A 117,942-nucleotide genomic window follows, 5' to 3' on the forward strand; every position below is an offset into this window, starting at 1 on the left:
TATGGATCAAAACAATGAATGCATGCAAGAATGCTATGAATGTCAAGATGAACACCAAGAACACTATGAAGATCATGATGAACATCAAGAACACATCTTTGAAAAATTTTTAATGCAAAGAAAACATGCAAGACACCAAACTTAGAATTCTTTAATGCTTAGACACTAAGAATTCAAGAATGCATATGAAAAATAAGAAAAGACACAAAACATGCAAATGCAAAGATCAAACAAGAAGACTTACCAAGAACAACTTGAAGATCATGAAGAACACCATGAATGCATGAATTTTTTTCGAAAAATGCAAGATGAATATGCAATTGACACCAAACTTATAACATGACACATGACTCAAACAAGAAACACAAAAATATTTTTTTGATTTTTATGATTTTATAAATTTTTTTTTGTATTTTCTTTTAATTTAATTTTTTTTTTGAAAACAAAGGAAAAATTTTTGAAAGATTTTTTTGTAAAAATTTTGAAAACTTTTTGAAAAGAAAACGAAAAGAAAGTTACCCAATCTGAGCAACAAGATCAACCGTCAGTTGTCCAAACTCGAACAATCCCCGGCAACGGCGCCAAAAACTTGGTATGCGAAATTGTTACTCAAGTTGTGAATTGTTGTTCGAAATTGATTCCTGGCAATGGCACCAAAAATGGATGCACAGAACCATGGTCTAAACATATCTCCACAACTTCGCATAACTAACCAGCAAGTGCACTAGGTCGTCCAAGTAATACCTTACGTGAGTAAGGGTCGAATCCCACGGAGATTGTTGGTATGAAGCAAGCTATGGTCACCTTGTAAATCTCAGTCAGGCAGATATAAAATAGTAATGGGGTTTTCGAAATTAAATAATAAAAGAAGGATAGAAATACTTATGTAAATCATTGGTGAGAATTTCAAATAAGCGTATGGAGATGCATTCGTTCCTCTGAACCTCTGCTTTCCTGCTGTCTTCATCCAATCAGTCTTACTCCTTTCTATGGCTGGCTGTATGCAAGAGCATCACCATTGTCAGTGGCTACATCCCCTCCTCTTGTGAAAATGGTCCAAGATGCCCTGTCACGGCACGGCTAATCATCTGAGGTTCCCGATCATGCTGGAATAGGATTCACCCTCCTTTTGCGTCTGTCACTACGGCCAGCACTCGCGAGTTTGAAGCTCGTCACAGTCATTCAATCATTGAATCCTACTCGGAATACCACAGACAAGGTTTAGACTTTCCGGATTCTCTTGAATGCCGCCATCATTCTAGCTTACACCACAAAGATTCTGATTAAGAGATCTAAGAGATAATCATTGAATCGAAGGTAGAACGGAAGTGGTTGTCAGGCACGCGTTCATAGGGAATGATGATGATTGTCACGTTCATCACATTCAGGTTGAAGTGCGAATGGATATCTTAGAAGCGAAATAAGATGAATTGAATAGAAAACAGTAGTACTTTGCATTGATCTTTGAGGAACAGTAGAGCTCCACACCTTAATCTATGGAGTGTAGAAACTCTACCGTTGAAAATACATAAGTGATAATGGAGTTCATTGGTCTCGGCCCCAGAGGGGAACCGGAGTAACCAAGACTAATATGATCCAAACATAAAACTCAGGATGTCTAATACAATAGTAAAAAGTTCTATTTATAATAAACTAGCTACTAGGGTTTACAGAAGTAAGTAATTGATGCATAAATCCACTTCCGGGGCCCACTTGATGTGTGCTTGGGCTGAGCTTGAATGTTACACGTGCAGAGGTCCTTCTTGGAGTTGAACGCCAGGTTGTAACGTATTTCTGGCGTTCAACTCTGGTTTGTGACTTGTTTCTGGCGTTTAACTCCAGACAGCAGCGTAGAACTGGCGTTCAACGCCCTTTTACGTCATCTAAACTCGGCCAAAGTATGGACTATTATATATTGCTGGAAAGCCCTGGATGTTTACTTTCCAATGAAATTGGAAGCGCGCCATTTTGAGTTCTGTAGCTCCAGAAAATCCACTTTGAGTGCAGGGAGGTCAGAATCCAACAGCATCAGCAGTCCTTCTTCAACCTCTGAATCTGATTTTTGCTCAAGTCCCTCAATTTCAGCCAGAAAATACCTGAAATCACAGAAAACACACAAACTCATAGTAAAGTCCAGAAATGCGAATTTAACATAAGAACTAATGAAAACATCCCTAAAAGTAACTAGATTCTACTAAAAACATACTAAAAACAATGCCAAAAAGCGTATAAATTATCCGCTCATCACCAGACCTCTTTCCAGGGTTTACTTATAACTTGGGTTGACTTGGTCCGACTTCTTAACGTCGGCCAGTCTTTAAGTTATTATTTAGCAATCCATAAGACCTCGTCAGGTTCTTTTTCCGGATCACTTTCGATAACTTCTTGCATTATTTTGTGTTCATCTTTGTCGATTTGTAGAAGGTGGTTTCTATCTTTGTTTGGTCGGCCTTTAGATGAATCACGTTTTCATCTTTATCGTGATCGTGCAGTGAATCTGTTTTTCACTTTTTGCCGATCTGTTGCTTTAATATCGGACGATGAATGCTTCAGATTAATGCGTCTTGAGAATTTGTAGAATATCTAAAATATATTTTATTCAAAAGAAAGTGCAAATATATACATGCGGGAGTTTTTCATCCCTTTAAGTTGAATAATTTCTGAATCTCAACTTGGTGCCTCATTAAAAAACCTTTTCAGGAAAAAGAGTGCATCCTATGATGAGATCTTTTATCTTTTCTAACTATAGTACCTTCTTAGGTTGCAGGCGTGCCATGATCTGGGAAGCTCTCGTCCATCGAGTTCGGACAGTCTGTAGTAGCCTTTCCCAAGTACTTCTATGACTTGGTAGGGTCCTTTCCAGTTTGCTGCCACCTTTCCTTCTCCGGGTCAAGTTGTTCCAATATCATTTCGGATTAGGATGAGATCATTCTCAGCGAAGCCTCTTGGCACTACCTTTTGATTATATCTGGAAGCCATTCGACGTTTTAGTGCTTCTTCCCTGATCCGATCTCTTTCTTGAATTTCAGGAAGTAGGTCGAGCTCTTCTCTTTGAAGTTGGGAGTTGGCTTCCTCATTGTAATGAACCACTCTTGGCGACCCTTCCTCGACCTCTACTGGGATCATTGCTTCCGTTCCGTATGCTAATCGGAAGGGTGATTCCTTTGTGGTAGAATGTGGCGTCGTTCGATATGCCCATAGGACTTGTGGAAGCTCTTCAGCCCAGGCTCCCTTTGCGTCTTGTAATCTCCGTTTTAACCCAGCCAATATGACTTTGTTGGCAGCTTTGGCCTGTCCATTGGCTTGAGGATGTTCGACAGAGGTGAACTGGTGCTTTATGTTAAAGTCTGCTACTAATTTTCTGAAGCCTGCATCTGTGAATTGAGTGCCATTGTCTGTGGTGATGGAGTATGGAACCCCAAACCTTGTGACAATGTTCCTATATAGGAATTTTTGGCTTCTTTGAGCAGTGGCATTGGCTAGGGGCTCTGCCTCGATCCACTTTGTGAAATAGTCTACCCCTACTATGAGGAATTTAACTTGTCCCGATCCCTGGGGGAAGGGTCCGAGAAGATCGAGTCCCCATTTTGCAAATGGCCAAGGTGAGGTTACGCTGATGAGCTCTTTTGGTGGAGCGATGTGGAAGTTGGCATGTTTCTGGCACGGCGGGCATGTCCTTACAAACTCTGTAGCTTCCTTTTGTAGAGTTGGCCAATAAAATCCCGCCCGGAGTACTTTTTTGGTGAGTGCTTGTGCTCCGAGATGATTACCACAAATGCCAATGTGTACTTCCTCTAAAACTTTCCTTGTGTTGGAGGTCGGCACACATTTTAACAGTGGTATTGAAATCCCTCTTTTATATAGGGTGTTGTTTATGATAGTGTTGTACTGAGCCTCCCGTTTTAACCTCTTTGCCTCCTTTTCATCTGTGGGGAGTGTTTCTATTTTGAGGTAATTAATTATGGGGGTCATCCATCCTTGATCCTGACTTGTTATGGCTAAGACTTCTTTCTCTTCCGAGATTGACGGGTTCTGTAGCATTTCCTAGATGAGGCTTCTATTGTTGCCCCCTGGTTTGGTGCTGGCTAGTTTTGAGAGTGCGTCAGCTCGGGCATTTTGTTCGCGGGGTATGTGGCAGATCTTATACTCCCCGAGTTGTCCGAGCTGTTTCTTGGTTTTATCCAAATACTTTTTCATGGTGGGATCTTTGGCTTGGTATCTCCCTGTTATTTGTGAGGTGACTACTTGTGAATCGCTGAAGATGTTGAGTTTTTGAGCTCCAACCTCCTTAGCCAGCTTCAAACCAGCTAGTAACGCTTCATATTCCGCCTGGTTGTTTGAGGCCGGGAACCCAAATTTGAGGGAAAGCTCAACTTGGGTTCCTTGGTTGCTTTCTATTATCACACCTACGCCGCTTCCAGTCTTATTCGAGGACCCGTCCACGTAGAGATTCCATTCTGTGGAGGTTTCCAGGGTATCTGTGAATTCTGCAATGAAGTCAGCCAAATACTGTGATTTGATGGCTATTCGAGCTTTATATTGGAGGTCGAACTCGGATAACTCGACTGCCCATTGTAAAATTCTGCTTGCTAGATCTGTTTTCTGCAATATCTTTTTTATGGGCTGGTCGGTCCGAACTTTAATGGTGTGAGCCTGGAAGTACGGGCGAAGTCGTCGAGATGTCAGTATGAGAGCATAGGCAAACTTTTCTATTTTTTGGTAGTTCAGCTCGGATCCATGCAACACTTTACTAACGAAGTATACAGGTTGTTGTCCTTTTTCGTCCTCTCGAACTAGTGCTGAGGCTACTGCTCGACTTCCTACCGCAAGGTACAATACGAGTGGTTCTTCCTCTCGTGGTCGAGTTAGGACAGGTGGTCGTCCCAGGAAACTTTTGAAATCCTGGAAGGCTTGCTCGCATTCCATTGTCCATTCAAAGTTCTTTCCTTTCCTTAAAGTGGCATAGAAAGGAAGAGATCTTATCGCTGATCTCGCTAGGAATCTGGACAAGGCTGCCAATCTCCCGTTAAGTTGTTGTACTTCTTTGACACAAGTCGGGCTCTTCATGTTGAGTATAGCCTGGAATTTATCCGGATTTGCCTCAATTTCTCTTTGTGTGAGCATAAAACCCAAGAACTTGCCCGCTTCTACTGCAAAAGTGCATTTTGCGGGGTTGAGGCGCATGTCATGCTTCCTTATAGTGTCGAACACTTGGGCTAGGTCGGACAATAATGTCTCTTCACTTTGTGTCTTTATTAACATGTCGTCTACGTAGACTTCCATGATTTTTCCGATATGATCTGAAAAGACTTTATTCATTAGCCTTCGATAAGTAGCTCCCGCGTTCTTGAGACCAAAAGGCATCACAATGTAGCAGTAATTTGCTTTTGGTGTTAAAAAAGAGGTATTTTCTTGATCTGGTGGATACATGGGAATTTGGTTGTATCCCAAATATGCATCCATAAATGAGAGGTATCTATATTCGGATGAAGCATCTACCAGAGCGTCGATACTTGGGAGTGGGTAAGGATCTTTTGGGAAGGCTTTGTTGAGATCGGTGTAGTCGGTGCACATTCGCCACTTCCCATTTGATTTTTTCACCAAGACGACGTTAGCTAGCCATAGTGGGTACTTGACTTCTCTTATGAATCCTGCCTCCAATAGTGCTTGTACCTGTTCTTCCACAGCTTGGGATCGTTCTGGCCCAAGTTTTCTTCATCTCTGCTGTACCGGCCGAGATCCTGGATAGACCGCCAACTTGTGACACATTAGCTTGGGGTCTATGCCTGGCATGTCAGCAGCTTTCCATGCGAAGAGATCGACATTATCTCGTAAAAATTGTACTAGTAATTCTTTTACATCTCCCATTAGGATCGTGCCAATATTAGGTTTTTTGTCCGAGGTGTCTCCGATCTGAACTTTCTCTACTTCACCTTCGGGCTGCAGACGGAGTTCTTCACGTCTCTGAATTCCACCAAGCTCAATTGTATGGAACTCTTCTCCTCTGCCTCTGAGGTTTAGACTTTCGTTATAACAGCGGCGTGCCGTCTTTTGATATGCTTTTGTTGTAGCTATCCCTTCTGTAGTTGGGAATTTCATGCACAGATGTGGAGTTGAGACTACTGCGCCGAGTTGATTTAGTGTTGTCCGACCTATTAGGGCGTTGTAAGCTGAACTCACGTCGACCACGATGTAGTCTATCTTGAGTGTTCTGGATTGATTCCCTTTTCCGAAGGTTGTATGTAGTGACACGTATCCCAGTGGTTGTACTGGGGTATCTCCCAGTCCGAACAGGCTGTTCGGGTATGCTCTGAGCTCCTTCTCTTCTAAGCCGAGCTTGTCGAAGGCAGTTTTAAATAAGATGTCGGCGGAGCTCCCTTGGTCTATTAATGTGCGGTGGAGATTGGCGTTTGCCAGTATGATGGTGATGACCATGGGATCGTTGTGTCCTGAGATGACACCAGATGCGTCTTCTTTGGTGAACGTGATTGCAGGGATGTTGGGGGCTTCCTCCTTCCCTTCGACATGATATACTTCTTTGAGATATCTTTTGCGAGATGACTTGGAGATTCATCCTCCTGCAAATTCGCCGTGTATCATGTGGACATGTCTCTCTGGTGTACGAGGTGATCGCTCGGTTCGTCCGACATCTTCATCCCTTCTTCTCTTTCTTTGCTCATCATCTCGGGTGGCCAGAAACCAATCTAGTTTTCCTTCTCTCACTAATTTTTCTATGACGTTTTTTAAGTCGAAATATTCGTTGGTGGAATGCCCTCGAACTCGATGATATTCACAGTATTCGTTCCGATTTCCTCCTCCTCTTTTTCCTTTGAGTGGTCGAGCTGGGGGTATCTTTTCTGTGTTACAGATTTCTTTGTAAATATCCACAAGGGATACCCGAAGAGGGGTGTAATTATGATACTTTTTGATTTTTTCCCCCGTTCGATCTTCCTTCTTCTTGGATTCTTTATCTTTATCTCGGTAGGTGAAACCGGATCTCGAGGCTTCTCCAAGTCGGGAATTTTCTTCCATGTTGATGTACTTCTCTGCCCGTTCTTGTACCTCATCCAGAGATGTGGGATATTTCTTTGATATAGATTGGCTAAAAGGTCCCTCCCGTAAGCCGTTGATGAGGCCCATGATAGCGGCCTCTGTCGGTAAGCTTTGTATGTCTAGGCATGTTTTGTTGAATCTTTCCATGTAGTTGCGAAGACTTTCCCGATCTCCTTGCTTGATTCCTAATAGGCTGGGGGCGTGCTTAGTCTTGTCTTTTTGGATGGAGAATCTGGCCAGAAATTTTTTGGCTAGGTTGTCAAAGCTTGAGATGGACTTAGGAGGTAAATTGTCGAACCATCTGATCGCTGTCTTCGTGAGAGTTGTTGGAAAAGCTTTGCAGTGAACAGCGTCTGAGGCATCAGTGAGGTACATTCTGCTTCTGAAGTTGTTGAGGTGATGGTTGGGATCCGTAGTGCCATCGTACAAAGTCATATCTAGGAGCTTGAAGTCCTTGGGAATTTTAGTTTTCATGATTTCCCTAGTGAATGGATCTTGATCTTTGCGAGGGTTGTCCTCAGGGGTAGCTTTCGCTTTAAGATCGGCTTCGAGTTGGAGGAGTTTATCTTCTAATTCTCGATGTCGCCTTACCTCTCTTTGTAGATCCTTGCCAACTTCTCGTTGATGCTGGCTATATTTTTCAAGTTGCTTTAGGTGATCTTGAAGTGCTTCTATTACTCCCGGATTTGACGAGTTTTTGTCTTTGTTAGATTCCAGAGTATCTTTTGGTGTAGCGTCCACGTTCTTGTGTGGCGTTCTGTTCTCTAGATCTGAATCATGGTCGTTGTCATGGTCGCCCGCCATGGTGATGGGATGACTTTCAGGTCCCTGGCAACGGCGCCAATGTTCCGGGGGTTACCTGAAACTGTAGGTCGATCTCGGACGAGATCTTCTGTACTGGTCGGAGATGACGTGTCCGGCTGGTGGGTAGCGGCCAGAGCTGTTGTGTCTGACTTGTTGGACTGGCTGCACTGCTGATCCTTGGTCACCGGAGGGTGGGGGGGTACCTGCAAGAGACTCCGATGCTTAAGTTAGCATGGGTATTAAACAGGTTTTTAGTAGAATCAGAGTATAAGTTATACCTGGATGCTCCAGTATATTTATAATGGTGTGGAGTGACCTTTTTAGATAAGATAAGTTAGTTATCTTATCTTTTGGCGAGGTCAGCTTATCTTTAATGGAACCACCCTTATCTCTATAGGCTTTGGGCTGCCTTTGGATCTGGGTCGTATTCCTTGAGTTGGACCCTTTTTTGGGCTTTCCTGTCGATTTGACCGAGCTCTTTTAAGAAGAGGTTGGGTAGTCTGACTTGAAGAGGTCGGTCGCTTTGTCGCCAATCATCCCAGGTCGGATAGCTCGACCCAGGGTATGAACAACTTTTATTCAAAGAATTTTAATTTGTTAAATTTATTCAAGATATAAATATTTGATTAAATAAAAAATATTTTAAAATTGTTTTGTTTGGATTTTAATTTTTCGATCTAGACAAGAGGTGTCGATTAAGCTTATATCAATATCTCATTTCGAATAGGATATAGCCATATACAACTCTTTTTAAAGTGTTTAACCTTAAGATTTATCGACTATAGATATCGAAATAAATACTTTGTAAGAAATGGAGAGAAATTGTTAACTTTATTATTATTGATCACAATCTTACAAACAAAAATTTCAAAAATGTTTGCTTGAACAATCAATTAAACATACAATTCGAGAAATAATAGATGTTGAAAATATATGTAAGATAAAAGTGCAAAAACGGGAGAAGAGATAAACTAATTAAAGAAACTAAAAAATGAACTAAAAATAAAATGATTCTCATATGGACCAAAGCCCCCTTTTATTTCGACTTTCTCTCTTTGATCTACCCATTGTTCAAAAAAAGCTACTTCAAGTCGAGTACCGTGTTTTGATCGAAGTTCAATTGAACCAACAGAACTATAATTTCTTTAATTGTTTAAACAAGAACACTTGTTCGTAACGAATGTATTATACAAGAAGCTGGGAGGTTTGGGGTTGGTGATGCAGTTATGCGGAATATAGCTTTTCTATTTAAATTGTGGTGGAGATTTTTTAAGAAATATTTGAAAAAGGGTTGTGTGCTCATGTAATAACCTGGATTTAAGTCGGATGCTATCTGCACAACTTCCTATTAGAGGTGAACCGTGAAAGGACATCTGTCAATTACAGATTAAGGAGCATTAGGTGAAAGAAAAGTTGGTCAATGGCTGTCTATAGAATTAAGAGATGGGAGGAATGAAGATTAAATTTTGGGAAGATAATTGGTTGCATTATAGTGTTTTAAAGACTTCCTTTCCAAGATTATTCTCGGTTTCAAACCAAAAAGGATTCACCATAAGAGAATGTGGGCTTTGGGATATGTTAGAATGTTTATGAAATTTCTAGTGGAAGAGAGATCTGTTCCAATGGGAATTGGAATTATTTGGTCAACTTCACGATACTTTTCTAGCTGCCAAGTTAACAAGAGGAAGAGAAGATGCAGTCGTGTAGAAGTTTGACAAAACATGACTGTTTTCTACAAACCCTTTTGTGCAGGTTTTGCAGGAAGAAAGAGCACCAACAAAAAAATCAAGTTATAGCATCACAAAATTTATTTGGAGGGGATTGGTTCCACCTTGAGTTAAAATTTTTTACTTGATTTGTTTTAGTAAGCAGAGTTGATACTAAAGATAGGTTGTGTAGATTTGGTGTAATTGACTCTAGTGACAATATGTGTGTGTTATGTGGTAAGGATGTTGAGAGTGTATGTATTCCATTTGTTTGTTGCTTGTGAGTTTTCGTGGTAGATGTGGTATTCTTGGACTTCTGATGAGAGGCGTTCTTGGACTATCGCATATACTATTAAATAATACTTTGAAAGTTGGACATGTGTGACTATGAAGAAGGAACTCTGCAAGAAGTGATTGATTGAATTATTTACTATTATTTGAAATATTTGGTTAGAAAAGAATCATAGAATTTTTTAGAATAAGGCATTAGAAGTTGCGGATGTTGTTGCATTTTTGTGTTAAAAAAAACTGAATGCATTATACAAACACTATGAACATTCATTTCAGTAAATAAACTTTTTTATTGTGACTTTTCTTATTTTTGCAAATCATTTAAATTTGTTAAGTACGTTGTAGATCATGTAAATTTTGTATAAAAAGATAATGTGTAACACCCTACTATACAGAGTCTTATGCTTAAGTCATAAAACAGAGGTAACCAAGTGTTACAACCTCTAAAATAAAATATATATACATAATATAGTTGAAAAAGGTGTATATCTAGGAGCCTTAAAGAAAAGTTAAACAAAAGCGTTAAACAGAAAAGCGCATATCTCTCGATGTCGATAAAAGTAAACTGTATAAGATAAGAATAAAGTAGTATAGATACCTAAGAAAAGAGTTCTAAAGATACAGATAACAAAGCTTCTAATTCAGCTCGTGAAGTCAAGACCGGTCAGTGCATATATATATATATATATATATATATATATATATATATATAAAAGAAGCCCCAAGGTACCCAAAATACTGTTTACAAAACATGTTTCTCCAAGTCAACCTCTAAGAGGGACAAACATAAAATATATATACAGTGGAGATACAAATATATACAGCTCTACCAAATTAAAACTCCCAAAAGAATAGTTCCTCGCTTTAGAAAGCTCCCAGTATGCCTCAGCGAGGTGCCTCACGTCCTGCATCTAAAAACCACAATATTTGTATGGAATGAGAATCGAAGGTTCTCAGCATGGTAACGGTTCCCACATAATTAACATATAAGGTCTCGAGAAAGCCAGAGGCGATCTTAGAACTTCCGACAATAGATTCAAACTTAAAACTAAAATTAAAAGCCATAACTTCGTAACTCGTGGAACTTCTTCGCAATGGCTCCGTTCCATGCCTCATTTCAAAGGGGCTCTATTTCATTATATTCCACCCAATACATTTCTTATATACCCATAGGTGCTATATTGGATTTAAATCAGATTTTGGATCTGACCCTTACTGCCCAACCTGAGAGCGGATAGCTAATGCGTTTCGCTTTAATATCAGCCCAGGTGTTAATTACACGACCTTGACTATCAACTACAGATTGGTTGAAATTGAAACCATTTTCTAATCTTCCCTTCCCGAAAGGAAGAACTTTAAATTCTTTTTACTTTCAGCAGGGACCAGGAGATTGGATGCTGAAGGCGTCCTTGGGGTAATCTCGTAGTTCCTACGGGGTGGAGACGATGGGGTATTTATTTTTATACTTATTTTTATTCAAAAAGAATAATATATATTTCTTGATTCTATCTCAATTTCTAATATAACCCCTAAGTTCATCGCCTCTCCTCCAATCCTCCGAAACACCGGTGCACAGACAAACAATGCATATAAAGAAAACACAGGTAGTTTACAGTTAGAGCAAACAGAACATATAACAGTTAAGCATAGATATTCAAATAAGCAAACCCAAGTAGTGTAAAACCAAACAAGACACATAAATGCATATGATGCATGCCTTTCTTACTGACCGTGAGCTCACGTGTCGGTTACTTTGCTAGAACCCGACACATCTGGCACCTAATCCGGATATCGTCCTATTGAAAACATGTGGGCGGTACACCACCACGAACCCCACCATTGCGAGTGGTACACCACAACGAATCCCGCAAGATCTTCGATTGGAAAAAACAACACACATGTGGGCAGTAAACAACCACGATCCCCACCTTCTGTGAGTGGTAAATTACCACGATCCTCACAGACATTTCGACACTGGACAAGCGGTAAACCACCACGATCCTTGCCAGGTCAAAGCTCAAAGATCAATTTCATTTTAAATCATTATAAATCATTCATTCATTGATTCATTAACTCGTATATGCATCTCCGGCATATTCGTAACTTTTTCGCACTTCCTCAATTACTCCCAATCATTTAATCATCAATCATATATCCATCCTCAATAATCTCGATCAATCATCGTCACTACAGCCTTCTTCATATTATATTAAACACTTTCTCAAATCATTCACGTTAACTCGATCATTCATTACATAACCTACACGTTTTCAAGTTCCAATTCAACCAACCACACATTAATTACACATACACACACTAGTCTCATACCACAACATGCCAATATATATTCTTCATATCACACATCAACCACACATTTATTCACTAACCAATTCAATAACCAAAATTCATTCAAGCTTGACCGTAAACACATTTATTCACTAACCAATTCAATAACCAAAATTCATTCAAGCTTATCCTACGGTCAACTAACTTGAGTTTCCACACATTTATTTACTAACCAATTCAATAACCAAAATTCATTCAAGCTTATCCTACGGTCAACTAACCTAAGTTTTTCACGTTACATTATATTTTAATTACGAGAAACCGAAACCATATCTTGGCCAATTTCTTCCTAAGCCACAAGACACCGCAGGCCCTCGATACACAAGCTCCAAACCTTCACCAAGTGAGTTTCCAGCTCTGAAAACCTGAGCTCAAGCCTCCAACATCATCATTATTATTCCAATTCACATTTACACAACCATTACCCACGAGAAATTGGAAAAATCCGATAATTTTCCATTGCAGAGTTCACCTAAATCATCAAAATCATTCAATTCTTCAATACCCCAAATCCCAAATTTTCGAAATTGAGATGAGAAGATCTGGGTGAAAAAAATCAAGTTTCTTACCAAATTGTTTAGTGGACTTTGTAGGGAATTCCGAGACAAATGCGTAACCGCTGACGGCTCATCAATCGGAGCTTTGGATTGAAAGTTATGGCGAATTGAAATTGGAACAAGGGTTTTGATTCCCTGTTTACTCCCTTATTCAATTTCCTAGCGTGTTTCATTATAAAACAAGGGAAGAAGAGCTAAGGCTCTTATTAATGGTGGGCTTGGGTTGGGCCTTGGGTCCATTTTGGGCCCAATTCAATTGGTTTGGCCCGTTTAGCCTAATCTTAGGACAAATTCTTTAAAATTAGTGTCAAAATTCATGTTTTAATTAATTCTACCTCATTAAACTATAAAATTAATTTTTTTTAATTTCTTGGATTAATAATTAATTTATTAGGTAATTATTCACTAATTACTCGGAGTTTACATAATGTCATCTTGAGTCTAGAGTGAACATAAAGATCATGTGTCTCCTTTGTATTGACTCACTTGTAAATTACGATCCTCCATTTGGTGGTTATTGAATTTAACAGTTCGCAGGTTTACAATTTTATCTTACACCTTGGTTGGTATTAAGAATGAATAGATTGTTTTTATTTTCCCTGTTCCTGCATTGTAAGTCTGGAGAGAGATATAGTTCGTCTTTTTCAGGGGTTGAGCTCTCCTTCGTCTAAAGTGGAAGAGATATACATCGGTTTTAAGAGAAATGATGGCGGTGGACACCAGCAAAGGCACTCCAACGTTCAAATTAGTAAGATTTGAAGATGAGTATAAAGTTATTTAGAGTGAATAACGTACCTTTTACCTGCTTAGAGTTTTGTATTTATAGAGTTGTTATGCTATAGGTGGTTATTCTGTGGTCCTAGTATTTTGGTAACCATTTCTGCACATATTCAGATGGTTCCATTATAGCCGAGATTCTCTCTAACTGAAATACGCCTCATGTTATTTATTTTATTCGAATTCCGATTTATAGGTATAATTGGGTCAGGTTATAACTAACGGATCACAGTCCCCAAACTTGACTTGTAATATTTTTTAATTAAACAGGTTGAGTTTTCGACCTATAAATCAAAATTGTGGTAATAGTAGTAGCCCCAAGCTCAACTTGTTGTATTTGAAAAATAACAGTCATATTAGAGAGAAGAGTTTGAGACTTTGAGTTAAATAATAACAAAATAAAAAAAATTGATAGTTATCATAAAGAATTGTATAATAACATGAGATCAATTAGCCATTAATATCAGTTAACATATATAAGAGGAAAAATAAAATAAAAATTTAAAAAACTAAAGATGGAGAGGAAAATATTAATAAAAATAATAAACAGAAGTGAAAAAGATTACAACATAGTAATGTTAAGGTGATATATGAAAGAATGTCTATGATAAATGGTGGCAGTTACTTTCACAAATTCCTATACCATTATAATTGATGGTAAAAGGAGAGTGAATTTTGTAGGTATAATGGACGGTGGAGATGCAATTTATGATTAATTGAAAGGTTTTTATTCATGGATCTTTTATTTGATAATTTGTAATGTTTGTGAATTTGACAGGGGTTTGCTTGGAGTTATATATGTTGTTCTTACTTTTAGTTCTTTTGATGTAACAAGTTACTAGAGAAAGGTTTTTGAAGTATGAGCAACAGAGGTTAGTGTTTTCTGTTATTTCTGTACGAGAAAGTGTTGGCTTTTTTCTTGTTTGTTACTTGTCGGAGTGTTTCAGAATGGGAAAAAAGAAGAATAAGGGAAAGGAGGAGGTTTTGGAAGAGGAAATGGAGGTGGCGATAGACGAGACGGACCCTGTGTCTCGGGTTGGTGAAAGTGTTAAATCGTGGGTGTCGTTAATTGATAATGATTAAAGTATAGATTAGTTGAGGTCGGCGAGTTGGGTTAGGGAGGGGGAGAAACTGAAAGTCGAGATTTTACCTTGTAATGTGTCAAATAGAGTGTGTCATAAAGGAGAGGAGTTTGAGTATTTTTATATGTATACATATGTTAGTTTATTATAGCTATTATGAAATATGAATAATATGAGTATAATTCGGCTTTTGTTTAATGTGAAGGTTATGGGAGCTCGATTTATGTGTATTGGTCGTACCTCGGAACTAAAGCATACCAAAGAGGCTATTGAAAAGGGAAAATATGGAGCGACTGAAGCTAGAGAAATGGGCACAAGTTTTGTTTGTAGTGTTTAAAAATAATGGTTTGTATTTTCTATGATACTTATGTTTAATTATTTTGGATATGACGGTATGTGGTATAGTGAAGTTAGGTAAGGTATTGATCTTTTGTTAAGCAAACCTGAGAAGTCTTAGATGTGAACTTGTGTGGATAAATTGTAGGTACTCGTTGTATTTGGATCAGGTAATTGACAAGGGTTATTCCAGAAATTACAGGGTTAAATGCGTTTTGGTATATTGATATGATGAGCTTGTTGTGATTTGGTGTGTTAGTAGGTTGAGTATAATTCGGTTAATTATAGAGTAGTTGTTTTTGGGAAACTATTTTGAATTTTTGAAGTATATAAATCATGTGTTGACTATATTATTATTGTTGTGTGAGTTTTATTGTATTCGAACAATTGATTATGGGTCAGTAGGAGTATATATATATTGCAGGAAAGAGTATTGCTGCTGTTGGGAATAAGTAGTATGACCACAATCCAATCAATCACGTGTCAAATAATTTGTTATTGTTATTATATTAAAATGTTAATATAATAACGTCCTTGATTAAATTTAGAGATTTATCATTGTGATAGTGATCACAATATTGAGAGATAAATCTTTTATAATTTAATCTAAATTGTTCTTGGTCATAGGATTATTAAAAAGGACATTAATAATCCGGAAAGATCAATATATATATAATGGTCTTCATTGGATAAAGATTAATAAATCTCATTTATTAAATTATATATATAGATGGTGCATATAGAGATATGACCATTGAACTGACTCACTTTGAGAATTCCTAATGGTTATAATTACCGTATATTTGTCAATAGGATATTCTCAAGATGAACACAGTAATAGAGTTTCCTTTGACCTGCGACTGTCATAGTAATTAACAATGTATTTATTATACTTTGATTCCGGACACCTAATACCCTAGGGTGCTAGTTGAATGGATATTGGGTATGATTTAAATATTTATAGAATTAATGATTAGTCAATAAGGAATCCGTCAACTCTCGGTAAAGAGTTTGAGCTCTATGATTATAATGACTGAGATGAATAAAACCTTGGCCAAGGAGATTGAATGAATGAAGAAATGAGTTTCTTAGGTCATTCACAGTTCATTATAATAATAGTAACAAGTTAGAGTTTGACAATTAAACCATACTCTAAGGGTTAACCAAGAGCTGAAAAGATGGAAGGAATTATACTTTGTTCTTCTAAGGTTCTTAGTAAAAATATATTACTTCATACTATCGGGTCGTTGAGGAGTGTTGCTAGACGCCAACCTTGATTAGTAAATTTAGTATGACTAATTTACTACCCGCTTAGTATTGAACCTATGGGGTCACACACTAACGAGTGTTCTAATCTTTGCTGTAGAATTATTTAATTATTAATTTGATTTGATCAAATAAATAATTATATTAATTCAAATGGAATATTATTATATTTTTTGCTAGCACCAAGAATATAATAATAGTATGATAATTGAGAATATTAAATGAGATTTGAGAATAATTAGTTATTCTATTTCTAAATTTGGATGAGATCCTAACTGATTCTGTTTCAAATTGAGTTATGATATGATTCATAAATTTGAAGGATTCAGATTTAGAATTTTAAGATATGATTTAAATTTGAATTGAGATTCAAATTTAAAATCAGAAACAAATCTCATACTATATATATGTATGCCAAGAATAGAGAAAAAAAATGAGACGAGAATAAAACACAAGGGTTTTATTCCTTTACCTCTACACACATAAATGTATGTGAGCCTGATTCTTTGAGAAAAATTTAATGGCATGCAAAGAGTTGCAAGAGGTTTCTCAATTTAGATCAGATGTCCATTGGTCAAGGAGTTGACAGCAAAAGTTGGTCTCGGTGTGGATACGCATAAAATCTTCGTATAATCGAAGAATAAAGTTTTTATTAAAGTGTCTAAAGGTGTTTAGATCTGATCTATATATTATTAGAATAAAATTTAAGTACAAAATAGATCTTTAGGATTACTCTCTTTTCTTTCGCTATGTGTTATGAACACATGGTAATCTTTCAGCTGCTTTGACCTATAGGTCAGTAGGAGTTCTATGCTATAATGAATAGAAATATTAATAAGGAGAATATAAGTGAATGATGATTAGCTTGCGCAAATATCTATGGATAGTTATAGATATTATAAGAGAAGGGCTCATTGATATTTGTTGTTTTGGAAATAGTTGCTACTGTTTGAAGTATTTGAATAGATTTGATTTTCCGATTTTTGAATTGGAGTTTATATATAGTCTTTGTGTTTTGATATTTATATTTTATTTTATTGTGATATGTTGGTAGGAAATTAAAGCATTTCTAATGGGTGATTCCCATTCAACTTTTTCTTGACACTTTGAGGAATTTATCGTTGAAAAAACAGAAAAACAAATTTTTTCACGGAATTCAAAGTAGATGAGTCCCTGTTCAAAGAGACTCAAGCACAACCAATGGTAATAGTAAATTACCTTTTAAATAAATAATTAAATGAAATTATAATTAAATAAATAATTATATTAAATAATTAAATAATATTCAATTTAATAATAATTATAATAATTAATTAAATTAAATAATTATAATTTTATTTAATTAATAATTTATAATAATTATTTAAATAATAATTAATTAAGTAATTAAATTATAATTAATTTATTAATAATTAATTAGATTAAATAATTATTAAGTAATTTTACAAATTAGTGTAATTCGAATTATATATTGTGTATTATTATTATATATGAATTTATTTAATATTAATATCTTTTAATAGTGAATTATTTTTAAATTTATAAATTTAAATTACATTATTGAAAAAAATTAATTACATTAATTTTAAGTATTTTAATTAATTAATTAAGTGGGACTACAATAGGAACTAAAGTTAGTTCCTCCTAATAAAGAAGAGAGAGATGTTTTGAGTTCCTATTTACTGTTTATGACGCAAAAGCTGATGTGGAATTACTTTTTATGACAGATAGGCCATAAACAAGAATTGAGATGAGTTTTCTATTGGAGATGGTGTTATAATCGTGGGATTGATATTTTGGTAAGTGCATTTAGATTGTTATTTGAAAGATTTAGAATATTTTTTGTTGATGGGATCCGAGGTTTGGACTTTTGATATTGTCAATAGTCATTAGTGGTAGTAGCTAAATCGATTTGAACTATTTGCGGTTAGCGTGGTAACCGACTTATATGTCGGTCTGGATTTGAATAATTGACTAGGGTATGACTGTTGTGAGTTTTATTTGGGTTTGATTATTCGACCTTTAAACTCGATTAAAGAGGGAATAGATTGTGGCGAATAGCTTAGTGTCTGCTACCTTTAAAAGATGAAGTATAGTTCGAATTGACATTTGATAAATTGAATCATATGAGTGGTTTGAATAATTGTTTCAGAACAACTGATTGGTCGTGAACTGGGTGACATAGAAATCAAGTTGAGATATTAACAAATGAAATAATTATAATCACAATATAAAATAAAGATTTAAAATATGTCATTAATGAAAAATCTTTATGATTAGAGAAAGAGTTCATCATCGAGTCCTGGCTTATAATTTAGATGCGATGTAGCTTTAGAGATGTTTCATTCCAAGTATCGGGTAGTTTTTTACCGATCACCATGTTTTTGAGTTTACTTCAAATTCTTTTTATGTTGATCTCAACATTTCATGATATAGTAATAAGATAATTTCAGTTTGAAAAAGAAGTTAAATGTGACGTTGTAAATGCATATTTTGAGTTCATTGGCTAAAGCTGAAGCTAAACTTCATCACTCTGAGAAACAAATAATTGGAGTGAATAAAGGAAAAACACAAATAAGACAGTATGAGCATTGAGAAATTGAAATGCAATTGAAAAACAAAATAGTACTTACTAGCAATAACAACGTAAAAATAGCTAGAAAAAATTTGTAATACATAAAAACAATTGAGAAAAATAAGAAATATATTTCATAGTGTCAATAAGAATAAATAATTTTGCCTTTATGTAGGAGATTTAAAATGATTTGTAGTGAGTTGTAGGGTCTTGTTCATTGTGATGCCGACCTTGGTTGGCAAAGAAAATCAAGTTTGAATCCTCAATTTATAATGCAACATTTATGGCTTATACCACGGCCTAGTCGATGGGAGAGGAGGTGAAGTTTGCTTGATGGAGGATAAATGTCGGTTAAGAATTTCACTAAAATAATTCTGTCGCAAGTATAGTCCAAACCAACAATTTATCCCTAATCAAAGTTTAAAAGATTGTCACAATACAAATCTAAAATAACCGGAAGTATTAATCCCGGGTCGTTTTTTCTAAGAATCGCAATGAAATTCTCAATTATTGGCTATGAAGGTTTCTTTTGGGGTTTTTATAATGAGAGACAAGAAATATAAATAGCAAGAGAGTAAATGGCAAATCAACTAATAAAAGAAAGAAAACTCAAATGGTAAAAGGTCTTGACAAGAGTTGATGATTAAGGATCTATATCCTTGTTACCAACCACAATATGATAATTATAAGGATAAATCTCATTTTGTCATCCTCTAACAATTGAAGGAAAGTCAAATGAGCTTCATTAATCCTAACCCATTAGTCCTAACCACTCACTAATTAACTTAGTGAAGACTAGTGTCAATGGAAACCAATTATCAATCACTTGAACATTGGTAACTCAAGATCACCCAAGTAACCAACACAAGCCAAGAAGAGGAAAATCTACTCTATAGCTAAAAGAAACATTCTATCAAACACCTAGAATGCAATAAAAGCAAACATTATAAAATGCAAGAATTAATGAAAGCTATAACTAACAAAAGCAAGAAATCAATAATAGCTACTAAGATAAGCATCAAGGACATGAAAATATAAATTGCATTGAAGGAGAATTGAGATTAACAAAAGAGTTCATGAGCTAAAATTGGCAAAATAAAGGAATTAACGAGAGAAGAAGATAAACTAAAGTACTAGAACACATAATAAAGAAAGACTAAATTGAAGCAAGAATAAAAACTAAATCTAAGAAGAAATTAAACTAGGAACCCTAAAATTTAGAGAGAGGAGAGAGCATCTCTCTCTAGAATTCTACATCTCTGTCAACTCATGTGGGAATGAATGAATGGTATCCCTTCCTCCTTCACTATCCAGCCTCTAATCTGCAGAATAGGCTTGAAACTGGGCTAGAAATGAGCTCAAAAATTGCCCCCAATGTTTTCACTTTAGTGAGGCACATGCCGCTTGTCACACGTACGCGTCAGTCACGCGTACGCGTCAAATGGACACTGTACTTGATTACGCGCACGCTTCAGCCATGCGTACGCATCGACACCAGCTTCTCAAATCTTTAATTCTTTGTGTTCCTTCCACTTTTGCATGCTCCCTTTCCATCCTCTAAGCCATTCCTGCCCTATAAACTCTTAAAACACTTAACAAACATATCACGGCATCGAATGGTAATAAGAGAGGATTAAAAATTAGCAATTTTAAGGCCTAGAAAGCATGTTTTCATTCTTAAGTACAATTAGGAAGGATTCACAAAATCATGCAATTTATATGAATGAGTGTGAGAATAGTTGACAAAATTCACTCAATTCAATCCAAAATAAACCATAAAATAGTGGTTTATCATTGCTCCTCATCCATGACTGAGATCCTAAAAAACAAAAGAGGAATAACTAGTGAAAAAAATGTGGGATTAAATAAATTTGGTCTCATGGTGGACGCCAAATGTTCTTGCGTAGTAAGCTTGGGGAGAGGTATAACTCATCCTGTTCAACCCCTGAAGTGGAAGAGATATATATCGGCCTTAAGAGGAACGCCAGTGGTGGGCACCTGGCTCAAGTTAATAAGAGTAGAAGATGAGTATAAAGTTATTCAGAGTGAATAACGTACCTTTTACGTGTTTAGAATTTAGTATTTATAGAGTTGTTATGCTATAGGTGGGCAAAGGATTCGATTGTCCCAGAACGTTTGGACCATTAAATGGTCCAATAACAAAACATGTTTTTTAACTTTTTTTAATAATTGCTAAATAGTTCTTATTTAATTTTATTTACAAACTAATCCTTCATCTGTTATTTAATTTAAAATTTATTTTTTATTTTATAAAATATTATTTTATTATTCATCTATCTTATCTTCATAATTCTATCTTAATTTTTTCTCAATTTTATTTTGATCTATATACTCATCTTATCTTTTTCAATACTAAAATTAATAATTGGTGCATAATCTATCATTAATTTGTTTTTCAATAACCCAATTCTATAATTGTAATCGTCCATCAAATCTCCTTGATTATCAATTTGTCCATCGTTTTTTATCATCCTTTATCCATCTTGTTGATTTTCAATTCGTTCATTTGTTCATCATTTTTGTTCATCTCGTTGATTTTTAATTTGTTCATCGTCGAACTTTGCAGTTGCAGAAATAGAAATCTACAGAGATCCAATCGATTTTTTCATTATAGTAATCGATTGGTTTGTGAAAATCCTTTTTCATCTTACGTCGGTTAGCAAATAATCAATTGTTTTTATTCAAAAATCGATTGGTTAGCGAATATCCTTTAATCCAATCGATTGTTTTACTAAAACAATCGATTGATCAGATATGTGTTTCCTTTAAAACAATTGATTGTTTTAAGAAAATAATTGATTTCATGAGTTATTCAATTGATTGGTTGAGAAAAATAATTGACTGATTAAATCCAATTGATTGGTCAAAGAAAATAATTATATATACTCAAAAAAATTTTATTATACAAACAACAACTAATTTTTTGAAAATATTTATTTAAAGCTTCGTTCATGTTATGAGTTTTATTTTTTTTTAGTGTTATATGATCTAGTTTACTAGATATTTTTTTATTGGATAGTTTTAAGATGTTAGATATATTTATGGATACTGAGATAGATGAGCAGTACTAGGAGGACGATGACATTAACCAACAAAAAGAGCTAGTATGTGATTAAGATATGATGGATGAATAGTATAAATCTGAATAAAATTTGGGAGATGATTTTACTGAGGGCGAGTAATTTTCTAAAATGCTATGAAGCGACGGATTTGCTGAGTTGCCGAGTTTGCGTGTCGGATACATTTCAGACACGACACTCATCCGACACGCATGTCTGCTGTGTCCAACACTGTTTTAATAAAAAATAAAAAATTCTTCTCCGGACACGCCTGAACACACCTAAATACCATCACATGTCAGCGTGTCCAGTCTTATTCTTAACATATATTCTTAAAATAAATTTAGATATAGTATATATTATTATTTATTAAATCAAAAAATATTTTAAATACTTGATATAATTAAAATAAGACATTAAAAATTTTAATTTATATTTTAATATCAATAAAATATCAAAATATCATTACAATTTATCTAAAAAATACTTTAAATTTTATATGTATGCGTGTCCCCGTGTCATGTAAGATTTTAAAATTCGCGTGTCGGCGTGTCCCGTGTCGTGTCGTGTCCCGTGTCCGTGTCAGTGTCCATGCATCATCCAATATTTTATTTTTAATTTTTAACTATTTAATTGGAAACAGGGCAAAAGTGCTTGAGCAAATTATCATGTCAAGTTTTTATAAGGATGATGGCATTCAAGCATATAATAAATAGTTTCATGACTATAAAATCAAAAGGCTAGAAGACATATTTCATTATGGTTCAAGCTGGAACTCTACAACTTGAGTAATGAAATAGATGGATATGATTTTTGAGTTTAAATCAAAGGATAAAAATGAGGTGAGTAGCCAAAATAAATTTCTAATTTTTTATACTTCATTTTGTGATACTAATATATTATTCATAAATTGCAGTTTGAAAATTATGATATTTATATGATAATCACTGTACATTTACTCAAGAGTCGTTGCAACCAGAAGAAATAATGAATTGTAGCGTCGGCCAATGAGTTTTGGAATATGCAAACAAACCATGATGACATGTAAAGATAATTGATAAACAGAGTGGTTTTTATCAATTCTCTGCTCACTTATTCATACTATTTGCATGGTTTTACATTTTCCTTCCTAATTGTGTGCTATGATTGAAAACATGCTTCTTTGGCATTAAATTTGCTATGTTTAATCCCCTCTTATTACCATTCGATGCCATGATATGTGTGTTAAGTGATTTTAGGATTTATAGGGTAGGAATGACTTAGAGGATGGAAAGGAAGCATGCAAAAGTGGAAGGAATACAAGAAACTGAAGGAATTGCTAAGCTGTCCAGCCTGACCTCTTTGTACTAAATCGACCATAACTTGAGTTACAGAGGTCCAAATTACGCAGTTTCAGTTGTGTTGGAAAGTTAACATCCGGGGCTTCGCAACGATATATAATTTGCCATAGCTTCCTCGAAGATAAGTGATGCGCACGCGTGACCTGGAGAAAATTCAATCCACGCGTATGTGTGGACGACGCGTACGTGTGACAGTGCCGCGTGCTGGACGTATCAGAAATCACTAGGGGCGATTTTTGGGCTGTTTCTGACCCAGTTTTTGGCCTAGAAAACACAGATTAGAGGCTATAAAGTGGGAAAATCCATTCATTCATGAACACAACATTCATTATTCACAATTTTAGGTTTTAGATGTAGTTTTAGAGAGAGAGAGAGGCTCTCTCCTCTCTCTTAGGTTTTAGGATTAGGATTTCTTCTTCTTCTCAATTCCAGGTTCAATGTTCCTTTAAATTATTAATGCAAAGAGTACTTTTTCATTTAATTTTATTATTTATTTAATTGCTTTCAATTTTATTTCCATTATCATGTCTCTTTTCTACTCCCTTCTCCCAACAACGAAGATGGTATGCATGTTCATAGAGTAGACTCCCAAATTGACTTGGAGGTTGATTAAAAAGAGACCCTTGAGTTGGAATGCTCAAGTGATTAGTTAAATTGGAAGTTGTTGGCTAATTCTCTATTTACTAACGCTAGTCCTTCCCAAGGGAGAGGATTAGGATTTGCGAATAAGAGTTAGCTCAATCACTTGACTTTCCTTTATTTAGTAAGGGTTAACTAAGTGAAAATAATAACTTCTTGATACTACACTTGAGAAAATTCCAACAAGGATAGAACTTCCAATTAATCATTCCCCCAGTCAAGGCTTTTTATTTAATTATATAAATCTCTTTTAATTTATATTGCCTTAATTCACAATCCTTTACTTTTCTGTTATTCAACTCTTAAAATTTCTCAGAAAACAAAAACCCATAACCAATAATAAATACACCTCCCTGCAATTCCTTAAGAGATGACCCGATGTTTAAATACTTCGGTTATCAATTTTATTAGGGGTTTGTTACTTGTGATAACCAATTTTTTTGTACGAAAGGATTCTTTGTTGGTTTAGAAACTATATTTACAACGGAAATTTATTTGTGAATTCTTTACCGACAGAAAATCAGTTCGTCAAAAATGGCGCCGTTGCCGGAGAATTGCAAACGTGTGCCTTATTACTGGTTATTGTAAATATTTGCTTTTTTGTTTCTTTGTTAGTGTTTCTAGTTTTAGGAGTTTATTTTCATTAATTTCTATCAGTTTTTATTTCTTTTGCTACTATGAATTCTCACCTCTCTAGCTTTAAGTTTGGTTCCAATGTTGTTGTAAGGAATGGAAGCTATAATGAGAACAGGCATCAAGGTTGGAATAATCAAAGATGGGAGGAGCCACAAGGATTTGATCAACCCTCTTGGCAACAACCCCCTCCAATGCGCTATAACCAACAACCATTATGTGATGCATACCAAGACAATAGTTATGGTGGACCCTTTCGTGACAAACCACCTCCACCAAATTACTATGGTCAAGAGCCATTCCACGGAGCGTACAAATATAATGAATATGGTGGACCATCTTGTAGTTACCAACAAGCCCACCATATGCTTATGAACCCCCTCCTCAACATAACTCTGAACCACCATACTCACAAGCCCCTTTCCACCATTCACCTCCATATGACCCTAATCCTTATCCACCACACCAACCACCATATGAACTACACCCAAAACCACCACCTCAATATTCACCATCTCCATATCCTTATCAAGAAGAACCACCTCCATATTATGAGCCCTTTCTCCCAATAATTGAACCCTCCTATCCACCCCAACCTCCATTGGATAACAACACACTCGTCTCTAACATCATTGGTCTCACCTCTACACTCCAAAATCTTATATCCCACATGAACCAAACCTCTACCTCCAACATTCAACCCTCAAGCTTTACTGCATCACCACCCTCCATGGAAGAGCACCCACATCCATCAATCCAAGAGCAACATGATCCCAATTATGCTACTGACCCAGAACAAGAAAGAAGGGATTGGTTTCACGAATTCATACTTTACAAGAAGCTAGAGGAGGCCCTAAAGGTAGAGGTAGGAGAGACCCTTGAAGGAAGTTGTCAAGAGGTGGAAGTCAACAAGGAGGAGCTAGATTTTGTACTTGAAGATGAATGAATAGTTGAAAGGAAATCATTAAGGATGAGTACAATTTTATACTAAAACAACTGGACAAAGCAGTAATTATTGAAGAGGAAGAAGTGGTTGCAGACTTAGGAGATGCAGAACCTCCATGGGAAAGTCCAGTCATAGAGCCTCCTTCTAAGACGTTTGAATTTGATGTTGAAGAGGGTGTACAACCTCCAAGGCATATCATGGTTGAAGATTTGGAAGCTGTTGATCATGAGATGAGTTCAATAGTCAATGAGTTTATACCTACAATTGAACTCTCCCCCATTGAACTAGAGGAAGAGGTTACTGTTGCAAAAGCTTGTCAAGGAAGAGCTCAAGGGAATGGAGCTGGAAATCAACTTGCCCAAATTGTTGGAGACCTCTCCCCCAAAGCCATCACCATCCATTCATTCATTCAAGTGGGTAAATCTTTCATCTCTAAGCTTAATTAACCCACTTGAATATGCTTTGCTTGAGACGGATGATCAGCTTAGAGCTCTTTGTGGCTTTAAGAGTAAGAGGGGGATGGTTAGTGGTTGGCAACACAATCCTAGGTTCGTTGTGGTTGGGAGCTCAAAGTCTAAATGCAAGGGTTGGTGTAGAGCTCGAATGAATGGATCTAGGAAGCTGTTTGGATGCCTTAGTGAGAATCCGGGTTGCTTACCACCCGGATGGAATCATCATGATCCACTTGAAGACGGGTGTAGAATCAAGATTTGGGATCCGGGAATATATGAGGATCAATTTTGGGAGCTCAAAGCTTGTGAGGAACTCCATCAAAGCTTGAGGAATTTACTTGGTATTGATAGAGCTTATTGGAAGTCCAAGCATTGGTGGAAGTTTCAAGACGAGTTCAAGCACAAGCCGCCATGACAAGAAGCTCCCCAAATGTCCAACTTAAGGACTTTAACTAAAAGTGCTAGGTGGGAGACAACCCACCATGGTATGATCGTCTCTTTTAATTTTTAGTTTTATTTTATTTTAATTTTATCAGTGTTAATTCGTAAATTCTGCATCATCATCTACATTCTGCATTCTACATATATAAAAAAAAGAAAGAAAGAAAAGCGCGTCCCACGCGTGCGCGTGAACCATGCGCACGTGTCACATGCGACGCTGAACCTTACAGAAATTTACGCGTGGGCGACGTGTGCGCGTCACCCGTATTTTAGTCACCCCGCGCGTAAGCATCAGCGACGCGTACGCGTGGATCGCCAGATCGGCGTCAATGGGTGATTTGGCCGAGAGTTGTGCTACTTTGGTGCTGGTATTGTGCGTTACGCGTGACTGACGCTTACGCGTCACTAGGATTCTTGCTCACCAACGTGTAAGCGTGGACAACGCTTATGCGTCGCCTCTTCTTTTGCACACCCACGCGTACGCGTAGGCGATGCTTTCGCGTCGCTTCGTAAATTCCATTCTTCTCCTTTTCTCTCTCCTTTCTCAGTCTTTCCTCCTCATTTCCTACTTTCATCTCCTCCCTCTTCCTTCTTATTTTTTTCTCATTACATTTACATTCTTTCATTCATTGCATTTTAAATGTATGCATATTTTTATTTTCTTTTCTAAATTTATTATTTTTCCATTGGTGTTAAATTTTCTTATTCAATTTTTGCATCTTTTCTTGAATTATTCTGGTGCTTCATGACTTGTTTTATTCTGACTGGGTATTATTATTCATAAGTCAATGCTATTTTTTTATGATACTTGTATTCCATTTGCATTGACATGTACTTACACTATCTTGCATTACCCACACTCTCTCCCCCATTGTTGCGATCTTTGCACTATGGATATGCCATTTGCTTCTACTATTTTCTCACTTGTACGTTGTAACTACCATGTAATTGAGACCCTCATTATTTGGCATTAACCCAACCATATTTTATTTGTTTTCTATCTTTGTTTTTGGTTTACCTTTCTTCCTTTTTCTCTTCTTTCAGGATGGCCACCGAAGAAGGAAAAGGGAAAGCTTCTCAAAGGGGCAACAAACAAGTCCATCTGCACAATCTATGGAGAAAAGCGTCAGTTGGAGCAACCCATCCACTTGCACATCTTAGCATGCACCGAGGACGGTGCAATCTTGAAGTGTGGGGAGGTCGATACCGACTTTCGTGGGTTAGTTATTTCCTTCTCAACACCAATGTTTTATTTTCTTTGTTTGTCCATTGTTGCATTTGCATGTTTGATTACATATTTGTTTGATTTTGTGCATATTTTACCACCACTTGGTTAAAGTAATATTTTCTTTTTCAAGAAACTTTTTATAACATTTCACTAATTTGATTTAAAATTTTTGATAAACTTTTTTGAAGAAATATTATACTGGAACATGGTTTAGAGCTCGAACGCACAAAACCTGTGAGATTTTGAGCCTATTTGATTGGTTGCATTTTATCAACCAATATTTTATTTTTGGTGTGTGTTGTTCTCTCTAAAATTGTGATCTTTGTCTTGCTTAATTCTATATTTCTATTATTTGATGTATGCATGCACTTATATGATTGAGGCATTTGTTTCACTGAGCTTACATACCCATATGGCCTTACCCTTTTATTATCCTTTGCAAACCAATGTTGAGCCTATTATACCCCCTTTGTTCTTTACTTTAGCTCATCACTAACTCTAAGCGGAAAATAATAATGTCCTTAATTTGAATCCTTGGTTAGCTTAGACTAGTGAAAGTGCTCATGAATTAAGTGTGGAAAAAGTGGGTTTGGAAACATTTGGTTTAAGAATTGGGTGTTATATATCTTTATGAAAATGTGAAAGAAATATTTAGGACATGTTCATGCATTCAATAATTTAATCATATGCATTGAGAAAAATAAAAGAAAAAAAAGCATATATATATAAAAAAAAAGAGAAGAAAAAAAAGAAAAAAATAAAGGAGAAAAAGAAAAGAAAAAGAGAAAATAATAAAAAGGGGACAAAATGCCCCAAAGTAAATGGTGAAAGTAATGCATATATACTGTACTCAAATTAGGATGCATGAATATGTGGAAAACATGGTTAATGGATAGTTAGATTTTATATTGTGATTACATGGATTGTCTTAAGTTAGGTGGAAAGTTTAAGTTAATTAAGGATTCAGATTTTAGTCCACTTGGCCAAATACATTCCTACCTTGACCCTAACCCCATTACAACCCTTAAAAGACCTCTTGATATGTGTATTTGTGCATCAAATTAGTGTTGATTGGTAGAAGAAGAGCAAGTCCTGGAAAGTAAGGTTAGTAGAGAATTGAGAGAATCGAACCTTAAACACTTGAGTAATTAGAGTGTATACACTTCTGGTGAGGGTTCGATGCTCGATTCCTTGTTCCCGACTTTCATGAGCTATTTTCTTCTGCAAGTTCACTTGTACTTTATTTTGTGATTTGAATTAGTGAAATCCAGTTCATATTTATTCTTGAAAGATTTGTTTACTTTTAACCAAGTAGGTAGAAGCATTTTGCATGTAGTTGCATTCATATAGCTAGGTTGCATTTCATAAGTTTCACCATTCCTCTTCACTCTCTTATAGCTTCTCTTGAGCTTAGCATGAAGACATGCTAATGTTTAAGTGTGGGGAGATTGATAAACCACTATTTTATGGTTTATCTTGTGCTAAATTGAGTGGTTTTTATCAACTCTCTGCTCACTTATTCATACTATTTGCATGGTTTTACATTTCCCTTCCTAATTGTGTGCTATGATTGAAAACATGCTTCTTTGGCCTTAAATTTGCTATGTTTAATCCCCACTTATTACCATTCGATGCCGTGATATGTGTGTTAAGTGATTTCAGGATTTATAGGGCAGGAATGGCTTAGAGGATGGAAATGAAGCATGCAAAAGTGGAAGCAATACAAAAAACTGAAGGAATTGCTAAGCTGTCCAACCTGACCTCTTCGTACTAAATCGACCATAACTTGAGCTACAAAGGTCCAAATGATGCGGTTTTAGTTGTGTTGGAAAGCTAATATCCGGGGCTTTGCAACGATATATAATTTGCCATAGCTTCCCCGAAGATAAGCGATGCTCACGCGTGGATCACGCGCACACGTGACTTGGAGAAAATTCAATCCACGCGTACGCGTGGACGACGCGTACGCGTGACAGTGCCGCGTGCTGGACGTATCAGAAATCGCTGGGGGTGTTGGACTATTTTTAACCCAATTTTTGGCCCAGAAAATACAAATTAGAGGCTATAAAGTGGGAAAATCCATTCATTCATGAACACAACATTCATTATTCACAATTTTAGGTTTTAGATGTAGTTTTAGAGAGAGAGAGGCTCTCTCCTCTCTCTTAGGTTTTAGGATTAGGATTTCTTCTTCTTCTCAATTTCAGGTTCAATGTTCCTTTAAATTATTAATGCAAAGAGTACTTTTTCATTTAATTTTATTATTTATTTAATTGCTTTCAATTTTATTTCCATTATCATGTCTCTTTTCTACTCCTTTCTCCCAACAACGAAGATGGTATGCATGTTGATAGAGTAGACTCCCAACTTGACTTGGGGGTTGATTAAAAGGAGACCCTTGAGTTGAAATGCTCAAGTGATTAGTTAAATTGGAAGTTGTTGGCTAATCTCTATTTACTAACGCTAGTCCTTCCCAAGGGAGAGGATTAGGATTTGCGAATAAGAATTAGCTCAATCACTTGACTTTCCTTTATTTAGTAAGGGTTAACTAAGTGAAAATAATAACCTCTTGATACTACACTTGAGAAAATTCTAACAAGGATAGAACTTCCAATTAATCATTTCCCCAGTCAAGGCGTTTTATTTAATTATATAAATCTCTTTTAATTTATATTGCCTTAATTCACAATCCTTTACTTTTCTATTATTCAACTCTTAAAATTTCTCAGAAAACAAAAATCCATAACCAATAATAAATACACCTCCCTGCAATTCCTTGAGAGATGACCCGATGTTTAAATACTTCGGTTATCAATTTTATTAGGGGTTTGTTACTTGTGACAACCAAATTTTTTATACGAAAGGATTCTTTGTTGGTTTAGAAACTATACTTACAACGAGAATTTATTTGTGAATTCTTTACCGACAGAAAATCAGTTCGTCAATAATATTAGTAATCTAAAATAATAAAATACTTTAGTTATTGAGTATTTATTTGTTTGATGGGTGTACTTCTTCGATTATTTTTGGATGACTCATTAAATAGATATTTTCTGCTTTTTTGCTCTAGAATTTTTCTCTAGTTTATTTATGCAATGTATATATATATATAGAGTGTTCTTGTGTGAATAACCTGGACGTAACCTCGGCTACGGGAGTCGATGCCGAGCTTTAGCCTTTAACGCCGAGCTGCAAGCTGGGATGGTCCGAGCTCTTCGTCCAGAGGGATGTGATGCGGGCAGAAATTGGCGAATTAAAAATTATTAGAATATATACGTTGTAAGTATAGTTCTTAACTCACCGAAAATCTGCCGCTCAATTTAGAAAGGTGTCACAGAAAATTGAAATTTAAAATACTGGGAGTATGAATCCCAGGTCGTCTCCCAACGAGTTGCAGGAAAGGGTGCTATTTTATTAATCAGATGTTTTCGAAAAGGTTTGAGTTGAGTAAACAGGAAATTAAATTGATGAAATTGAATAATATAAATAAAAGTCTTGACTGGGAGTTGATTACATGGAAGCCCTATTCTTGATGGAATACTCTTAAGATTAATTGACAATTGGGAGTTATTTCGTTTGGTTATCCTGTACTAAGTAAGGGAAGGTAAAACAATTTGGAATGATGTTCTATCCACAAGTCCCAATCCACTCTTGGGAGGATTGGTGTCAGAAACTAGAGAGCAAACCAACAATAACCCAATTAAAATCTTTCTCTTGAATCTTCCAATTCAAGGGTTCTTTTCAATCAACTCCCCATCAAGTTAGGGAACTACTCACTCATTGTAAAGGTAAAATTCATAGCATATGAAAAGGAATTAAAGAAAGACATTGTAAATAAAAAGTAAAATAGTCAATTAAAAATAAAAGTGATCCTTGTATTAAATAATCCTAAAAATATTCCAATGGTAAAATTAAACAAAGTAAAGAACATGGAAGAGTAAGCCAAGTAAAGAAAATGAACTAGAATGACGAAGTCTTGATGAGGTAATAACTCTTCTCAATATCCCAATGCAAAAAGCTAGAGAAATTAATATCCTAAGAACTATGAATGTGTAGAGAGAAAACCTAGGGGAGGAGTAAAACTAGATCTACAAACTAAAACTGTGTAGAATGAATGTTGTCTTTGGTTTCTGCATGTTCTCTGGCTCTAGTCTGCTGTTCTGGGTCGAAAACTGGGTCGAAATAGGGTCCAAAATCGCCCCCAGCGAATTTTGCAGATTATGCAGATCGCGCATGTCACGCGATCGCGTCATCCATGCGGACGCGTCATTCGCGCTTTTCCTCGCCACGCGTTCGCGTCGTCCATGCCTCCGCGTTGCTCGTGCTTTTCCAGTCCGCGCGGTCGCGTGAGCCATGCGACCGCGTCACTGCGATTTCTCCTCTTCCGCGTGGTCGCGTGAGCCATGCGACCGCGTCACTTCTCGCTGGTTGTCTCCTCAATTTCTTGTGTTCCTTCCATTTTTGCTAGCTTCCTTTCCAATCTCCAACTCATTCATGCCCAATAAATCCTGAAACACTTAACACACAGATCACGTCATCGAATGGAATAAAGGAGAATTAAAAATACACAATTAAAAGTCTCTAGGAAGCAGTTTTCAAACATGTAATAATTTCAGGAAGGAAATATAAATGCATGCTAATTTAATGGATAAGTGGGTAAGGATCATGATAAAACCACACAATTAAACACAATATAAACCATAAAATAGTGGTTTATCAGGATGTCATGTCACGGAGAGTATGAACAAAGGGGGAGTGTACCTGCAAAAGGCACTCCGATACTTAAGTTAATACTGTGAATTCAGTGTGTTCCTGTTGAGGATAAAACATCATACCTTTATAGGTGAAGTAAGATAGATCAGTTATGTTCTTTATCTGAATTGATGAGCAGTTGTTAGGTTTAATAAGTAATAAATACCTGGTCAGAAAGTTTTATTCCAGGATGTAGTCTGTTGAGTCCAATTATAATGTGTAACCGCCGAGTTTTGACGCAAATTGCCGAGTTATGGTGTATAATGCCGAGTTAAGGCATTGGATTTGTAACGGCCGGATCATAGCCCCCAAGCTTAGCCTGGAAATATGTTTAATGAAGCAGGTTGAGCTTGTAATGAATCATAAGTTGACCTCTGAGTGAGTTCATAACTCGGTGACTAATATGGCCTTGGAGCCCCCAGTTCAAGTTGCTTTATTAAACGATTATTTATGCTAAATAGTGGTATGATGGTGATGCTGAAGAAGAAGATGAAAATGTTGGGTAGATTTTTAGTTATGTGGTGGAATTTGTACGTTTGTTTTGAACTCTTTTACTTTGTTCATTCGACAGATGCTTAGCCCTTGTTGTGGCTGTTTGAAACGTATTATTTTTGGTATCTAAACATAATGTGATGGTTTAGATGCAACATTTAAAAATGTGTTTGGTATCTGTTTGTTTGATTGATGCGTTTGCATTAGGTGTCTGATGGTAGTGTGTTTGACTGTATATCTGGTATGACCATAGTCATTAGGTGTCTGATACGTATATCTAATAAAATATAATTGAAGAGATAGAAATATCTGATAAAGTTCGGCTATTTGTTCTATGGTCGGTACAGACCGATTTTACTGATAGATCGGTAATTTGGTGAAGACCGATTTGATTGATAGATCGGTAGTTTGTCATCCAGTTTGTTTGATTCTGGATAAAGATCGGCAATCGGTTTATCCGATTTGTATGGTTATAGATCGGTTATCTGTTTACGCAGTTTGTTTGATTCTGGATAAAGATCGGCAATCGATTTATCCGATTTGTTTAGTTATAGATTAGTTTTCTATTTACATAGTTTGTTTGATTCTAGATAAAGATCGGCAATCGGTTTATCCGATTTGTTTGGTTATAGATCGGCTATCTGTTTATCCAGTTTGTTTGTTTCTGGATAAAGATCGGCAATATGTAATTTAATCGGCGGAGTCTGATGAGCTTGACTCTGAATAGAAGTCAGCAGAATGATATCTTTAATTCAAAAAGAGATTAAAATGCTCAATGAATTATAGAGTAAAGTAGAAAATATAGGATGTTAGGTGTATGGATAGACCTTTGATTACAAAGGTGCAGGTAGGCCAGCCTCGACCAAGCCATTGGTCTGTGGGTGTTCTACTGTTGAAAAATGTTATCTAATCTTTAAATCTTGCAGAAAGGATGTGAATTTATGATCAGCAAACTGGCAACCATTATCAGTGATAATGTGCTGACGTATGCCGAATCTACAGATAATATATTTCCATACAAAGGAAACCATTTGTTGTGAGGTGATTTTTGCTAGGGTTTGTGCCTTTATCCATTTGAAAAAGTAATCAATTGCTACTATTAAAAAATTTTACCTGCCCTACCGCTAAAGGGAAAGGACCGAGGATGTCAAGCTCCCATTGATTGAGGGCCAACTTTCCTCAGAACTGTGAAAGAGTTCGGCTGGAAGGTGTGTAATCGAACTGTGCTTCTGGCAATTGTCACAGCTTTTCACTTTTGTTTTACAGTCTTATTGCAATGTCAGCCAATAGAAACCAGCTCGGAGTATCTTTGGGGATAAACTACGGGCTCCGAGGTGTGTGCCACAAATTCCTTCATGTGCCTCGGCAAGTGAAAGCTCGGCCTCCGACCTGGAAAGGCATTTAAGCAGGGGACGAGAGACTCGTCCATATAGGCAACTGTTATATATTGTAAAAAATGAAACTTGTCGACAAAAATGCCGAGCATTTTAGATATTTTCTGGTAATATCCCTGTCCTGAGATAGTTTATATAAGGTATTCTCCAATCTATATCCTGTTCCACACTTAAAATTTCTGTTAGATCTATACTTGGGTTAAGTAGTGTGGATTGGTAAAGAGATGATGTGGTTGTTTGGGTACAGGCGAGCTTAGATAGGATATCAGCTTGGCTGTTGTTTTCCTGAAGTATATGTTGAATTTCACATTTAGAGAACTTTGAAATTAAGTGTTGAACAACAACAAGGTATTTGGATAATGAAAGGTCTTTTTCCTGGTACAAGTCGTTTACCTATTGTACGACGAGCAAGGAATCACAGTATACCTTGAGTTCGGTAATATTTAGGTCGGCAGCGAGTTCGAGGCCAGCGATGAGAGCTTCGTACTCAGTTTGATTGTTACTTGTCTTGAAGGAAAAGTGTAGAGATTGCTCTATGACGTTACCATTCTCATCTTCAAGTAAAACTCCAGCTCCACACCCTTGTGGGTTAGAAGAGCCATCTACGTACAAAGACCATTGGGTTGAGTCTTTGGTGGAGATTGGGACTGTGAATTCGGCGATGAAATATGCCAAATACTAAGATTTGATGGGGCCTCGCCCCTGATATTTGATGTCGAACAAGGAGAGCACGACCAACCATTTGACTAGTCGGCCAATTAATTCGGGTTTTTGAAGAACTTGTCGTAAAGGTTGATTTGTGTGAACATGGATGACATGGCTTTGGAAATTTGGCCGAAGTCTTCTGCCGAGAACACCAAAGCTAAAGCAAGCTTCTCAATCGTCGGATAACGAAGTTCGGCATGTTATAGAGTCTTGCTAGTAAAATAGGTAGGCAGTTGCTGCTTTTGTATTTCTGCAATAAGAACCGAACTTATAGCCCAGTCAGTGATAGATAGATACAAATAGAGTGGCTCCCTTTGAAGGGGTGTTTGTAATATAGGTGGTTTTGAAAGAGTTTCTTTTATAGTCGTGAAAAATTGTGCGCATTCATCAGTGTAATAAAAAGCTTTTTTCTTTTTCAATGTTTGGAAAAAACAGAAAGATTTGGAAGCTAGGCAAGGTAAGAATCTAGAAAGTGCAGCAAGTCTCCCTGTTAATTGTTAGACTTCTTTGATAGTTTTCGAGTGTGTCATATCCAACACAGCTTGGCATTTTTCTGAATTGGCCTTGATTCCGCGGTTGGTGAGCATGAAGTCGAGGAATTTGCCCCCTTGCACACCTGAGGCACACTTCTCGGGGTTTAGCCACATGTTATATTTTCAGATTTGATTGAATACTTCTACGAGATTGTCAAGATGGTTGTTACTGAGCTTTGTTTTGGCTACCATATCGTCGATATAAACTTCGAGGTTTCTGTCGATCTATGCGGCGAATACCTTGTCCATAAGGCGTTGGTATGTTGCACGGTTGTGTTTCTTTACCATGACGACATTTGCCAACCATGTTGTGAATCTGATTTTTTGTATGAAGCCAGCATTGATTAACTTCTTGGTTGCCTCCAGAGATGCTTGCTTTCATTCAAGGCCGAGGTTTCTCTTCTTCTGTGCTATAGGCCAGACAGATAGGTCTAATGCCAGCTTATGAGAAATTACAGAAGGGTCAATGTCTGGCATATCTGCAGGGGTCCAAGCAAATAAATTGGCATTTTGTTGTGGAAATATTTATAGTGAGCTTTTCTCTTCCGAGCTTAGTGTAGATCCGACGTCAGTGAATTTTTCCGAGCTATCTGCAAAAAAGATTTTTTTTAAGTCTTCCGTAGGGGTTGGTCGTTCAAGAACGTCTGCCATTGGGTCAAGGTCGGCCAACACTGGAAATTCATTTTGATTGCTAATGGTGTGGACATGTGAATATATACTTCGGTTGGGCCTTTTGAGGCTATTATTGTAACATTGTCTGGCTTCACGAAGGTTACTGTGAGTTGTTGCAATAGTGTCATCCTGCAAGGGGAACTTAACACAGAGATGAATTGTAGAAACAATAGCACCGAACTTATTCAAAAAAGGTCGGCCAAGTGTCATATTAGAAGGGATAAAATAGTCAACTAAATATTGAATATCTGAAGTTTTTGATAAGGGAACCTCACCGAGTGTTTGTAACTACACAGATCTTAATACTGGGACTCTTTCACCTGAAAAATTGATCAGGTCTCCCGGTTGTAGCATGTTGTTGCTTAATTTCATCTTCTGAAAAGTGGAATAGAAAAGAACATCGGCGCTGCTCTCGGGGTCAAGTAGTACCTTTTTGACCAGGAGATCTCCAAGTTGGATGGAGATTACCACAAGATCATCGAGATTTGTTGTAGCTGTATTGATGTCCGAATCTTGAAAGGTCATCTGGGGGAACTCTAGAGATGTTTGAGAATTGTTCGGACTGGCTTCGATTGATAACATAGCTCGGTAAGAGCGTTTTCTTGCCGAGCTTGTGCTGCCTCCTCCTGCAAAACCTCCAGAAATATAGTTAATAACTCATCTTGCTTGTTCAAGATGACTTGTGTTCGTCTTTTCTTTGTCTCGGCTATGTTGTCCTGCCGAGTTGTGGTCGGCACTGGGAGGAGCACGTCATTGCATATGGCCTCCGACGTATTTATTGAGGTGGCCTTACTGAGCTAGTCGTTCCATCAGATCTTTGGCGATGACACACTCATCAGTGGTGTGTCCATGTTTCTGGTAGAAGGTGCAGTACTTTGATTTGTCTACGGCTTTTGAATATGGATAGTTGCCGACTTTACTTGGCGGATTGATTAATTTAGAATTTAAGATCTCCCTGATGATGTTATCCTGCTTGGTGTTGAGTTGGGTATACGATTTATAACGGAGAGTAGGCTTAAAACTTCTTTTTTACTTGTATTGGGATTTTTTCTATTTTTCGAGATCGTCGGAGTTCTTCAATGTCAATCTGGCCTTTCGCCTTTTCACAGAACTCAGCCATTGTTTTTGGTTTGGCGACGACAATAGCCTCCTGGAATTTCCCTGGTCGGAGTCCACTTTTGATGGCGTGCAGTTGCACCTCAGGGTGGAGATATGGTATACTCATAGCTACCTTTATGAAATGCGTCATATAATCTTTGAGGCTTTTATTCTAACCTTGTTTGATTGTGTTCAGATAGTTAGAATCATGTAGGTAGATAGCTGATCCGGCAAAATGCTCCTCGAACAGCTTTGATAGGTCTTGAAAACGAGAAATAGAATCTGCAGATAAAGAACAAAACCAATCAAGTGTAGGACCGTCTAAATAAGTTAGAAAACAACGACATAAAACTTTATCGGATGCACCGTTTACTATCATTATAGATGTGAACTTTTTGATATATTTCTTTGGATCGCGTAACCCGTTGTATGGGGTTAAGGCAGTTGGTAGGGTAAACCTTTTGGGCAGCACGAAGTTCATCACCTTGGCCGTGAATGGCCCAGGCGAGTTATCTGGCTCACCATCTTCATTTTTTGACCGAGCTTCTTCATTGTGCTCAGGTTGGGCTTCTTTATGCCGAGCAGTTTTGGAGACGTGTGTCGGTCCAGATTGATGCTCGGTTTCTCCAGTTCGCTCTTGCCGATCATTGTTGTTTTCAATCCGAGCATTAGTTAGCTTGGCAATCTAATTCGTCATTCTTTGATTTTCCTCTGCCATGCGCTAGTTGGCTTGTTGTAACTCAGTTACCATCCTAAGGAGCTCGGATGGTGTAGGTGGAAGTTGTTCAGCCATGTGTGGAGGTGAAAACGTTGAGGCCGATGGAAAAGAAAGGAATTATATTTTCGGCCCCATAGTGGGCACCAATTGTTCTTGTGTGAATAACCTGGACGTAACCTCGGCTACGGGAGTCGATGCCGAGCTTTAGCCTTTAACGCCGAGCTGTAAGCTGAGATGGTCTGAGCTCTTCGTCCAGAGGGATGTCACGTCACGGAGAGTATGAACAAAGGGGGAGTGTACCTGCAAAAGGCACTCCAATACTTAAGTTAGTACTGTGAATTCAGTGTGTCCCTGTTGAGGATAAAACATCATACCTTTATAGGTGAAGTAAGATAGGTCAGTTATGTTCTTTATCTGAATTGATGAGCAGTTATTAGGTTTAATAAGTAACAAATACCTGGTCAGATAGTTTTATTCCAGGATGTAGTCTGTTGAATCCGATTATAACGTGTAACCGCCGAGTTATGACACAAATTGCCGAGTTATGGTGTATAATGCCGAATTAAGGCATTGAATTTGTAACGGCCAGATCATATATATTATGTCGTATAAATATTATGTGTTGTTAATTATATTTTATTTACAACAATTAATTTATTTAAAAAAATTATTGTAAATTTTTTTTATTTATTTGCATTCTAGTTATTATACGTTTGGAAATATGGAATCTTGATTGATGCTTTGAATATGTATAAAATGTTCAGGACCACAAGAAAAAAAGAACATATATAAAGTGTTGGTGCCAAAATTACTCCGACGTCAGGTTATATTACACCTTTATAGAAAAAAAAATTTATTACATTGGTTACTATGATTATAATCACTATATTGGTTATAAAATTTAAACAATACTTAAAAAATAGGGATAAGTATTGTTTTGCTCCCTAACGTTGAGGGTCAAAATCGAAACTGTTTCTAACATAATTTTTTATTTAAAATCATCCTTAACATTTTTTTCGTATTAAAATCATCCTTTTTAATAAAATTTTTAATGTTATTCCTAAACTACCCCTATTTTAATAAAAAAATTATAAAATTTAAAAAAAAAGAAAAGAAAATAACGCGTTTTGGGGGGAGGGGAGGGGGAAAAGGAAACACGTTTTTGGGGGTGGGGGTGGGGGGAGGGGGGAAGGAAACGCGAAGGGGGGAGGGGAGGAGGCCATCGCCTTCACCGCGGGTCTCCACCGTCACAGGAGGCCATCGCCGCCACCGTTGGGTCCTTCGCCACCGAGCACAAGCAGCGAGAGAGGAGATCTGAAAAGAGAGAGGGAGCACCGGTGGAGGGGAGGAGTGATAAACCCCAATTTTGTGGTTTATCTTGTGCTTAATTTAGGGGATTTTATCACCTTTTCTCATATTTATTCAATGAAATAGCATGGTTTTGTAATTCTCCCTTAATTTGTGCTTAAGTGTAAAAACATACTTTTTAGGCCCTTAAATTGGTGATTTTAATTCACTTCAATTCCATTCGATGCCTTGATGTGTTTGTTGAGTGATTTCAGGTTCATAAGGCAAGTATTGGATGGAAGAAATGAAGAGAAAATCATGCAAAGTGGAGAATCCATGAAGAAATGAGCATTTGGAGAATTAAGGGCCACGCGCACGCATCACCCACGCGTACGCGTGAGTAGAGGTTTTGGCCAGCGACGCGCACGCGTCACTCACGCGTACGCGTGTTGCTCGGCACGTGACCCACTTAAAGTGAAATCGCTTGGGCGATTTCTGAGCTGCCCAGGCCCAAATCCAACTCGTTTCTGAGGGTATTTCATGCAAAATTCAAGTTTGAGCAAAGGGGGGAGCACTTAGTTAGTCATGATGAGCCTTTAGTTAGTTTTCTAGAGAGAAAAGCTCCCTCTTCTCTCTAGAATTAGGTTAGGATTAGGTTAATTTCAATTAAATCTAGATTTGATTACTTGATTTCATCTTGTTTCCTCTACAATTTCTTATTTCTACACTCTAATTCTCTTAGTTCTCTTGTTAATTTTACCTTTATGTCTCTTTTATGTTCATGAATGCTCATGTTGGATTTGGTTTACATTTAATGAAATTTGATGTTTGATGTTCTTTTATTGTTAATTTGAGTTGTGAATTTTACCTTCCTTGCAATTGGTAGTTGGTAGATTTATATTTCTTGTACTTTTATTATGCTTTCCTTTTATGCCTTCCAAGTGTTTGACAAAATACTTGGTTGGATGTTAGAGCAGACTTTGAGCATTCTTGGCTTGGAAAGAGTAATTAGGTAATCTTGAGTCATGAATTCCCAACTCATATTGGTGATTTAGAGTTGTTAGTTAATATGATTTCCATTGACTCTAATCTCTTGCTAATTCAATTAGTGGGTTGATTAGGACTTATGGATTGAGATTAGCTAGTCTTATTAGACTTTCTTCGAGTGTGAAGATAATATGATACCTTCTTCCATCGTCGGAGATGACGTAATAAGATAAATTCTTATGTATTATTGTGACATGATTAACTAGTCTTGTTTGACATTCTCCCTATGTGAAGATAACATGATACCTTCTTCATTTGTTGGAGTTGACTAGATAAGATGAATTAATCATTGTATGACTAGAATAGAAAGCCTAAATCCTCAATATTACTTGCTTTCTTTAGTCACTTGCTTGATTTACTCTTCTTGTCATTTAAATTCTTGCCCATTTAATTCCGTGCCCTTTTATCAATCAAACCCCTTGTCCTTCATAGCCAATAATTGACCACTTCATTGCAATTCCTTGTGAGACGACCCGAGGTTTAAATACTTCGGTTATATTTTATTGGGGTTTGTATTTGTGACAAAACTAAATTTTCGATTTGAGTATTTTTAGTTGGTTGGGATCTATACTATCAACGAGAATTATTTTGTGAGAAATTCCTAACCACACGACAATATCTCATTATCAAGGAGGCTGCTGCCATAGCCGCCGCCACCATCGTGACACCTACATCGTCACCGGTCTACCCACGAGCCGCCGCCAGAAACGTCGCCGCCGTTCATGCATGCTTCTGCCGCTGCCGTGGAGTGCGTTGCCGGGAAGGGGAGCCCGACACGAGGAGGGCGGCGCGCGAAGGAAAGAGAGGAATCTGAGGTTGAGCTGGGTTCCTGCCACTACCGATCTACCTAGCCGCTGTCACTCCGTCGCACACGAGCTGTCGGTGGTTCTGCTTCGGCTTCTGCATCTGCTTCTTCTTCTTGCTTCAGCTTTTGCTCCTTGCTTTGGCCTCTGCTTGCTGCTTTTGCTTGAGCTTCTGCTTCTGGTTCTTGTTGAATTTGTGCTTCTGCATGTTGATTTGGCTTTGTGCTTGAACTTCTGCATCTGTTTCTGCTTCAATTTCTGCTTTTTACTTCTGCCTTCTACTTGTGTTGATTTTTTTTGCTTTCTGTTTCTGCTTGTTTTGATTTCTATGTCATTTGAATTTTTTTTGAATGTTGAATATTGTGTTATTATTGATTTGAATGTTCTGTTATTGTTGATAATGGATTCTTAAATTTGAATGTATGTTCTGTTGTTATTGTTGTTGTGGAAAGAAATGGCTGATAGTGGAAATAGGGGCGATGACGGTGGTGGAGAATGCAGAATGAACAGTTCTGATAGTGGAAATAAGGGAGCGGCGATGGTGGATAATGCAGAATGAACGGTGGTGACAGGGAATGCAAAATGAACAGTAGTGCAATTAAGGGTTGGGGGTATTGTTGTCTTTTAAAAATTATTTTATTCAAAAGGACTATTTTAATACGAAATAAAACGTTATGGACGATTCTAAATCAAAAATTACATTGGGGACGGTTTTGATTCTAACCCTCAACGTTAGGGACCAAAACAATACTTATCCCTAAAAAATATAATTAAAATTTATTTAATTTTTTCACTACAAAATTTGTATTTGTTTGTGGTAGTTTTTCTAATAGGAGTTACTAAAAACCTCCACAATATATTTTATTTGTGACAAATTATAAAACTTCCTAAATAATTAACAAAAACTCCCACTATTATAATACTCATAATTCAATTAATTATAAAACAATCCAACCCAAACAAATATTCACTCAGCCCATACAAAAAAAAAATCAAAACAGGGCTTCCAGAGAGAGAAAACGAAGGAGAGTGAGATCGAAACCCTAGAATCCACCGCCACCGCCACCGCCATCGCCACCGCCACTGCCATTCATCTCTGCCATTGTTGCCGTTATTGTCTCCTTCGTCGACACGTCACCGCTGGAGTTATGAATGAAGGACAAGGTAATCATGGAGCCTCTCCTCTGCTTCTGCGTCGTCTTCCACGGCGGGTTCTTCTGCTGGTTCTGCTTTTGCTCCGGTGGCTTGAAGCACTCAGAGCGCAGTTTCGGTGCCGACGCGGTGGCACTGGCGGAGCAGATTTGGAAGGCGAGAGACGGGAGTCTCTGAAAGCTTCGATTGAAGCTGCGATAGTGCGATCGAAGCTATCAAATCTTATGGAACTAATTCTCATGTCGTTCCGAGTCATTGAGGTGAGGATTTGTTCCTACTTTGTAAAGGTTTCCATGAACTGAACTAGGATCTTTATTTGTATGAACTTTTTGAGAATTGAGCTTTCAGTCTTATTGAGAAATCAAAATTTGAGGTTTCAGCTCCAAAGAATGTAACAAGAAAAAGGGGAGTATGAATTCCAGCTTAAACTTTGCTAGATTTGCTTGATATTGAAAAGTTAAAATGATTTATGCTCCATTTAGCATGACTTGCAAATTTGTGGCTGCTTTCTTGGATTTCTCTAGTTTGATTTGGTGATTGTAGAATAGCATGCTTTGTCATCTTTAAAGCAAATTTGGTGCCTGCTCCACCAAGTTTGTGTCGGAAGATGACTAAATCATTATGTCCTCCATATCATCTATATTCATGAAAGTCTATTATATTCATGTTGTATTACTGGGGGGATAAATCTTTTAATATTAACTCATTAGCTACTGCTTCTTTTGCTATGTCATTATATTGCTCTGATTGGTTTGTTACATTGTAAATTTTATTTTATTTTTTGAATGAATTATGTTTTGTATTTATTTGGATCTTCATTTTTTTAGATGTTAGGGGCTGGTGTTAGTCAGGTTGCTGTATGCGCATTCTTCTAATGAATAGGATACTTCCCTTGCTGTTTATCTGTACCACTAAACAATATGAAATTTACTTCTAAAACTGCTTTTGCAGGGCCTGCTATGGTGTTTTGAGGTTTGTTATGGAAAATGGCGCCAAGGGATGCGAGGTTTGTTCTTGACAGCATCTGATTTCAGGTTTCCTTGTTGCTATGCTTAGGTTGCGATAACATTTTGATTCTGCGTAGGTCATCGTTAGTGGCAAGTTGAGGGCTCAACGCGCTAAATCCATGAAGTTCAAGGACTACATTGATTCTGCTGTAAGACATGTACTCCTTAGGCAGGTCAGTATATACTCTTTTAGACAAGTCTTCCTTTGATTGCATTGATAGTGTATACATTTTGTTTTTGTTATGAAGGGATTTGGATAAGAAATGTTGCAGATGAGTAACTTCACAAAGCTTTCATGAGGTACAACTTTTTCTTTTGTTCTTTTCTTTTGTTTTTTGCTTCAAGTCTTCATTTTTTTTGGTTTTGCTGTGTATTATTTCAGGCATATACGAGCGAGTTGCAGCTTAAAGTGGATCACTTACTGGAAGAGAATGCAAGACTCAAGAGACAGCAACAAAAGGCATGCATCTTCATTTATATACATAAATACACACATTTTAGTTACTAGTGATTTTGTTTGTTTATGTTTATGTTTCAATATTTCATCAAGTGAACCTTATATTTATTTAGTTCTTGCAAAATGGGATTTGGTTTAACTTTGAGCGTTGAAGTTGGTGTTTTACACTTGAAATTTATTGCATGTATAATTTGTCAGGTAAATTTATTGCTGAGATTTCATGCTCCAAAGAATGTAACAAGAAAAAGGGGACTTATGCTCAAGCTAACAAGCCTGCATCTGCTGATGATGAAGATATGGACCCCACTGTAAGTTTCATTGCAGCATTGCAATGTTTTTCAATAGTGATTTGAATTTCTAAAATATTCCATATCTTTTTGGGTGCAGCAATACTTTGAGAACAGGCTCAAGTACCTTGCGGATCAGAAGGCTGAAGGGATTAACCCATACCCGCACAACAGAAATGATAGTAGGGTCATTACAACACGTTTAAATTGAAGATAATTGATCCAAGTTTCATAAGTGCTAATTCAATATAGGGACTCTCTTCCCAGAAATTAAAGAGTCATTACAACACGCTTAAATTGAAGATAATCGAAATCCCCTGCTTGCTTTATTTGAATTGTTTTTTAACTGCTATGCAAGCTGTTGGTCCAACTCTTCTCACGATTTGGTAATTTTTTTTGTTGATTCAGGTTGGAAGAGTTTGCTTGCTGTAACACATTAGCTTACAAGGGAATTGTAATTATTTAGTTTTTAGGTATGAATTAGGTGTTAAAGGATCCCCGGTAACTAGCAACATCCTCTTCCATCTCCTCAATAGTCTTCCCCTTTTATCTTTTTTCCACTGTTTGAGCCAATTTTATTATGGATTTGTATTGTTGCCTGCCTAGTTCAGTTGTAATTTAAGCATGCTTTATTGATTGGATTTACTTGTTATTTATTTCTGATTAATCAATTAATTAATATGCAAAACTAGTGTAAAGATCTCAAGTTCTAAATCTGGTGTAAAGCTACCAAGAAGTTGCTTAGGATTTTGATGTAATGATAATAAATCTAGTGTAATACTTGTTTTTATTATCTGCCTTATTTTTATGGATTTGTTTTGCTTTGTCTTTGGAGGTGAATTTGTTTTTAATGATGGTGTTTTCTACTTTTATGTCAAATTCTTGTACTCATAACTGTAATGATAGATTCAGCTATAGACCTTTATCTACTGAACATAAAGTTTATAGAGTATACTTCATATAGAACATACAAGCTTCTATGCTCCTAAAATTTTTTATGGACCTGCCATATAATTTGGCATAAATTTCTGCACTCCTTTGTTACTCTACGGAACTAAGTTATTATTTATTAGGTGATTCCTTTATACTTTCTTTCATTACTTATGTAAATGTATGTTCTCTCTTCAGATTATGCTTCTAGAAGCCGTTGCAATAGTTATGGCACCAAGAGACAGTTCAAGATAAGGCACATCACAGATGTATCTTGAATTTTTGATGTATAGAGGCATCTTCCCTAATAAATTTTGGAATCACAATTAGAGACCATAAGTTGAAACTTGAAAAGAATGTAAAATCCTTCCTAAAAAAATTAATAAAGGGTAAATTACATTGACATTTTTTCCGCTGTGGTACTCTGATTTTTAATGACAATTTTAATGTATTTATTTCTAATATTATTAGTTAAATTAGATTAAGATTGTTATATTTTTCTAGATTATATCATTGGAACTGAAGCCATCCACAGTTTGTGAGATAAGCCTGAGAAGTGTTACGTTATCATAATGAAATCATGAATAATAGTAGTAATAATTTAATAATAATAATAATAAAACTAGTGTATGGAACTTTGTTCACTGTAGCAGCCGTTTCTCAAAAATACAAGTACAACATACACATATACACTCTTCTGAGTTCTGACAATAAAGCAGAGTTTAGTTCAATTACTCCATGATCATCATCATCATCATCATGTGCTCCTGTCTGAGCTTTCTTAGGCTCTAATCTCATCCTCCTTCTCGTGTCCATTTCTTCTCTTTCCTTTCCTAGTTTTTCTTTTACTCAAACTTTGTGATAGGACAAAATGATTAATTGTTTTAATTATTTGTTGTTTTAGTCATCTGTCCAGAGAATTGCTCTTCATAGAGGCTGGTTCTTAAACAATTTTTGCATGCTTGTTCAGATACTCGGTTCCATATGCTTTTAAATTATTATTCATTCATAAGAATAACAATTGGTGACAAGCAAATTGGTCCAATCCAGAGACATGCCCATTTATCATGCATCTACTTGTATGTTGCAATGGTATAGATATAATTTCTTTTATATGAAGTAATTTTTTTATAGACATTAGACATGCCCGTTTATCATGCATCTATTTGCATTGTTTGCAAATATATTTATCTAGTTATGTAATCACAGGTTCCCATTTATTTTCTCTCATTGGAAAAGCGAATCTCCGCAGATATCTATAGATATTAAATTTAAATAAAATTTAAAAAGTAACACTATCATAATAAAATCTAATACAATTCAACTAAATATATCAAATTAAAACATAATCTAAATACAAATTTAACATAATCAATATACACACAAAATTTCAATGTACAATTTAAAATAAAATGAAATAGAAAAAACTTTCAACAAAATAATATAACAATTCTTGGTGGTTGATCATAGTTGGATAATAATATCTCCTTGTAAAACACAAATTTGAATAATTAGTTAATTTAAATATTATACATATCATTAATTTATTTTTTGATAAAACTTAAAAAAGTCATTAAACATACACTTACATAAAACCAAGTTGGATTGGCCTAGTGGTTAGCTCACTAATCTGCTTAAACAAGTGTTGGGAGTTTGAATTCCGCCTTGTGCATGCAGCAACTCATTGACTAGCAACAAACTCTTAAATAGAACTCAATACCACGACGGATCAATCATTGGCCTGTCAGGTTGGAGGATACCGTGGGAAACCTAAAAAAATACACTTAAGGATATTTAAGTAATTTTTTCGCAGAAATTTCACGGATAGGTCCCCATGGGACGGGTTAGCGGGTACCTCAATTACCGCTCCCGTCCCCATGAAGATTTTGCGGGTCCTTGTTAGCTCCCCCATCGTGGGTAATCCCTACGGGTATCCATGGATGCCAGACGTGTGGATACAGATTTTTTTATTATTTTTAGGCCCAAACTTACTAATTAACTTTTTTGACTTGTTAGACCTATCTGGACCTGTTAAAATATAAATAAATATATAAATAATATTTTTTATTAACAAAGTTATTATATATTTTATATTTATTATATTTTAAAAGTTCAAAATAAAAGTTCAAAAATTCTTGTAAGCATTAATTTGGCAGATTACATATAAGCAACTTTTTATTAAAAAAAACAATTTTTAAATAATATTTTAAAAATTTTTATTTTTATAAAAAAATTGTCAAATTTTTTAATAAATCTTAAGTTAGACCAGACTCAATAATAAGTTAGACTTAATATTTTAAAAAAATTATAATAGATTATAAATCAAAATTTAGACTAATTAATTATATGACAAGCTTAATCTGTTAGGAGTAAAATATGATCTGACTTGGACTATTTTTATGACATATACGAGTGAGAGAGGAGAGTGAATTGAAAAAAAAAGACTCTCAAAAGTAACAAAATAGAGAGAAAATAACACAGTGATATTAGTATAATTTTTTAGGTTTTTTTTAATAAAGTAAAATAATAAGTTTAGATTTTTTTGTTATTGTTATTATTAAATTTAATAAAGCTTATTTTATTATTACATAAAATAAATTAATAAAATAATTTTACTAATAAAATAAAATTTAAAATATACTTTTAATTATATTGTGGGGGTAAATATTCATATACTATAAAACTTATTTTTTATTTTTAAAAGAGTAAAGTACCATTTGTACCCATGGAAGTTGAAAATGCTGACAAATGTACCCACGAGAGAAGAAAACTACCAAATGTAACCATCAATGGTGACATCCGTAGGACGAAACTAACCAAGCCTTATTCTGGCGTTGACTCCGTTAGTAACGCATCCTCCGTGGCACTTTCCGGCGTGACATGGCTTGGGGGGCTTCACACGTGGAAATTATAAGTACAATTACCTAAAAATATAATTGGATTTCAAAATTATATTTAAAAAAAAAAAAGAAAATTAGAATTGAACAGTTATCAAAGGTACACCTCTTCGCGCGGAACAGAGGGTAGAGCCCTAAGACTAGACTGTTCATCTTCTCCACTCACAGAAAATCTCCGGTGCCGATGATAATCTCCGTGTTCAAGAGAGGGTGCTTGTTGGTGTGGATCGTGTCAGCTGTTGGAATTGCGTAGTCTCATCCATAGGTAAGCACTAACCTTCGATTTCTCTGTGATAGTTATCTTGATTTTTGGTGCATGGTTGTGGGTATGATATTTTTATTAGGGTGTCTTTTTAGTGGCTATGATGTGGTTGTGAATTCGTTTTCTCTTCTGTATACATGTGTGTTTGCAGATGGCAACTATCCACATTACGCTAGTCATTAGTCACAGAGAAAAATTTGAAAAGGGTGATGATGGGAAACTGGCTTATGTTGGGGGTGAGAAAACAGAGATTGAACGAGTGAATGTGGACACGCTTAATAAGTTCTTCATGAATGACTTAGTAAAGGACATAGGGTACAATGATGTGAGCGAGCTTTACTGGCTTGAACCTGGGAAGGAGTTGGATGGTGGGTTGAGGTTGCTTAGACTAGACATGGATGTGGTGAGTATGTATGAAGCAGCCATTGCTAATGGGAGGATAGTTGAGGTGTTCACCGAGCGTCCAGTTGACCTTCCTGAGTTCGTAGAAGAGAACAATAAACCCGAACCAGAGCTTGAGATATTAACTGTTAGTAGGACCCCAATGAAGCACAGAACCAAATTGTGTGTTAGGAGACCCCCAACCCCAAAGAAGAAGAGAAAGAGAGTGGTGAAATTAAGTGAGACTGTAGGAGGTCTGCCTGGGCCGAATGCTCAAATAGAGGATGCTGTGGTACAGAAAGAAGTCCATCATACCCGAAGAAACACAGAACAACCAGATTTAAGCAATGATCAACCAAATATACCTACCCATTCACCAAAGGTAACCTTCGATGAGGCACCAAGGATCATTCAGCTACCGAATCCACCCACTAAACCCAACTTACCGCCATATCAAGAACTGGAGAAGACTCATCCACACCCTAAACAACCAAATATGTCAGCTGCAAGTGAAGAAACTGGAAACCAAATTCCAGTTTCTGTCGAGTCAGTGGCTCCCACTGTGGATAAAGGGCTTGCCGAATCTGTTGAGGTTTTCACACAGTACATCCCACAGCCTTGTCAAGAACCCGGTAGTGGTAGTCAACCCAGCAGTTCACAGCCCGAACCAGATATAAATCCAGACGTGGGTGGTGGTAGTCAATAGAAGTCCAAGAGACGATCAACAGTCAGGCCTCCACCTTCAGGGCAAACATTCATACCTAACCAGGATCCAAACAAGCATCCTTCATTTTTTATACCTGTGGATGGTGAAGATATGTCAGAGGCAAGTGCAGGGATGCATTGTTACGAGTCGGAGGAGCTTGATTCTGTTGCAAGTGATGATGAAGACAGTGAGCAGGCAGCATTTCCTCAAGCGAATCCAGATGCTCCAGTAAGGGAAGTAAGGTTGGAGCTTGGCATGGAGTTTGAAAATCTAGACCATTTCAAGAAGGCAGTTAGGAAGTTCAACATCAATTTGGGGAGAAGTGTATTCTTTCCAAGGGTGGATTCAACTAGGTGCAAGGCCATATGTTATGATGAGAGTTGTCCGTGGCAGATATACTATGCAAAACGGTCGTTTCCATTAAGCTTTCAGGTGAAGACCTTTGTGAATGAACATACCTGCAGCAGAGTTAACAAGAATAAATCTGCAGATGGTAAATGGGTTGTAGAGGAGCTTGAGGACAAGATCCGTGAAGGAGACCACCCCAGTTCCTCAACCCATTCCTAATCCACTGAGGTCTCCTTCAACTAGGCCACCAACTGCAAAAAAGCCACCAAGGAAGAAGAAGAATCTGCGAAGACCACCACTAACTACTCACCAACCACATTCTGCTCCAGCAACACCAACTACTACTACTCCATCACCCACGGCCTCTGATGTGCCACCCACTGTGACACCTCAAACCATGCAAGCTGCCTCCGAGGGCACTACTTCCAGATTCATGGAATTCATGCCTAGTCCCACAGGGATAGGATCAAGCTCAGGTAGGTGGCCTCAGCCTGCCTTCCGTCCACCACCAAAAAAGAGGTCAACAACTGCACACTTGAAGGAAGGGTCAAGCGGCAGCAGCAACTCCACTCCAATTCCATAAAGCAAGAGTCTTTATATTATGTTTTTTTTTGGTACTGTGCCATGGCAGTTTATGTTACAATTGTTGGATATGTCACATACTATACCTACAATTGCTTATGTTTTGGTTTTCGGTGTTTGTGCATGGTCGTAGTTGAAAACTCATACCTATAACTTGAACACTTCAGTTTCTCAATTTCTACGTACTTATGAGCTTATTTTACCTGTATTTCATGTTATTTTGGAGCAGAAAGTAAAAATTACTTGAAATTAGTAATAGATAACTTCTGCAAATTTACAAGTCTTATAAGACTCTATTTGACATTTTCTGGATTCCAGATGTCTACAAATAACAGATACATAATCGAACATGGGTATTTTTGTCAAAGCCTAACACTCAAACTACTTGTGCTCAAAACCCCCTGAGAATCAGATACAAAGTGCAGACAACATTACATACCACCACCATTGACATAATCACAAGCCAAAACCTAACTTTACTAAATTCAGCTTCACACCTCCCTAACATCATGAGCATCTTCACTTCAGCCTTAGCCTCATTAACGTCTTCCTGCATCTTTCTTTCTGACAGTGCTCTCCTCAAACCCTCACATTGCCCTTCAATTTCGTCTACCCATGCAAAGAAGTCGCAGTCCGAGTTCTATCCATGGCAGAAAAATTAAAATCAGATACCGATTCAACTCTCACATAACAGGGTGTAAAACGGGTTACCTTCCAATTGGGACAACGTACGAACCACCTCCCAGGATTCATCGCCGTCCCTGACTGTAAAGCGTCACCCCCAACCCACAGAAACATCTCCCATTGAACTTCCTATCATGCACCCTTCCTGAATTTGAGCTTCCAGACACACTACCACTGCCATTCGAAGTTGGAGTAAACAGTATTCGCCTTGACATTGGTATAATTTCGAAGATTTTTGTGAATCTAGGGTTAGGGTTCTTATTTGGGATGGAACAAGGTTTGAATTTGGGAAATTTTGGGGTTGAAGATACATTATAACGGTCACACAGCTCAGCAATCCACATGTGAAGTCCCCCAAGCCATGTCACACCGGGAAGTACCACGGAGGATGCGTTACTAACGGAGTCAACGCCGGAATAAGGCTTGGTTAGTTTCGTCCCACGGATGTCACCATTGATGGTTACATTTGGTAGTTTTCTTCTCTCGTGAGTATATTTGTCAGCGTTTTCAACTTCTATGGGTACAAATGGTAGTTTACTCTTTTTAAAATCTCAATTGTCCCCACATAGTATTGTGTGCAGTGGCCAGTGGGTCTGTGTCTGTATATGCATATCTATTGTGTAGAAAACAATATGTACAAAGGTGCACAATAAAAGGGTGCATGCATGGTGCCGAGTAATTCAATCTTCTACCTACATCGTGAAAAAAAAATCAATTTTTGAATCTACCTTTTAAATAGAATAATAATACAATATAATAATACCACAATCACAACATAATTTTCATGAATAAAGACCTCCAAAACATCACACCAACCAAATATAGGTGTAGAGCGAGTATCATTCATTAGTCAAATATTTGTTTCGTTTATATAAGAATATTGGGATCTTCTCTTTTATTATTCATTGCAGAGAGATATAAGAATGATATACAAAGCAAATCATGCTAAAAACACTAATCCCCATTAATTATTATAGTAGATATATATAACTTACAATATAATTAAAAAACAATTAACCACTAAAATAATTAAAATTTTATCGTAGAATATTCAAACATATTTTGATATAATAATTAAACTTTTTAATCGTAGCATAATCATACTTTTCTATAAACATCAAATATATAACTTTGTAAGGTACCTTTCTATTAAGTTTTGTATTTAATATTTATTGTTTTAAATTATCGACGAGCAAGCTAAGCTAAGAAGCAAAAAAGAAAATCAATTACAAAGAAACAGCACGAGGAAAGACAACTCAAAATCCGTAAAGAATTAGAACGAAATTATAGTAGAAAGAGAATTATAAACAATTAAAAAAAAGATATATGCAACAAGAGGGTGCATGAGAACTTTTAAACTGCTTTGGCGGAACTCCAAAGCAAACATGAAATCTACTTCAACCTAAACATTGTGATATCTTTTTTGGGAGGCAATTGATAGCCCAAGGAAGATACTAGAAAGTTAAACTAGATAGAGTGATAGAGTAAGCTTCTAAATTTGCACTAAAAATTTTAATAAAATTCTCATGGTGGTCTTGAATGATACTACTGCAAGCTGTCAAACCAAATTCACTAACTGAGCCATCTGTCTTGATCTTAATGTAGAATTAAGATATGGGCACTGAGATACGTGGATAATAGATAATTCTACCACAAGAGATTTACTTTTTTCAACACATTCTACTGTAAATTGATATTCCTTAGCCAGACTCAAGTTTTCTACAAAGGAAAGAATCATGACTATAACCTAAGCTTTAAGCAAGTAGTTGCAAAGAAAAAGGGTCACAGAACCTAATTGAAAGTGAGATCAAGATCGTCTAAAACGAAGGAGTTGGTAAAATAATAAAGTGAAGGATTAATCACACTTAAATTGATAATAGGGTTCATATATAATAAAAATTATTGTTGACATACTTGACAGTTAGACAATTAGTGAGTTAGTTGTGTGTGTTGTATGTGCAGGGTGTTAATATGAGAAGTCTGTAGTATAATTTTATTGTTCAAGGAGTTAGTTAAGAGATTGTCTAGTCAGCAAGTAGTTAAGATAGTGTGAAAGGTGTGACTTTAGATATTTATTAGATAGCTAGTGATAGAAAGTAGTATAAATAGTTAGCTAAAGTTTATTTGTTCTTTGTAGTTCATCATTCTTATGAATCATTCTTGAATTCCCTCTCACAAACTCTCTTCCTCCTCTGTTCTCTCTTAACATGAATCACCGATTTTTCTTCAGTTACAAAATCAATGATAATTAATTTATATATAACTATATTTTAACTTTAGAATTTCACTTTTTTTCCTTCCAAATTAATAAAAACCAGGAGTTACATGAGAATTATTTAAAACATAAAGAAGTGTTGGACTAATTATGATTATTGTTTGGGTCTAGCTAATGTCTTAAGTGCACTTATTAAAGTGTTAAACATGAAATTTTTTTTATTAAGAATAAAAGTTTGAAAGATTTCCATTCTTTTATAATATATTTATCAAAAGAAATTAAAAATTGTCTTAATAGCGTTGTTAGCAAATTCTTATATTTAATTAAAAGAAGTCATCCTTTAAGAAGAACCGATGCCTTTTTTGTGAGAAATTATTTGTCTCAATTGAAAAATTCGGTGAAGGGGCTAATATGATTGAATGACTAGAATTCTGCGGTTATGAGATTGCGACAAAGTTAATAGAGGGACTGGTTGTTTAAAAAAAAATGATGATTAAAGTCGAATTATTATTTTCTAATTATAAAGGGATAGATAGTCCTTCCGTGAAATAGACAGAGATGTGGAGTTTCACTCTTAATATATATGAATTGCCAATTTATTAAAAGACATAGATCCTAAAGCAAAAATAATTTCAGAATCATATCAACCAAGTCCTTCCATGAGTAACAATACTTTATATCAAGGGGCTGCAACTAGGCACCACAAATGGAACTAGCCATAGCCAGCAAGGGAAGAAGCCCTTGGAATCAGGAATCTCATTCGGCGAAGTTGACAGATGTACTGCTGGCCTTACTTTCTTAAGGTTTGGGATTATAAGAAGCTAGGTGAAGGATCTAGCCGCCTTTGGAGACAGGTCGGGTGTTGGTCCACTACTATTTATACTGTCCTCAACCGGAGTTATCATAAGGACTACATATTCACAATTCTGCTTCATATTCACGTCCCAGAGGTAAAGCATGGTGAATTATGAGTAGATGAAAATCATGTGCAGATCATAGTCTTTAATCGTAGTGAATTTGTATTAGCCTCCTTCAAACTGAAGAGATTGGTAAATGAGAAAGTAAAAGTCTAATCAACCTTGAATTAAGATAGTAAAATTCATCTATGATAGAAATTACAAATTCAATGGTAATTAACCCTTCACTTTTATCACTTTTCAACCTTTTCAATTTATATTATCCAAATTTAGAGAATTCACTCTGCTATTGATAGTTTTTTAATTTCACATGTTAACTCAAGGGTTCTAGGTTAAACTAAAATGATTTAAAATTTTAGATGACTTCTAATAGAGAGTACAATAGTCCTAAGCAGTAAGCACAATATTTTAAATAACTCTAAAAAAGAACTAATCATTGGTGCATATTTTTTAGAGTTTTGGAAAAAATATGAAGGATCCAAAACTGCATGGAACTCTCTACCAGAATAAGATTTTCCTAAAATCCAATCTATCTATAGAGAATTTAGATTGAAGGAAAATGGGGATATCAAAGGGTTCTCTAACAAGTTTAAAATAGTACATAAATAATATCTCAAGCAACTTTAGGTATGGCTGAAAGCACTCCTTAATAATTACAGATCAATTATTATCCTAAACTTTCTCTGTACTAATTCGTTCTTATATCAATCTATATCAAACATGCCATTGCTGATTTAGACATTTGGGGAATGTGTATTTCAAAGTATGTTTTTATAATCCTCAAAATTTTACACAAGAAATCTTGTATAAGAATATGAAGGATCCAAAACTGCATGGACCTCTCTACCAGAATAAGATTTTCCTAAAAACCAATCTATCTATAGAGAATTTAGATTGAAGGAAAATGGGGATATCAAAGGGTTCTCTAACAAGTTTAAAATAGTACATAAATAATATCTCAAGCAACTTTAGGTATGGCTGAAAGCACTCCTTAATAATTACAGATCAATTATTATCCTAGACTTTCTCTGTACTAATTCGTTCTTATATTAATCTATATCAAACATGCCATTGCTGATTTAGACATTTGGAGAATGTGTATTTCAGAGTATGTTTTTATAATCCTCAAAATTTTACACAAGAAATCTTGTATAAGAATTTTTTTTTTCAATGTAAAATTTCAAAGAATGTAAAAACATTGCACGATAAACAGGTCCCTTTGTGTTATTATATTGTTCTGTACCGCTGAACATTTAAAAGTTTTACCAAACCAAGTCTAAGTTCATTGCAAAACCCAATTGGAAACTTAAATGATACCATAGGAATTTAGAAGAGAGACAGAGATTGAGAGAGATAGAGACAAAGAGATTGAGATTAAATTAAATCTCTCTATATTATATTTGGTGTAAAGTATATAAAAGTATGTCTTAAAATCCTATTTGATTTAAGATAAATGTGGAGACTGAAACAAAGAAAATTACTTAAATATTCTTGAAGGTTGTGGTAGCTTAGAGAAGGGGGGTTGAATCTATGCCTTCCTTTTAAGTTGTTGTTATGACCATTTTTAAACAAAATTACAATTCTGATTCTATTTGAACTCAGCAGCGAAAATTTATGAGACAATTTATTTTTGTCTCATGAATATCAGAAAACAGAACACAGCAGAGAAGAGAAAAGCTAACACCAGCATGTATCCTGGTTTGGTTGCCTTGTGCTATACAACCTACGTCCAGTCTCCTCCACTACAATGGAAGAATTTCACTATAGTTAACAGTATTACATACACCAATTTTACAGGATTGACCCAATCCTTTCACACTCAAGTTCTAACCTAACTTGACATTGGCTATGCTAATACCTAACTATTCACTCTTAGTGCTAACCCAACTAAGAAAGGGATACCTCACAGGTACAAGATACAAGACATAGACATACCTAAAGAAATCAAAAAATAACTCTAGGCTTTTCTCTCAAGTGTATTACTTAGCCTTTTTCCACTCATGGCTTTTACTTGAGCTTTCTCACAATGCATTTTCTCACAAGAAATTACAGAAAGATAAACATAGAAAAGTACATCACAATCTGTAAAACATGAAGGAGATTGACTTCATCAACAGCATCTGTGCTATGCGAAAAACCAGATTAGCAAGCCTCTGATTCAGTTCTTCATACTGGCGGAATGCACCTTTGATTCGGTTACACTGTCCAGTTAGTTAAACTTCTTCAAAGAGCTCTCTCAAAACAAAACCTCTATTCACTAGTTTTCTCTCCTTGGTTTCTGAATGAACAGCAAACCTCTTTTATCTCCTTGCATGTTGCTAGGTTCTTCTTCCAAGGTCAACACCTTGAGCCTTGAGCTTCACCAACCCACAAACTCACTTTTTCTCATTAAACCTTAGAGTAGAAACTTTGCTTCTGACTTCTTCATCTTGACCGAAATCCATAAAGCAGCAACCATAGAAATCTTCCCATGGTCAACTTGATCTTAGCCCTTGAAAAACAACTTGGTCCCTAAGTCATGTTTAAGACCGTGGATACACAGCAGAGAAGAACATAAACCATCTTTCCTTTGTATCCCATTTCGGATAGAGCAGAGAGTTGGGAAGAAGAGTAAAAGATTTGATGCATGCAAGAGGAAATGGTTTACCATTAACCTAAGCTTGATTTGGTTTGGATTTTCTGATTTAGACTTCTGTGTTTCAAGCTTAATCCTGCTCTCTCTTACTTCTTTCGTGACTAGCTTAGGGAAGAAGCTCTTTCTCTCTTTCTCACTTTTCTGATTTTCTGATTTGACTGAGACAGAGAAGAAATGGACATTGATTTGGTGAAAGCTAGTGAGAGGGAATTGAGATTTAATTCGGGCTTAGATCGGGTTCTACTCAAGTTCAGCCCGTTGGTGCCTTGCCTTTGCTTCTTTGAAGAAATTAGCTTGAGATGAATGACTTGGACTTATTTTTATTTTTACTTACCATTCAGCCCATTTGCAGATATCTTTTGTTTGATGTTGGGCTGTTGCAACACTTGTTTTTGGCCTACATCACTTATCAAAAATAATAAAAACTAATAGGGTGATTTGCCCACTAATCAAATGTTTGTCATCATCAATTTTATTAATTAATTTCTTAACTCAACAATTCTTTTAATTAAAAAATAAAAATTATGAACAATATTATATAAGTAATTTGTATATTGATTTTAAGGAATGACTTCAATGGACCAACTAGAATTTTAGATCTTAATGATCTATGTAAAAAAATATAAAATAATCTTATAAAATATCTATACTATCCTTTTCTCTATCTTTTCTTCAATTAAACATCTTCCATCATAATGCTTACTGCTATTACTACAAAAATATCAACACCACCATTAATGGTAGCCCCAACACTATCATTGCTCTCTCTTTTTTTTGTGTTCTTCTTGTTATGCATTCAAACTTCGAACCAAATCATTGTCTCTCTTTTGTATTTTTGATCCAACACGCTCTTGTGAACTTGGACTCTTCTCTGTCCCGAAACTCTTTCTTAGAGACCCTAAAGCTGGGCGGCAGAAACTGATGTCATGGTTTCCTTCGGCAGCGCTGCGATGCCAGCACCAGAGAGAGCAAGAAGCATGTGAGGTACCGCTGACAGGGGGTGATAGTGAGCGGAGGAGATCGGTAGTGGAGATGCCAAGTTAGTGCTCCGGTGAGGCAGTGGAGCAGGGTAGTGGCGTGGTTCTTTGAATGAAATTCAAGGCAAGGAGATGAACCTAGCTTCTAAATGATGACCTGTGGAAGAAGTTTTTTTGGCGGTAGCGTGTTGATGTTTGGAGTGTTGTAGTAAAAAAAGAAGAAAGGATAAAAATGGAATTTTAAAATAAAATTAATTTTTAAATTATTTGAATATAAATATGATTATTTTATAATTAATAAAAATTTTTAAAACATAGCCATTGGTTCAAAATTTAAATGGTCATGATTCATAAGAAATCTTAGACCATCAAGAACCATAATATACTTTTCCTATACAAGAAGCTTCCTTGATTTTAATCCTATTATTCTACTACAAATCCTACCGAAAACTTTACAAAAGCTCATAAAAAATAATATCAAGGAAGTCAAACAAAAGAACAATATTGGTATTTTTGCATTTCAAATCATATGCAATTCAGAAAAAAAAAAACAACAAAAAAATCAAGGAAGTCATGCAAGGTACACGTACCTGCAACTGGGAGGTGGCTTTTAACATGACATGATACATAATTAAGCCTTCCACTATCCAAGAGACCAAAATCTACCTCAAAACGAAACCATCACCATGGCCAGAACGCTGGCGCAGTGGGTTTGACTAACTCCAGTAGCGGCAATGGCAATTGTAGTGGCGGCAACAACAACATCAACATACAAGGTGAGGGGGCAGAGCAGGAGCAATATAGCAGTGGCAGCGATAGCTCGGCAACGTCCTTTGAAATCAACGGTGACGGCAGCAGTGGCAGCACCCACTGCCGTCGCCCTTGTGGCCTCCACTCCTTTTCTCCCTCAATTGTCTCTTTCTCATCTTTTTCCCTCTCCCCTGATTCGATCTTCTTCTCTCTCGCTATCTATCTCTCTCTCTCTTTTCTCTCTCTCTCTCTCTCTCTCTCTCTCTCTCTCTCTCTCTCTCTCTCCATTATCATTGATGGCAACCATGATAGCAGCGGCGGCAACAGGAAACAATCGGCGACAGAGGCAATGGCGGCGACGGAAAACAACCGGCAATAGAGGCAGTGGCATCCCCCCGCTTTGTTCTCTTCTGGTGACTCCAGGATCTGGTAAACAGCGTGTCAGAGGGTAAACTTGTAATTTAAAAAGTTGAATAGGATTAAATTTAGAAATAAATTTAGTAAAGTTTTATTCTCCGTATTCAAAAATTTTAGTCTTTTGTGTTCTTACTTTCTGAAGAAAATAAAATCGGCTGAGATTGTGAACAATGAACTTAAATCTTAGCGCACCAAAGAAACAAAAATTTGCACAGAAATTAGGCAACAAAAAATCTTAATACTTACTTTTTCAAATTTTAACCATCAAATCCCCTTCCAATATTATCGCTGCTGCTGCTTCTCTCCAAATCTCCTCACTCACGTTGTTGCGACGTCAACTAGCATCCTCACCGGCGTGTCTCTCTCCATCGCCGGATGCCACCATCGCCGCTGAGCATCTCAAGGCCATCCCTGTGTCAACAACCAGCTCCCAATCAGCGCTTCTCTCCCCCCCCCTTTGCGCATCATTGTCGCCGCCTAGCCTCTAAGTGCCGGATTCTGTTAGCAACCGACCCCCACCGTGTGTGTCTCTCTCATGCACTTGATACCGTCGTCGTCGGTGAGGATATTCTCACCGTCGCTGATCCGCCAACCATCCCCCCACACCGGCGCCGCATCAACCATCCCCCCACGCAGGCTGCACCGTTGGCGCACTGAGGTTTTTCTAGGTATCTGTCAACCATGTACAACATCTTATATATATATATATATATATATATATATATGAATTATTTGACCCAATTAGAATAACCATCCTCTTATTTAGTGAAATGAACATCCAGCATTTGTTAATTGTATACACTTAAACCGAAAAACAACATAATCATACACTAACCTGGTTAGCATGACCACACTTCTTCTTGCGGTAGTTAACTGCCCTTGGGTGAAGGCGAGCATAGCACCTAAAATAGTAAAATAAAATGTTAAGTACGATTTTGGTCTCTACGATATAGTTTGAAAATTTTTTTTGTGTCCAACTTTTTTTACATACAAAATCGTTCTTAAATTTCAACGTAGTTTTAAAATGGTCTTTCGGACCAAAATATCTTTCTCTTCTTTTTCTTCTTCTCCATCAAAACATCTCTTCTTCTTCTTCATCACAATCATTTATGAGCTTCCCGGCAACTTTTCTCAACGAAAAGGTTGCTCCTTTTAAGTTCATTCAACAATGTCTTATGCAAAATCTTATCACCTTTGATCAAACCAGTTACACTAACACCATTAGGATCCTGAAGAAAAGGATTATGCAGGGGATTCAACTCTTCCAAATTAAACCTAAGCATCTTATCCTTCGTCAAAAAGTCACCATTTTTATCAAACCAATCACCTCAACCTTCCCTCGAAGGCGAATTTTTTCTTCCCAATTTCAAAAGAAGAGCATCTTCCACACGTTTTACCTCAACAACTTTCCTCCGAACACATTCATCAACCGGAATATCACCAGAGCCAAACGTGGTCTTGCTCCGATCTTCATTAACTATTACTGGAGACCCAAAAAAAAAATTCCAACTTGGCAAGACCCATCTTTCCAATCCTACAGAGAACTCTTGGTGAAGGCCTTTTTAATGGTGCCATCGACATAGTAGAAAAAGTAGCCGGAAACCTTAAGTGGGATGAAGGATGGTTCTTCTTCGGCGTCAGCAGTGTCGTCATCATTGGATGTGTCATCGAAAGGGGAATGTTCCTCGACGATGTCAAGGGCGTCGATGGCGTCCTCACTAGAAGATGCAACATCGATGATGGTGTCGTAGTTGACCAAATGGTGGAAGGGACAGATTCTTCAGAGAAAACAACGATGATGGTGGTGACGGTGATGATGGTGGCGGTGGTGGCAGGGGTTATTGGATTGGTATATGTGGTGAAAAGAAAAGAGGAAGAGGGTTGAAATGACGACACATAGCAACAACCCGTAGCGGGGGCGCCGCATTGATTAGAGCCAGGATCGAAGATTTTAAAACAATTTTTTTGGTGATTAGGGAAAAAGTTTCTATTTTGTATGTAGCAGTTTTGCTTTTTTATTTTTTTAACAATATTTATTACTGTTGTTGAACTTGAATACTGTGTTGTTGAATATTGTGTATTGTTATTGTTGTTGGTTCTCCATTAATGGCTTATTTTTTGTTTCTTTTTCGTCAGTTAATGGTTTTTTTGTTCTTTTTTTATTTTATATTTTTTTATTAGGATTAATTTGGTATAATTTAAGTAAAAAGGACTATTTTAAAATCTAGCTGAATTTTAAGGACAATTTTGTATGCAAAAAAGGTTAAAGACAAAAAAAATTTTGATGTATACTTTCGAGACCAAAATTATACTTAACCTTAAAATAAATTAGACACTTGAAACAAACACTTCGAGAAAATGTAAAATAACAAATTGTTCTCCGATTGTCACAAACTTAAATTATTAAACTCCACTCAACAAATAGAATAAAGGATCTCAGATAATAGCATGCATGCACTAAAAAATCAGATCCTATATTCTAAGTTCTAAAATAATGTACCAACCTTGAAAATTAACGGGTAATAAACTAAGGCCAATTGACAAAGTAAGAGATGGACATAAATCTAGGGAACAAATATAACCCCTAGAGCATTAGAAAAAAATCTAAAGGGGCTAAGTTATCGTCCCAAGGCAAAGTAAAATTGAAAATGCAAATGAAAATAAAAAAAAAATTACTTGCAACAAATCATCTTGGCTTGATTGTATTTGTGGGCTAAAGCCATGAAAGAAGGCTCAATGATGCTGCCGCAAAGCCTGAGGACAAGCCGACAAGGTGAAGTGTTGATTCCTTCTAGATGTTTTAGTCAGCCAAGGTGCATCCATTTTCCAGGTACTTCCTGGCAAAGATCAACCGCCACTGATCTGGTGAAATCCTTGGTATGTATGTGAAAACATGCGATTAAATTTTAAACATTACAGATATGACTTTGGATGGAATTCTTTTCAGGCTCTAACCACCATGCTCAGATGAGAGTTTACAAACATATAAATGGTTGTTGGAGACCTTCCTGGAGACAATGGGGAATAAGCATCTGAAAGTAGTTGTGACTAATGGTGATATGGCAATGAAGGGAGCTATTCCAACAAAGTTTCCATATGAAAGTTGAAACACATAGATTTTATTCATGGCACCTTTAACAAAAGGCATATGAGAACGTAAAAAATTTTAAGTTTTTGGTTGATTTCAAGACTTTAATTTACAAAACTATTCTCCAAAGGAATTTGAGATCTTTGGGTAGAGATGGTTGAAAAGCATAGTTTAGGAGAGAACAGTTGGATAAAAAAAAATCCATAAGAGTAGGAGGTCGTGGGCTCATGTATATCTACAGAATAAATATTTTGGATACCTCCAAACCACTTCTCAATGTGAGGGGATCAATTCAATGATAAATGCGTACATTAAAAGGAAGAACGCTATCATTGAATTTGTCAGCAATGTTATAAATAATGAACTTGTAGCCAACTTCAAGACAATGCATACAAAGCCTGAAAATGCTCTCTTAAGAAATTTGTTGCCAACACTTACACCTTAAGATTGTTTAAGAAAGTAAGATATGAGATTAAGAAGGAAGAAGCGCTAACTATTATTGTGTTGATTAATGAAGATGGTATAATTAACTTCAGAACAAATGCATTTTGTAAAGTGTTGAAGAAATGTTTTACTGCCACTGTCATTTATTTGAAATCAAAGGGATTCCTTACAGGCATGTGTTTACTGCAATGAGGAACCAACACATGGAAAAATTTTCGGAAGGGATGATTTGTAAGCAATGGAGGAAAATGGCTAAAGTCCCTTAGGGTTCGTGTTAGTACCTTAGCCACAGATTGTAGTCCGTTGATGGATTTGGCATCCAAAAATGTTAAAGTCCTTATTGAAATCAAGAATGTTGTTAACAAACTAATCAATAGGTTACATGTTCGATAAGGTAGGCATCCCTAGACAACATAATGTTGAGTTTGGTGGCATAGGAGATCTGCTTGTTATTAAGACAAATGGTGCACCAATGAAGCATACCCGTGAGAAGAGGAGTAGACATTGTTCTAGCTGTAACAAAGTCGGGCCAACTTATAGAAAGTGTCCAAAAACTGACAAAAGAGTAGGCAACAATAAATGGGACAAATTTTTTCGAGTATAAGGTGCATTCAAATGCTAAGGAGAGTGTTAAGACTAATGATATTCATTGTTTTATTTATACAATATTTAATATCATTTTATATTGAAAATCATGAGTATATTTGTAACAAATGGTGTTTGATTTAGTATGTTAATTTTTCTCCTGTTAAATGTTTCATATGCTAGGCGACAACAATGAGAACCTTGAAAGGAGAAACCAACATAGTAACCATTATTTAGGCACTCAACAATCTATTAGCCATTCGAAAATAAAAACTCCAAATCAAATTTTATACCAAAAGGTAGTATGTTCTTTTGTTTGACATACATGCCTTGTGTATTATTTCCATGATTTTTGTTCAAATTAAGTATATGTTCAATATTGTTCAATATTTTTTTAATTTTCTTAAAACAGAAACAGATTGAGAAGGCGCCATCCGCTAACAATATTGCTTCCTCTTCAAAGAAACTTCCAACTTAGCAACAACTTGCAGTGCATGTGCAGTTATTTTTCACTCATTAGGGTTAGTGTTGTAAAATTGTCAGCAAATATATTCACATTTCGTTTATGTGATGTGCTGTTTATTAAATCCACTTTGGGCAGGATAATATGAGGCATAACATTTTTACCCATCTGAGGTGGTCACCAAATGCCATTGATGCTTAGATTTTCTATCTTCTATTCAATGCAACGACATATTCCATTACTTCATATCCAAGCAATGCAAGTATCAATGCACATGCACCCTCTAGTCCAACAGGTGAGAACATGATTTGATTATGTGTTTGAACAACTTGTAAATAAATTATGAAAGAACCAAGTTTGAATAATTGATGTTGAATGAATGCGGAATAATGTGTCATTTCAGTTCGTTAGTGGAGTTCATGCGAGACCCAAGAACAATAGCAGGAACCTATAATTTTGTCATGTGTTTTCTTGAAAGGATATATTTTTGAAGTTTTGGAAATTTTACAATATACCAACTGTTAGAAGATGTTAAATTTAGGAAACAATAATTATATTTTTGGTGATGACAAACATATATTTGGTTGGGATGAAAGTCCAAAAGTTTGTTTGATGTGAGTATTAATTGTGCAGGTGTAACGACCCACATATATTTTTGAAAATATAAATAAGTTATAATTTATTTTATAAATTGGAGTTCTTTAATTTTAGATATTATTTTATTATAAGTAATTAAATTAATTTTATAACTATTTGAATTTAATCAAATTCATATTCTTGTATATATTTTTGTTATGATGAAATATTTTACATAATTAAAACTATAATACTAGTAATTTATAAGTAATAAAAGTTATATGTATATTTTAATTTGAGTAATTGATATTTTTAATTTAAAAAAATAGAGTTTAGTTAATAATATTATTATCAAGCTCAATATCCGCCGATATGAGTAAATATCAGTAACTCTTCGATGAACTTAGCTTTGCTAATGTTTCATCAAATATCTTTCATTCTCAAGTTACTAATGTCATTTATATTAGTAACTCATATATATTTAATCCTATATATATATTATTACTTGCGGTTTAATATATTCAGTTTTCATAAATATCTGTTTGAGATATTTATAACTTGAATCGCCGACTCGGTTACACCGAAACTTGACACCTCGCCATATTCATTAATGATAAAGCAAGCAAGCAGAGTAATCTTAAAAGTTTTAGAGAACACAGACTTAATTAAAGAACTTTATAATTCTTTTCCATAAGACACTTAGGGAAGGACGACGGAATAATGCGAAGATAATTTATATTGTGGAATGATAAGAAAGAAAGAACAAAAAGAAAATAAAATAAGTAGAGATACGGTGGTGAGTCTACCAAGATTTGCTTTCCAGAGATACATTGGCCAATCTAGGGGATGGTCTCACCTGTAAGATAGAAGTTGCTTATAAAGGTTATCAATACATATATTAGCTAGAGAGAACCTCACCTGTAAGATCGAGGTTGCTTATAGAGATTACGTTTGCATCAAGGTTCTGAGAACTGAATCGGTCATCGAACTGCTTTAGTTATTGGTTCACTGGTTTACAGGTCCAACCGTACTTTAACCGAAAAAATTGTTTTAGAATAAAAATATAAAATAATAAATAAATTATAAATAAACATTTTAAAATATAATTATAATTTAATATAAATCTTAAACTATCTTCCAAAATTAATACACTACTTGAAATGTCATTGACCAAAGCCATATGATCTTATTAAAGTATACTATAAAACTAAAATTAAACATAGAATTACAAGTCATCATCTAGATTTTCAATTATACAAAAAATTACAATCTTGATTCCAATAAATCGGAATAGAAATTGAAACTCTATATTGAAAGAATGAGCATTGGCTACTCTTGTAGCTTCTTCAATCTCAACTTGGTCAACATCAGATCTTTCTAAGAGCATGTTTTCTCTAATTGTTATCACACACAAATCCAGTTCTTGGCTAACTATTCCTATTTGCCATTTTGTCGGATAATTTAAGAGAATTCTGAGACGAACACGTGGCCACTGACGGCTCGTCAATCGGAGCTCCGGATTGAAAGTTATAGACGATTGAAAATTGGAAAGAAGGTTAGGTCTTCTAAACGTGATTCTCTCTTTGAAGCATTCGCAGGAATGAAACGAGGAGAAAAGAGCTCGTTGCTTGTTTTATAGGGTGGGTCTTGGGCCTGGTTCGACCGGTTTGGCTCGTTGGCCTGATTTTGGCAAAAAATTTTTAAAATTAGTGTCAAAATTCGTATTTTTAATATTTCTACTCCTCTAGATTATAAAATTTAATTTCCTAATTTCTTTGAATAATAATTAATTTATTAACTAATTATTTATTAATTTCGCGGGGTTTACATGAAGCTCCTCCAGGGTTATCTTAGAGGTCGTGTCCATCACGTCGGATGTAACCCAAATATAACAGTCTACAGGAGCCCTCGCAACAGGATGCTGCGCCATACCTACAGTAGGGGCACCACTTAAGTTAAACCTGGGAGGTCGTAAAATTGGAAGAAACAGAAACTAAAACTACGTTCTGCTGCGTCCTTATTCTACACTAATCCACGGTCAATACGAAGAAGGAAGGAGGGTAACCCCCTTAAGAATTAGACACTAGTGGTAACCCCCCTAAGAGCTAGCTAACAATGATGAGCCAAACCCAAGCAGGAACAACCAGAAATAACTCATGGTATGCATAGTATTGACAGTAACAATAGAGACACCATAATGAAAAGATGAAAGCAGATAAGACTTTCTAGTAGATTGAAGAAGGAAGGAGGGTGAATCCCAGATGAATGCGGTAGAATTCGTAGCAGGTGAGTGAGTGATGGAATCAAAAACAAAAAAGAATGAGGTGAGGAAGATGTGAAAGAATGAGGAATGAACGGGTTGCAAGATGAAAAAAGGGGTGCAAGAATGGTAACCGTCGAAAGCAGGCGTGAAAAGTCAGGAGTAAAATGGGCATTTCCCTTGACTTTCAAATCAGTCATAATGAGCATTAAATGCTCGACACGGAAACCAAACTGACATCCCAAATAACGGACGGAGACAACTCGTGCGTTGGGGGCATGAACTCCATCCACGGACTCTCGGGCCCAGGAGAACTCGATCGAGGCAGACGCAAGTGAATCAAACGCGCCAACCACGAGCTCCTATCTTCACGGTTGGCACGTTGGTGGCACTGTTCCGGCCCAGCTTACTAATAATCCGGGTCCGGTCACGAGTCACTGACCTGACGGGTCCACCGACTCGAGCCAAGCGGGGACCTGTGCGTCACCTCCCATTCTACAAGAAACCTGGACAGCTAGCAGAAGCTTCCAAAAAGGTGGGCCTAATCACAAGGATCCCACCCAGGTATAGATTATAAATAGGGAGGGACCTACCCCTCTCCAAAGGTACGTCACCTTTCTAACCTTAATTGGCCGCTTATTCGTACAGACTCTGACTTTAGTATCGGAGTATCCTTGCAGGTGACCCTACCTGCCGACACGCTGACGCATAGGCTGAATGCACTGCTCTAGCAGCTCACGTCCAGGTTCAGATCCTCTCATCCCCTTGCTCTGTCATTCACCTTACCGATCCACCAAACACTCGAGCAACCAAACATGTTCTTTATTTGTATTTATTGATTATGCTTAGCAGTATCACAAAGATAGGCACAATGTCAAAGAACATGAGGAAGCTAAGGTAGGCACAATGTCAAAGACACATACGAGGATACTCGCATTCATCCCACCCAGAAATAACCATTCATTTTTTTTCTTATTACAAATATCATATAGATAAATATAAAAATTTATCAAATATTTTTATGATGGTGATACTTTAATTCATGGTCTCTTGACAAGTGTTTCTTGAAAGAATTTTGTTATGGGAACTAAATTAAGGGTTGTAAAGATAATCCAATATTTTTTTTAGCTTCAAGAATATTAGGCATTAAGACTTAAGCAATTCTGCTAGATAGACAATAGAGAATCTGAACAATGTAAATAATGAGTTAAAAATTTGGCTCAATATAAGTAAAAAATAAAAAATACTCCCTAAATTACCCAAATAAAAAAATCTACTCAGTTATTTAAAAAATTTAACTATGTCTAACCCTAATTTACAAAACCAATTTACCCAAACAGCTTCTTCTCCCTAAATCCTCTACCACCCTCACCTTCATCAATCATCCCACTTCGCCGGCATCAATTGCACCCTCACCAGCCATCATCCACGTCCCTTAAGGTCATCACGTTGTTGCTGCTTAGCAAGTAGCCCCCTTCCCCGCGCGTCTCTCTCTCCCTCATTGGTAGCCAACATCGCCGACAGGATCTTCCTCCTCGTCGCGTGTCCGCCGTGCCCCATGCGTCTCTCTCTCCCTCGCTGAAAGCCAACCTCGGCACCAGTTTCAACCATCGCGGGAAAGAAGGTCGGCTCCGTACTCCCCCTTGACGCGCTGCTTGGCTCACCATCCACCATCACCGCGCGACGCTCACCCACTCACTGGAAATACTTGTTGTCGGACTCCTTCTTGCATTCGTCGCTGGTTGGCACGGTAGACACCATCACCGATGTCGCACTCTACCCACTTGCTACTTCAATAGGTTAGTTGATGACCAGAATTTTAATTTTCAAAAGGGTGTTCATGAAATGCATTTAGTTGAGTGAATGAATTTTGCCTCTTTTGTACACAAAACAACCATCCACGTAACACATAAAATAACCATCAAACTTCCTAGAGAATTGAACATCCCGCATTCGTTAACTGTTTACATTTAAACCGAATCCAATAAGATAACCATCTGATTATTCATTAAAACAACTATCTATACCAACAACAACCATCTGATTTTGTCTGAAGCTAAACATCCGCATCCAACATAAAACTTTAATTCATTACCTGCTTGGATTGTTGCCCCATTATAGCGCACTTGCCATCTGGAAGTATAGAATCATCAATGATTAATGAGGATGCTGCAGTAGAAATTTCTTCACCCATAGTGAACTCCATCCATGATTATGTGAGGGGAATGCATGGATTACTATTTACGGTGAGACTACGACAGTGTCAGTGAATGGCTATGGCGGTGACGGCACAGCCGACAGCGGGTGCAGCGGAAAGGAGGAGGCACGGGGCAGCTGTGGAGTGATCCACCACGGTTACGGAGGAACAACGGCACAATTTGAGATTTTAGTGGTGTCGATGGGAGCCTGCTGCAGTGTCGGCACGGTCAGCGGGGGGAGGGGGTTGCAACGGCGCAGCTGAGGCTACGACGATGAGAGAAAAACCGGAGATTGGAAGGTTATGATGAGATTAGAGGTAATTGTATGTAATGTGAATAGGTTTAATTACTAATCCTAAATTTTAAAATTTTAAAATTTGAAATTAAATAATTAATTAAAAATCTGATTTTCAATTATAATTTTATCTTTTTTTTAATTTATTATTTATATTGTTCATAATTGTCATTATTTTTCTATATTTTCTCATATTTAAAAATTACTTGTAATTTATTTAGTAAGTACACGTGTTGATTATAATTTAATTTCTAAAATTTATGGACAGCTCTTTGACCCACCACTTGAGATCTAAAATTATAATAATACTCTTAGTAGATATTATTATAATTCTTCTTAGAACTCTTAGTGATCTTTATTTATCCTTTTTTGGTGTTCTTTCTTAGGAAAAGAAAAAAAAATAGTAACTAGATAGACATAAATTAGTAATTAAGCCTACTAATATAATAACACCTCTTAAATGTAAATCTAATTGTGGGTTGTTTCATGCGTAGAAATGTAAAAGACTGTTAGGTCTAAATATATGCTAAAAAATCTCAACATTCAAGGAGTGATATCATATGAGGAGTTTTCTTAGGATTTACAACGAAGATATTTTATATCTATAAAATAAATATATTTTTGTGATTATTTTTTTATGTCTCTAATTTATCTCCAACTAGTATTAAATCTCCGGTGCACAATGTTTATTCTAGTTTAATATGGTAAATTGAATATGATATAAAAATATAAATTTAACATAGTAAATTAATATGATAAATTATTAATACGTAATAAATATAGTGAATATGTTATTTTATATTTATTTAGTATAAAATATAAATTGAATAGTTTAAAGCTTATAATATATTTGAATCATAATAAAAAAAATTGAAAAATAAAAATATATGTAATTGTATTATTATCATATTAATTTTGTGTCATATATTTTCTATTTATATTTACTATAAAAATAAAAATAAAATAAGCAATATTTTTTCTTTTTTTTTCAAACATATATATATATATATATATTTAAATAACATGCTTTTTTATTTTATTTTTATATCTAATTCTACTCATATATATCACAACATAATAATTAAACTTAAAAGCAAGGTTGCAAAAATCGAACCGGTCATTGAACCGGTCAAGCAACTGGTTCAATGATTCAATGGTTCAATGGTTTAACTAGGATCGAACCGTGGTCAAACCGGTTTAATTTAATATACATTAAAATTATATAAAATTTCAATACATAATTTTAAATATACCAAATTTTCCTTGCTCCACCTGGCCTGTTCCTCCAAAGGCTTCCTTTTTTCTAAATTAGTTGGTTAAGCTACATGCAAAACTAAAGTTTCATGTTTTATTTTGATTAAAGTTTCAAAACTAAATCAACAGATACTATGGAAAAAATAAAATTGCATATCTAACTGAAACAAAGTTCTCACATTTCTACAGCCTTTTCAATATTCTTGATCTTGACAACCTTAACTTCAGAGATCTTTTTCTGAACCTTGGCAAGCTTGCTTATCTCCTCAGGGTGATCAATGCAGTACTGCATATGCTCCTTCAATTTCAGCCTGCACCATCGAAACAAAACAAAACAACAATACAATTTACACAAATTCAAACAAATCAACCTCCATAATCAATTAGTCTCAGAAAATAACAAACATGCATATATTAACAAAATTTATCAATAAACAAAATCAAAATGCATAAAAATAACATAATGTTCTACAACAATAAACAACAGTAACATATATTTTTATTGTATGAAACGAATTTTACTGGGAAAATCATTTTGTGATTGCATCTTCCAAATTAGAAAATCAGAAACTAACAAAATTAACCATCAACAAAATTAACTCAAACAAGCGGCAGCAATTCAGAATATTAATCCCACGCACCCAGAATCACAAAATCACAAAATCAGTATTATACTAACTCAGTAACTCAAAATAGTAAACCCAACTAACTCAGAATCACAGAATCAGTATTATTAAAAATAATTGAAAACAAGCAAAAATAAATTGACGTACCGGCAGCGAGGGAGAAAGGAAGTGACAGCGATGAGATCTTGGATTTTTAAGTGAGTGACGGATCGGCCATCTTCAACATAAACAATGTAGTGAAAAAGGGAGGAAATCAGAATAAATAAAATTAACAAAAAAAAAATGAAAAATCAATAACTTGTTCCACCCACAACAGAGGAAACAAATAACAAAACTAAAGTGAAAAAGGGAGGAAATCAGTGAAAATAAAGAAGAGCACGAAGAAGATGTTGAAGAACGGCGAAGATTGAAGAACTCACGGCGACGGCAAAGAGTCCACGGCGGCACGGGTACGTTCGCACTACGCACTGAGAGTGGTGCTTAACACAGAGAGAGATGGCTCGGAGACAGAGGCGTTTCGATGACGAGAAAGAGGCGGCCGACGACGGCGTGGACATGGGTGGGCTTCACGGCGAGCACAGAGTAGCGGCGGCTGTTTGCTCTGATAGGGTTAGGGATTTCGCCATTTTGGTGAATACTGAGAGTGAGATAGAAGGGAGAGGGGATTGGGGGCTTTCAACGCGTTTTTCTTTTTTTTTTTTTTATTTTACCAAAACGACGCCGTTTTATGCTGAATAGGAGAATCTTCAAAAAACCCGACTGGTTCAGTCGGTTCATCGATTAACCACCGGTTCAGCAGGTTTTTTGCCGGTTTTTTATAGGCCAGTTTTAGACGTTGACCGAATCGATTTATTAATCGGTTTTCTATTAACCCGATCGAACCGGCCAGTCCAATCCGATTTTTCAGAACCTTGCTTAAAAGTTTAGAAATGCGATGAGAGAGGTATATTGAGCCGCTAATAATAATAAGGTCTTATATATCTTTTTATGGTAGGATCATCTTTTATTTCTAGACTTATGTTTCTATCTAAATAAAGATTGCATGAATCTTTTTTAAGATATATCTTTCGTAATAATGTTTTGTTGATAATAAGATTCTGTCATTCTTTTACTCTTTTGTCTGTTTCTTTAAAATAACTCTGAGAGTGTTTGGTTAGAGGTTAAAGCAGGGTGAAGATTTAAGAGAGTAATTTTGTTTTGTAAAATTGAAAAACAAGTCACCCTAAAAATTAAGGTGAAAGAAAAATGCCAGCCACTTACAAAGTATATATACAAGAGATTTTGGGTTTGTTTTTTAAAATAAATAAAATAAATTCATTATTTACTTATATATACTTTTTTAAAATAGTCACCAAAAAAAATATACTTTTTTAAAATATTTTCATTTTCCCCTCGTTCTTGTTTGAAGAAGAGTTTAAAAATTATATTTGAACGTATCTCGATATGTTTTAGGTTTTTTTTAGCAGTACGACATAGATCAATTTAAAAGATAATTTTTATTTTGGTGACATGTAAAAGATAAAATTAATTAATATAATTTATTTTGATGATATCAGTTAATTTTATGTTCAAATTAGATCATTTTTAAATTTTGGATATCATATCATTTAAATTACAATGTTTTTAACATAAAAATTTAAAATTAATATAAATTTCTAAAATGATAATTTAAAATTTTTAAATTAGGATTTTTTTAAAGTTAAAAAATTAGATAAGACATAATTCAAAAATTACAAATCTTTTAAAATTTAAAATTTAGATGCTATCGATATAAATCAATTCGATCAAAATCATAAGAATTTGATTCAAAAATAAATATAATATAAGTAGTACTCTTTTGAATAAAATTGAATTTGTTTAAAAAAAATAAATATCAAAGTGACAATATCTAAATTTTAATAAATTATATCAATTTTATATTTTAAATTAATATAAATTTTACTGAAAATATATATATTCTACCAAAGAGATACTCTCGTTGTCATGACAAATAAATCAGATATTATTACCCATATTTAGTTGGGAACGTCAAAAATAATAAAAAATATAAATATTTTTTAAAATGCATATATAAGCAGTGGTAAGCAGTGATAAGTGTGTCTTTAGACTAGTGTTGTTTTAATTGGAGTATGAATGAAAGTGATTTTGTAAAATTAATTTTGGATAGAAGTGAGTTTGTGCCAATATGATTTATGTTTGGCAATTTTATACTAAAATTGATTTTGATAAAATAAAATTGTTTGGATAATATTAGTTAAAATCACTTTTAGATAGATAATTAGTTATTTACTAAAAAAATATAATATTAAATTATAATATTATTTTTTAGTATATTTAATCCTTTTTTATACTTCTTTTAGTATATTTTTTATATAATATTTTTTATAAAATTCTATTTTAGTATATTATAATTTTTTTAATAAAAATTAATATTTATTTATTAAATTAAAAATAACATATAAAATAATATATTTTAGTACTTTTTATGAGTACTCTCAATAATCTTATTTTGTTTACTGTTTTGGATTCTAACTTTTTACTAATTATGTTTTTATTATTATTTATGATTAATTTTTTATTTAATTTATCATTTTCAATAGGAACAATAATACATATTATAACAAATTAAAATAATAAAAAATAAACAAGAATTATAATAATAAATTTTACAATGTCAAACAAAAAAATATTCTATAATTTTTTTTAATACTCTCAAGATTCTTTTATTTATTATTATTTTGGACCATAAAATTTTATTATTTATGATTCCATTGTTTTGTATGATTAATTTTTTATTTACTTTATCATTTTTAATAAGATCAATAATTCATATTATAATAGAATTACAATAACAAATTTAATAAAAGAAACAAAATATAAAAAAAATTACTAAAAATTGAAATTTTTTTTAAAATATTTGAAATGACTTGAAACAAATATGAAATTTTTTTTGGAAAAAACCAATAATAATTTGGTGAACTCACATTGAAGTGAACGTAGAAACAACAATTTTTTACTTTTAGTAAATGTACTTTTAAACTGCAAAATCACTTCTGCATTTAGAAGAAAAAAATTGTCAAATATAAAAAATAGCGTTTAAAGAACTTCAACACATTTTTATCCTCTCAAACTGGTTTGCCAAACATACCCTAAGTCTTTCTTTGATATTATTACACATATTTAATTGCGAACGTCAAAAATAAAAAAAATAAAAACATTTTTAAGAATGCATATATAAAAAAATATCTTCTGTATCCCTCCCCTTCGGCGTGCTATCGATGGATTCGGAACCCTCTGTCTGTGGCTCGGTGGTCTCTCCCTCAATCGGCACCGTAAGCACTGGTAAGTCTTTCTTCTCTGATTCTCTGTTTCTCTGTGTCTCTATTTCTTCTCTATTTTGGACTAATTAACAGAAAGAGAAGGCGTCACTCCTGCCTGAAGTTCTTTGTAGTAGCAGCTAATTCGCGGAAAGTGAACATTTGTGCAGCAATGTTATTGCTCCCTGTGTCTTTGTTTCCTTCTTTGTTTAATATTTTAGGTTCTGTTTGTTGGCCTCCCCTTGCCTTGTTCTAATAATAATTATTTAGTTAGTTAAATCCATGTTTTTATTTTGCAGAATCTAACCCTGGGTCACTATACAAACGACAAAGCCTCAGAGCTTGAAACTGTTGTTCTTGCACTTGTAGATTTGCAGCTCAACACCCACTTAGATCTATTCTTATCTTCTCAAATCTCAGATCCAAGGTTTGCATCTAATGCTTTTCATTTTTTAATTTTTCTAGCTTTGCTTGCTGCGTTATTGGTTGCTGATTATTCAGTGGATTTGATTTGTTGATGCTATTTGCAGAAATCAGTTATTACATATGGTGTCCAGCGCCAGCAAGAAAAAGGCCGCGCAGAAGAAAGCGGTAATAGCAGCTAAGAGAGAAGGCAAGGCGGCTGCTTCGTTGAAGGCGTCGGCATCAGCTTCAGCCTCGGATCGGACCTGCACCAGTGTCCTCTGCTCACATCCCCTTTCCAGGGATATTAGGGTCAGTAATACTTTGGATGATGTTGAAATGAAATGAATGTAACATTTACGGTTTTAAGTTTAGGAATGGAATAGTGTAAACTGTGATTAAACAGAGTTGTAGATGTCATGTCTTTGTTTAGTGTTCTGATTCTCTCTGTTTGCACATCCTAAATGCTTATGCTCTATTAGTTCTTGGAGAGTTAAAGGAACATATCAATTAAATCTAAAGCTGAACATATCAGTTTAAAATGTATCTTTATCTACTTGTGCATAGGTTTGATGTATATTTTTTGGTTTTGGCTGAATGTTATGAACATGGAAATTTATGACGCAGGTAGTTGGAGGAGATCCGCTTCTGAGGCTCATAGCAGTTGATTGGTTCACAGTATCTACAAACGAAATTGCTCTGCATCCTAGATGTCTGGTTAAGGTAAAACTTGATTTTTATAAAGTAGAGACGGAGAAGAGATGTTTGTTTGTTTAGGTATGCTGATAAATCTTTCTGCTAAGATACTAAACTATCAATTAACTTGTTCTTGTATGTTCCTCCTTCTGAATTGCAGTCAGAAGCTGGGAAAAAGCTTCCATAAATTTGACGCTGCAAAGGTTAATTTTGACAAGGCACGTGAGTGTTTCTAGAGAGCTCTTGATGAGGTAATGTGTTCTCCTATTCTTCTTTATATCTAATTCTTCCTGATAGATTTCATTCTTTGCTTGGACATCCACAGGTAACTTATTTGTTGATTATGAAACTGTAGGATCCTAAGAATGAGCTTTATAAGAAGTCCTTGGAAATTATTGATAAGGTAATGGAATAGCTTTTGCCTTGCAGTTGTATCTAAAATTAGCTTCCTGTTGCTGGTCATGTTTCTGCTGTTTAGCGAAGGGTTTATATCTCAATAAGATCTTAGATTTTGATTTTTTTTTGTTTATCTCTCAATAAGATCTGAGATTTTGAGTTTTTGGTTGAATTTTTCAGATTTGTTTTTTATTTTTTTTTATATATTTAACTAGTCTTGTTGTTGACTTGGAAAAATATGAAGGAAAAAGAATCAAAAGTGTGTATGTTTTTTAATACTATGCCAGATGATTCGGATATTTTCTGTCGCAGCTAATATGTTAAGGTTAAACATTGGGGACGTTTTCTATTAAAGCAATCAAAATTGGATCATTGGCATCAGAAGTTTACCCTTTAGATTTGTCTGATCAGAGCAAAATATGTAGTTTTTTTGTTCCTAATCATGTGTAGTTGGAATCATTTTGGTTCACCATGGATGATGAAAATTGTTCTTCTAATGTTGCAGTATTGATTAACATGTTATTAGCCATATATCAACTTCTGTGTTTTCAGAATAGATTTTGCTAAAGGCAAGTTTAAGTTTTTCCCATTTTTGTTTCTGTTACTTATGATTATATTTAACCTATTTGCCATTGTATCACTTCTATTCTAACCAGTCTCTGTGAACTGTGTGTCTCAGGTCCCAGCATTGCACATGGAGATCCACAAAAATGGGCTTGGTCAGATGACTGGTGGTGGGCATCCTCTACACCTTCAAAAACAAAGGTTGGACTTACCGAAATTCCATTACATTTAACTACATTTATTTTTCATGTTCACCAACTAGTATTAAATCTATGCGGTGCACAATTTTTATTCTAGTTTAACATGGTAAATTGAATATGGTATAAAATATAAATTTAACATAGTAAATCAATATGATAAATTATCAATACGTAATAAATATAGTGAATATGTTATTTTATATTTATTTAATATAAAATATAAATTGAATAGTTTAAAGCTTATAATATATTTTGAATCATAATAAAAAAATTGAAAAATAAAAATATATGTAATTGTATTATTAGCATATTAATTTTGTGTCATATATTTTCTATTTATATTTACTATAAAAAAAAAGTAATATTTTTTTTCTTTTCTTTTTTTTCAAACATATATATATATATTTAAATAACTTATGCTTTTTTATTTTATTTTTATATCTAATTCTACTTATATATACTTTTTAAAATATTTTCATTTTCCCTCTCGTTCTTGTTTGAAGAAGAGTTTAAAAACTATATTTGAACGTATCTGGATATGTTTTAGGTTTTTTTTTTGTAGCAGTACGACATAAATCAATTTAGAAGATAATTTTTATTTTTATTATTTTTTTTTTACCAAAGATAGGAGACTCGAACCCGCAACCTCTTAATTGAGTATGGGGAGACTATGCCGTTTGAGCTATAACTCATTGGCAAGATAATTTTTATTTTGGTGACATGTAAAAGATAAAATTAATTAATATAATTTATTATGATGATATCAGTTAATTTTATGTTCAAATTAGATCATTTTTAAATTTTGGATATCATATCATTTAAATTACAATGTTTTTAACATAAAAATTTAAAATTAATATAAATTTCTAAAATGATAATTTAAAATTTTTAAATTAGGATTTTTTTAAAGTTTAAAAATTAGATAAGACATAATTCAAAAAATTACAAATCTTTTAAAATTTAAAATTTAGATGCGATCGATATAAATCAGTTCGATCAAAATCAAGAATTTGATTCAAAAATAAATATAATATAAGTAGTACTCTTTTGAATAAAATTGAATTTGTTTAAAAAAATAAATATCAAAGTGACAATATCTAAATTTTAATAAATTATATCGATTTTATATTTTAAATTAATATAAATTTTACTGAAAATATATATAGTCTACCAAAGAGATATGTATCTCGTTGTCATGACAAATAAATCAGATATTATTACGAAAATAATAAAAAATATAAACATTTTTAAGAATGCATATATAAGTAAATAATCAATTCATTTATTTATTTAAAAATATCTCGAGTTTGAGGTAGGGTACGAGAAAAACAATGTATCTCTCTAAGATCACGTAGGTAAATGAATCTTTGAGAAAATATAATCACATTCATAACTCCTTCTCCTTATGAATTTTTAAAATTTTGAATGATGTATCCTTAATAGATAAAATTAGATTCAGTCAAGAAGTTCATGTGGATTTGACCTTCTTGAAATAAAAGATAAATCCAAAAAAGATACATACTATATTGTAATCTTATCCATAGAATAATAATCTAACAGAAAAAGGAGAAACTACTGCTTCAGATAAAATCTAAATTGAAAACTACCTTAGCCTATAAATATGGCAATCGAATCCCTTCTTCTTCTCATAGTTTCTGATTTTTTTCCGTTTTCCATCCAAGTCTACTCCACACAAATTACCAAACCCTCTTTAACTTTTCATAAGATACATTCTATTTGCTTGAATTGAATGGGTCAATTAAGGAGCATCCACTCCTTAATAGCAGTGTTATTTCTTACTGCGATACTCATAATTAGCATTAATGGCGTTGACGCTTTTCACAAAGTACACCCACATCTTCAATCTGTTTCAAGGATTTCTGTGAGCGGCAAACACAGAACTGGATACCATTTTCAACCTCCTAGGAATTGGATTAACGGTTTGTAACCGTTTTTTTTCCTTCATGATCATATTATTTTGTTCATATATGCTTCATTTGGATGGTTGTTCAATGATAAAAAGCGAAGAACAATGTGCATGATTTTAAAATATTGTTAGTGTTGTAAGGACCTTGTAGAATTATATAATAAAGGATGGGAAAAAAAGATGGAAAATATTAAAATAAGCGTCCTACTAGTTACGTTAGGGTTTATCCAAGGTATCCATGTTGAGAACTTTGATCAAAGTAAAAGGGGATAAAACTGGGATTTGAACTCGTGGTAGAATAAAATGTCAAAGATGTATATTTGGGAGAATGAATTTTTTAAAATTTTTTTAATTATTTAGTAAAGTATAATCTTTTATCTTATATTTCTTTACGTAGGTTCAAAAGAAAATATGTAAAAAAAAAATATATATTTAAATAAATAATTTAAAAAAATTTATACTATTATAAATGATCCTCTCAAATTTATTTGGAAAGACGTTAATAATCTGAATTTTCCAACTTTGTCCTTTTTTATGTTTTTGTCAGTTGTTTTTCTCAAGTCTTGAATATGTTTACTAGTGTGTGGAATATGTTTTTCTCCCATATAATAATGGTCTTTGATACAGTTAGTTGCTAGTAAAGTTGCTTGACTATTAGTTTTTTTTTTAATTTTATATTTTATAATATGAATGCTTATTAGCTATAGAATTTAATTTTTACATGTGCATCAAAATTAAAATCTTAGTTATATATAGAAGACATACAATAGTACAATATACATAAGCCCAAGCTTATGAAGCTGAAAATTTATATATGCACTCGGAACTCTTGTTTTGTGCATTGTCTCTAAAATTATCTTGAATCTTGGGTCTCCATTCATCGTTGGTTATTGATACTGGCTAATTAAACTTCTTTGCTTTTCTTAATCCTTTTATATGGTCCCGCAATTGGTTAATGGACGCTACAATCAAATTATGCAGATCCAAATGGTTAGTATTTGTTTTTCCTCTTTAATTTCTTTCTAATTTTTCTTAATGATTATTTTTCTGACTACCTTAACCAATATATAGCAATAATTTTATTTTTATTTTTTATTCCTTAAAAAATATTTTCAACATAAAACTGTTAATAGTGTAATATGGTATTCAATTAATTATATAAATTATAATACATGTTGAAATAAAAAATCTATGTGAAAATATGTTAATTAGATTCTTATTTATAATACATGTTAATAATTTTGAAGAATGCATGTTAGAAATATAAAATTTACAATAAAAATAAGTTAAATTAGATATATTTATACATAAATATATAATAATTAATTTGGTGACTTTTAATTTTTGATGTGTGAATGTCATTTTAAATAGTTTAATGAACACAAATGAATTAATACAGGACCTATGCACTACAATGGATACTACCATCTGTTTTATCAATACAACCCTAAAGGTTCAGTGTGGGGTAACATTGTATGGGCTCACTCAGTCTCAAAAGATCTCATCAATTGGAAAGCACTTGAGCCGGCCATTTATCCATCGAAACCCTTCGACAAGTTCGGGTGTTGGTCAGGCTCAGCCACCATCATCCCCGGAAAAGGGCCGGTGATCCTCTACACCGGAATAGTCGACGCGAACAAGACTCAAGTTCAATGCTATGCCGTCCCAGAAGACTTATCTGACCCCTTCCTCACAAAATGGATCAAACCGGACGAGTATAATCCCATTGTGGTTGCCGGCCCCGGCGTCAATGGCACCGACTTCCGGGACCCAACAACTGCATGGTTCAAAGACGGACACTGGAAGATTTTGGTTGGTAGTAGAAGGAAGCATAGAGGAATTGCATACTTGTATAGGAGTAGGGACTTCAAGAAATGGATTCGAGCCAAACACCCTATTCATACTGCTGCTGGAACGGGTATGTGGGAGTGTCCAGATTTCTACCCGGTTTCTATGAAGGGGACAATGGGATTGGATACGTCTGTGGTTGGTAATCATGTTAAGCATGTGTTGAAGAATAGTCTTGATGAGACTAGGTTTGAGTATTATACTTTAGGTACCTATTTCACCAATATTGATAGGTATATACCGGACAACACCTCTGTTGATGGTTGGGCTGGTCTTAGGTATGATTATGGTAATTTCTATGCATCCAAGTCCTTTTTTGACCCCACTATGAATAGAAGGATCTTGTGGGGTTGGGCTAATGAGTCTGATACTAAGGAAGATGATATTCACAAAGGATGGGCAGGCATTCAGGTACGTTTTAATATGATTAAATAAATAAAAGTATTTAGAATAGACAAAAATATATATATTAAAATAAGTACTCAAAATTATTTTAAAGATATAGAATTTAAAATTTAAAAATCTAGAGTGTATATCTTGATATTTATAAACTCTAATCTAAATTTTTGTATGTCAATGAGTTATCGATAAAATGGCATAATCTCCTTATACTCAATTAAGAGGTAGCGAGTTCGAATCTCTCTATCTTCGGTAAAAAAAAAATTCTAAATTTTTGTATGTCCATTCTAAATTATTTTAGTATACTTTTGTCTATTTATTTTTTTAATAATTTATGCAAGTCTTTCATAATTCAATTAGAATAGTACTATATGAGCATATACCATTGTTTCAGTCACCATCACTCACTACAAATGTTAGGTTAAATGTGAATTTGGTTTAGTTATTATAACAAAGAAGAGAAATGTGTGAATGTATTTTGTCGGTGGTGGTTATCTTATGGTGTACATAAAGCATTTCTGGTTACTATTGTTAGTACAGTATTAATAAAATTCTATATAAATTTTGATGAATGCAAACATCTGTTGTTAAAATTTCAGGCAATTCCAAGAACTCTGTGGCTTGATCCTAGCGGTAGACAATTGGTACAATGGCCTATTGAGGAATTAAATAGCCTTAGGGATAAAGAAGTAGAGATGAGCAATCTAAAGCTTGCAAAGGGAGATTATGTTGAAGTTAAAGGAATTACTGCTGCTCAGGTCAACTTCTAAATTATTTAAACATCAACTTATTAATTGATTTCTATTTTGCATGCATTTTAAAGTGCTAAGAATTATATTATATGGCATGACACACCAGGCAGATGTAGAAGTTACCTTCTCATTTTCAAGCTTGAACGAGGCTGAAGCATTTAATCCAAGTTGGGTCAACGCAGAAGATTTGTGTGGCAAAAAGGGTTCAAATATTCAAGGTGGGGTTGGACCTTTTGGTATTCTAACATTGGCTTCAAAAAATTTGGAGGAATATACTCCTGTCTTCTTTAGAATTTTTAAAGCTTCGAACAAGCATGTAGTGCTCTTATGCTCCGATGCAAGAAGGTTTGTATTTGACGAATAATTCAAATGGATTTTAGAATGTTACCTTCTTTTCGTGTCTTCTAAATGATTAACTTACTTCAATTTCTTGTTTTTCAATAGTTCTTCTTTGAAGAGTGAGTTGTACAAGCCATCATTTGCTGGATTTGTAGATGTGGATTTGTCTACTACTAAGAAGCTTTCTCTTAGGAGTTTGGTATGTACAAATGCAAACCCTCCCATATTCTTATTATTGGTGTTAACATTTATGTGATATAAGAATTACTATATTAATATTGGCTAACATTCTATGCTATTTTCAATTAAATGACAGATTGATCATTCTGTAGTGGAGAGTTTTGGAGCAGGAGGAAAAACAAATATTTTATCTAGGGTTTATCCTGAGTTAGCTGTGGCAGATCAAGCTCACTTATTTGTGTTTAACAATGGAACCATACCAATCGTTGTGGAAAATCTTAGATCATGGAGCATGAAATCTGCTGTTATAAATTGACATGCCAAAAGACTATTTAGTTTTAGTTTATCTTAAAGTTTGAAAAATGTACCGTTATCTATTTTTAATTGATTTTTTTGTTATCTTTTTATATTATTTTCATAAATTTTAGAAGGTTAATATTTTTTTTCCAACGCACTAATACACTAATTTATGCACAAATTACAGAGTAGTATGCACAAAATATATATGCACAGTAACAGAATCAGAAAATTGATGGTTTAGGTGGCAAAAATAATATATAAAAAGTATATTAATTCTAATTTATAAATGGTAAATACACATTAGTTATCAGAATACAAAATTAAAAAAATATATATTAGTCACTAACTTTTTTTAGTTGAAATTTTTAAAGTATTTATCTTGTCTTCATATTTTAAAAATGCTAAATAACTATTTTATTATCAATTTGATTAAATATCTTTTTTATACATGTGTTACAATTTAAAATGGAATGAATTTTATAACCCAATGACTAGACAATATATCTATAATTCACATGAAACCATATAAACATTATTATAAAATTATTTTAGTTTGAAAATAATAATTTATATGAATAAGTGAATTAATAAAGGAGTTTGCATACAAAAATCAAACCAAAAATTCATACTTAACAACTTCTATCAATAGCCTTTTTCTCTTGCGTCTTAATAGAATAACAGATTTAATACAATTATTTTTGTTTAAGTGTGTTGCTAACTCTCTTAATTATCTTGTCTTGTACTATTAATGTTAATAATTTTTTTTTCATGTTCATTTTGGCCCTTTACTGAAATAAAATAAAAGGGAAATGAAGGAGAAAATAAATTACATTTTTTTGTGATGTTTTATACTATTTATCCATTATTTTATAGTCACGAGGTAAGGAATTTTTTTATTAGTATACTTAATATTTAAAGTCATGATAATAATTATTTCAAAGAGGACTGAGTCAAAGAATTTTTGATAAGAGAAAAGGGAGCATGTTGATTTATGTAATAATTACTGTTTTTAATTTTCATGATTGTTCAATTGTCTTTTTTTGTGTGTACTATCAAATGTTTAATTTGGTGCGAAGGCTAGGGAGTTGAATACTTTTGGTTTTAAACTTTGGTATATAGGAAAGGTGAAGAATAGGAATGGGGTTAGAATAATTGTGGATAAGCAGTGAAAGAAGAATGTACTGGATGTCAAGAGGGTGGGAGATCGGATCATCTCTATCAAATTTGTGGTGGAGGGAGGTGCTTTCCATGTGATTAGCGCCTATGCACCGCAAGTGGGTTCGGACGAACAACACAAGATAAGGTTTTGGGAGGATCTAGAGAGTTTGGTTCAAGACATACCTTTGGGAGATAAGATTTTTTTAGGAGGAGATTTAAATGGCCATGTTGGGAGAGAAGTGACTGGATATGGGAGTATTCACGGAGGCCATGGTTTTGGGGTGATCAATGCCGAGGGTAAAACTATTTTGGACTTTTTCTCAACTTTTGATCTTCTCATCGCAAATACATGTTTTAAAAAGAGAGACGAATATCTTATAACCTATAAGAGTGGCATGACAAGCTCTCAAATCGACTTCTTGTTGAGGAGAGTCGATCGGAAATTTTGCATTAATTGTAAAATTATCCCGGGAGAGAGTTTGACAACACAACATAGGGTGCTGGTCATGGATTTTCGCGTTGAGCAAAAGTTGAGGAAAAGAGATCATATGAAGAACCCAAGGACGAGGTGGTGGCGGATGAAATGTGAGGAACAAAGAAGCTTCCTAAGACGGGTAGGAGAAGAGGCAAAGTGGGATGGGAATGGAAGCGCGGAAGAGATGTGGAGGGAGATGGCAGAAGTTATTAGAAGAACAGCAAAATAAAGCTTTGGTAAATCTAAAGGAATAGGGCCAAGAGACAAGGAATCCTGGTGGTGGAATGCGAGTGTACAAGAAAAGATAAAGATAAAAAGGGAGTGCTTTAAAGAGTGGTCTTTATGCCTCAACGCAGATAATTGGGAAAAATATAAGGCGGCTAAGAAAGAGACAAAAGTGGCTGTAAGCGAAGCAAGAACAAGAGCATATGAGGGTCTCTATCAGTCTTTGGGCACGAAAGAAGGAGAAAAATGTATATATAGAATCGCAAAGAGCTGTGAAAGAAGAACGAGAGATTTGGATCAGGTTAAGTGCATAAAGGATAAAGATGGTGAGGTGTTGGCTCAAGAGGAGAAGATTAATGAAAGGTGGAAGAGCTACTTCTACGAGTTATTCAATGAGGGACAGAAGACTCTTCCGAGCCTTGGTCGGTTATGCACAAGGGAAGAAGACCAAAACTTTGACTACTATCGAAGGATTTGAGACTTTGAGGTAAAAGAGACTCTAAAGCAGATGAAAAATGGCAAGGCAGTAGGACCTGATAATATCCCGATTGAGGTTTGGAAGGGTCTTGGAGAAAAAGGCATCAACTGGTTAACCAAGCTTTTTAATGAGATTTTAAGGTCAAAGAAGATGCCTGATGAGTGGAGAAAGAGCACCTTAGTACCTATCTACAAGAATAAGGGGGATATACAAAGTTGTGGAAACTATAGAGGGATCAAGCTTATGAGTCATACCATGAAGTTATGAGAAAGGGTGATAGAACGGAGGTTGAGAAAAGAGACACAAGTAACAGAGAACCAATTTGGATTTATGCCAGGCAGGTCTACCATTGAAGCGATATACCTATTAAGAAGGATGATGGAGAGGTATCGTAGTAATAAAAGAGATCTACATATGGTGTTTATTGATTTGGAAAAAGCGTATGATAGAGTACCAAGGGAGGTCTTATGGAAGGTTTTAGAAAAGAAGAGAGTAAGGATCGCATATATTCGTGCAATTAAAGACATGTATGATGGGGCCACAACTAGTGTGAAGACTCAAGGTGGTGTGACAGAGGAATTCCCTATTGGTATATGATTACACCCGGGATCATCCTTAAGTCCATACCTTTTCACATTAGTCTTGGAAGTACTCACAGAGCACATCCAAGAGCTTGTGCCATGGTGCATGCTTTTTACTGATAATATCGTCCTTATGGGAGAGTCAAGGGAAGACCTAAATAAGAAGTTGGAGTTATGGAGAGAAGCTCTAGAAGTGTATGGTCTACGCATACGCCGTAGCAAGACGGAATATATGGAATGTAAGTTCAGTCTGAGAAGGAAAAACCCTAATATAGAGGTGAAGATTGGAGAAAACATCCTACGAAAAGTTAAAAGTTTTAAGTATCTTGGGTGCATCATACAGGATAATGGAGAGATTGAACATGATGTAAATCATAGGATCCAAGCAGGTTGGTCAAAATGGCGGAGTGCATCTGGTTTTATATGCGACAAAAAAGTGCTTTTAAAACTTAAAGGTAAATTCTATCGCACCGCTATAAGACTGGCTATGCTTTATGGTACGGAGTGTTGGGCGGCTAAAGGAGAGCACGAACATAAGCTAAGTGTGACAGAGATGAAGATGTTGAGATGGATGAGTGGTCATACGCGATTGGATAAAATAAGGAACGAAGATATAAGGGAGAGAGTTGGAGTAGCACTCATTGTGGAAAAGATGGTTGAATCACGTCTTAGGTGGTTTAGACATGTGAGAAAAAGACCGATAAAACATCCAGTCAGGATGGTGGATGAGATGGAAGATGGACAAGGGGTGAAAGGCAGAGGAAGACCTAAGAAGACCATCCATGAGGTGGTCAAACGAGATCTACATGTAAACGGTCTCTCTGTAAACATGATACATGACAGAGCACAATGGCATCGTTTGATTCATGTAGCCGACCCCACTTAGTGGGACAAGACTTTGTTGTTGTTGTTGTTGCTTCTATCTTATGGCTTGTAGTTTTGATTTATGATTGTTATGGGTATTCTATTTCCGTTCTATGATTGTTGTTGTTTCATTTTTCTTGCCTTTTTGTGTTGTTGCTTCTCATTAATTTCTTTAACTTCACTTACTTCCAATGTTTTAAGGTTGGTCTACAAATATTATAGATTTTTAGGTTTTGTATTTTCTTTCTCTTCTTTGATTATAAAAGATTATGTCCTTCAAAATTAAAAAAAATAAAAGAAGATATATGTTTGTTAGTTTATCTAGACTGTCTCTTGACTAATTAATAAATTTTGATTTTAGAAAAGTCTTTTCAATATATATATATATATATATGTATTTTTTTATTTTTAATATCTTGGGTCAAAATTAAAATCGTCTCTAACCTTTTTTTTATTAATATCATCCTCAAAGTTATTGAATATTTTAAAATTATCTTTTTGAACATAATAATTTTTTAAATGACACAAATGCTCTTTTTCTATTATTACTACCATTACTCCATCCACCATTACCCCCATTCCTTCCCACCTAAAACAGAAAAATCAAAACGAAAAAAAAGAACAAAAGAGGAAGAAGAAAGAAAAGAAAAGGAAGAGGAAGTGACAGCGAGAAAAAGGACGGCTGCCGCCATCGCTTTGTGACGGTAGAGAGAGACAAAACAAGGATATGAGAGATAGAACAAAAGAAGAGAGAAACAAAGAGGGAGAAGAAAGGGAAGGAAAGGAAGAAGATGGAGGTGACGGCGGAGAAGAGTGCAGTCGCTACCGTCGCACCATGAAGGAAAGATGACAACGGAAAGAGTGCGGCCGCTGCCATCGCGTCGTGACTGAGGTGGGAGCTGCTATGTCAGCGTCGAACTCCATCACTGTCGTCGAGCTTCTAGTGGTGAGAGGATCTGCTCTTCTCCCTCTCTCGATCTGATATGTCTCATAAAAACATATAGTCTCATGTGCATATTAAAATGAGCTTAATAAGAATAGATATTTAGTTTTAATAAATCGATCATTCAAGCCAAATTAAAATTCTTTGATAGTAATTTTGATAACAATCTTTGTAAGTATAATGATAAGTTCAACGCATCGTATACTAAAATAATTATAGACGAAAAGCAAAACAGTTATAAATATAAAGTCTACTCACAATTTGGTCCCAAGGAACTAAAGATACCGAACCTGAAGTGCCAAATTCAAGGTGAGAAGGATTGAAATAGAATGGAACGAATGAGTACAGAATTTAGACCGAGACAGTAACAAGGTGGAACTGGAGATAGTTCTGAGAATAAAAAATAGAGCAAAACTAAAGTTGAATTAAAACAAAGACAAGGCAGATTAAATGGTAGCAGAATAGGACATGAAAGCTAGAGCAAAATCAGGAAAAAAGGCTAGACTGGGATAATGACAGGAATAGCTCCAGCGGCACCAACAACTCCAACAGCAAGGACGATAGCTTAATTCAGGTTCACCCGAATGCGACAGTGATGGTTCCTCCCGACTCCACGAGCCACGATGGTGCACGGCGACCACGAGGACGAAGCCTTTCTCATCTTCCCCGTTGCGCGCTTCCTTCTCCTCTGCGTCTATCTCTTTCTTTTCCGCTCGATCTTCCTCTCTCTCTCTCCTCCGTTCTGTTTTTCAACGGTGACGGCGGCTCCCAGTTCTGTCGGCACTATCTCTCTCCTCCCTCCTCTCTTTTTTTTTTTCTCTTAGCATGGGTGAGAATGAAAATGCGTGTGTGTGGGGCTGAGAGATAGTGAGGGGGTGAGGTGAGTGAAAAATGTTGGTGTATGACTAAGGTTAGAGAAAGAAAAAAAATATTTAAGAGTAGACTTCACTATTTTACTTATTTATTTATTTACTTATTTTTCTGGTTATTATAATATGTCATCAAATAATCGATTAACCACTTATCTCTCATTTTAATAATAATTTTCTTATAAAATATCTTTTCAATTTTATTATAGAAAATAAGAAAATATATGTTTTAAATTAGTATATTGATAAAGTCATTTCTAAAGTTCATATACAACTTAATTTCATAAAAAAATACACAAGTAATTTTATGAATATGTATAATGCATAACAATCAAGTAAAGGAACATAATGCATAAATTTATATTACTAAAAATTTATAATATTAAAAAAAATTGAAAATAAAATATTAAAGGGATTAAAAATTACATAAATAATTAAAATATTTAAAATAACAATAGTTAATTAAAATTCAAGAAAGTATAAAAAAGAAGAAGATAGTCTTACCTCAGAAAAGTTAAAATTGGAGTAAAGCGTTTTTTTTAAACCAAAATATTTGGATTGAGAAAGTGAAAAGTTAGATAGAAATAAAGATAGAAAGAGACAAGAGAATAAAGTGATACACGAGTATGAATAAAAATAGGTTAGATAGACCTATTACAAAAGAAGCAGTCTGTTCTTTTACAAAAGAGACTCAATCTCTGCCTATTATAAAAGTTTTAATATATTAATATGTCAGGTCCAAGTAAAAATGATAATAGGACTCTATGGGGTGGGGACCCCTTGCCGCATCTCCCGTCCCTGTTTAGTAAAGCCCCTTATTTCCGTCTTATTCTCCTCACAACCTCACAGGTTCCCATTTATTTTCTCTCATTGGGAAAGCGAATCTCCGCGGATATCCATATATATTAAATTTAAATGAAATTTAAAAAGTAACACTATCATAATAAAATCTAATACAATTCAACTAAATATATCAAATTAAAACATAATCTAAATACAAATTTAACATAATCAATATACACACAAAATTTTCAATGTACATTTTAAAATAAAATGAAATAGAAAAAACTTCCAACAAAATAATATAACAATTCTTGGTGGTTGATCATAGCTGGATAATAATATCCCCTTGTAAAACACAAATTTGAATAATTAGTTATTACAAATTTAAATATTATACACATCATTAATTTATTTTTTGATAAAACTTAAAAAAATCAATAAACATACACTTACATAAAATCAAGTTGGATTGGTCTAGTGGTTAGCTCACTAATCTGCTTAAATAAGTGTTGGGGGTTTGAATTCCGCCTTGTGCATGCAGCAACCCATTAACCAGCAACAAACTCTTAAATAGAACTCAATACCACGGCGGATCAATCATTGGCCTGTTAGGTTAGCGGGTACCTCAATTCCCGCTCCCATCCCCATGGAAATTTTGCGGGTCCTCGTTAGCTCCCCCATCGTGGCTAACCCCTATGGGTATCCACGGATGCCAGACGTGTGGATGCAGATTTTTTTATTATTTTTTGGCCCAAACTTACAAATTAACTTTATTGACTTGTCAGACCTGTCTGAACCTATTAAAATATAAATAAATATATAAATAATATTTTTTATTAACAAAGGTATCATATATTTTATATTTATTATATTTTAAAAGTTCAAAATAAAAGTTCAAAAATTCTTGTAAACATTAATTTGGCAGATTACATATAAGCAACTTTTTATTAAAAAAGATAATTTTTAAATAATATTTTTAAAATTTTTATTTTTATAAAAAAATTATTAAATTTTTTAATAAATCTTAAGTTAGACCAGGCTCAATAATAAGTTAGACTTAATATTTTAAAAAAATTATAATAGACTATAAATCAAAATTTAGACTAATTAATTATATGACAAGCTTAATCTGTTAAGAGTAAAATATAATCTGACTTAGACTATTTCTATAGCGTCTATATACGAGTGAGAGAGGAGAGTGAATTGAAAAAAAAAAAAGACTCTCAAAAGTAAAAAAAATAGAAAAAAAATAATACAGTGATATTAGTATAATTTTTTAGGTTTTTTTAATAAAGTAAAATAATAAGTTTAGATTTTTTTTGTTATTGTTATTATTAAATTTAATAAAACTTATTTTATTATTATATAAAATAAATTATAAAATAACTTTACTAATAAAATAAAATTTAAAATATACTTTTAATTATATTGTGGGGGTAAATATTTATATACTATAAAACTTATATTTTATTTTTAAAATCTCAATTGCCCCCACATAGTATTGTGTGCAGTGGCCAGTGGGTCTGTGCCTGTATATGCATATCCATTGTGCAGAAAACCATATGAACAAAGGTGCACAATAAAAGAGTGCATGCATGGTGCCGAGTAATTCAATTTTCTACTTCAATTTTTGAATCTACCTTTTAAATAGAATAATAATACAATATAATAATACCACAATCACAACATAATTTTCATGAATAAAGACCTCCAAAACATCACACCAACCAAATATAGGTGTAGAGCGAGTATCATTCATTAGTCAAATATTTGTTTCGTTTATATAAGAATATTGGGATCTTCTCTTTTATTATTCATTACAGAAAGATATAAGAATGATATACAAAGCAAATCATGCTAAAAACACTAATCCCCATTAATTATTATAGTAGATATATATAAGTTACAATATAATTAAAAAACAATTAACTACTAAAATAATTAAAATTTTATCGTAGAATATTCAAACATATTTTGATATAATAATTAAACTTTTTAATCGTAGCATAATCATACTTTTCTATAAACATCAAATATATAACTTTGTAAGGTACCTTTCTATTAAGTTTTGTATTTAATATTTATTGTTTTAAATTATCGGCGAGCAAGTTAAGAAGCAAAAAAGAAAATCAATTACAAAGAAACAGTACGAGGAAAGACAACTCAAAATCCGTAAAGAATTAGAACAAAATTATAGTAGAAAGAGAATTATGAACAATTAAAAAAAAGATATATGCAACAAGAGGGTGCATGAGAACCTTTAAACTGCTTTGGCGGAACTCCAAAGCAAACATAAAATCTACTTCAACCTAAACATTTTGATATCTATTTTGGGAGGCAATTGATAGCCCAAGGAAGATACTAGAAAGTTAAGCTAGATAGAGTGATAGAGTAAGCTTCTAAACTTGCACTAAAAATTTCAATAAAATTTTCATGGTGGTCTCGAATGATACTACTGCAAGCTGCCAAACCAAATTCACTAACTGAGCCATCTGTCTTGATCTTAATCTAGAATTAAGATATGGGCACTGAGATACGTGGATAATAGATAATTCTACCACAAGGGATTTACTTTTTTCAACACATTCTACTGTAAATTGATATTCTTTAGCTAGACTCAAGTTTTCTACAAAGGAAAGAATCATGACTATAACCTAAGTTTTAGGCAAGTAGTTGCAAAGAAAAGGGGTCACAGAACCCAATTGAAAGTGAGATCAAGATCGTCTAAAACGAATGAGTTGGTAAAATAATAAAATGAAGAGTTAATCACACTTAAATTGATAATAGGGTTCATATATAATAAAAATTACTGTTGACATACTATATGTTGTGAGTTAGTTGTGTGTACTATATGTGCAGGGTGTTAATATGAGAAGTCTGTAGTATAATTTTATTGTTCAAGGAGTTAGTTAAGAGATTGTCTAGTCAGCAAGTAGTTATCATTAGGACTACATATTCACAAGGTTTGGGATTGCCTTACATATTCACAAGGAGTTAGTTATGAGATTGCCTTACTTTCTCAAGGTTTGGGATTATAAGAAGGTAGGTGAAGGATCTAACCGCCTTTGGAGATAGGTCGGGTGTTGATCCACTACTATTTATACGGTCCTCAACCGGAGTTATCATTAGGACTACATATTTACAATTCTGCTTCATATTCACGTCCCAGAGGTTTAACATAAGCATGGTGAATTATGAGTAGATGAAAATCATGTGCAGATGATAGTCTTTAATCGTAGTGAGTTAGTATAAGCCTCCTCCAAAGTGAAGAGATTGGTAAATGAGAAAGTAAAAGTCTAATCAACCTTGAATTAAGATAGTAAAATTCATCTATGATAGAGAGTACGATAGTCCTAAGTAGTAAGCACAATATTTTAAACAACTCTAAAAAAGAACTAACCATTGGTGCATATTTTTCAGAGTTTTGGAAAAAATATGAAGGATCCAAAACTGCATGGACCTCTCTACCAGAATAAGATTTTCCTAAAAACCAATCTATCTATAGAGAATTTAGATTGAAGGAAAATGGGGATCTCAAAGGGTTCTCTAACAAGTTTAAAATAGTACATAGATAATATCTCAAGCAACTTTAGGTATGGCTGAAAGGACTCCTTAATAATTACAGATCAATTATTATCCTAGGCTTTCTTTGTACTAATTCGTTCTTATATCAATCTATATCAAACATGCCATTGCTGATTTAGACATTTGGAGAATGTGTATTTTAGAGTATGTTTTTATAATCCTCAAAATTTTACACAAAAAAATCTTGTATAAGAATGTTATTTTTTTTCAATGTAAAATTCCAAAGAATGTAAAAACATTGCACGATAAACAGGTCCCTTGGTGTTATTATATTGTTCTGTACCGCTGAACATTTAAAAGCTTTACCAAACTAAGTATAAGTGCATTGCAAAACCCAATCGGGAACTTAAATGTACCATAGGAATTTAGAAGAGAGACTGAGATTGAGATTAAATTAAATCTCTCTATATTATATTTGGTGTAAAGTATATAAAAATATGTCTTAAAATCCTATTTGATTTAAGATAAATGTGGAGACTGAAACAAACAAAATTACTTAAATATCTTGTTAATTAAAAAATAAAAATTATGAACAATATTATATAGGCCTTAGTAGATATTAAATGAAGTAATTTGTATATTGATTTTAGGGAATGATTTCAATGGACCAACTAGAATTTTAGATCTTAATGATCTATGTAAAAAAATATAAAATAATCTTATAAAATGTCTATACTATCCTTTTCTCTATCTTTTCTTCAATTAAACATCTTCTATCATAATGCTTACTGCAATTACTACAAAAATATCAACACCACCATTAATGGTAGCACCAACACTATCAATGTTCTCTCTTTTTTTGTATTCTTCTTGTTATGCATTCAAACTTCGAACCAAATCATTGTCTCTCTTTTGTATTTTTGATCCAACACGCTCTTGTGAACTTGGACTCTTCTCCGTCCCAAAACTCTTCAATAGAGACCCTAAAGCTGGGCGGCAGAAACTAATGTCATGGTTTCCTTCGGCAGTGCTGCGATGCCAGCACCGGAGAGGGCAAGAAGCATGTGAGGTACTGCTGACAGGGGGTGATAGTGAGCGGAGGAGATCTGCGGCGGAGATGTCAAGTTAGTGCTTCGGTGAGGCAGTGGAGCAGGGTAGTAGCGTGGTTCTTTGAATGAAATTCAAGGCAAGGAGATGAACCCAACTTCTAAATGATGACCTATGCAAGAAATTTTTTGGCGGTAGCGTGTTGATGTTTCGAGTGTTGTAGTAAAAAAAAAGAAGAAAGGATAAAAAAAGAATTTTAAAATAAAATTATTTTTTAAATTATTTGAATATAAATATGATTGTTTTATAATTAATAAAAATTTTAAATCTTAGCCATTGGTTCAAAATTTAAATAGTCCTGATTCATAAGGAATCTTATACCATAAAGATACATAATATACTTTCCCCATACAAGAAGCTTCCTTGATTTTAATCCTATTATTCTACTACAAATCCTATCGAAAACTTTACAAAAGCTCATAAAAAAACAATATCAAGGGAGTCAAGCAAAAGAACAATATTGGTATTTTTGCATTTCAAACCATATGCAATTCAGAAAAAAAAACAGTAAAAAATCAAGGGAGTCATGCAAAGTACACGTACCTGCAACTGGGAGGTGGCTTTTAACATGACATGATACATAATTAAGCCTTCCACCATCCAAGAGACCAAAATCTACCTCCGAACTAAACCATCACCATGGCCAGAACGCTGGCGCGATGGCTCTGACTAACTCCAATAGCGGCAATGGCAATTGTAGTGGCGGCAACGACAACATCAACATACAATGTGAGGGGGTAGAGTAAGAGCAATATAGCAGTGGCAGCGATAGCTCGGCGACGTCCTTTGAAATCAACGGTGACGGCCCACTGTCGTCGCCCCTGTGACCTCCACTCCTTTTCTCCCTTGATTGTCTCTCTCTCGTCTTTTTCCCTCTCCCCTGATTCGTTCTTCTTCTTCTCTCTCTCTCTTTCTATTTATCTCTCTTTCTTCTCTCTCTCTCTCTCTCTCTCTCTCTCTCTCTCTCCATTATCATTTGATGGCAACCATGATAGCAGCGGCGGCAACAGGAAACAATCGGTGACAGAGGCAATGGCGGTGACGGAAAACAACCGGCGATAGAGGCAGTGGCATCCCCCCGCTTCATTCTCTTCTGGTGACTCCAGGATCTGGTAAACAGCGTGTGTGAGAGGGTAAACTTGTAATTTAAAATGTTGAATAGGAGTAAATTTAGAAATAAATTTAGTAAAATTTTATTCTCCGTCTTCAAAAATTTTAGTCTTTTGTGTTCTTACTTTCTGAAGAAAATAAAATCGGCTGAGATTGTGAACAATGAAATTAAATCTTAGTGCACCAAAGACAAAAAAAAAATTTGCACAGAAATTAGGCAACAAAAAATCTTAATGCTTACTTTTTCAAATTTTAACCATCAAATCCCCTTCCAATATTACTGCTGCTGCTACATCTCTCCAAATCCCCTCACTCACGTTGTTGCGACGTCAACTAGCATCCTCACCGGCGTGTCTCTCTCCATCGCCGGACGCCACCATCACCGCTGAGCATCTCAAGGCCGTCCCTGGGCCAACAACCAGCTCCCAATCGGCGCTTCTCTCCCCCCACTTTGCGCATCATTGTCGCCGCCTAGCCTCTCAGTGCCGGACTCTGTCAGCAACCGGCCCCCACCGTGCGTGTATCTCTCATGCACTTGATACCATCGCTGATCCGCCAACCATTCCCCCACACCGGCACCGCATCAACCATCCCCCCACGCAGGCCTGCACCATTGGCGCACTGAGGTTTTTCTAGGTATCTCTCAACCATGTACAACATCTTATATATATATATATATATATATATATATATATATATATATATATGAATTATTTGACCCAATTAGAATAACCATCCATGTAATACTTAAGATAACCATCCTCTTATGTAGTGAAATGAACATCCAGGATTTGTTAATTGTATACACTTAAACCAAAAAACAACATAATCATACACTAACCTGGTTAGCATGACCACACTTCTTCTTGCGGTAGTTAACTGCCCTTGGGTGAAGGTGAGCATAGCACCTAAAATAGTAAAATAAAAGGTTAAGTACGATTTTGGTCTCTACGGTATAGTTTGAAAAATTTTTTTGTGTCCAACTTTTTTTACATACAAAATCGTTCTTAAATTTCAACGTAGTTTTAAAATCGTCTTTCGGACCAACATACCTTTCTCTTCTTTTTCTTCTTCTTCATCAAAACATCTCTTCTTCTTCATCATTACAATCATTTATGAGCTTCCCGGCAACTTTTCTCAACGAAAGGGTTGCTCCTTTAAGTTCATTCAACAATGTCTTATGCAAAATCTTATCACCTTTGATCAAACCAGTTACACTAACACCATCAGGATCCTGAAGAAAATGATTATGAAGGGGATTCAAGTCTTCTAAATTAAACCTAAGCATCTTATCCTTCGTCAAAAATTCACCATTTTTATCAAACCAATCACCTCAACCTTCCCTCGAAGGCGAATTTTTTCTTCCCAATTTCAAAAGATGAGCATCTTCCACACGTTTTACCTCAACAATCTTCCTCCGAACACATTCATCAACCAGAATATCACCAGAGCCAAACGTGGTCATGCTCCGATCTTCATTACCTATTACTGGAGACCTAAAAAAATTCCAACTTAGCAAGACCCAACTTTCCAATCCTACGGAGAACTCATGGTGAAGGCCTTTTTAATGGCGCCATCGACATAGTAGAAAAAGTAGCCGGAAACCTTAAGTGGGATGAAGGAGGGTTCTTCGTCGGCGTCAGCAGTGTCGTCATCATCGGATGTGTCATCGAAAGGGGACTGTTCCTCGACGATGTCAAGGGCGTCGATGGCGTCCTCACTGGAAGATGCAACATCGATGATGGTGTCGTAGTTGACCAATGGTGGAAGGGACGGATTCTTCAGAGAAAACAACGATGATGGTGGTGACGGTGATGATGGTGGCGGTGGTGGCAGGGGTTGTTGGATTGGGATGTGTGGTGAAAAGAAAAGAGGAAGAGGTTTGAAATGACGACACATAACAACAACCCGTAGCGGGGGCGCCGCTGTGATCGGAGCCAGGATCGGAGATTTTAAAACAATTTTTTTCGATGATTAGGGAAAAAGTTTCTATTTTGTATGTAGCAGTTTTGCTTTTTTATTTTGTTTAACAATATTTATTACTGTTCTTGAACTTTAATACTATGTTGTTGAATATTGTGTATTGTTATTGTTGTTGGTCCTCCATTAATAGCTTATTTTTGGTTTCTTTTTCTTCAGTTAATGGTTTTTCTGTTCTTTTTTTATTTTATATATTTTATTAGGATTAATTTGGTCCAAAATTTATAATTTAAGTAAAAAGGACTATTTTAAAATCTAGCTGAATTTTAAGGACAATTTTGTATGCGAAAAAGGTTAGAGACAAAAAAAATTTTGATCTATACTTTCGAGACCAAAATTATACTTAACCTTGGAATAAATTAGACACTTGAAACAAACACATCGAGAAAATGTAAAATAACAAATTGTTCTCCGATTGTCACAAACTTAAAGTATTAAACTCCACTCAACAAATAGAATAAAGGATCTCAGATAATAGCATGCATGCATTAAAAAATCAGATCCTATATTCTAAGTTCTAAAATAATGTACCAACCTTGAAAATTAACGAGTAATAAACTAAGGCCAATTGACAAAGTAAGAGATGGACATAAATCTAGGGAACAAATATAACCCCTAGAGCATTAGAAAAAAATCTAAAGGGGCTAAGTTATCGTCCCAAGGCAGAGTAAAATTTAAAATGCAATTGAAAATGAAAAAAAATAATTACTTGCAACAAATCATCTTGGCTTGTTTTGTATTTGTGGGCTAAAGCCATGAGAGAAGGCTCAATGATGCCGCCGCAAAGCCTGAGGACAAGCCGGCAAGGTAAAGTGTTGATTTCTTCTAGATGTTGTAGTCAGCCAAGGTGCGTCCATTTTCCAGTTGCTTCCTGGCGAAGATCAACCGCCACTGATCTGGTGAAATCCTTGGTATGTATGTGAAAACATGCGATTAAATTTTAAACATTACAGATATGACTTTGAATGGAATTCTTTTCAGGCTCTAACCACTATGCTCAGACACCATTTCTGGTTGTGCTATTGTTTCAGATGAGAGTTTACAGATATATAAATGGTTGTTGGAGAACTTCTTGGAGACAATGGGGAATAAGCATCTTAAAGTAGTTGTGACTAATGGTGATATGGCAATGAAGGGAGCTATTCCAACAAAGTTTCCATATGAAAGTTGAAACACATAGATTTTATTCATGGCACCTTTAACAAAAGGCATGTGAGAACGTAAAAAATTTTAAGTCTTTGGTTGATTTCAAGACTTTAATTTACAAAATTATTCTCCAAAGGAATTTGAGAGCTTTGGTTAGAGATGGTTGAAAAGCATAGTTTAGGAGAGAACAGTTGGATAAAAAAAATCCATAAGAGTAGGAGGTCGTGGGATCAGGTATATCTACAGAATAAATATTTTGGATACCTCCAAACCACTTCTCAATGTGAGGGGATCAATTAAATGATAAACGCGTACATTAAAAGGAAGAACACTATCATTGAGTTTGTCAGCAACACTGTTTTTGTTCTATGTGATTATATAAACAATGAACTTGTAGCCAACTTCAAGACAATGCATACAGAGCCTGAAAATGCTCTCTTAAGAAGTTTGTTGCCAACACTTACACCTTAAGATTGTTTAAGAAAGTAAGATACGAGATTAAGAAGGAAGAAGCGCTAACTATTATTGTGTTGATTAATGAAGATGGTATAATTAACTTCAGAACAAATGCATTTTGTAAAGTGTTGAAGAAATGTTTTACTGCCACTGTCATTTATTTGAAATCAGAGGGATTCCTTACAGGCATGTGTTTACTGCAATGAGGAACCAACACATGGAAAAATTTTCAGAAGGAATGATTTGTAAGCAATAGAGGAAAATGGCTAAAGTCCCTTAGGATTCGTGTTAGTACCTTACCCACAGATTGTAGTCTGTTGATGGATTTGGCATCCAAAAATGTTAAAGTCCTTGTTGAGATCAAGAATGATGTTAACAAACTAATCAATAAGTTACATGTTCGATAAGGTAGGCATCCCTAGACAACATAATGTTGAGTTTGGTGGCATAGGAGATCTGCTTGTTATTAAGACAAATGGTGCACCAATGAAGCATACCCGTGAGAAGAGGAGTAGACATTGTTCTAGCTGTAACAAAGTCGGGCCTACTTATAGAATGTGTCCAAAAATTGACAAAAGAGTAGGCAGCAATAAAGGGACAAATTTTTTCGAGTATAAGGTGCATTCAAATGCTAAGGAGAGTGTTAAGACTAATGATATTCATTGTTTTATTTATACTATATTTAATATCATTTTATATTGAAAATCATGAGTATATTTGTAACAAATGGTGTTTGATTTAGTATGTTAATTTTTCTCCTGTTAAATGTTTCATATGCTAGGCGACAACAATGAAAACCAGTGACTTGAAAGGAGAAACTAACATAATAACCATTATTTAGGCACTCAACAATTTATTAGCCATTAGAAAATAAAAACTCAAGATCAAATTTTATAGCCAAAGGTAGTATGTTCTTTTGTTTGACATACATGCCTTGTGTATTATTTCCATGATTTTTGTTCAAATTAAGTATATGTTCAATATTGTTCAATATTTTTTTAATTTTCTTAAAACAGAAATAGATTGAGAAGGCGTCATCTGCTAACAATATTGCTTCCTCTTCAAAGAAACTTCCAACTCAGCAACAACTTGCAGTGCATGTGCGGTTATTTTTTACTCATTAGGGTTAGTGTTGTAAAATTGTCAGCAAATATATTCACATTTCATTTATATGATGTGCTATTTATTAAATCCACTTTGGGCATGATAATATGAGGCATAACATTTTTACCCATCTTTTGAGGTGGTCACCAAATGCCATTGATGCTTAGATTTTCTATCTTCTATTCAATGCAACAACATATTCCATTACTTCATATCCAGGCAATGCAAGTATCAATGCACATGCACCCTCTAGTCCAACAGGTGAGAACATGATTTGATTATGTGTTTGAACAACTTGTAAATAAACAATGAAAGAACCAAGTTTAAATAATTGATGTTGAATGAATGCGGAATAATGTGTCATTTCAGTTCGTTAGTGGAGTTCATGCTAGACCCAAGAACAATAACAGGAGCCTATAATTTTGTCATGTGTTATTTTGAAAGGATATATTTTTGAAGTTTTGGAAATTTTACAATATACCAACTGTTAGAAGATGTTAAATTTAGGAAACAATAATTATATTTTTGGTGATGACAAACATATATTTGGTTGGGTTGAAAGTCTAAAAATTTGTTTGATGTGAGTATTAATTGTGCAGGTGTAACGACCCACATATATTTTTGAAAATATAAATAAGTTATAATTTATTTTATAAATTGGAGTTCTTTATTTTTAGATATTATTTTATTATAAGTAATTAAATTAATTTTATAATTATTTGAATTCAATCAAATTCATATTCTTGTATATATTTTTATTATGATGAAATATTTTACATAATTAAAACTATAATTCTAGTAATTTATAAGTAATGAAAGTTATATGTATATTTTAATTTGAGTAATTGATATTTTTACTTTTAAAAAAATAGAGTTTAGTTAATAATATTATTATCAAGCTCAATATCCGCTGATATGAGTAAATATCGGTAACTCTTCGGTGAACATAGCTTTGCTAATGTTTCATCAAATATCTTTCATTCTCAAGTTACTAATGTCATTTATATTAGTAACTCATATATATTTAACCCTATAAATATTATTACTTGTGTTTTAATATATTCAGTTTTCATAAATATCTGTTTGAGATATTTATAACTTGAATCGCCAACTTGGTTACACCGAAACTTGACACCTCGCCATATTCATTAATGATAAAGCAAGTAAGCAGAGTAATCTTAAAAGTTTTAGAGAACGCAGACTTAATTAAAGAACTTTATAATTCTTTTTCATAAGACACTTAGGGAAGGACGACGGAATAATGCAAAGATAATTTATATTGTGGAATGATAAGAAAGAAAAGAAAGAAAGAACAAAAAGAAAATGAAATAAGCAGAGATACGGTGGTGAGTCTACCAAGATTTGCTTTCCAGAGATACATCGGCCAATCCAGGGGATGGTCGCACCTGTAAGATAGAAGTTTCTTATAGAGGTTATCAATACATATATTAGCTAGAGAGAGCCTCACCTGTAAGACCGAGGTTGCTTACATAGGTTATGTTTGCATCAAGGTTCTGAGAACCGAACCGGTCATCAAACCGCTTTAGTTATTGGTTCACTGGTTTACAGGTCCAACCGTACTTTAACCAGAAAAACTGTTTTAGAATAAAAATATAAAATAATAAATAAATTATAAATAAATATTTTAAAATATAATTATAATTTAATATAAATCTTAAACTATCTTTCAAAATTAATACACTACTTGAAATGTCATCGACCAAACACTTGAGCAACCGAACAGGTTCTTTATTTGTATTTGTTGATTATGCTTAGCAGTATCACAAAGATAGGCACAATGTCAAAGAACATGAGGAAGCTAAGGTAGGCACAATGTCAAAGACACATTTGAGGATACTCGCATTCATCCCACCCAGAAATAACCATTCATTTTTTTTTCTTATTACAAATATCATATAGATAAATATAAAGATTTATCAAATATTTTTGTTACGATGGTGATACTTTAATTCATGGTCTTTTGACAAGTGTTTTTTGAAAGAATTTTGTTATGGGAACTAAATCAAGGGTTGTAAAGATAATCCAATACTTTTTTTAGTTTCAAGAATATTAGGCGTTAAGACTTAAGCAATTCTGCTAGATAGACAATAGAGAATCTGAACAATGTGAATAATGAGTTAGAAATTTGGCTCAATATAAGTAAAAAATAAAAAATACTCTCTAAATTACCCAAATAAAAAAATCTACTTAGTTATTTAAAAAATTTAACTATGTCAAACCCTAATTTACCAAACCAATTCACCCAAACAGCTTCTTCTCCCAAAATCCTCTGCCACCCTCACCTTCATCAATCATCCCACTTCGCCGGCGTCAATTGCACCCTCACCGGCCATCATCCACGTCCCCTGACGTCATCACGTTGTTGCTGCTCAGCAAGTAGCCCCCTCCCCCGTGCGTCTCTCTCTCCCTCATTGGTAGCCAACATCGCCGACAGGATCTTCCTCCTCGTGGCGTGTCCTCCGTGCCCCGTGCGTCTCTCTCTCCCTCGCTGAAAGCCAATCTCGGCATCGGTTTCAACCATCGCGGGAAAGAAGGTCGGCTCCATATACTCCCCCTTGACGCGCTGCTTGGCTCACCATCCACCGTCACCGCGCGACGCTCACCCACTCACCAGAAATACTTGTTTTCGGACTCCTTCTTGCAGTCGTCGCTAGTTGGCACGATAGACACGATCACCGATGTCGCACTCTATCCACTTGCTGCTTCAATAGGTTAGTTGATGACCAGGATTTTAATTTTTAAAAGGGTATTCATGAAATGCATTTAGTTGAGTGAATGAATTTTGCCTCTCTTGTACACAAAACAACCATCCACGTAATACTTAAAATAACCATCAAACTTCCTAGAGAACTGAGCATCCCGCATTCGTTAACTGTTTATATTTAAACCGAATCCAATAAAATAACCATCCAATTATTCATTAAAACAACTATCTATACCAACAACAATCATCTGATTTTGTATGAAGCTAAACACATTCGCATCCAACATAAAACTTTAATTCATTACCTGCTTGGATTGTTGCCCCAGTATAGCGCACTTGCCATCTGGAAGTATAGAATCATCAATGATTAATGAGGATGCTGCAGTAGAAATTTCTTCACCCATAGTGAGCTCCATCCATGATTATGTGAGGGGAATGCAGGGGTTACTATTTACGGTGAGACTACGATGGTGTCGGTGAGTGGCTATGGCGATGACGGCACAGCCAACAGCGGATGCAGCGGAAAGGGGGAGGCACGGGGCGGCTGTGGAGTGATCCACCACGGTTACAGAAGAACAACGTCACAATTTGAGGTTTCAGTGGTGTCGATACGGTCGGCGGGGGGAGGGAGTTGCAACGGTGCAACTGAGGCTGCGACGATGAGAGAAAAACTGGAGATTGAAAGGTTATAATAAGATTAGAAGTAATTGTATGTAATATGAATAGGTTTAATTACTAATCCTAATTTTTAAAATTTTAAAATTTGAAATTAAATAATTAATTAACAATCTGATTTTTAATTATAATTTTATCTTTTTTTAATTTATTATTTATATTGTTCACAATTGTCATTATTTTTTTATATTTTCTCATAGTTAAAAATTACTTGTAATTTTTTTTTTGGTGACTAAATTACTTGTAATTTATTTAGTAAGTACACGTGTTGATTATAATTTAATTTCTAAAATTTATGGTCAGTTCTTTGACCCACCACTTAAGATCTAAAATTATAATAATACTCTTAGTATATATTATTATAATTCTTCTTAGAATTCTTTATTTATCCTTTTTTGGTGTTCTTTCTTAGGAAAAGAAAAAAAACTAATAACTAGATAGACATAAATTAGTTATTAAGACTACTAATATAATAACACCTCTTAAATGTAAATCTAATTGTGTGCTATTTCATGCGTAGAATTGTAGAAGACTGTTAGGAAGGTCTAAACATACGCTAAAAAATCTCAACATTCAAGTTAAGGAGTGATATCATATGAGGAGTTTTCTTAGGGTTTAGAACAAAGATATTTTATATCTATAAAATAAATACACTTTTGTGATTATTTTTTTATGTCTCTAATTTATCTCCAACTAGTATTAAATCTATGTGGTGCACAATTTTTATTCTAGTTTAACATGGTAATTGAATATGATATAAAATATAAATTTAACATAGTAAATTAATATGATAAATTATCAATACGTAATAAATATAGTGAATATGTTATTTTAGATTTATTTAATATAAAATATAAATTGAATAGTTTAAAGCTTATAATATATTTGAATCATAATAAAGAAATTGAAAAATAAAAATATATGTAATTGTATTATTAGCATATTAATTTTGTGTCATATATTTTCTATTTATATTTACTATAAAAATAAAAATAAAATAAACAATATTTTTTTCTTTTCTTTTTTTTTTCAAACATATATATATTTAAATAACTTATGCTTTTTTAGTTTATTTTTATATCTAATTCTACTCATATAATATATATATATATATATATATATATATATATATATATATATATATATATATATCACATCATAATAATTAAACTTAAAAGTTTAGAAATACGATGAGGGAGGTATATTGAGCCGCTAATAATAATAATAATGGTCTTATATATCTTTTTATGGTATGATTATCTTTTATTTCTAGACTTATGTTTCTATCTAAATAAAGATTGTATGAATCTTTTTTTAAGATATATCTTTCGTAATAATATTTTGTTGCACAACAATTTAAAATAGTAATAATAAGATTCTGTCATTCTTTTACTCTTTTGTTTGTTTCTTTAAAATAACTCTGAGAGTGTTTGGTTAGAGGTTAAAGTAGGGTGAAGATTTAAAAGAGTAATTTTGTTTTGTAAAATTGAAAAACAAGTCATCCTAAAAATTAAGGTGAAAGAAAAATGTCAGCCACTTACAAAGTATATATACAAGAGATTTTGGGTTTGTTTTTTAAAATAAATAAAATAAATTCATTATTTACTTATATATATTTTTTAAAATATTTTCATTTTCCCTCATGTTCTTGTTTGAAGAAGAATTTAAAAACTATATTTGAACGTATCTCGATATGTTTTAGTTTTTTTTTTGTAGCAGTATGACATAGATCAATTTAAAAGATAATTTTTATTTTGGTGACATTTAAAAAATAAAATTAATTAATATAATTTATTATGATGATATCAGTTAATTTTATGTTCAAATTAGATCATTTTTAAATTTTGGATATCATATCATTTAAATTACAATGTTTTTAACATAAAAATTTAAAATTAATATAAATTTCTAAAATGATAATTTAAAATTTTTAAATTAGGATTTTTTAAATTTTAAAAATTAGATAAGACATAATTCAAAAATTACAAATCTTTTAAAATTTAAAATTTAGATGCGATCGATATAAATCAGTTCGATCAAAATCATAAGAATTTGATTCAAAAATAAATATAATATAAGTAGTACTCTTTTGAATAAAATTGAATTTGTTTAAAAAAATAAATATCAAAGTGACAATATCTAAATTTTAATAAATTATATTGATTTTATATTTTAAATTAATATAAATTTTACTGAAAATATATATAGTCTGCCAAAGAGATACGTATCTCGTTATCATGACAAATAAATCAGATATTATTACGCATATTTAGTTGCGAACGCCAAAAATAATAAAAAATATAAACATTTTTAAGAATGCATATATAAGTAAATAATCAATTTATTTATTTATTTAAAAATGTCTCGAGTTTGAGGTAGGGTACGAGAAAAACAATGTATCTCTCTAAGATCACGTAGGTAAATGAATCTTTGAGAAAATATAATCGTATTCATAACTCCTTTTTCTTATATATTTTTAAAATTTTGAATGATGTATCCTTAATAGATAAAATTAGATTCGGTCAAGAAGTTCATGTGGATTTGATCTTTTTAAAATAAAAGATAAATCCAAAAAAGATACATCCTATATTATAATCTTATCCATAGAATAATAATCTATAACAGAAAAAGGAGAAACTACTGCTTCAGATAAAATCAAAATTGAAAACTACCTTAGCCTTTGACCACTCTTTCTTGTACCTCACCCTATAAATATGGCAATCAAATTCCTTCTTCTTCTTCTCATAGTTTCTTATTTTTTTCCGTTTTCCATCCAAGTCTCCACACAAATTACCAAACCCTCTTTAACTTTTCATAAGATACATTCTATTTGCTTGAATTGAATGGGTCAATTAAGGTGCATCCACTCTTTAATATCGGTGTTATTTCTTACTGTGATACTCATAATTAGCAATAATGGCGTTGACGCTTTTCACAAAGTACACCCTCATCTTCAATCTGTTTCAAGGATTTCTGTGAATGACAATCACAGAACTGGATACCATTTTTCAACCTCTTATTAGGAATTGGATTAACGGTTTGTAACTGTTTTTTTTTCTTCATGTTCATATTATTTTGTTCATATATGCTTCATTTGAATGGTTGTTCAATGATAAAAAACGAAGAACAATGTGTATGATTTTAAAATATTGTTAGTGTTGTAAGGACCTTGTAGAATTATATAATAAAGAATGGGAAAAAAGATAGAAAATATTATAATAAATGTCCTACTAGTTACGTTAGGGTTTATCCAAGGTATCCATGCTGAGAACTTTGATCAAAATAAAAGGGGATAAAACTAAAATTTGAACTCTGGTAGAATAAAATGTCAAAGATGTAAATTTGGGAGAATTAATTTTTAAAATATTTTTAATTATTTAATAAAGTATAATCTTCTATCTTATATTTCTTTACGTAGGTTCAAAAGAAAATATATAAAAGAAATTAGATAATAAAAAATTATATTTAAATAAATAATTAAAAAAATTATACTATTATAAATGATCCTCTCAAATTTATTTGGAAAGACGTTAATAATTTGAAAATTTTCCAACTTTGTCCTTTTTTATGTTTTTGTCAGTTGTTTTTCTCAAATCTTGAATATGTTTACTAGTGTGTGGAATATGTTTTTCTCCCATATAATAATGGTCTTTGATACAGTTAGTTGCTAGTAAAGTTGCTTGACTATTAGTTTTTTTATTTTATATTTTATGATATGAATGCTTATTAGCTATAGAATTTAATTTTACATGTGCATCAAAATTAAAATCTTAGTTATATATAGAAGACATACAATATTACAATATACATAAGCCCAAGCTTATGAAGCTGAAAATTTATATATGCACTCAGAACTCTTGTTTTGTGCATTGTCTTTAAAATTATCTTGAATCTTGGGTCTCCATTCATCGTTGGTTATTGATACTGGCTAATTAAATTTCTTTGCTTTTCTTAATTCTTTTATATGATCCCGCAATTGGTTAATGGACGCTGCAATCAAATTATGCAGATGCAAATGGTTAGTATTTGTTTTTCCTCTTTAATTTCTTTCTAATTTTTCTTAATGATTATTTTTCTGACCACCTTAACCAATATATAGCAATAATTTTATTTTAGTTTTTTATTCCTTAAAAAATATTTTCAACATAAAACTGTTAATAGTGTAATATGGTATTCAATTAATTATATAAATTATAATACATGTTGAAATAAAAAATCTATGTGAAAATATGTTAATTAGACTCTTATTTATAATACATGTTAATAATTTTGAAGAATGCATGTTAGAAATATAAAATTTACAATAAAAATAAGTTAAATTAAATATATTTATACATAAATATATAATAATTAATTTGGTGACTTTTTATTTTTGATGTGTGAATGTCATTTTGAATAGTTTAATGAACACAAATGAATTAATACAGGACCTATGCACTACAATGGATACTACCATCTGTTTTATCAATACATATCAATACAACCCTAAAGGTTCAGTGTGGGGTAACATTCTATGATATATTTTGGATTGAATTGAGTGAGTTTTGTCAAATATTCTCATACTTATTTATATAAATTGTATGTTTTTAAATTTTTTTCCTAATTTTGTGCTATGATTGAAAACATGTTTCCTAGGTTTTAAAATTGTAATTTTTAATTCTCCTTTATTACCATTCAATGCCGTGATGTGTTTGTTAAGTATTTTCAGGTTTACAGGACATGAATGGCTTAAAGGATGAAGATGGAGCATGTTAAAATAGAAGGAACACAAGAAACTGAAGATTTTAGAAGCGATGAGCGACGTGCACGCATGGCCGTGCGCGTGATTAAGAGCTTTTCTAGTGATGCGTAAGCGTGACTGACGCGTACGCGTGACAGAGCGTCACATGCTGCACTTAGTAAAACTCGCTGGGGGCAATTCTTGGACTAATTTTGACCCAGATCCAAGCCGAAAAACACAGATTAAAAGCAGGGATCGAGCTAAGACCGAGGACATTTCACTTTTTTCACTTTAATTTTTTATTAATTCTGAGTTTTAGAGAGAAAAATATTACTTCTCCTAGGATTTTAACATTCTTCGTTTTGCATTGAATTGGATCTTGAGAGAGCTGCTACTACCTTCAAGTAGAGTCATTATCTTTATAGTTTCTTCTCTATTACTTCTATCTCTTTTGTTTTTCCATTTAATTCTTTTCGGTTCATGTTTGAATCTTGTTATTTTTGAATTTTATATTGATAGGTATATACCGGACAACGCCTCTGTTGAAGGTTGGGCTGGTCTGATCTTAGGTATGATTATGGTAATTTCTATGCATCCAAGTCCTTCTTTGACGCCACTATGAATAGAAGGATCTTGTGGGGTTGGGCTAATGAGTCTGATACTAAGGAAGATGATATTCACAAAGGATGGGCAGGCATTCAGGTACATTTCAATATGATTAAATAAATAAAAGTATTTAGAATAGACAAAAATATATATATATTAAAATTCGTACTCAAAATTATTTTAAAGATATAGAATTTAAAATTTAAAAATCTAGAGTGTATATCTTGATATTTATAAACTCTAATCTAAATTTTTGTATGTCAATGAGTTATTGATAAAATGGCATAATCTCTTTATACTCAATTAAGAGGTAATAAGTTCGAGTCTCTCTATCTTCAGTAAAAAAAAGTCTACATTTTTGTATGTCCATTCTAAATTATTTTAGTATACTTTTTTCTATTTATTTTTTTAATAATTTATGCAAGTCTTTCATAATTCAATTAGAATAGTACTATATGAGCATATACCATTGTTTCAGTCACCATCACTCACTACAAATGTTAGGTTAAATGTGAATTTGGTTTAGTTATTATATCAAAGAAGAGAAATGTGTGAATATATTTTGTCGGTGGTGGTTATCTTATGGTGTACATAAAGCATTTCTGGTTACTATTGTTAGTACAGTATTAATAAAATTCTATATAAATTTTGATGAATGCAAACATCAGTTGGTGTAGGGGCAAAAATAATATATAAAAAGTATATTAATTCTAATTTATAAAAGATAAACACACATTAGTTATCAAAATACAAAATTAAAAAAAATATATATTAGTCACTAACTTTTTTTTAGTTGAAAATTTTAAAATATTTATCTTGTCTTCATATTTTAAAAATGTTAAATAATTATTTTATTATCAATTTGATTAAATATCTTTTTTATACATGTGTTACAATTTAAAATGGAATGAATTTTATAACTCAATGACTAGACAATATATCTATAATTCACATGAAACCATATAAACATTATTATAAAATGATTTTAGTTAGAAAATAATAATTTATATGAATAAGTGAATCAATAAAGGAGTTTGCATACAAAAATCAAACCAAAAGTTTACGCTTAGCAACTTCTCTTCTATGAATAGCCTTTTTCTCTTGTGTATCTTAATAGAATAACAGATCTAATACAATTATTTTTGTTTAAGTGTGTTGCTAACTCTCTTAATTATCTTGTCTTGTACTATTAATGTTAATAATTTTTTTTCATGTTCATTTTGGCCCTTTACTGAAATAAAATAAAAGGGAAATGAAGGAGAAAATAAATTACATTTTTTGTGATGTTTTATACTATTTATCCATTATTTTATAGTCATGAGGTAAGGAATTTTTTTATTAGTATACTTAATATTTAAAGTCATGATAATAATTATTTCAAAGAGGACTATGTCAAAGAATTTTTGATAAGAGAAAAGAGAGCATGTTGATTTATGTAATAATTATCGTTTTTAATTTTTATGATTGTTCAATTGTCTTTTTTAGTGTGTACTATCAAATGTTTAATTTGTTGTTTTGTTTTGTTTTTTTTGGTATTCTTCTATCTTATGGCTTGTGGTTTTGATTTATGATTGTTATGGGTATTCTATTTTCGTTCTAAGATTGTTGTTGTTTCGTTTTTCTTGTCTTTTTGTGTTGTTGTTTCTCATTAATTTCTTTAACTTCATTTACTTCCAATGTTTTAAGGTTGGTCTACAAATATTATAGATTTTTAGGCTTTGTATTTTCTTTCTCTTCTTTGATTATAAAAGATTGTGTCCTTCAAAATTTAAAAAATAAAAAATAAAAGAAGATATATGTTTGTTAGTTTATCTAGACAGTCTCTTGACTAATTAATAAATTTTGATATTAGAAAAGTCTTTTCAATATATATATATATATATAGTTACGTGTTTTTTTGTTTTTAATATCTTGGGTTAAAATTAAAATTGTCTCTAACCTTTTTTTTTTATTAATATCATCCTCAAAGTTATTGAATATTTTAAAATTATCTTTTTGAATATAATAATTTTTTAAATGACACAAATGCTCTTTTTCTATTATCACTACTATTACCCCATCCACCATTACCCCCATTCCTTTCCACCTAAAACAGAAAAACCAAAACGAAAAAAAGAATAAAAGAGGGAGAAGAAAGAAAAAAAAAGGAAGAAGAAGAAGTAACATCAGAAAAAGGATGGCTGCCGTCATCGCTTTGTGACGGTAGTGAGAGACAAGACGAGGATATGAGAGATAGAACAAAAGAAGAGAGAAACAAAGAGGGAGAAGAAAGGAAAGGAAAGGAAGAAGAGGGAGGTGACGGCGGAGAAGAGTGCGGTCGCTACCGTCGCACCATGAAGGAGAGATGACAACGGAAAAGAGTGCGGCCGCCGCCATCGCGTCGTGACTGAGGTGGGAGCTGCTATGTCAGTGTCGAACTCCATCACCGTCGTCGAGCTTCTAGTGGTGAGAGGATCTGCTCTTCTCCCTCTCTCGATCTGATATGTCTCATAAAAACATATAGTCTCATGTGCATATTAAAATGAGCTTAACAATAATAGATATTTAGGTTTAATAAATCGATCATTTAAGCCAAATTAAAATTCTTTGATAGTAATTTTGATAATAATCTTTGTAAGTATAATTATAAGTTCAACGCATCGTATACTAAAATAATTATAGACGAAAAACAAAACAGTTATAAATATAAAGTCTACTCACAATTTGGTCCCAAGGAACTAAAGATACCAAACCTGAAGTGCCAAATTCAAGGTGAGAAGGATTGAAATAGAATGGAACGAATGAGTGCAGAATTTAGACTGAGACAGTGACAAGGTGGAACTGGAGATAGTTTTTAGAATAAAAAATAGAGCAAAACTAAAGTTGAATTAAAACAAAGACATGGCAGATTAAATGGTGGCAGAATAGGACATAAAAGCTATAGCAGAATCAGGAAAAAAGGCTAGACTGGGATAATGACAGGAATAGCTCTAGATGTAACACCCTATTACACAAAGTTTTATGCTTAAGTCGTAGAACAGAGGTAATATGGTTTTACGGACCTCTAGACAGCAAAATAAATATATAATAGAGAATAAGATAATATACTAGGAGCCTTGAAACAAAATGGTTAAGCAAAAATCGCAAAATGAAAAGTGCAACGCTCAAAGGAAATGATTACTTGCGTGCTAAGGAACCTAATAGGAACATGATAAAACAATAAACAAAAGGATAAAGGAAAGCCAAGGAACAGCATAACTAGCCCCTGACTCAGTCTGCAAAGCTAAGGCTGGCTGAATGATACATATATACATATAAACATACATAAGTGTCCCCAAATATACCAAAATACCAAAGTAAGCTCCTATCTCTCCCTCAACCTTTAAGAGGAGCAGCGTACATAAGTTACTTGGAGAGTAAGCTACACATATATATACATATATACAAATAGAAACCAAAATATACCCAAGGACTACTTCGCTTTCCAGGATCCAGACACCTAGCGAGGAGCCTCTCGACCTGCATATGAAAAACAACAATACAATATGGAATGAGAACCGGAGATTCTCAGCATGGTAAAAGTGCCACGCGTATAATAAATAAGGTCTTGAGAATGCCATAGGCAATTCTAGAACTCCGTTATTCAGTTATCCAACTTAAGTACTAACCATAAGCCATAAATAGAGGTAGGTGTTCTAATTCTACCTAACTTACTCAAGTTCAAACTTAACCTAACACCAAACCATTTCCTCCGTTTCCTCCATCCTTCCATCATTCAGAATGCAACAGAAACAGGCAATCAAACAAGTTCACGCACAAGTAGTGAGCAGATAGTACAAATAGCAAGTATAACAGATAGTAGGTGACATATATCAATTAGGCAAACCCAGGAAATGCATATCAGTCAAACAAACAAATGCATATGATGCATGCCTGTCCTATGGCTGATGGAGCCCATCTGTCGGTTATCCAGCCAATTCGACAAGTCCGAAAACCTTAGACTATCCCCCGTCACGCATCCCCAAGAGTCTATGCATAGAGTTCACATTCATTCATCATATAATCACTCAATGGGGCTATCCATACCCGGGAATTTATACGTGTCCGGTCACCCTTACGACGTAGGGTCAACAGAGTATCGAGATTCAACCTGGAACACGTGGTGGCGAGCCACGGTTCTTACCAAGGGAAACTCGTATATTAGATATCTTTATTCATAAGCCATGGCAATTATCATCAATACATCATCAAATAACAAGCCTGAACTTTAAACTTCATTAACATTCTTAATTTCTTCATAAAAACCACCGTTTACAACTTTCTTCACCCTCAAGTTATCTTGTTTCCCTAGCTTCTTTTATCTACTGAACCTAGAACCATATCTTAAACCTTAAAGGGAAGAAAATGGAGGTTTAGAAGTGGAAATTGGTTTAAAAATGGCCAAAACCAGTTTTTGCAGCAGGCAGCATCCACGCGTACGCGTAGGCCACGCGCACGTGTGGAGTATACATCAAGTCACGCGTACGCATGCCTCTCGCGCATGCGTCGCCAGAACTCCACGCCACGCGTACGCGTGCACCACGCGTACGTGTAGATGGCACGTTTTTGGAAAAATGGGCAGAATGCCCAGAAGCATTCTGCAACCAACTTTGCCACCCTGCAACACAGCTTTATACACCAAACTTGTAACGTCCATAACTTTCTCTACGAAATTCCATTTTTCACAAAATTAATATCAATCAAAAGCCCTTAAAACCATCTTTTACTTACAACAAACCACAATTCAATCCAAAATTTGAGGAGAATATTGTGGACGTCCAAAGTTCATCAAAATTTAGTTTTAACCACTTTCAACAAAACCTCATTTTCACCAACTTAAGTTTCTTACCATTTAAACTTACATTGTAATGCCATTTCAACTCAATTCATCAACAACCATTGCCAATATAAACTTTAATCAACTTAACCAACCTTGATCATCAATAATTATCCACTTTTACCTCATACATCAATAACCCTTCATTTGTTCATATCAATTCTTCACATGTACCAACTTTCATCAACATATACCAATTAAAATACCATCAACATAAATCAACCCTTTACGCACATTAATCCATCAACTTAACATAATAACTATTTATTAACAATTACCAACTATAATTCATCAATATCAACATTTATACCAACAACAACACAAAGCTACTCATTAATGCCATTAACAAATTCAACTTATCCTATGGTTCTTCTAACCTAAGTTTTCGCAACACCGTAAATATTAAATGTGCAAAACTTAAACCATACCTTGGCCGATCACTAAATTCACCCAAGGCAGCTTCACAACGCAAAATTACAGCCCCTCACAGCTCAATCAAACAGCCCCAAAACAAGCCTTGGTCACCAACAAATCTCCAAATAATCCCAATTCAATTCTAATGCATAAACACCCATTTAACCTACACCTAATAAATAAATAAATAAATATATATATATATATATATATATATATATATATATATATATATATATGTTCCAATTCAGTTTTTCATTACAAATATAAGATGGAGCTAGAGTTAGGGTGTTTTTACCATACCCATATGCTCAATAACTTGAGCCCACAAGTTCCGGAAGCTAACTTGAACCTAGAACACAAAAATTGGACAAGATTCACTATAGGTTTTCAAGTTTACCAAAAAAAGAGGGATAGAGATTCTGAACCTAATAGGAGACTTACCAGTGAAATTGTTCAGATAGAAAGGTGGAACTCGATGCACTGGACGCGTGGCCGTGAACGGTGCGGCGATCGGAGCTCAAATGAGGAAGTTATGGTAGTTGGAAGGAATGGTGAGGGTTTTGGAATCTCCTCTCCCCCCCCCCCTTGCTGTTTTGCTGCGTTGCTACGATGAAATGAAGAAGATGAAGCTGCTGCTTCTTTATGTTATGGGTCCGGTTGGACCCACGGGCCTGGTTTGGGTCCCGGTTCAACCGATTCGGTCTTTTCGGTCCGTTGTTGGGCCTAATTTTTGAAATTGATATCAAAATTCTTGTTTCGACGAACTCTATCCTATTTTGATATTAGTTTTGTATTTTTATCTTTCCTAATTAAAATTTAATTTATTAACTAATAATTTACCGATTTTTGTGGGTTTACACCAGCGGCACCAACAACTCCGACGGCAAGGACGATAGCTTGATTCAGGTTCACCCGAACGGCGACGGTGATGGTCCTCCCGACTCCACGAGCCACGATGGTGCACGGCGGCCGCGAGGACGAAGCCTTTCTCCTCTTCCCCGTTGCGCGCTTCCTTCTCCTCTGCGTCTATCTTTTTCTTTTCCGCTCGATCTTCCTCTTTCTCTCTCCTCCGTTCTGTTTTTCAACGGTGACGACGGCTCCCAATTCTGTCGGCGCTGTCTCTCTCCTCCCTCCTCTCTTTTTTTCTCTGAGCATGGGTGAGAATGAAAATGCGTGTGTGTGGGGCTGAGAGATAGTGAGGGGGTGAGGTGAGTGAAAAATGTTGGTGTATGACTAAGGTTAGAGAAAGAAGAAAAATATTTAAGAGTAGACTTCATCATCTCACTTATTTATTTATTTACTTATTTTTCTGGTTATTATAACATGTCATCAAATAATCGTTTAACCACTTATCTCTCATTTTATTAATAATTTTTTTATAAAATATCTTTTCAATTTTATTATAGAAAATAAGAAAATATATGTTTTAATAAATTAGTATATTGATAAAGTCATTTTTAAAGTTCATATACAACTTAATTTCATAAAAAAATACACAAATAATTTTATGAATATGTATAATGCATAACAATCAAGTAAAGGAACATAATACATAAATTTATATTATTAAAAATTTATAATATTAAAAAAATTGAAAATAAAAGATTAAAGAGATTAAAAATTACATAAATAATTTAAATATTTAAATATTTAAAATAACAATAGTTAATTAAAATTCTAGAAAGTATAAAAAAGAAGAAGATACTCTTACCTCAGGAAAGTTAAGTTGGAGTAAAGATTTTTTTTAACCAAAATATTTGGATTGAGAAAGTAAAAAGTTAGATAGAAATAAAGATAGAAAGAGACAAGAGAATAAAGTGACACATGAGTATGAATAAAAATATGTTAGATAGACCTATTACAAAAGAAGCAGTCTGTTCTGTTATAAAAGAGACTCAATCTCAGCCTATTATAAAAGTTTTAATATCTTAATATGTCAGGTCCAAGTAAAAATGATAATAGGACTCTATGGGGCGGGGACCCCTTGCCGCATCTCCCGTCCTTGTTTAGTAAAGTCCCTTATTTTTGTCTTATTCTAGCACAACCTCACAGGTTCCATTTATTTTCTCTCATTGGGAAAGCGAATCCCCGCAGATATTCATAGATATTAAATTTAAATAAAATTTAAAAAGTAACACTATCATAATAAAATGTAATACAATTCAACTAAATATATCAAATTAAAGCATAATCTAAATACAAATTTAACATAATCAATATACACACAAAATTTTCAATGTACATTTTAAAATAAAATGAAATAAAAAAAAACTTCCAACAAAATAATATAACAATTCTTGGTGGTTGATCATAGCTGGATAATAATATCCCCTTGTAAAACACAAATTTGAATAATTAGTTATTACAAATTTAAATATTATACACATCATTAATTTGTTTTTTGATAAAACTTAAAAAAGTCAATAAACATACACTTACATAAAACTAAGTTGGATTGGTCTAGTGGTTAGCTCACTAATATGCTTAAAAAAAAGTGTTGGGGGCTTGAATTCCGCCTTGTGCATGCAGCAACCCATTAACCAGCAACAAACTCTTAAATAGAACTCAATACCACGGCGGATCAATCATTGGCCTGTCAGGTTTGAGGATAACGTGGGAAACCAAAAAAACATACACTTAAGGATATTTAAGTAATTTTTTGCAGAAATTTCACGGATAGGTCTCGTGGGACGGGTTAGCGGGTATCTCCATTCCCGCTCCCGTCCCCATAGAGATTTTGCGGGTCCTCGTTAGCTCCCCCATCGTGGGTAATCCCTATGGGTATTCACGGATGCCAGACGTGTAGATGCAGATTTTTTTTATTATTTTTAGGCCCAAACTTACTAATTAACTTTATTGACTTGTCAGACCTGTCTGGACCTGTTAAAATATAAATAAATATATAAATAATATTTTTTATTAACAAAGTTATTATATATTTTATATTTATTATATTTTAAAAGTTCAAAATAAAAGTTAAAAAATTCTTGTAAACATTAATTTGGCAGATTACATATAAGCAACTTTTTATTTAAAAAAAAAGCAATTTTTAAATAATATTTTTAAAATTTTTATTTTTATAAAAAAATTGTCAAATTTTTTAATAGATCTTAAGTTAGACCAGGCTCAATAATAAGTTAGACTTAATATTTAAAAAAATTATAATAGACTATAAATCAAATTTAGATTAATTAATTATATGACAAACTTAATCTATTAAGAGTAAAATATGATCTGACTTCGGCTATTTCTATGCCGTCTATATACGAGTGAGAGAGGAGAGTGAATTGAAAAAAAAAACTCTCAAAAGTAAAAAAAAAAAACAAAGAGAAGATAATACAGTGATATTAGTATAATTTTTTAGATTTTTTTAATAAAGTAAAAATAATAAGTTTAGATTTTTTTTTGTTATTGTTATTATTAAATTTAATAAAACTTATTTTATTATTATATAAGATAAATTAATAAAATAACTTTACTAATAAAATAAAATTTAAAATATACTTTTAATTATATTGTGGGGGTAAATATTCATATACTATAAAACTTATTTTTTATTTTTAAAATCTCAATTGCCCCCACATAGTATTGTGTGCAGTGGCCAGTGGGTCTGTGCCTGTATATGCATATCCATTGTGCAGAAAACCATATGAACAAAGGTGCACAATAAAAGAGTGCATGCATGGTGCCGAGTAATTCAATTTTCTACTTCAATTTTTGAATCTACCTTTTAAATAGAATAATAATACAATATAATAATACCACAATCACAACATAATTTTCATGAATAAAGACCTCCAAAACATCACACCAACCAAATATAGGTGTAGAGCGAGTATCATTCATTAGTCAAATATTTGTTTCGTTTATATAAGAATATTGGGATCTTCTCTTTTATTATTCATTACAGAAAGATATAAGAATGATATACAAAGCAAATCATGCTAAAAACACTAATCCCCATTAATTATTATAGTAGATATATATAAGTTACAATATAATTAAAAAACAATTAACTACTAAAATAATTAAAATTTTATCGTAGAATATTCAAACATATTTTGATATAATAATTAAACTTTTTAATCGTAGCATAATCATACTTTTCTATAAACATCAAATATATAACTTTGTAAGGTACCTTTCTATTAAGTTTTGTATTTAATATTTATTGTTTTAAATTATCGGCGAGCAAGTTAAGAAGCAAAAAAGAAAATCAATTACAAAGAAACAGTACGAGGAAAGACAACTCAAAATCCGTAAAGAATTAGAACAAAATTATAGTAGAAAGAGAATTATAAACAATTAAAAAAAAGATATATGCAACAAGAGGGTGCATGAGAACCTTTAAACTGCTTTGGCGGAACTCCAAAGCAAACATAAAATCTACTTCAACCTAAACATTTTGATATCTATTTTGGGAGGCAATTGATAGCCCAAGGAAGATACTAGAAAGTTAAGCTAGATAGAGTGATAGAGTAAGCTTCTAAACTTGCACTAAAAATTTCAATAAAATTTTCATGGTGGTCTCGAATGATACTACTGCAAGCTGCCAAACCAAATTCACTAACTGAGCCATCTGTCTTGATCTTAATCTAGAATTAAGATATGGGCACTGAGATACGTGGATAATAGATAATTCTACCACAAGGGATTTACTTTTTTCAACACATTCTACTGTAAATTGATATTCTTTAGCTAGACTCAAGTTTTCTACAAAGGAAAGAATCATGACTATAACCTAAGTTTTAGGCAAGTAGTTGCAAAGAAAAGGGGTCACAGAACCCAATTGAAAGTGAGATCAAGATCGTCTAAAACGAAGGAGTTGGTAAAATAATAAAATGAAGAGTTAATCACACTTAAATTGATAATAGGGTTCATATATAATAAAAATTACTGTTGACATACTTGACAATTAGACAATTAGTGAGTTAGTTGTGTGTACTATATGTGCAGAGTGTTAATATGAGAAGTCTGTAGTATAATTTTATTGTTCAAGGAGTTAGTTAAGAGATTGTCTAGTCAGCAAGTAGTTAAGATGGTATGAAAGGTGTGACTTTAGATATTTTTCAGATAACTAGTGCGTGATAGAAAGTAGTATAAATAGTTAGCTCAAGTATATTTGTTCTTTATAGTTCATCATTCTTATGAATCATTCTTGAATTCCCTTTCACAAACTCTCTTCCTCCTCTGTTCTCTTTTGACACGAATCACCGATTTTTCCTCAGTTACAAAATCAATGATAATTAATTTATATATAACTATATTTTAACTTTAGAATTTCACTTTTTTCTTTCCAAATTAATAAAAACCAGGAGTTACATGAGAATTATTTAAAACACAAAGAAGTGTTGGACTAATTATGATTATTGTT

At 34.1% G+C, this 117,942-nt stretch overlaps 2 protein-coding genes, 1 long non-coding RNA gene and 3 pseudogenes across 6 annotated transcripts; 3 read left to right on the plus strand and 3 right to left on the minus strand.

The window, feature by feature from the left end:
• The first annotated feature begins 42,032 nt into the window (after positions 1-42,032).
• On the plus strand, positions 42,033-44,121 carry LOC107612020 (uncharacterized). Its single transcript, XM_088496183.1, has 4 exons — positions 42,033-42,465; positions 43,157-43,211; positions 43,290-43,977; positions 44,074-44,121. The coding sequence occupies exons 1-3, from the start codon at positions 42,202-42,204 to the stop codon at positions 43,298-43,300; spliced, it is 330 nt and encodes a 109-aa protein (XP_088352309.1). The 5' UTR covers positions 42,033-42,201; the 3' UTR covers positions 43,301-43,977; positions 44,074-44,121.
• Positions 44,122-48,196: 4,075 nt separating this feature from the next.
• On the plus strand, positions 48,197-50,063 carry LOC148547133 (uncharacterized; annotated as a pseudogene).
• A 9,701-nt stretch (positions 50,064-59,764) lies between these two features.
• Positions 59,765-60,611, minus strand: LOC148547134 (uncharacterized protein At4g19900-like; annotated as a pseudogene).
• Positions 60,612-69,720: 9,109 nt separating this feature from the next.
• On the minus strand, positions 69,721-71,091 carry LOC107612324 (uncharacterized). 2 transcript variants are annotated; one of them, XR_015896418.1, is made up of 4 exons: positions 70,866-71,091; positions 70,594-70,663; positions 70,000-70,131; positions 69,721-69,887 (listed from the first exon to the last, which is right to left on the minus strand). It is a non-coding gene; the product is annotated as an uncharacterized LOC107612324 (long non-coding RNA). The 2 variants fall into 2 exon arrangements; XR_001613698.3 differs by lacking the exon at positions 69,721-69,887 and having other exon boundaries at positions 69,992-70,131.
• Positions 71,092-73,669: 2,578 nt separating this feature from the next.
• On the plus strand, positions 73,670-81,873 carry LOC107613216 (beta-fructofuranosidase, insoluble isoenzyme 1-like). Of its 3 annotated transcripts, XM_088496860.1 has the most exons (13): positions 73,670-73,788; positions 74,063-74,190; positions 74,294-74,477; positions 74,793-74,888; positions 75,022-75,112; positions 75,217-75,264; positions 75,763-75,826; positions 75,937-76,022; positions 79,348-80,207; positions 80,795-80,953; positions 81,054-81,292; positions 81,392-81,485; positions 81,603-81,873. In XM_088496860.1, the coding sequence occupies exons 9-13, from the start codon at positions 79,353-79,355 to the stop codon at positions 81,780-81,782; spliced, it is 1,527 nt and encodes a 508-aa protein (XP_088352986.1). In that variant the 5' UTR covers positions 73,670-73,788; positions 74,063-74,190; positions 74,294-74,477; positions 74,793-74,888; positions 75,022-75,112; positions 75,217-75,264; positions 75,763-75,826; positions 75,937-76,022; positions 79,348-79,352; the 3' UTR covers positions 81,783-81,873. The 3 variants fall into 3 exon arrangements, with proteins under 3 accessions (XP_088352986.1, XP_088352985.1, XP_088352987.1); XM_088496859.1 differs by lacking the exon at positions 75,763-75,826; XM_088496861.1 differs by lacking the exons at positions 73,670-73,788; positions 74,063-74,190; positions 74,294-74,477; ... (3 more) ...; positions 75,763-75,826; positions 75,937-76,022 and adding an exon at positions 78,532-78,938.
• A 13,124-nt stretch (positions 81,874-94,997) lies between these two features.
• On the minus strand, positions 94,998-101,699 carry LOC148547135 (uncharacterized; annotated as a pseudogene).
• Between the last annotated feature and the right edge of the window lie 16,243 nt (positions 101,700-117,942).

This window comes from Arachis ipaensis, chromosome B8, assembly GCF_059453495.1.
Source record: "Arachis ipaensis isolate K30076 ecotype BB chromosome B8, ASM5945349v1, whole genome shotgun sequence".
NCBI classification, from domain to species: domain Eukaryota; kingdom Viridiplantae; phylum Streptophyta; class Magnoliopsida; order Fabales; family Fabaceae; genus Arachis; species Arachis ipaensis.

Coding starts and splice junctions, on each gene's coding strand:
- LOC107613216 (XM_088496860.1), top strand. CDS start 79,353: ATGCACTACAATGGATACTACCATCTGTTTTATCAATACAACCCTAAA. Junction 80,954..81,053: donor AAGGAATTACTGCTGCTCAG/GTCAACTTCTAA, acceptor ATGACACACCAG/GCAGATGTAGAAGTTACCTT. Junction 81,293..81,391: donor TTATGCTCCGATGCAAGAAG/GTTTGTATTTGA, acceptor GTTTTTCAATAG/TTCTTCTTTGAAGAGTGAGT.
- LOC107612020 (XM_088496183.1), top strand. CDS start 42,202: ATGAATGAAGGACAAGGTAATCATGGAGCCTCTCCTCTGCTTCTGCGT. Junction 42,466..43,156: donor TGTCGTTCCGAGTCATTGAG/GTGAGGATTTGT, acceptor CTGCTTTTGCAG/GGCCTGCTATGGTGTTTTGA.